This window comes from Sceloporus occidentalis, unplaced genomic scaffold, assembly GCF_023333645.1.
Source record: "Sceloporus occidentalis isolate IW3139 unplaced genomic scaffold, rSceOcc1.0.p SCAF_32, whole genome shotgun sequence".
In the NCBI taxonomy this organism is placed as follows: Eukaryota; Metazoa; Chordata; class Lepidosauria; order Squamata; family Phrynosomatidae; genus Sceloporus; species Sceloporus occidentalis.
Genome location: NW_028317012.1, coordinates 900,495 through 1,026,338, shown reverse-complemented (window position 1 = coordinate 1,026,338; position 125,844 = coordinate 900,495). Strand labels below are relative to the sequence as shown.

The following is a 125,844-nucleotide window of genomic DNA, read 5'->3' as shown; positions in this document are numbered from 1 at the left end:
AAAAGATAGCTGTAATTGACAACATAATCATGTTACTGAAGTAAATATGCTAATCTTTGGTTAATATTTATATACATGTATATGGCATTTTAGGGTTTCAATTTTCTCTTTCTTGTTTCACATGGAGACTACTTGAGATATTACAAAGTGCTTTAGAAGTTGGCACTTGACTCAATATCTCTATGAAACATTAAAGATCTATTTCTGTACCATTCACTTAACGTTGGACCTGCAACATATGTAGCTGAAACGTGTCACAATTCCATCTGGCAGCCAAACGATTTATATGAATTAAACCCCCCACCACCTTGAACATAGAGAAAAAAAAGACCTCACATTACTCTCTGAATACACATCACGGTTTCCAAAATCGGAAGGCAACGCCTTGCTATATTTCTTGTTTTTTTCTTCCTGATTCATCTGGATTTTTTTTTCCTTTTTAATTTTGTTTTGCTTTTTTTTATTTTCACTTTAAAGTTGGCAAGTGCTTATATAATTATATATATAAATATATTATCTATACACTCAGGTACAAATTTTGTGTTAAAGAAATCTGTGGTTTAGTTATGTGTAGCATTTTTTGTTATTACTATTTTATTTCAAAGAGTTTCTACTTAATGTATTATAACAGATGGAATTTTGTGTAAAAACGCCCTTTTGGGGTTTTTTTTCCCTAGGGCAATACTCCCTTTTTAAGCTGACATTGTGAAGGAGCTTGTTTATCCTTTTTTAAAAAAATGTTTTTATGTTAAATATAATAAAAATAAACCAGATGGTAGGGTCGATTCTTGTTCTATAGGCTATTGGTGACACGGGACAAGTTGATTGTAAGAAGGAAGCATTATTTTTTTTCAGTGAAAAGTGTTATTTTAATAATGGTTTGCTCATTTTCTCTGATCACCCGCTCATTTTAGCTTAAATAAATAAATAAAAAATAAAGCAAAAAATAAAAACATTTGTTCTCACTTGCAGTGTTACATGGTCAGCAGAAAGTTTTTAGGTATCAGTACCGCACAGGTACTGAATGGATTAATATACAACCTAGTGAAACTATGCAGGTGATCTCTTTTCTAGTAATATTACCGCTTTCATCATTTGATTGCGGTATAAAATATAGGGAGGTTTTTTGCCTAAAAAATATTAAACCTCCCCTTTAACATCTGGTACTTTTTTTAAGGTAATCTGTCATTAAAAAAAAATTTGTTCTGTACCTTTAGAAGTTCTGCTTTGTATAATATCTCCAGAGTCTGTAACTTTTTTTTACTAAATCATTGATTTCCAGATAAAAGATTCCATTGGAACATAACTGAGGATGCTTTAAGGATGCCATGTAGTCTCAGCTTTCTGTGTTATTAATACATACATTTTTGAGAAGGTGAGACCGCACCATGGATTGACAAAGCTAATAATGCCTTTAGGGGAAACTAACTTCATTTTTGTTTAACACGTGGCCATAGTTAGTTTATATGCACTTAGAATTCCAAATAACACTCGTTGCTGTAGTTAAGCGGATATTATGGTTGGATTTCCTGCATTATGGAGGGCAGAACAAATACCTGAAGGCCTTTCTTTCTGGTTGTCATTAACAGAAAACACCTGAGATGGGCGGTGGTCAACTCTATGATGCCTCTCTATGATCTTATAAAAGAGCAGAGAAAGTAGGTCCTGTGCCTTTCAGGGACTGGTAACACCAGAGAACTTGCAATTGCTGCAGTCAAGCATGTGTTTAGGAAGAAGGGGGAAAATAGCCATTGCACCCTCTTTAAGGTGAGCTTGAAAAGTGGATATTGGTGTTATTGCTGTTTATTTCCATGCTGACAGCAACCATTTAGCCTCCATGTCTTAATTTATGACAAACTTGGCTTTTTACTCTAGGTTAATTGACATTGATCGTATATGTACCCAGAAATGTAGGGATTGCACTTACTGTATATAAGGTATATTTGGTAAGCAGAAGCTGTTTGCTCCCAAGTTTTAACATTTATAACTGGAGGCCTAAATTCCCACTGCAGGCTGCTTATAATGCCCATTGGCAATGCTGATAAATTTATTGTCTGGTTACAAAGAGGCATATAGATAATTATTTCCCTACAAAATGTGTTCTTAATTACAAGCCATATGGCTGTCTGTGCTTAATTTAAACAGATGGATGTCCCTTTGGCAAAAAAAAAAAAAAAATTTCCATTATGGCACTGAAAGAGTTAAGGGTGAGGTTATAGTTAATGCAGTATTTGCTTTTCTTAATTACACCTGCATTTGGTTGACTTGTTCTGATTTAACCCCTTGCAAGATGCAGTGATTGCCAAGTTCAGTCTTTAAACCTCACCTGTGGGGCATGTTATGCTGATGCCCCTCACCTGCTTAATCATGGGTGTGTCTGGCCTTGATTTAAGAGCTAGAATTGGGAAGCATGCTATCCGTGCAGCTCCCAGCATCTTCAGTCGGTTAGACTGTTTAATGTTGCAGTATATTTAAGATAAATTGTGAGACTTTTAAATACAGAATGGTAGCCTTTTTGGTGCTGGAATGAATATTTTCTGAAATTAGGTGAATATACTGATCAACCAGTCCATTTGTATCAGGAGTGTGTAAGTTGATACTGAATGCCTTAAGAGGTTGATAATTGCTTTAAGTATTCAGTGGGTTTAACTTTGTGTGCCGGAGGGATGAGAGATTCTCAACAGCTGATGCCCATGCCTCTGGCGCTAAGGAGGTTAAAATTATGTAGTATCATATTGGAAAATGATTATAAAATGGGTTGAGTGCCACAGGAGCCAGTAATACACTTTGCTATGTTGTGCTCTCCTTGTAGACATCTGAAGGGTTAAATGTGTATGTGAAACTGAGAAGGAAGTATGGTGGTTTGGATGCTTCAGTTTTTGTTAACGTGAAGTTCCAGTTAAATGCAATGCTGTGGGTTTTGGAAGAAATTCAGGTAATATTATGTGAAATGCATTTAATAAATATTTTGAAAAGTGAGTGGCGAGTTAGGTCTTGTGTTTTGTTTTGTTCTACTTGATATTTGTTTGCCATTTTCCCCAATATTTTTTTTTTCTGCCTATGGTTTGAACGGCTGTCATCCACTAGCTGCTTTAATTTTGAGTTGCCTTACAGCTACTTTTTTTACATTGGCAGGATAGACTGTCAAACACTATGGTTGTCTTTAATATGATTCTGGTGCAGAGTTTGAAAATAGGCCTGATTGCCATGGTAACTAAACCCATCTGCAGTAATATTCCATTGATTGCTTTAGTGATATGACTAGTGCTTCAGTTTTAAATAGTCACCCTTGTGGGCAATCAGGCAATGGAGGAGGCAGCTTGGCCATTATTGCCTCATTATCTCTAATACTGCTTTTATAAAAATCACCCCTAAAATACGTTAACGTTGTAGTAGGTTTATTTCAGCTGTTTAGTCTATCCATATTAATGCCTCAGGCAGCCACTATGGAACCTGTTTTACTTATTTAAAGGGAAACCATTGAGAAACTTGCTGGTTTTGTATGTCTGCTTTGCAATGTTTCCAGGTGTGAAAAGAATCTAACTTAGAATTCCTAGATCTCTTTGAATGTTTAAGAGGAATCTTACTAATGTGCAATTGAGTTTTATTCAGTGGCACCTGTGAAATTGCATCGCATTGCATTGGCATCCATGCTAAATGCTTCACCTGTTAATAAATTACCAATTGATCGTGATTAAGAATGATTGCCTAAATGTGATAGTGGCACTTATCTGAAAGGGACACACAAATGACCATCAAACCTTTGTCAACTTTCCCAGGCTTTCTGTTATCACAGCTTTGTTTTTATCACACATTAAAACAAGGCAGTTTGGTACATTTTAAAAACCTGAAAAAAAATGTAATGGCATAGTAATGACTAAAAGGAAGGTATGTACTAATAGATGGGATAGCACATGTCAATTCCCTATAGAGAAGGATAGCTAGGGCACTGTTCATCTTGGCTGGTATGACTTAAAGCTATTGACTGCCAAATATTTTGTCCTTGCATTTCTACATGTGTCCACTAGGGGTATAAAATGTCACTACTTTGCTTTACTATGACAGGGTGAAACCTGTGTTAATGTAAATAAAGATTCTACTGTAACATTTAATGTGCATTGATTTGGCATCTATTGTCAACGGAAGAACATGGGTATTTTTTTGTTTACGTAGATTTGCCTGCAAACGAACACTTCTGTACATGAATACCCTTGCCATCCTGATTTATAATCCCCTATGTTGAATCACTACAAATCTTTTATATTATACATTTTCTCCTGTTGTAATACGTGGTCAGATTTGCCAAACATCTTAAAATATAAATAAAAAGGAAACATGCTTTGAGTAGAACTTTTCCTTATGTGCTCTAATTGCTCGGCGTGTCTTCTTTATCAACAGGGATACACATTCATGATAAAGGTAATCCTATGAAAAATGTTGGACGCCAAGACAATATTTGTGTGTTAACATCTAATTTTTGTGACACATCTGTAAATCCATGCTATCATTTTTATTTTTTAGACCATGATAGATTTCCATTTAAACATGACCACAGTTGAGAATTTCAAGATGTAAAGGTAATTTAAAAGTGAAAAATGACAGATCTTTCTATTGTTAAACCACCGGTCTAAACAAATACAATGAACTTAAATGTTTATGTAATATTCAGGCAAATTGTTACAAATTTGTTAGTTAAAATGAATTAGATGTAACTATACAATGAGATGCTATCATTGTTATAGTGTTTTTTTTCATTTACATGTTGTGCAGAATTCATGTTTGGGGGGAAAACATTTTTCATTAATTTTTCTTTTTTTTTTTGCCTCGCTCTGTCTGCTTCCTCTCTGATAAAATTAGTCGCATATAGCGTTGCTTTCTTCGAGGCTTACCTGAGTTCTGAGAACTCCTGCTCACAATGTTTCTCAAAGGAAATGTTTAAATGTAGCATTTCTATTTTTGGTTTTGAATGGTTAGTATGTATATAAAAAAAAAAAAAAAAAAACTTTCATAGGACTGTACCTTTTAAGACAAAGCATATTTAATGCAAAACGGTAATATTGGTGCTTGGTAGATCATACGTGACTCGAAAGGGTGATTCACCAGGTGATGACTCTTTAAAAGTACATCTGAAATAAAGCAATAATATTCAACACCAAGTTAACTTTAGGAATCGAAAATGTATGGTGATCCCCCGGAGATCTGTTATCTGGTGATCAACGGATCTATAAAACGCATAGGGGGATATTTAGTAAGATAGAAAGATAAATTTTGTTTCTCCAGGTTAATATGTCCAATAAAGTTCTGAAATGATTGAATGAGGATAAAAAAAATATATAATTTTTTTAAACCTGAATAATGCATAAGAATGGTAATTTGTTTACTTGTTCCTCTGAAAAAACAAGCTGGTTATATTTTTCACGTTTGCTCCTCCATTCGGAATGTGCTATAGAAAGTGGTGTTTGTTAATACAAAGGACTCATTAGATATTCCACTCTGTCATTTGATATGTAGATGGTAATTCCATAAGTAGGTAGGTCATATACATGCAGGTCGTGGGATGGGTCACACACTTGTATTTGTTATGTCTGAAATAGATTCACAGCTGTTGTCAAAGCCTAGATGAGAAGACACCTAAAAATGACGGCAGACGGTCTCCAATTACTACTGTACTTGAAGCTAAATGTAACTGGCGAGATGCGTTTTGGAAGTGTTATTTTAAGGAGACAGCCACTGAATGACCTGCATTCCTTGCTAAGCTTTTAGGAGTTAATGACAACGTTTCATAAGCAGGGAAAATTGGGTTTAGTGGCATTTTTTTACAGCGCTACTCTAGGAAAAACACTCCTGTGTCCTGTGTCGCAATACATCATACGTTCTACATGTTTAGGCTATTTAGAATTAAGGTTCTAATTAAAATAAGGGATGTGTGTGTTAGAAGCTTGGCTGATGTGTTTTCCATGGGTATGATCTTAACTTTGTGTTTGCGTAATTATTGCAAATTATCTGGTTTTATCCATTTTTTATACGCAACAACATCCCAGCAGATGTGGTAGAGGTAGGCATATGGCTCTTTAATCTAAGATTAGACCAAGGACTGATTAGTGAGTCTTTAAAGCGGGAAAAATGGGCAGACTGCATTGACCAAGTGAGTCTTATCTGAGGCCAGATTGTGTTTGGTGCCTAACCCCCCAAAACAAATGCATAGGGGATTTCAGCAGAACTACCCCCTCTTAATATACTCACCACCAGTCACTTCCAGCGCTGCCCCAGAGATCTGTGGAGAGTCTAATAAGTTGCACCTTCCCCATGTGTGGCAAGCGCTCCCATTCATTTCAGTGCGATGGCATCATCAGACCACAGAGGAGGCATTCTGTTGCCGCTCTAGAGCTCTCGAGTGTTCAATTTTAAATGTATTCTAAGGCACTCCCAGAGTACTTTATTATGCTTGCTCTGATGAAGCTGCCTAGGACGTTAAACTGTCTCTAACTTGGTGCTCTGCCTCTGTAGAAGCTCTTCCATTAAAACAATCCCTGACTTATAAAGCAACTAAAAGCTAAGTTTAAAATTATTTTTGCCAAAACTCCCAACATATGTGTTGTACTATAGTAGGTAAAGTGTCCAGAATCGGGTGGTGGGTGCATTTAAGGAACAGAAAGGTGAGAAGGCTGTGCTTGCCAGAGCTCCCATTCTACAGGATATGCCATTAGCTTAAAAAAAATCTTCTTGTACCCTCATTTGAGGCCCATATGTTTTTCGTAACTAGTTTACTAGGTTTCTGCTGCTCTGTATGGAATCCAAGTCTCTGATTCATGTGGTTTCTGTTCTGTAACCTTTTAAAGTAAATACTGGCAAACGTACATCTGCCTGTAAACGTTCTTCTTGACGGCTATAAAGTAGACATTTTCCTGACAGATGTACCTATAGTGACTTCTCCGCAACACAAACTCCCTTCAGGCTGAATATAAATGATGGTCCTCCACAAGCAGAATGCCAAAGTAGATGATCAAACATATGTGAGGGAACGTGGAAATACTAGGATAAGTTGTTTCCACTTGGGGTCAGGGCCCCCTACGGCAATGTTTACGAAGACGGGAGGTGGAAGATCTAAGCCTACTGAAACCATACAAACAAAATCACACAATCATGGTTCTGACAGTATAATTGGCATATTAAGGAATGATCCTGAGAATTAGTACTATACTTGAGGACATCCTAAACAATCCGACTTTAATATTGTCCTTATGAAAACCATTACTATTCTAAATCACCTGTTTCAAGCAGGGTTTTCAGATGTGGGTTCTTGCATATTGTTAATTGAGCCCCTTGAGACTGGCCCCCCAAAAAGTGGCAGACATTACTATATTCTATCAGTAGTAATGATCTATGTTTATAGAAATGGTTAAAGTAGGATGACCCTTTCATAATTGCATAACAGCAAAGCAGACCCTGATAGACTATGGTGACCACAAACTTCTTAAAACCTTTCTGTGACTCGTGTGCCTACAATGCTTGGTTAATGATAGATTAGGAAGGGAGGGACTTGCCTGCTTTTTTTTTTTCTTTTGGTTTACATGCCAGAGATCTCTGTTCTAATCGCCTTTCACAGATGACTGTAATAAGAGATTAAACGTATACAAACTATTTAATGTAGCCAGGGTTCCATGGTTAAAGGGAAATTGTTTCTTGAACTTATTGCTTAAAGAAAAGTTTTCCCATGACGCTCCCCCTTACATACATACCATGTTTGTACATCCATATAAGTGTGTTCTACACACTTGTGCATTTGTTTCCTATTGATTGCAGAGTGCATGGGAGCTAATTTCAAAAAGTTATGGTTCTATGGTGCATCTGGTTTTATAACTAGCTGTCAAACCTTTAACGATGTTCTTCCCCGGCATTTTTAGATTGTCTTTAACCTTTATATAGTAGGCTAATCACCTAAGGATAGCAAGTGATATAGATATATAATACTTTTAGCCAATTTCTACTCTGGGTGGCTGGTAAAGCAATATAACAAATCCCCCATAGCGGAGTTTTTTTTTCTTTTTGAGACGGTTCAAAGCAATCCAGACTGCACTTGAACAGCCTCTAACTTTGATCTCCAAAGCACTAGGATCTGAATTTCATGTGCTTCGTTGATTCTGTGAATATTTGGATAGATATTAACCACAACACATCCCTCTTAATAAATTATTGACTTCCAACCCCGTGTCTCTGTATACAGGAAATGAGCATAAACTTTCTAATGTAATATGCTTATTTGTTTAATGCGTCCCATGTCGGTAAAAAAAAATCTCTTGTGGTCATAAGCTAAAAATATTAAATTTTTCACTATTTTGTATTTTTAAGATCAACTTAACTAAATACTTTATTCGTTTAATAGCAGAACTGTGCCAAGAAGCCACTGTTTAATTAAAATTTTATTAGCTCATAAAGTATGTTTGCAGTTTCTCTCAGAGAGAGAATTTGCCAGTATATATATCACATACAGTATTTCTCCATCTAATGACCATTACACGGTGACCGTGGAGGTCCCCCACTCGTTCCCATTTTCCCCTCCTGCCCCTTACAAATTGAATGCATTTGGAGCTAGCCCCACCTGCAGTATCAAAAGGCCCCATCCACTGATGACTCGCCAACCCACATCCTGAATGTTCCCAGGTATGTTGCTATGGCGATCATACCATTTTTATCACTTTGCATTAGAATTTCAGACTCAAACTTTTGAAAATCAAAATGTTTCTGTAAATGTTTTGTTTCTACAGTCTGAGTCTTGGTTCAACTTCACAGTGGTTCTAAGATGACCTAAAGTGTAAAATACATCGAACTCTAGAAGTCAAACTTGTAAGAGCGGTTTTGCTGAATATATAACCTTTCTTTATTGGACAACATTTCCGTTTTTAATTTAGGGAATGGAAATGTTTAGTAATGTGGAAAGCTTGGTCACTATAATTGTCTAGATGTACTGGAAACCAGGGGCTTATACAGGGGTTTGATCTTTTGTATCCAATTGCACTCTTTGTCAATTCAATCTTTCATCCATGGGATTTTGCAGATTATACCATTGAGATTTCACGTTCAACAAAGTTAAAGATTATTTACATAAAGGGAAGTGTGCGTGTTAAATTATTTACAAAGTAAAGCTGTGTTATGGGCCTCAAAGAAAAGGTCAACAAAAAACAAGTCTTGGAAAAAGTAATACCTATTTTATTCACTTGACATGCCCAATGTGTCCATCTTTCCTGTTAATGTAGTCCTGTCATTTACAAATACTTTAAAGCCACGTGCCTGTATCTAGACACTTATTTGTTTAATGTGTTTAATGTTCACATAGATCCATTGTTCCTGAGAAAAGGTTTGGTTCTAGATAAAATATATTGACAATATGTAGCTCGCTTGTACTACCAAAGTGTTATATTTGGTGATCAGGGCTGCCTTGTACAAACCATCTTAACTCATTATACCCCATCCATCTCAACAGGCCCACTAGATCTCAGGTGCCCATAGAGGGGCCACCCTGCTTGGCTGATGGGCCACAAGGGCCATTGAGGAACACGTGACAAATCAGGCAGGCCAGGTCCCCTTGCTTTCCAGGACCCATACTGGGGTACAGGTTCCCCCCCTCCTTGGTAGTGGCCATGGCTGTGATAAACTTGCTGGACAGGATGACCCCATTGTACCCCGCAGTGCTTTCATTTAAGACTAGATTAAAAGATGGTGCCCTTTTTAAGAACATATTGTCAGATATGAAGATTCTCTGGGCCTCTTGATAAACACTTTAACAAATGACACATGTTTTTATTTTCAAATTGTGGTCACCAAGCTACTTCAAGGTGGTCCGGAAGAGACAGACAAGAAGCCAAAGTAGGTTTTTTTGGAGAATAAAATTATTTGTAGAAGAAAAAGGAAGCAGGGTTTATTAAAGTGACACGTGGATGTCCCATCTAGCCTCACCAACATAGAATGCGTTATAAATTACCTTGTAAGTTTTTAATGCATTTATTAAGCCTGTTAAGGAGGCGGATTAAAGCACTTAGCTTTAGGAGAAGCTGCAGCTTCAGAGTGACACCTTCCTGCTGTCCCTGTTTATATGCCACCGATTGACTCCTTAACACACATCAGTGTAGGCAGTTAAGCACCCCCTAGAAGACAGTAGCTGGGTGGTGGGGGGGCAGGGCAATGCATATGGGGGGATTCTGCAAAAATCACTCAATTTATTAGCAAGGAGAAAATCAGAATATTACAGGGACCTCGGCAATCGTATGCATTACAATGGGGACCGAGCCGGATTGATTTAGGGGGAATGTGGTGCAATTTGTCGTAGCCACAGTTGCTCCTGTGAGCTCTGGATTAATGTGAGGAGCCATTCTGCATCAGGTATGGATATTACTGGATTATGTGGGAATGCTCAATTTTCATATGACTCAAAAGCAGATACTGTAAGGTTGTTGCCATAGAAAGAGGAAACATACTTAAGTTAGTGGGCCCCCCCCCCCAACACCTTGTATACAAAAGAGTGAAATGCATGTCTAGCACCTTTAGCTGTGACCATATCTATATGCTAACTAATATTTTTCAGGAAGGCTGTTGCCCAGCAACCCACGTGACTGACACAAGGAGCCGGCTCATCTGTCCCGGCATCCTTCTGGACCCAGGCAGGAATATGGGAGGGATTTCGCTCAGTGTGCTCTGATTGGCTGTTCCTTTCTTTTCCTGCCATTTTGTTAATAGACTTGTGTTTCTGGTCACAGGCAGGTCATTGAGTGCAAAGGCTGAGGGGCCAGTTAAATACCTCCTTTTCCCACCCCTGTTGTGTGGTAATATAGTAATACAGTATAATTTATATTATGGACATGTGTGACACAATGAAGGCATGTAGCTGAATCTGCAATAAACTTTAGGGAAAGAGGGGCCCTTTCTTTAAAGGTGCTCCAGGGCCCCAACCTTAATCTGGCCTTGGCTGGAGAGACTTTTTAACTATGAATATTTAATTAAGCTAATCCCTTTGACGCAAAGTAGCCTTTTAGTTCTTGGAATCCAACAAGTACTGTTCTGGGTCAACATGTTTGAGGAGCTTTTGCTACAACACCAAATAAAACAGTTCTAACTCCTTCAGTTAATGGTTCTGTAAATAAAAACCATATTCTCTTTTGAGGATTAAAATTAATTCTGTCCACTGAGGCCAAATTGGAAATGACAAATGTGTTTTTGTTCGTCTTTTTATTACTTTTTTCCCAATCTGTTCCGCGAGTGACTGGGTAGCTGTACGCAGAGTATAGTCTTTTATGAGCTGTCTATGGAAAAATCTCCAAACGGCAGTCTCGTAAAATCGGAAACTACATTTCCTGATGAAAGCTAACTGGAATTATTAGACAAAATGTTGAGGTTTTTTTTAAATAAAATTTGTTCTCAAATCGTGTTCTGAATGACATCTTACATGGTAAAGAAAGTAATTACCATAAAGTAATAAGGACTAATCTTTTTGTTTTCCTTAGAATGGATTACCATTCTTCCTGTCTTCTTAGCTTTATTTTTCTTATCAAGATGAAAGTTTAACAGCAAAAATCTATACAGATGAGTGTGTTTGTGTGTTGTGTTTTTACGTGTGTGTATAAATTGGACTTGTAAGCATCGCTATCCCTACTTTTAACCTCTGGAATTAATAGGATTTTAAGTTTAAGTGCTCCCTTTTCTTTACGACTGTAATTCAGTATTTTCCCTCAGAACTTGCCAAAGTTTAACCCCTTTGAAGGGGCAATGAAACACGCTCTATACTCTGTCAAAAGCATACCTCTTCAGCACTGGCATTCCTCCATGTTTTAAAATTGGACTTCAATTTGTTTCCTATGAGTATTTTCATATATTCTATTCCACACCACAGGATTTAAAACTGCCTAATGCAATGTTTTATGCAGTATTTTAGTGTGCCTTTATGCAACCTTTTCTCAAATACCGAGCAAGCCCCATCAGAATGGTGGAACAAGACATCAGAAACCCCCTAAAACAAATGGCCAGCAAGGCTTAACTACTTGTTGGAGTGTGTCTACTAAGAGGGTAGTTGCCGTCTATGCTCGGCTTGCTAAAGTTTCTGCTGAAAGAGTGGCATATGGCCACTCTGGAACAGCCTCCCAATAGAAGTGGTTAACACAGTAAGGAAATGTCTAAATGCATGGGCTAGCTATATGGCTACCCTGAATCTAAGGTATTTAGTAAATGCGGAAACCCTACTCAGTTTAACTGTGTGCAAATGTGATCGGACCCTCATTTGCTTTTGTCTAAATATAAATGTTTGATTTTTAAATTGGCAATGGTGTGATTGAAATAGCAAACTCAACAGCTTATAGGCTACAGGGGCATTGTCCCAATGACACTTGTCGTTTAGATGAAAACCCAAAAGGGACAACGCAAGGGCCAACGATAAGATTTGAGTGCACGTTAACAATTCGAGGCAGGATTATGCGAACCATGAGGTTTTGGTATCCTCAGGGCAGACATTGAGTATGATGTCCCAACACCACAGGTTCCCCATTCTGCTATATACTATATTAAACAGCCACAGTTGACAATGTGGCACACACCTGCAGCTTCTGTTTAAAAATATGGCTTTTACTTCCAGTCCTGGGTGGTTTTAATCAAGCCAGATGTTTAGGATATCAAAGCCTGAGCACATGTGGGTTACTTATGGTTTAGTTGGTGACCCATGTGTTCAGTCTTTGTGGCCTGTGTGCAGTCGGCCCAAAGAGAGAAAAACAGATAAACGCCATGTTTTAGATGTAATGTAAGGTCGTCATTTTTACTTTACTGAGAAAGTGGTAGACAAGTGGAACAGCCTGTCAGCACAGTGGTAGAGGTCCATCCAGTGACAGCATTTAAACAGTCATGGCATAGTTATGGCTCCTGAATCTAAAATCAAATTAGGATTGATTTACTGCAGGAAAAACAGAATAGATCGGTTGATTCTTATCTGCGACCAATAAATATATTGGTTATTCTATACTAGACTTTAATCTCACAAGAGTTTACTCATCTCACCTCCTAAATGCATGCAAAACCCTGCAGGGTAAAACAAGTTTGTTTGTTTATTTTAAAAGCCAGTGTACAATTTCTTTTGTATTTTTCTTAATTTTTGCAAATGAAACAGTTTGCAAATTAGACACTAGATAAGAGGTGGCAGGGGAAGGGGCGATAAACCTTTTATATCTTTTTTTTTTTTTTTTTTTTTTGTGTGCCTTTGCGGAAGAAGAAAAGAAATGATATTGACTTAAATGTGGGAAATTTAAAAGGGGGCATATGTTCTCACTTTGTGCTTTGTTTCTGTGTTTCTGGTAGATAGGGAGAAATCTTTGAAGTGTGGATTGGCACAGCAGGGAGAATCTTTCAGTAAAGAGAAGATTGTAAAGCGAGAAGGGGAGGTAGGATGTGAATGGGGTTGGGATACAATATTACCCATGCAGCCCAAAAGACACAAGAAAATCCAATGATAATATACATCTGTTTCAGGGAATTTATAAGCTTTGAACATTTTTATGTGCAGATAAGTGGATCCTTCTCTTGCCATAACTTAGAACTTCAAAGCAGATTTTGTGGATAATGCAAATTGCTGAAATATAAGATTTTTCTACAAAGAGGTTCGGGGAAAAAAGAGGAATTAGGCCTAATTGATGCAACAGCCTTTAATGTGCTGTGCAAAAGAATGTTACAAAAATTGATTTTTTTTTTAAAATCAAATGTGGTCTCGTATCCTGTTTTGCTAGAACTTTGCCTCGGTTGCAGTGTTCTCTAAATGATATACTTGTCACTTTTTCAGCAAAGGGCAGATTGTAATTTAAATGGAAACATCATTCAAAGTCGTAATGCATCGGATTTTCATGGTGTTTATGTAAGGGGAGAAAAACGTCATTTTATAATGAAAGGGTGAATGTTGGATTATTGAAATAGTCAGATGTGGAATACATCCACTTTTTTACTTTGTTCCTGTTTTGTCAAGACTCAGGCATTTTTGATCTTTTATATCATGGGATATTCTGTTTTAATCTGCTGCAATCTCTGGGGTCTCCCTAAACAGTAGCCTTCATGCTTGTATCTGAGTTTAATATGAATGCGTGGCCTGATTTTTCTATTTTTAAAACATATGGTTCTCATACTTTAATCACATTAATTATGTCAATTGCTTTATTTAAATCTTTAAAAGGGGATCTGATCTCTTAATCGTAATATAACTAAATACGTTTTTGCTATAGTTTGTACTTTTTCAGGCAGCGTAAATATTTTTTTAATAACTTTGCCTTCAGGAAGCTGACATCTGTGGCAGTAGGTGATACAATTTGTTTGTACGTATTGGTCATTTTCTGCAACACCCTCTAATCAGAATTTATGCTTTTTAGGTTGATCCCGTTCCTTTCTGAGTGTGTATTTTACCAGACCTTAGGGTTCATCACACCCCCTAGGTGCCTCAGTAATGGTCTCTAGAGAGGGCTTTAAACTGTGTTAAATTGCAAAGGAGTTCCACTGATTTAGCATCATGGTAAGCTCTACAGACATGTTAGAATTTTGATAGGTCACATCACAATTGACAATTGTTTTGGGGTTTTGCATTTCCTGGAGTTCTCAGGAGCTTTACTTGTGGTAAAATGGGCATATAGGGAGTTGAGTACCTTAGAGGAGTTACTTATGCATCCTGAAATGACTTTCACTGCCTTGAGTGCATATAATAAACTCTGCTAAATACAGTCCATCTATTGGTCTGAGCTGAGTCAGCAAAATGTTTTATAAAATAAATATTACTTGTCTGGTCCACTCTGTCCATGGAATAAACCAATATGAAAAACTGGAATCCAATACAAGGCACCTCCAAACAGTGGTTGATCATGACAATCCTGGGTGCCCTTGGAATCATAAGTGATGTTTCCTGTAATGAGTTGACATCTGTTTGCGTCAATGCAATTAAGTGTTCCTGCAGCGTAACATTTCTTTTTATGCTCAACCTATCATTCGCTTTATCACAGCGCCAATTAGTGCAACAATTTTTTTTAAAAAAATCTGCAAAATGTAATGTGACCATTTTTTGTTGCTTAGAAACAACCTTAGTGTTATTGGATTGTCCCTTTTGACATGTTGGTTGAATGCTATGTGGGGCAGGAACGGCTGTCCAATGCTATAGAAGCCTTGTCATTTCAGTTTCATTCCCCCTTACTATGTTGTAATATTTCTACAAATTATAAAACTAATTCCCTGTGGCTCTACAAAAAAATCACAAAGGGTTTGTAATATGTTATGCTGGATTAAAGTGAAGCATGTGTTTTATTTTTAAAATTTTGTTTTTTTGTCTGGAGGGAAGGTGACAGTGTCCCTTTAAGAGCGTAAAACGAAAAGGATACAAAGTCCTCTCATTCTCTACAAATCATAAGGCGTTTTTCATTTTGTTACATCAAAGCCAACAGCTCTGCTTTGAAGTCCTTGCAAGCTGTTTAAGGTAGCGCATGAATGAAGAAATGTCAATCTAGCGGGCGTCCGTGTAGTTTATGCTGAACACTGATGCAGAGTTGATACATTAAAGGCGAACAGAAGCCTTGATAATGAATGTCCTACATGGAAGTTTGCATATCTAAAAGAGGACTCAGCTGGAGAATGCTTTTCCAAACCTCAAACTGAAGCTCAGGCCAGGTCTGTGAGATTAGCAACAAAGCATAGAATAGAGGGGGAAAAAAATGAATTTTATTTCCACCCGTCGTATATATATTTGAGCAAAAAGATATACGGAAGAAAATGTGCGACCTATATGCTTTTATTTTGGCTTTGATTGTGTAAGCACAGTGGGCATCTGACTGGCTGCAGGTTGAGAGAGATAGCTAACCAAAAAGAAATCAAGATATCTGCAGAGAAATTTTTTGCTGGGAGAGGCTTCGACTGGTTTATTACGTTAGAGCCAAACATAATAATTATGCTATTAACCCTTTTCTGCTTTCAGATGAGCAGTCATAAGATACTTGCCATTAAAACACCAAATCTTCGTTTGGGTCAACATGCTGTTGGCTTAATGATTGGCCTGAAATAAGCTACAAAAGATTGGTTGGTTTTCTATAGGCAGATGCATTGCCCCATATTTTTTTTTACATATTTACACAACCTATGGACCCTTACTGTTTTAAAATGACTACAGAAACAAAAGGAGTGTTCTAATCTTATTTCAGTAGTTAGTGTCTTTCATTGTTTTTGTTTTAGTTCAGAAACTAAGTTGAAGAATGGTGTATAGCAACTCAACCAAACTCTATGGGAGGGGCAGAGAGCCTAACTTGACAGCACCCAATTTTTTGTGAGTAGACCTATTGTCAGTCAAATTAAAACAATGTATAAGTTTCTGTATATGGCCCTTGTTTTACTTCAATATATTTGTCACTTGTGTGACTGCCCCAGAATACATTACCCCAATAATGACAGAATCACCAATATGGGGTGAGGGCATTAACACACCTATGCACCCCAGTTCTACAGGCCCCCCAGAATGCTGGTCTCCTCAAGCCACTATGGCACGTCTTCATTAACCATGTCCAATGTGTGCTGACCAAATGGAGTTAATGTCCACAGCTGTAATTATGAAAATAAACTAGGTGTAGGCATTTGATAGTCCATAACAAAGATTCTTGCAGTGACTCATTATAGTAACCAAATGGTTCTCAAACTGATCCTTCTAGGAAGAAGAGACTTCAAATGGGAGACACCAACTGGCAGCTTGGTTCTTTCAATTGAAGTGAATTAAGTAGTCGTGTCCGCATTGTGACCTCCAGGAATTTGCCCATTCAATCACAATTCTGAGAATGCCCAAATATGCTAATGGCTTGTTTGTTACTGTACAAGTGTTAATGGCATTTAAAAACTATGAAACACCCTGGGGACAGACAATCATCATGTCAAACTATAATGGGAACAGCTGGACCATAATTTCTTCATATAAAAAAAAACTTGTCATATCAGAACATCTTCAAAACGCGAACTTTTATGGTACGCGTGGTGGGATTAAACAAGAACAAAAAAATGTAAAACTTTGCAGATAAAATGAAACTGATTAACTTAATAGAGGATAATTTTGCCAATTTGAAGGCTGTAATTAATAGGAATTAATTGCTTACTTAGAAGTTGTGCTTCAAAACCAATATCAAAATGTGCTAGGGGCAATATAGAAATAACGACAAAGAGAAAAATAGATTAGATTTTTTTTTTCTTAAAAAAATAAAATAAAACATAACTCTCTAGAATGGATAATGAAAAGAGGTTTGCTGCAAGACGTAATGATAAAAAGATGCCGCTTGCTGTTGAACTACACTTTTAACTGCATCTTTTCTGAAATAATGATTATCATTTCCCCTTTCATCTTAAGTTAAATAGCATATGGCTTTGCCTGATTAACACCCCCTCCTGTTATTAATCAGTATCTTGCTATCATGCTTCTTCTGTAGACTTTAGTAGCCCTGCTGGTGCTATAAGGTTTTCACCGTCTGAGCCTATGGATCTATGCTAGAGGCAGAATAGACTTTGCTTCTGTAAGCGAAAGTAATAGAGGGGGGGGTATTTCAGGCACCCTCAATGTGAGCTTTACTTTGAGTTTATTAGTTTAAAAGGAACTAAATAACAAATGTGTTCATCTTTTGCTTAGCTATTTTTTTCCCCCTATGAAACCTTTTTCTTTCAATCTGTTTCTTGGAATGATTAAAATACTTCTGAATGTGGCAAAAACTCCATGGCCTTGGTGTGCTGGTCTTTTTGATCTATGGATTATTTACTTATGTGGCTTAATATGAGCTATAATGGGGAGTACAGTTCATGAAGCTATATAGGACACTGGAGGCACCAGTACCATGCTGGTATATTCCTACCACATTCTTATATTGAATTCTGATGTACTATTTGTTCTAAATTGGTACTTGTAATTTTAGGTGCCCCAGGAAGAGGTGGATGGGTCATTTTAGGGCACTTTAGGGAATTAATGATTCAATGCAATGGGCTGGAGGCCCTAAGTTAATATTGAGCCTGAATATTTCTGAATCTGGTGCTGTAGGCTACCTTCAGAAACTTTCTGAAATTGTGCTATGCTAAAACGATATTGTACATTAGTTACAAGCAGAAATGTCAAATATTACGACTCAAATACTAAAAAGGCTTTCCTGCATTTATTATAGTTTGGCCGTTGTGCAAGTGACAGATTTGTCTATCCATCTATATATATGTCTGTATACATATTTAAAGATTATTTGAGAAAGAGAACCCTGAATATCAGTAATTTCACAATCAAGCCCCTTAACCCATTTTAAGGTGTGCATTTTTCAAAATTATGATCCACATGTATTTTCCTGCTCAAACACATGAATAACTCTTGCAAGCTTGGATTTTGTATTCTTTCGATGTGGAAGCCATAAAGGCATAGTTTTACTCACTGGGATTCATTTAAATAGGGATTTCATTGGTTTGATGTTATACCATCTAGAATAGCCCTGAGTTTTAGTGTTTCTATGCTTTGGAATAGTACAGGTTAGACACAGGTAAAATCTTTAACAGAAAAGGATGGCAAGATGACCTCTCAGGAATCGCAAGCAATAGAGATGCAAAGGTGTGTTGGTGTGGGCTGAGGTTTCACATAAGGAATAATACAACAGTCTAATAGGCTGTAAGCTTGCAAAATCAGGGACAATTTTTTTGATGTCATAGTTGTAACCGGTTAAGAGCAAGAGAGCTATGGATTTGGCAAAAGTATTTTCATTGTCTCTTTAACCTTTCCAATGCAGTTGAAAGATTCAGATACTAATCTGTATTTTAAAATCAACTTTCATTAAAATAGGTTTAAGAATCAGATGATTACAGCTGCATATTTAATATGTATGCCGTATGCTTCAAACCCCATTACTGTGTGAAACTTTTTTTCAGAATCAAATTATTTAAAAAAGGCTTTCAAATATATTTATATGTAATTCACCTGTCACAGCCCAAATCCACTGGGTTCTTTTACAACCACTTGAAAGACACATGCATGTTATAGTTTTGAAACTGAGGCTTAACATGTGAAGGAAGTAGCATGCATATCTCATGCAGAGTTATGGCTTGTTCTGCTGTAGCTCACGTTTCTATGGTTGAATCACAGATCTAAACCGTGCCACACATTTATATAGAATTGTACAGCAGTTGCATACATGGCATAAATAACGGAAAAGCATATCTTTAGAAAATGTACACAAAAAGTTGGCTTTAAGTCCACAAGCCTAAAGAAAATTACAAATTTAAATCGGGAATATTGGTCAATCTGGTCCCTCTACCCCGTGCGCTCTTCCTACTCTTTAGCTGGGATTCTTTCTACAGCACGGCATGTTCCGGCACTCAGAACAGAGGAAGAGCATTTTGTGGTAGGGCTGGGTGGGGGGTGAGAGAGAGTTTAGTTTGCTAAAAAGCATGTGGAGATTTTTAGCATTATAACACTTAAATAATCTGTGGCTGCCTATTGTAAATTGAAAGAGGGCGTTGATGGATGAGGTAATGTCCCAGATACAGTGCTTCTGATTTATTTAAATAGTGAACCCAACCTCTCTAGTCTGTCCATTATAGCTGGATTTTGAGATAAAAAGCAGTATGGCATCAGTAAATGTCAGTACCTATTTTAATCACTGAAATGCCCAGGGGAATCAAACACCTTCGATAGGGGTCCAATAGCAAAGGAGACAATGGGCATCCATTAATATTTTCAGGGCACAGTCCTTTCTGTTCATGGTGATACTGGTGCTGATGGTGATGGCTTTCTAATTTTTTTTTCATTGGTTGGACTGTCTATTCCTCTTGTCAATCACGTCATTTTTATTACAGATGGTAGCAGCTATGTTTAGTCAATAGTATCGAGGACCACAACAGTCATTTAATCAGAATGCATTTATTATAAGATTAAGAGCTGAGCATGGTGAGAACCACCTGGACTGTCACCCTTCAGCACTCAGCAGAGTAAAAACCCTGGTGGGGAACATCTGGGGAACCATGGCTTGAAGGATTTGTCCTTCCCTCTGGACGCTAAGAGGTTAACTGCAGCAAGAGAAGACCTAATTGGCCAATGGCTTAACATGAGGCACAACAAGAGATCTATTAATGTGCTCTAACGTAATGTCTGTATTATGCTGTTCTCTTTTGTTTAAGATGTGAGAGATTCAATATGCAAGAAAGAGGCACTGATGCAACCTTTTGCCAGACTATCATTAGGTGCCTTAATATCCCATGCAGGGGCAGGAAGATGTCCCTGGTATGGGAAAATGTGGCCATGCTGAAATGTCCAGAGATATCTTGGCACACCAATACTAGGGAGCCAAAAGGAACCTGAACCAGTTAAAGGGGAAACTTAAATCATATGTACTTGAATGAACATGATGGCAAAAGGACCCTTTAAATGTACATAGTGTTTCCCTTGCAAATGCATAGGGTATTCTATTTTCAGTGCAAGACGTGTTCAGCAGAACACACTTAAGTAATTTAATTACCCCAGACAGCACTAACACTGCCTCTGGAAACATTGCTGAGGGGGTCTAAGGAGACCCTCTGTGTGCATGTGTATTAAGTGGAGGGGGGAAAGGGGAGAGAGAGGGAAATGGAGTATATAAGTGAAGGGCTGGTAGATAAATGGGATAGCCTTCCATTAGAGGTGGCAGAGGTTAAACTAGTAAGGGTGTTTATACATGCTAGGATAGGCATAAAGTTATTCTGAATCTAAGACATAAGCAGAGTCCTTACAATTTATAAATGGGCCGAATGGCTCTGATCTGCCATCAAACATCATGTTTCTATGTATATGATTTGAAAGTGTTTGTGTAAGTGTAATGTTATAGTGAGTGTGAACATATGTATTTATAGTGTAAGCATTTGGTGTTGGTATATTTTTTTCATTGGTTGGACTGTCTATTCCTCTTGTCAATCACGTCATTTTTATTACAGATGGTAGCAGCTATGTTTAGTCAATAGTATCAAGGACCACAACAGTCATTTAATCAGAATGCATTTATTATAAGATTAAGAGCTGAGCATGGTGAGAACCACCTGGACTGTCACCCTTCAGCACTCAGCAGAGTAAAAACCCTGGTGGGGAACATCTGGGGAACCATGGCTTGAAGGATTTGTCCTTCCCTCTGGACGCTAAGAGGTTAACTGCCGCAAGAGAAGACCTAATTGGCCAATGGTTTAACATGAGGCACAACAAGAGATCTATTAATGTGCTCTAACGTAATGTCTGTATTATGCTGTTCTCTTTTGTTTAAGATGTGAGAGATTCAATATGCAAGAAAGAGGCACTGATGCAACCTTTTGCCAGACTATCATTAGGTGCCTTAATATCCCATACAGGGGCAGGAAGATGTCCCTGGTATGGGAAAATATGTGGCCATGCTGAAATGTCCAGAGATATCTTGGCATACCAATACTAGGGAGCCAATAGGAACCTGAACCAGTTAAAGGGGAAACTTAAATCATATGTACTTGAATGAACATGATGGCAAAAGGACCCTTTAAATGTACATAGTGTTTCCCTTGCAAATGCATAGGGTATTCTATTTTCAGTGCAAGAAGTGTTCAGCAGAACACACTTAAGTCATTTAATTACCCCAGACAGCACTAACACTGCCTCTGGAAAAATTGCTGAGGGGGTCTAAGGAGACCCTCTGTGTGCATGTATATTAAGTGGAGGGGGGAAAGGGGGGAGAGAGGGAAATGGAGTATATAAGTGAAGGGCTGGTAGATAAATGGGATAGCCTTCCATTAGAGGTGGCAGAGGTTAAACTAGTAAGGGTGTTTATACATGCTAGGATAGGCATAAAGTTATTCTGAATCTAAGACATTAGCAGAGTCCTTACAATTTATAAATGGGCCGAATGGCTCTGATCTGCCATCAAACATCATGTTTCTATGTATATGATTTGAAAGTGTCTGTGTAAGTGTAATGTTATAGTGAGTATGAACATATGTATTTATAATGTAAGCATTTGGTGTTGGTATATTCTGTGTGTAAGCATATGGTGTTATAGTGTATGTTTATGTGAACCAGTAATGTTATTGTGAGTGTTGCTGTTTAAATAGCATTACTATTGATTTTATATAGCATTATCATATTCTGTAGAATTGTACAACATCTAAGCCTAGGCTCACCTCTGCAGTGGAGGGAATTGTCAGTTAATGGATGAAGCGAGTAGATGCATGTTCTCCCAAATCTAAGTACTTATATCTTATTTTAAAGGCCTGAAGCGATCTCTGAGATTTTTAAAAAACACCAATTTGTCATTCTGAATCAATGGCAAAACATTTGCTGATTATCATCCTTTTGTGAAGCTGTAGCAGTCAAATTAACTCTTAAGTACTTTTGTATGCATTTATCAAACCTAGAAAAAAAACGCACTTACATTCAGGTGAAGCTGCAGCTCCAAAACTCAAACAACTTTTCATCCGTTATCCACCATTCTCTGAGCTTATGTGGCTGTGACGAGATCTCATTGATTATGCATGTATTATGATTGTATATGTGCACGGGTGGTCTTGTTGGGCCCCCTCCTTATGAACGCTTGCCAATACAGCACTGGAGCTGACCAAAAGTAAGTTTATCACTGGCAGGAGATGTGCTCAATATATAGCCTTACTGCTTGAAAGGTTCAGGTAAATGAGGTGACTTGGATGAACAGTGCATCTCTATGGCTATCTAGAATTATACTAAGCCTTTCTGTTTTTTACTGCACTGCATATTTGGGTCATATCTTTTTTTTGGCAAACTGAAGAGGGTTAACATTTTTCTTTTCGTAAAATACACTAATCTTTTGAAACCTTACATGCATATAGTTAACATGATTCAATTAAACATCGCGCTGTGTTTAAAGATGTCCAACTTACTAATAATGCTTAAAGAAAGTATAAATGTTTTAACACCTTTACAGTTGATAGTATTACGATTAAATTTTTTTTTTTTTTATATTGCACTACTGATTGGCTGATACCTCCTTTTTATTGGACTAAAATTTCGAAGACAATCTTGAGTACCAACCTTTATCAAGTCAAAAGCAATCTTGACTCCAAAACAAGTGAGACATGAGCGTGTGTTTATGAGAACAATAGTAAGGTATAGGTTACAGCAGCTAGTCTAATAAAAAGACATTACTCTGTATTATGTATTTACACTACTGGACTATCACTGCTATCCTGATCTACATAATATTGCTAAACACTGATACTTTACCATTTGTTACCTTTAAGCAGGAAAACTTGTAATTAGTTGTCTGTCCTGTTTTTTAATTGTACAGTAGCAAGAAAAAGTGAACCCCTTTGGAATTACCAGTATTTATGTATAAATCTGTTAACACAACTTATTGTATTGCTGTTCATATTGATTAAATCATTCAAACACTTTTTCCATCCCACAATGTAAGTATGTGAACCCCCAGGCTAACAAATTCAACGAAAGCTAATTGAAATCAGGAGTTGGCGATCCTGAAGTCCAAGCAATGAAACCAAATTGGATGTATGTTAGAGCTACTTTAATGTTAAAAACAACTTCAAGCATTTGGGGTTTGCTATTCTCGGAGAATCTGCTGGCATGAACCATACCTTACAAACAAATCTAGGAATCCTTACAAACAAATCTAGGAATCCTTACAATCAAGAATTGTTTTGTATAAAGCTGTCACAAAAAAACTAGAGTAACAACTTGAAGGTATCATTGGAACTGATTAACATCTGAGTCTTCCATATGCAAAACATTGAACAGGCATGAAATCCATGGCTGCTTTGAAATTTAACATTACTGTTTTGCTTGAATTTTCCCAAAAATCACCTTGACACTCCACTTCACACTAAGGTTGAATTATTTGGGAAGAACATGCAGCACTATGTATGATGTAAAAGGGTACCATGAAAACCTCATCCCAATGGTGGAAGGAGTATTATGATTTAGAAATACTTTACTGCCTCAGGGCCGGGACAGCTTGCCATCAAGGGGGACAATGAATTCCCAAGTGTATCAAGGTATCGCACGCAATGTCAGCAGAAGAAAAGTTGTCGGGCAACATTACTTTCTATTTGGTCTTATGCTATGACTAATTTTTATGGAGCTTGAATTTTATTTTTTGACTACTCAATCGGCTGAGTGAGTATGCAAAATCTATCTGCTCATAGCTACAACACTTGTTGACCCATGCATATTAATGAAGCCAAGATGACAGAGGGCCTAACTGATGTGTCTACCACAGAAGCTAATTAGAAGTTGTGTAATGCAGCAGGAGACTGACTCAAACCATCCAAGTAAATATACTACATAATGGTTTCAAAAAAGAAACTTGGAACGGAGCAGTCAGAGCTTAACACATTTGAGCTACTGTGAAATGACCTTCAGAGCTGTTTTAGGCCAGACATCCTTGTTTGAGGTTATTGGCTTAATTTACCTTTTCCACCAGCACTGAACATTTGGGAACATTAGACATGAAAGATTATCATTGTTTGCATGTTATCTTAAGAATATTGTCTATACTTGATTGAGACTTAGATGTAGATCAGATCACATTTTATGAACAATTAATGCAGAAAGCCAGGTCATTCCAAAGTGTTCCCTTTTTCTTGCCACTATCGGCTAACCCTTCTTTTCTGCATTAATTGTTCATAAAATGTGATCTACATCCAAGTCTGTTGCTACGGCAGAGCATTTGTCTGTACTTCAAATGTATAGCTCATGATCAAATAGATTAAATATGTCAATTTCCTTCAGTTAAGGGGCTGCACTGGGAGCACCCTGCTTTGCCTGCACCTGCGTGTAGGTTTAGTGTTATTGTATAACTAATGTCTACTGCTACATTGTACAAGATTCTTGTACTGATTTCTTCTTAAATACAGGCAAACAACTGTTTTGAAGTAAGCGTTGACACTGTGTGTGTGTGTGTTACATTTTGTCCTTGCTGACCAATCCTTGGACTTGGGAAAAGATGGCTAAGGTTATTGCATGTTTTACCCATTTGTTACCCAATTCAAGCTGGTGGTAGTTATTCAGGATTCACCAGATGGATGAGGCTTTTCCTTTGAGTTCTTTGTGTCTGTCTGAGGAGTTCTATATGATTAATATGAATGTTAAAATCTTTTTTTTTTTTTGTCCGAAAGATCAATATATGGGTTGGACTCCGTGCATATACATGTGCAGAAGATTAAAGTTACGGCTATTATAGAAAGCCACATGTCTGTTTTCTCTTCTATCCATAATGTGTTAAGCGTGAGCTGCACATAGTCCTGGTGTGTTTGTATGTAGATGATTGAGACGCTGTTCTAGAAAGTCAGCATTATGACAATTGTTCCTTCTCACAATTCAAAGCTGATGGGGAAGAGTAATGATACTGTTTGAAAATTGCCTCTTTAAACCGTGTGGCCACTGGCGTGGGTTTGTTTGTGCTGTTGGGTGTATTCAGCCGCATGCCACATACACAAGCAACCAATCTGTTTTTGAGAATCATGCCCTATGAGCCACTAGCCCATCATTTAATTGATTGGTAGAATCACAGGCAGCAGGTTCTACCAAACATGTTATAAAACTGACTGTAGTCCAAGGAGACTGCACCAGGCTAGAGAAGAGAGATAGAGATATAGTATATATATTTATAATTATATACACACTATGTCATGGTATGAAACATTTTGCACTGATGGTCTGTCATCGATCTAATCTGATTCCGCTACACATATATCTTTGTCTGTCTTTCGCTTTCTTTCTTCCCACAGAAGGCGGTAGGTTTGATAGTACTTTGCGATTCTTCTTCTACAGGGTTCATGAAAGAAGCTAGAGGCATTTCTCATTAGTTTCCCTGACATCTTTTATCACTTATCAGAGGAACAAGCAAACCGAGAGAAGCTGCTTTGATCATAGCAAAAGTAGAAAGAATGCTTAAAAACCCTATGAAGATTCAGAAAGTGGGATAGACTTTTCTGTGGCCTGTTTCAAAGAACTAACATGACTTAAACTTGCAGGAATTTCATGTATTAAAGAATTGTTAACGACGCACTATTTTGTTTTTTGATTTAAAAAAAAAAATTAATCCTCATACAACACTTTAAAGTTGCATACTTTTTTTTTTTAGTGCATTCCTAACTCTTACATTCTTCTTAGTTTCACACTTCATTATATACAGTTGTCTTCTGTTATGGACATTATATGTAACCCAAGTAATTTATGCCCCCTGTTTTGTTTCTTTGGACTTGTCGGTTTACCTTACATTAAGATATATAGACAAGCCAAGAATCAAATAATTTATGGTTAAATTAAACAGTGAGCTGTGCATGGTCTGGAATAGTTTTCAAAGCTATTATCACTACCCACAGTTGCTTTTGGGACTCATTATTCCAAGGTAGACTATTTATTCCCTCTTGACTCAAGGGCAATAACCAACCACTCTTCTCTTACCTGCAGTTTTATTGTTGGGTCAGATGTCTGTTAAAATATTTAAATGGTCAAATATGGTAGCTTTGGACAAATTAAGGTTTGCCAACTAGGTAATATAGCTTCAACATTGCACAGTGCCCGGTTAAGGTCCATTATAGGTTCAATTTCTTTGTTTGTGTTATAATCAGGATCTTGTCTTCTCCCACCAGGAGATTTTCTTTTTGTGCTTTTAACTTTCAAATGTTATGGTCACACATGGATTGTCTGCATGTTCCAAAGCTCTCCTTCCCAGTTTACGAGATAATTGAACATCAGTGAGGGGGGGGGGGAATATGCCCACAAATTTATTTATATCGGCCAAATAAGACAATCCCTTTTTTCATTCTTTAAAATTGCAGCTTTTATTAAAACTACTTTGTCCATTTTATAATGCAATTCAAAATATTTTGAATATTTAGTTATGCCACAAGCTATTCATGTTATAAAAACAAAACATAACATAAGTTTTTACCCTTTCATGGGCATCCACATGTTTGGTCGCTCCAACTTCATGCACAGCTAGGTCTGTTAAGTATGTTAATTACTCCTGTAAGGAGCAGGGGGCTTGGGGGCCCAGCCATGGCCACTGTCGTATCTAGTGTCTGACTTTTCTTAGAAAAGGCCTTTTTCTGCTTACCCTGCTTAATTTAACACCTGTATAACTAAATGGAGCACTCAAACATAATTACTAGTACCGTTCAATGCCCAAACCCTTCAGGGAATTTTATATTTAATCAGTGTTTTGCTTAATTTTACAGAGATTTCTTTTTACAAAGTTTTGCCAAATGAAGGCACTGATGGTTTTTAAGTCTATTTCTTGTAAGGTGGAAGTAAATGCTTATGGTGTTGACCATGGTTCTAGTAAGGAGAGAACCAGCTATTTATCTTCTGCTTTTGTACTTTTTCTGTAGCATGTGTGGAATTCTTTTACAAATGACCAGGCAATATTACCATTCATAGTTGATGAAACCAAACATTTAAAGCCCAGTCTTGACTGCTGCCACTGCTGTTTTGTAAATAAATACTTTGGCCCCATCTAGTGGTTCCTGCAAATATGTGTGTGTGTGTACAGAAATATTGTATGTAAATTTTTTTTTTTACCTCACTTTACTTCTCTATACAAATGTACGTATAACTCATGCTAATTGTCAAATTAAACCAATGGGGGGGAAAAAAGCTTCCTACTATGAAATCTAGATATTTTCAAGGAAGAATGTCATTCAGAAATACATACTAAAATCATATGGGTTTGATCTGATTATTAAAATGTCTGTTTGCATTTTAAACCACAAAGCAGTTGTGCGATTGAGTTGTAAAATATGGAGAAATCAAAGTACTAAGTTACCTAAACTAACGTTGCTGTTAGCAATAGAATTTCTCTAACTATCAAGGCATTTTGTAGGATGACAATTGACAATGGGACGGAGTATATTAACACCATATATTAGATGGTGTAACTTTTTTTTTTTTCTTAAGTCTACAGAGTGGAAAATTATATAGACTGCTTTACACAGAGGTAGGGACAGGAATCAATTAAGCAGCCTACCGCCAGTAATGGCATGAAATCCATCTGTGGTGGTCCTTTTGGAGGAGCTAAGAAACTGGTACAAGGTCTCTGTTACCACTCTACCTTATGACGGAGTAAGGTAAACATAGGATAAGAACCATTGAGCCTATCTAGTCTGCCCATTTTTTCCTTAATTTTGTTGCAGGTCAGACAAAAGATGAACTTATTGTAATTGATGTCTCTCTATAGGTCAATTGATATTCATTGTTCCACTCTATACCTGAATTATTTTGACTGCTGTACAAGTGTCAATACAAAATAATTTATCCCTTAAAACCACAAATTAAAATGAAGGACAATTGAAACAAAACATTTGTCCCTGTGTCCTTTTATGTGACACACTCTTGTACGACTAGCTCCTTTAAAGTAACTAGCTTCATTCCATCTATCTGTCTCTTGCCTTTCTCCAATTGTTCTTGTAAAGACGAAAACTCCTTACCGAGCTTATATGCCATTGAAATCAGTGTATCCAGTAATGGGTTGTAATATCTGTGTCTTGGATGCCTTTCTAGAAGTGCCAGTGCCTTCATTCCCAAGTCATACGCTCTTTCTGTGTCTTCCAGATCTTTGTAACACACAACCAGTGCACAGAGCGTTGGGACCATTAAAATAAGACAATGCTGAGTTAACTTCTCCTGCAGGCACACAACCTGCTGAAAGAGTTCCATTGCTTTCCCATATTGCCCTCCTCGGAGACAGCTATAGGCTTCTTTTATCTCTGGGTTAATAAAGAAGTCAATGAATTTATTGCATTTGTGTACACATTCAATGGCATACAGCTCTGCAAGGTAGTCCTTAAAGGCCAGCATCCTCTTACTGATCAGCTCTTCGGTGAGGTTCCCCTTCAAAATTTTCTTTGGAAACAAAACATCTTCTATCTCTTCTTTGAAGTCTTTCAACAAGTTCCGGTGAAGCTTCTCAAAGTCAGAGTACCTCCTCTCAATAAAGACTTTGTTTTCATCAAAACTGCCTGTCTTAATGATGACAATTTGGTACATCTGAAACAAAAATTGTTAAAGGCATTCTCTTGGTGACCCAGGCTGATGGCAAAATGGAAAATAACTGAAAATGGTAAAATAACAAATGATTTGCTCAATTCCCTACTTATATCAAAAAATAACAACCTTTGCTTTTTGAGATATAAAATTCCGCAAGTGTTTATCAGATTTTCTGAAAACATGATTTAATGTGTAATGCACGAAAGGGAGAACACACCATTCTGTAGATTTGAATTTTTTATAAAGCAATTTAGTTATGTAACTGTACAAACTTTCCCTTTTAATACATTTTTCTTTTCACTCTTTTGTGAGTTAAATATTTACAAATTTGTTACGTATTTGAACATTTTTCAGTCTGATTAAAATGGTCCAGTCTTGAAAAGCCGAGTGCACAATAACAAGGCAATCGTATGATTAAGACCTTTACTTCTGTAGTAGTAAATCACCAAAGTCATTGGCAAAAGATGACCGTTTCAGCTTTGGGTAATCATCTGCACCAAGAAAGCTTGATGGCTCTAAGACCTGGGGAGAGGACTATGCACCAAAAGTTTGTAGAGGCTTCTGTACTGTGCCTTTATAAATTGTAGTAAAATTGTCAATATTACTATTTATTGTTAGGTTTATATAGGACAACACCACATAAAATAAACAGGACATAAGTAGAGCTGCACATAAAAATCTGGACCCAGAAGGTGACAATGGCCCTGCTCAAATGCGTTTGTATCTAGAAAGATGTGGGTTGAATTTTTCATCTGCCTACTCCAAATAGTTTCAAGTAATATTTGAAGGGCTCCTAATTCATAATGTATATTTTTTCCAAATTAAGTTTTCACCTAAGGAGAGACATTTTGAAAGTAATTTTGAATATCCCTATAAAAGGGGTAAATCTGCAGAACCCCCCCCCAAATACACTTGAGAAAGGTACACTGCATAACATTAGAGACTGCTCGGCCATCATATAGAAGTATGTGACTGCTAAATTGTCCCTATTTTTGTTTTGCTTTTTTTTTTTTTTTTTTTTTTTTTGGTGAAAATCCTTTTGGTGTGGAATCCAATATAGACCCTCTGCTGTAAGTAAACTAACCCCCATTATCCTTTTGCCAACTAAACTGAGTTTTACACAACATGTATATTTGTCCCTGTTTTTTAGTAGAATTACACTTGCTTCGGAAACTAAGAGCTCTAGTTTATGGAAAAAAGCCAGTTCAACTTTCTAAATCATTTACCTCTATTTTTGCATACATTTTTAGATCAATAGCCAATGGCTTTTTTATGAATAAAGATCTTTTTCTACCTAGTTATGTCTGCTATCTTGTGCAGCTGCAGCACTTCGTTATATCATTACTGTTTTTATACAAAGTATCCTTTCATACAAACTAGTCTTGCAGGCTGTTGGCCATTTGCTTATATGATTGAGCGGACTTACCACGAACTTTGATAGGAAATCCTCAGCTATGCGTGTGGATGGGATTTCAAAGAGAAGTTTTACTGGTTTACTCTTATGTTTTTCCTTCAACCAGTATAACTGAAGCTCTCTTGTGGTCATGAGGTAGTGGTGACACAGGGAATCTGCAGTGGTAATAAAGCCACACAGTTTTTATTTTGGAATGCATTAAGGCTAATGCATAATCCCCCACCCTGTACCTTTTTCAACTAAAATTCTGTACGTAAGCTTGCTTTGATGTCATTGGTTTCTACTGGTTAAGAAGTCAAATATTCATAAACTGTTCATGTCAGGACATGGACACAACAATGTTTAATGGTTAGTTATACAGCTGGCTTACATGAAAGACAAAACAAAACAAAATTAGCCTAGTCTCCAAGCATGGTGCCAGTCCTAAGAATGATCAAGCCCTAATGATACATAAAGTCTATCATATAGTGAGGGCGATGGCTATTGCATAACTGCTGTTTGTGTTCTCTCTCAGATGAAGCACTAAAACTCCCAGACTTAAACAATTAGTGATGGAACTTTAAAATAGCTATTTACTTACAATTTACCTCATTGTAGTTTACTTGCATGTGCATTACTTGGGAAAGGAAAGCCCAAGATGGGCAAGGAAACAAACTAGAACACGGTATAGGCCACCTTCATAGAGGCTCACCTCCAAATGGAGCATTAACCTGTTTATACTTATCCTGAATAGTCTCTAACATTCTTGTCCCACAATGTTCATGCTTCTTGGGTTGACCACTGCAATATGATTTCCTCTTCCAATGCTGAACACTACTGCTTTAAAGCTGAAGATTGCCTTCTTTGTCATGAAACTCAATAGTTTTACTCTTACCGTTAAGAACCTTGCATATATGTTTCAAGTAAAATTATCAAATATATTTTTTCCCCAGATTATAGGATGTCTCACTGAGAAATGATCAGACTACAAATCAAAGGAATGAAATGGTTATCAAGTATACTTCTGAGTAGAGCATGATACCTTGTATCTTCTGCGCCTCTGACGATTCTTCAGTGGTATCACAGGATTCTGAAGATGTCTGCTCCAAGGTGGTATCAGAGTTAATCGTCTCAGAATGCTCTGCCTGTGTCACTGAATAGCTTGCCATTGTTTGACTTGCATCAAAAAGGCTTCTGGTTTCATCAATTTCCATGCTTTTGATGACCAAAAAATATACAGTAACAAGTTAATGCAATCAAAGACCAAGGTGACCTAACCTATTATGAACACGGCATAAAATAGAATATCAGGTGTTAAAATGTATCTAATGTTAAGTACAGAATGTATTCCACATTACTAAATATCTAACCTAACATTCTGCATGTAGACTATAAGTAGAAAAAATGGGAAGAGTTATCACTGAAACATGACTTATTAAGTTTACTTAGGTAAGATTGCTATTAGTATGACATATCCGTTTAAATGATTAAATGTAATTTAAATGTATGTAAATGTTAATCTCTTAGGGGTTTATGTGCATTTGCCCTGAAATAGTTTTCTCCTCAACATGCTGAGTGGTCTAGAAAATGCCGTTAGGTAAGCCTGCAAAGAGATGTTTGGTTTTAAAATTAAAACAAAATTATAAATGATATGGAAGTGTGGACTGAATACCTACTTTTGTAGTAGGTGAGAATTAAATATACTGGCATAGAGTCCCATGAAAATGAACAGGTCCAAACTGCTCATCTGGCTTATCTGGCAAATGTTTTTTTTGTGGTCCAATAACCGATGTTTAGTAGACAAAGCTTTGTGATCTATTGCTATTTCATATGTAGCCAAGAACATTTAGGCGATTTCAGACTGTTTTTAATTATTTAAATGTATAAGCACTCATGTTTCTGTGCACATTGTTCTAACTTTTAGGTCTCCAGCCCGCCAAAGGGATAAAATAAGAAATTGGATGTGACTTTCAGCCCCTAAGTAAACAAAAGTATCTACATAAACTGATGTAGTGTAGACACGTTTTTAGTAACATCTTCTGTGATATTGGGTTTGGGGGGGGGGGGGGGCTGCTGCCACTTTACAGATCTCTGGTCCAACCTTCCATAGAGTATTGACTACAGTTCTAGAGATCATCTCCAAAAGGATATTGGAGGGAGTTAAGAGGAGGGTTACTAGAATTGTAAAGGGTTTGCAGAAAAATCATAAAACTAGGGGATTTTATGTACAGCTTGGAGGAAAGAAGAGAGATGTGATTGAAACACAAATACTCAAGGCCATTTAACAAAGTACAGGGACTATATATGAAACTGAAGGGCTTAAATGTAAAGTTTTTTTTATTTTTTTATTTTAGTTTACTGAGAGGGTGGTAGATAAATGGCTTAGCCTCCCATTAGATGTAACAGAGGTAATATAAACATGACTGTTAAACATAAGGCTTCTTTATCTAGGATATAACCAAGGACTGATTAAGGTCAGTCAGTAAAACATGGGCAGACTACATGGACCGAATGGTTCTTATATACTGTCAAATTCAGTTTCTTTGTTTCTAATCCTAAAACTCATGATGAACAAAACACTGTTCTTTGTTACAGGGGAAACCACTGGCTTCTTGAAGAAAAAGTAACCAAACTAAACATTACACCAACCTGTGACTAGACTTTTATTTCTGCATTGTTCATATCTTCGCAGCTCAGCTGTGACATCCGAGTAACTGCAAACAAGGCCTTCTCGCATTTCTTTCCCGCAGCAGATTTGTCTGAGAAAATGAGGAAGTAGCCAATGTGTTTTATTTGCATGTGGGTGTTGCATTTTAGAATTGCACTCAGCCTGTAAAAATCCCCTTGTTAGAAGCCTTTTTTATTAATTGAGATGTAAAACTTTCTAAAAGTGCAATGGCACAGCCATAAGCAACTCTAGTCAATGCCATACACCATTTGTTTTACCTGTATGTAATTACTTTTTGTATTTATTACATTTCCCTGCGCAGTACAACGGAAAAGCAGGGCAGAACAATTAAAACAATTTGGATTTGGAGGGACCTGCTCAACTGAGCTTACAATCTGCAAATAATGTCAGAATATATGTGTAACAGGATGCCTAGAACACTACCTGTCTGGCTAGATGCAATGGTTATCTGATGATCTAATATGCAATTGTCAGTAAACCCAGTCATTCAACATCACAGCAAAAGTAGTCCCCAGTGGTTATTTGTAATGGATTTGTAGCATCACTGAGGTCCCTCAGAGTTGCACGTTGCTGCTTCACACATGTAACATGTTACCTGTATGCATGTATATCATAACAGGAAATGGGTCAATTATTTTTGTTGATACTATAAAAAACATGGCTAGACACAACCCTTACAGTAGGACTTAATGAAGGACTATAGCTATTTGACTCTGTCCATAGGAGCTGGAATGGGGCTTTTACTAAAAGGCTCAGGAACCTACTCGGTCTAACATAGCACTGTCCTCCTCTTGGCTACCACATGGACATGGATGGAAACCTATGGGAAATAATGCCTGGTAAGGACACAGGCATGGTTATTTAGCAGTAAGAATGCCAATAAACTGCATGAGCAAGTCCAATAAGAGGTAAAACCCTGCATTTGAACTCCCTTATATAAATATGCATTATGAAGGGCCAGCCTCGGCAAGATTCCCTGCAATAGGAAGGTTCTTGAATATCATTCTATAACTTGGACTATATATTCTACAGCAACCAAAGATTAGGCTTTAGGAAAAAGGCCAAATTGTTAATCACAACTATATTATGCAATCAATTATAAGTTTATTACATTACCGAATCTGTCCTTGTTTTGCCATGTTTTTCCTGCATTCTGCTTATTCACCACTAGAGGGAATATTGTTCCAGTTAGAGGCTTTATGACCGGAACATATGCTAGCTGTATTTTTGACAAATACCCTATAATACACAATGTGCTATGCTTGTGGGCAAGGTGGGTTTAGATTGAGAACAAAATATTGTACATCTGCAGACTGGCACATTACTGGTTGGTATTGACTTGGTGTAATACAGTATAAACTAGGCATAGCCACAAGCAATCTGTAATGACCCCCTAGCAGTTTCCAATTACAATTTGTATATTCAGACAGCCACATATGTTTACTTTAGACATGTTTCCTATATATAAAAAAAAATCTATCTATTTCTCCCGTTTAACTGTGGTAGTTTGATTCTGTTGTAGTAGTTGGCCTGGAGGTAAGTTTTGTAAGTAATGTTAGTACATACTTGCATTGCTGTGAATATAGAACAAACTATATACAATGTAATTTGGAAGAGTATAATAGCAATACAATGGTAGAATGAAATGGGGTTAAATAATACAAATAACCCATTCAGTCTTTAATCGAATGTTGGGTTCTTAAACTAATTCTTGGTTGGGATTTCTTTCGACTGAGCTTCCTAGAGGACGGTATACATACAGACAGAAACAAGTGAGGCTCCTCAGACTTGCAAGCCCCCCAACATTTTGTGTAATGTCTCTAGGCAGGATTTCAAGATGCCAGTGTTCAGGACCAGACTGGGTATGACTAGGAGACACTGGAGCTTTAAGGCTATATATGCTGCCAAATGGTGTGTGTGTGTGTGGCCGTTGGTTAGATACAGACAGCTGCTTGTTGGTTATTTATACTCTTACAATGATGCATATCCATCCAGGGGCCACATTCTGCAGATTCTGATCTGCCACTGCAGCTGTGGAATGGGTAAGTATGTGGCCTTAATGGTCATTGACCCACCAAGCATTTACCTTGTGCGCCATTCCGAGCCGTGGTTGAGGGACATTGTAGTCCACATTGGTGGCATATCAAATGCAGATTATATGAACTGGCAATCTATGGCCCTGGGGGTAGTTAAAGTTGAGTACCCCATCAGACCTTTGCACCTACCACTAGTAACATACACAATAGAGCACACATTCGCTACAACACAAACATTCTAACTTCTTCCATCACACCTCACCCTACCTCCTTACCTTGAATTTCTTGGAGCTCTCCCTGTGCAAGTAGAATTTACCACAGGGTTACATAATGTTGCGTTGAATTATGAACCAGCCAGTTCACCCTTGTTGTGACTTTTGGGGCGATACACTCATACCCAGCACACATCTCTCCAGAATGGAGGGACATCAGGGATGGAAAAAGGCACACTGGAATTTGAGTTTAAAAGAGACATTGTATCTCCTACTGATGGGTACTTGATAGATATGTACATATGGTTATGTGCACCAGCAGACACTCTTCTATGGGGTCAAAGCTACAGTCAGGTGATTTAGTTATTTATAGTGCCATTATATTTATAGATGTGTATTTGAGTCATTAGTCACTTACCACCTAATTAACTACACTTCACTTGTAATTGCTTGTGAAATCCCAGTGATGATGTTCTTCCTGCAGTTGCCCATGTAGTAGAGCCTGGCAGAAGCATTTACTGTCGCTGTCTGGGAGGTGCCTGCACTTCCCACATGTGCCTGAAGGGGGCAGACTGGGGATGACTAGGAGGCTCTGGAGCTATGAAGTTATACCCTCCCTTCTGTCACACAAGCAGTGGAATCTGGCTTCTGACTTGCAGAAGTCTTTATGTTCCTGGTGTCAGACACACTACCACAGGACAGGAGTCTAACTGCTACTTTTCCTGTAATTGGTAAGTAAAACATTGTATCTAATTGCATATTGATAGACTAACTAAATACCCAGTTTGTGATCTCTATAGGACCAGTGTTGGTGCCCTTTATGTTACTTTGTAGGCTATTAACGTCTAAGCAAAATACAAAGAGGGACTGTCGTTTAAAGACACTTGAGAGCGCTGCTTTTATTGCAAATATATATTGTAAATATTTCAGTATATTTTCTATTTAAATGTTTCCATATGCCATGAATAAAACCAATAAAATGCTTAGGCTTATCGGTCTCTGTAGCAGTCACAGCAGCAACACCAGAATGCAAAAAAGTAAAGTATAAATAAAACTATCAATGTTATAATCTAAAATTTCTGTTATATAATAATATATATAATATATTTAAATACATTTAAGGAAATGTGTTTGGCCAGACACATATCCTGCGCAGCAAATAGCCAGGTAAGAAGCACATTCTGCAGAATCTCCCCATATATTTTCAAGGGGGACTCTGCAAAAAAAAAAAAAAAATCCAAAGAGACCACGCAGCTGTTAAAGTATACATGTAGCTTTGTATTTAAGTGTCATGAAGTTGAATCTGCTACCAGTGTAATTTCAGGAATAGACGCATGGTGCATCTGTTATGTGCGCGGGATCATTTGGCAAAAGTGTGATTAGGTGCAAGAGAACATAGTGTACACCAAATTAATCTTCCTTCATTTGCAGGTGAAGTTGCATTTTTCATTCCTGGATTTCATGCTTCGTTATGAAGAGATCATATTGTTTTCCTGCAAGAAGTCCGATGCTGCCTCTTTAGAACGCATTTCAATCAATGAGGTGACTTTTTCAAAAAAATCTCATTGACATGGTTATGCATGACTGGCCATCTGTCAACAGGAAAATGCTGATAGCTCCCCATATCCGATCTGCTGCTCCAAAGGTTGGCTGGGTCATGCCGTGTGCATAGTTTGTTTTTACTAAAGCCAGAATTCCCTTATATTGCTGGAAAATATCACAAACCTTAAATTGCCAGTAGATGCTGTTAGTATTCATTGGTAAACTCACATTTTTATACTTTTAAACTTCCACAGGTGACCGATACATACATACAGGTGTGTAGGACTCTTCAGTAGCCATTACATTCCAGAATACACTGGACATAAATTATGTGGTTTGGGGACTTTCAAGGTAGTTGTCACACAGGGTTTTTTGAATAACTTTAATAGCACTATGAATGGCTGAAGTCATTAACTGGTTGCACAACAAAATATAGAAATAGTAACTAGTGTACTGTATTCGGTGAGCAGATCTAGGTTGATGTTGAAAATCTAATTAGCATAAGGAACCAGGCTTTATTCAAAGGTAAAAAGCAACGAGGGATGCATTCTATAAATATGGAGCTGAAAAATAGCCCTTTAGTCCAAAATGATGCATCCCATAATTCAGGAAGTGTTTAAATATCATATTCTCTTAATACAGGGGATGTTTTCCAGTTCCGCTTGTCTGAGTCTTGGTTGATCAGAATGTGGGATGTCCGCACTGCAGTCTGTTATCACTGAAAGAGACCATTTTGTATCCATATTGGCTTTTGGAGGATCCAGAGAGAAATATGAAAGCTTGCTTGACTATCTTCTCTCTTGGGAGGTCCTTAACTGGGAGGAATATGAGAAAGTTAGTATCTTAGGTCAACCCCTGTCCAGTCTGGTCAGAGAACTTTTAGATATTCTTACCTGCAAAGGCGAAGATGGTTGCAGACTGTTCTTAGACGCTCTTGATGAAATGGCGAATGGACCCCATGAGGATGGAAATTGTCTACACACTCCAGAGGACCTCTCTAAAGTGTTGTCATATCTGCAACGTGAGCGTCCACGGATTGTCAGAAAAATCCATGACCATATAGATGAGATTTTTAATCATCTTGTTACGCAAGACTGCATGTCAAAATATGAAGCTGATATCTTACAATTGCCAATCTACTCCCCGTTGCAAAAGGTAACAGCCATCTTTTCAATTTCTATTAATGTCAAGCCCCCCCAACCATAGCTTATAAATTGAGACCCCCCAACTTGAAATTAATTGGGGAAATTAAGATTCCATATAATGTATTTACCAAGTCAAGGGTGTGTGTCTATGTATGTGTCTGCATTATTTGTAAAAATATTTCAATCATTTATATTAAACATTGGTATGATACACCCAAGTAACACCCAAGTTCCTCAAAGGCAAGAAGACTCCTTGATCTTCTGTGGGGAAAGGGAAATGAATCAGCAAGATGCCTAATAAGTTTTATACAGCACTTACAACATGGAATGACTCAACTGTCTCATGGTAAGTAGAAGTTTTCTTACTGAATTGTGACTTATTTCACCATATGATATTAACAGGTAACGTGAAATTTCCTTCCCATGTGATGCAAACTATTTGTGTATATAGGAGTCAAATTGACTTTATACGAATGTTCCAAACATGTTATCTATTTGCCTTAGACTGTTTCTATGTAAATCGGAGGAAGAGGCTGAGATTAAAAATTTTATTGGTTCTGGAGCCCAACAGTGTGAAATATGTGAAAAAGTATATCCTTTCACCAGATAAAACAGTCTGGAACAAGTTTTGCTTAATTCCATGTCCTTGTTACAGCTTTTAGAAACCGGAGTTTCTCTCCTATACATTTTATGAAAGGTATTCTTCATTTGAACTGGCTTTGGTGTTTGTCTAAGTGAGAAAAGCAGTAAATCAATGCAGCTACATTTCAACCAGAAAACCACGCGTGTTAAAACATAACTAACTTATTTCTGTAGGACACGTGTTTAGTGTTTTGTGCTGGCAACTTTTTCTCCAAATATGTATAGGTACATGTGCACATATAACATACTGTATTTCAGGTAATTTTTATGAATGAAGTTTTCGGTCCCTCTCACAAATGAGGACAAGAGACACTATATTTCAAGACTTTATTAATCGTCAGATATGGATTTTATTTGTCCACGGTGCGGACTGCAAATAACTACAGCACCGCGTCACGCAACCTTTATTAATGTTTTACAAAGTTTCAACCATTATTAGCCAAACACATTTTGACACAGTATATAAATATTTATCGTCAAAATTAAAGCAAACGTATAACCAAATTAATAACCAAATTAATATGGGCATATCCTCCTGTATCCCTGCTGGAACTGCCGGCCCATTCTTTCCCTCCGGGGCTTGTTTGTGGTAACAGGTCAACATTAAAGACCATATCACCAAATATAATTATACTGACTAAACAAAAAAAGTATAAAAATGTCTAATGATGGCAGAGCACATGCTGTCAGAATCCCACATTAGCTATTTTTTCAATAGCTATGTCCATTTTCTGTTTTGGGATATTGTCTTTTTTTTGCTCATAAAAAAAATGAGATTTTAGCTTCTTTCACATATTGCAAAGCTTTATTTCTGTCTCTATAGATGTATACCTGTAATTTGTATTTGCAGAGAACACATTTGGGTTTACAGGTTTTTGGTGCAAATATTGATGATGCTGTATGATCAAATGAAATTAATGTCCATGCCTTAACTCATCAAGCCACTTTTCGCTTAATAGTTGATCTAGGATATCAGAAAAAAATGAAGTCTGTCATAGCAGCTCAGTCTCAATATCTCAGTACGTATGATGGAGGGGCAAATATGTGCCTGGAGAGTATTTATACGGAGAATGTTCTGGAGTTGTGCAAGAGCGCCACCAAAACTGATTTTGTTCAGAGCCCCCAAAACCCTTTAAGTCTGCTTGATATTTTTAATGCCGATGGACTAATTAATAAAAATGCTGACACGGTCCTTTTACTTGGAGACACAGGCAGTGGCAAAACAACATTGCTCCATCAAATCCATCGCCTGTGGGCTGAAGGACAGGCATTCCACAATTTCTGCTACATCTTTCCATTTAGTTGTCGACAACTCTGTTGCATCTCAGATATGGTTTCCTTACAAACGCTCTTGTTCGACCACTGTTGTTGGCCAGATCAATCAAAGGAAGATATATTTGGTTGCATATTGTCCAGTCCAAGTCGAGTTCTATTCACCTTTGATGGATTTGATGAATTTAAGTTTGCCTTCATGGATGATCACAAGCATTGTTCTCCTACTAATCCTACAAGTATAGGCACCCTTGTGTTCAACTTACTCCAAGGAAATCTAATGAAGGATTCTATTAAAATGGTGACCAGCCGACCCTACGCAGTCACAGCTGTGTTTAAGAAATATGTCAGGAAAGAAGTACACCTTAAGGGATTTTCTGAGGCCGGCATAGAGTTGTTTATGAAGAAACATCACGATGACCCAGAAATCTCGAGGAGAATTGTTAGTTTGGTGAAAGCCAATTCTTCTCTGCTTGGCTTATGCCATATCCCAGTCTTCAGTTGGATTGTTTCAACATGCCATAAGGAGCTTTTCCTGAATTCATTTAATTCCCCACAGACTATGACTGATATGTATTTTCTAACTCTAAAACATTTTCTTCAGCATGCTGCACCAGGACAAAAGTTTGTAGACAACCTTCTAGAACAGAGAATAAACTCAATTAGGCACTTGGGAAAATTAGCTTTGACTGGCCTTTGTCATGGATTATTTGTGTTTTCCCATCAACAAATTGTTGATGCAGAGGTCAACGAACAAGACATATCCTTGGGATTCCTTATCCTTTCCAAAAAGGTTTCTCTGGACAATACATTTTCGTCCCAGCACTATGAATTCATCCATACCACATTCCAGTGCTTCTTTGCGGCATTATATATTGCGGTGAGTGATGACGTGAATACGCGTTTCATAAAATCTGTATTTAACTGGACTCCAAAAAGCAGCACGTTGGCAGAAAGGTTTCGGCACCTATGTGCACAGGAGGATAACACAATCTCAATTAAGGAAATGGACATTCAAAATCTTCAGATCACTGCCAACTTCGTAGCTGGACTGTTTTCTCAAAAGCTTTACGAATTAATTACTAAATCCTGGCAGCCCCAGAACCTGTCTAGAAAGCTCACAGTCATCACAAAGTGTTTGTCTAAAGCTATCCATAAACACTTTAAGTCAATTCCCCCGGCTGTAAAGGGGGAGGCTAAAACCATGCATGCCATGCCGCAGTTTGTCTGGCTTGTAAAGTGTATTTATGAAATGCAGAACACTGACTTGTCTAGAAAAGCAGTTGTAGACCTTGAGGTGGACCACTTGAAGATGACATTTTGTGGGATAGGTCCTGCTGAATGCACGGCACTTGCGTACGTTCTGAAACATTTAAAGAGCCCAAGTGGAATTCAGCTTGACCACAATTCCGTTGGTGACACTGGAATTGATCAGCTTCTCCCTTGTCTTCACATCTGCAAGGCTTTGTAGTAAGTACGTTTGTGAGAACCGTGCCACCTAGTTTTCTTGATAAATCAGATGCACAGGTTACTCTTGATATGGTCTTTAAAAAAAAAAATAATGCGGATTTACAAAACCTTGTGTAGCTATTACTAATTTGTCTGATGTCCGTTTTCAGCATTCAACTGTCGTTTTGGAGCCTAATATAGCACCAAATGATATCGTATTCAGATTCACAGGAATGATATGGATGTTTTACCGGTAGCTGTGGGGTGTTTGCTATCCATGCCTGTGCTGTTGAGAGATGTGGTGTTTATAATCCACTTTTGAATTAAGATGGCAAAGATGCTTGTTTGCAACATGTATAAATGATACATTGGTACAGGCTAGCTGCTAATAGCCACAGACCAGCTAAGAATCACGTCATTGACTATGGTATTTGTTCATTAACCTGTAAACAGAGATGAAATATTTTCTCACCAACTAAACCATGCGTTGTGTAGTGCTAAGCCTTAAGCGCGTCTCCTGCTAGAATTGTCCTGTGCATTGGATAACAAGCCATCAAGTTGTCAAGTTTTTAAATGCCGTATGCAGGGCCAATCTGGCCCATGTTCAAAGTGAAGCTCACCCGGGTTTAGCCCTTTAATAGTTATGTTGGTAAGGTGACATATGCAAAATTTAACTGATGTAAAGTTGTTAGGAGGACTAACTTGTCTTACAGAAGCTCGCTGAGGTTGGCCCTTTATCATTTTAAGTAACTTTGGTTGTATGCAGTGCTTAATCACACACCAACCTGAATGCCGTATATACCTGTCTAAGAATAAACACCCTATTAGGTACTTGCTCGTTCCTTTTCACGATGTGCTGAAAACCTAGAGGGCAACTTTACCTGGAACCCCTTTCATTGTGTTAGTTATGACTATTCCCTTACGTAGTCATTTATCATCCTGCCTCTTACAAAGACATTACCATTGTAAGACATATGGATATTAAGCATTTTCATTTTAATTATGTGGTCAGCTAATGAATTTCTGTCACTTAACATAATGTGTATTTTTGTGCTTAGCTTAAGAGACAATAATATTTCAGATAAAGGAATTTGCAAACTTCTAGACCAAGCAACGCGTTGGCCAAACTTCCAAAAAATTGCGTAAGTAGTCTGCTTTAATAAAAATGTTACTGAATAATTTACTAATTTGCTCATGTAGGACACCTATAATAAGCTTATGTTCGTTCTCCATCTAAAAAAAGGAACTGAAAGGTCTTTCATAATGAAAAACATGTTTAAATTGAAATTACAATTTGCTATCTTTTTTGTTCCTTTATGTGCACATATATAATGCAACAAGCCCTGTTTTGTATGTGGCAGAGCTGGACCGCGAGAGTTCAGTAAGACACGTCTGAGTATCATAGACCAAAACCCCTGAAAGCAGTGAAAATGAAACAAGGAAGTCTAACATTGTGCTAAAAAAAACAAAAAACACTAAATCTCTTTACATAAGCATTGGGATACAACCCTATGACATTTTAGAGCATCTGAAACTGCACCAGTGTCATAAAAACTATAGTGCCAGGGCTAATCGCTCTGGGTAACCCTATTTGCCCCCCTTAAATCTACTCTATGCATGCCATGGGCCTGCCGCTGGCACATTTCAGCTCTGCTCTCATTGGGCCAATTTTGGCCAACCACAATACTGTAAAAGCAAGTCTGTGAGCACCAGAGATGCCAGCTGCCTGCCCATGGCATGCACGGAGTGGATTTAAAGGGGTGGGCACATTTTGGGGGGCAAAGATGACATAGGCAGGCTGTTGGGGCAAAAGTGGCACTGTGGGACATGTTTTTAAAGTCGGGTGGACACAAGGCAACTTTCATACTGGGACCCATTGCGTTATAGTTGCACCTTTAATGGTTGTTAGCAAGTGTTGAACAAAGCAGATCAGAATTCAAACTTGACAACTGAGGGTGTGTTACCAGGTCATTTGTCTCACATTGCCTCCTGTACTGAAATATGCGAGCCTGCCTTGGGGTAACATCACACTATGGTGCCATTAGTCATCGGCATTTAAAAAAAAAAACAAAACAAAAAAAAAACATTCCACATTTTATAACAGGAAATCCAGAAAATATTTCAGGGCGGAGATCTACTTGGCATGCTTTGAGAGTTTTATATATTGAATATGCTGTTTTACCTAGTCTTCTGGCTTAATGGGGCATCCAAGAGCTGCCTTCTAGTACTAGTGAGTACCAACAAATAAGTGTTCTGGGCAAAATTTTGAAAAGAACTAGTGTCCTGTGCCACAAAATAGACCATTTATAGGTTGTTGTCATAGAAACTGAAGAGGCATTTTTGAAAAGTCTGTACACACTAGATCAAAAATGGGTAAAAAATGATTCAGATAAAACTTGTTCCCTGCCCATTCATTTCAGCCGGAAAAAAAAAAAAAAAAAATTGCTAACATTCACTCCCGGTTCATACAAATTGTAAATTAACAGAATTTTGGTAGATTCTGCAATTAGTACAAATGCAGAGTCTACTAGAGAGTACAATACTTTCTGTGACATAGTATCTCTCCAATGACTCTACATTTAGGAAAGAGTCGTACTAGACCAGTCCACAGCTGTGACCATTCCTTGACCATGTTTTTTTGTCTTGCATTTGTGATTCTAGATTATTCAACAACAAGCTGACCGATGAATGTGCAGGATCTTTTGCAAATTTGTTAAAACACAAGCAAAACTTTTTGGCGTTACGGTAAATAAAGCTTTACGCTTAATTGTCTTTGGATGTTTTAATTGCAAAACCCCAACATAACGAACCCTATTACATCAGGCATGCGTATTTCCATTAAGTAAAAATCATTGACAAAAAAATCTCTAAGAATCCTACTACCTCCATTATTGTATGTCTGCTGTGCTTCTATTTCTTAAAACAGGACATATGATAGTTTTTGTGGTTAATTCCGTAAATTTCATAGTTTGGCCGAGCTTTGTGGCTTCGCTTGACAATGTTGACTTAATGACTAAATGGTTACCAGTATTTATGGAAAAGCTGTCACCTACCATGTTTGGCTGTTTTTTTTTCCTCCCATTTCCGTTTACCATGGTGCTCTTTAAGTTATAGCTTAGAAGAAACCTTACAAAATCAGAAAAAGCCAGTGCAGGCTAAAGGCACAACACTGTGGCTTGTTGAGAGCAGGGATGTCTCCATGTTTTGGTTGCCATAAGTGTCCTACACTTGAGTTTAAGGTGCGTCTGGTGACTTATTGTGCCGTGACAAACCAAATTCATCAGTGACGTGTCCAGGGTCTGTATGTCTTCTTACTCCACCTAATCGGTTTCCTAAACTAATATCAGAAAGCTTACCTTTGTATATATGTAGCATTCAATATACAGGAAAATAATTTAAATGGCGGTAACATTTTGGAGAGAAAAAATAATCCCCTTATCATATTTATGTATATTTGTTGTTTAGGTTGGGCAATAACTTTATCACAGAGGCTGGTGCTGTGGTATTGGCAGAAGGTTTAAGAGAAAACAAATCTATCCAATTTTTGGGGTAAGTAAATGGCAACAGTATCCAATACGACTGTATAGAAGTTGAGAATAACATGCATGGTGTCTGAGTAACTTTACTTTCAGGTTCTGGGGCAATAGAGTGGGAGATATTGGAGCTGAGGCAATAGCAGTCGCTTTACGTAACAACAAGAGTTTGATCTGGCTCAGGTACGGCAGACCATTTGAAACAATTACAAGTATGTTGAAACAGCTTCCCAGACTATTAATAAAGCGTGGTAAGTAGGCAGGTCTCTAAAGAGGCAAATAAAAAATCCAAACTCGTAACAATTAGAATTGCTTCATTTATTGTGTATCGGTATTTCATCAAATGGCAATTTAGCAGGGAGGCTCAACCCAAAGGTAAGGCAATGGAAATACTCCTGGCGTGTTAAGGTGTAGCTGGAAAAGCTTAGTGTATATCCAACAGTGAGTTTTCATTTTCAATTCTATGCCTCCACAGAGACCTCCCTACTTCTTGCGCTTTGTTCTTTGCTGATTATGGGGAGTCTCCATGTCCTATCCCGGTGAGAGGTGTGAAGGCTTGTTTTATGGTGACATACATATACTGGCAGATGTAAGCGGGGTCTAACTGGGAATTTAAATCAGATCTGGAACTTTGAGACCAGTGACTGATAAATGACACGCATGTGACTAGCACTAGATGGCCTAGATGTAAGAGAAAAGGAAATGTTTAAGATTTTTTTTTTTTTGCAGTATGTGTCATGATCCACGGCTTTGTATGTAGATGTTGGTCATTTATGCAGCACCCCAAGATCTGCATCTGTATGCCTCCCCCAGCATGCTTCAATTTAAAAAAAAAAAAAAAAATAAAATATATATATATATATCTATCTTTTGTAGAAGCAACGACTTACTGAGATATTCAAATCTCACAATCCGGATTATCCTAGTTCTTATACAGCTCACATCCATTTGCAACTGAGCATCTCAGTCTGTAAAATAATTTGTCGGAAGCGGTCACGTACCAGACATGGTTATCTGTGTTAGATTTTAGTCATTGCTTTTTGATTTCGCAAGTTCGGAATAATCTGTAGTGAAATAACCATAGAGGAATTGTATTACATTAACCAAGCTTCCCCCCCCCCCCCCACATTTAGTTTGGTGGCAAACAACATTGGGAGCCGGGGAGCACAAGCTTTAGCTGCCATGCTGCAGGAGAACACCGCTTTAGAAGAGCTTTGGTGGGTATTGAGACCAGGCTGCTATTAGAGCTATGTGAAGTCTAGTGTACTATTACCATCAGCATTTTGTGTTCTATCTTATACATGGTTAGCCTATAGCACAGCTCTGAACAGTTAAGGTACACGGCAATTATATCAGTGGCGTCTCCTGCTTTCATATTTAGGGGGGGGCACATGGGGGGGCAGGGACCAAAGTAGGGGGGCCAATCATAAAACAGTACATATAATATATATAAATATATATATTATGCGTTAGACGTGCATTTTTAACTACATCATATGTACTTATCTCTTTGAAGTGATTGAAATATGATTTATATTTGAAATATAAAAAGAGTGAGCCAACTTTGTCCCCAAACAGCCCAGTGTGAGCCAATTTTGTCCCCAAACAGCCTGCCCTTACACCAGTAAAGGCTCTGCAACACCGGCACCCAAACAGGCACACCAGGATAGGCTCTGCCACACCTACCCCCAAACACACACACACCAGGACAGGCTCTGCCACACTGACACCCACGTCCAAAATGCTTTCCACACTGGTTTGCTGTTTGTTTTTCCCCCTTGTGTATTGATGCCCCAGCCAGCCCCCCTTTGGTTTTAATGTATTCCCCCCCCACACACTTGGGTATTGCCCCATGTGGATTTGTGCCCCCAGCCAGCCCCCTTTGTGCATTATGCCCCAACACCCTTGTGTATTGATTTATGTGATGTCCCCAGCCAGCCCCCCTCCCTTGTGTATTGATGCCCCCCTTTGCATTGACTGACCCATGTATATTGAACCCAGCCACCCACCCCCCACCTTTGTGTATTGATTTATGTGGTGCCCCAACCACCCTGTTGTGTCCTTATACCCCTAGCCACCCTCATTTTGTATTTAATTGTTGTCCCAATGCAGCCCCCCCTTCAAATATGGCTCCCCTTCCTCCTATTACCCCTTTTTAATTTTTTTTTTTAATACTTACGTTTTTGCTGCCATCCTTCACTGCTGCTGTCCTCCAACGTGCTCTTCTACCTGTCACGAGGAACTGTTCCTTGTGACCCCGCCCCCTTGAGCGGCCCATCACATTGACAATGTGACGTGCCGCTCAAGGGGGCGGAGTAGCACGGAACAGGACACTGTGCGGCACTGTGCAGGCACGCTGGCCGCTTAATGATTTTAAAGCGGCCAGCGTGTCTTACCGCCGCTTAAGGACTCACAGCCACATCGGCTGCTATGGCATCTCGGTGTGCCAGCCAGTTCGGCCGGCCCACCACGGATGCTGCAGGCATTAAAGACGGCCCTGGCGTGGCCGAATCGGCCACTTAAATGCCCAGCCCGCCCTGAGGCTCCGCGCCTCAACAAAAAATAAAATAAACAAAAAATTGAGGGGGCACATGGGGGGCACAGCATGCTGTAGGGGGGGGCTCTGGTCCCCCTGCCGACGCCACTGAATGATATAACAATATAAAAAAAAAATCTAACCAAGAGGTAATTTCTTTTTAAGGCCAAGACCCATCAATAATTGTGAGCTTTGAGTTTTGATTGCACGGCAAAGTGTAGCTCGCTATTTAATGTATACGAGAAAGGAAACTGGTGAAGGACTTGGTTGGCACTAAAAGGAAATCACCAGTATGAACCAGAAAATCTAGCTGTGTACAATGTTTGCATTACTCTGCAGTTTAATGTACCAGATCAGGGCTTTAATTCCTAATATATAGAAAATGAATTAATTCAGTAGCATATTTCTGGTCATTAATGTTGTATTACCATACTGTCCGTATCTTTTGACCCAGCAGAAACCAGTGTATATAACAAAATTAGACTATATAAGCCAGCCTATGGTTCCTTTAAATGTGCTAATCATTACTATGTAGCAGTCTTCGCTTGGATGGTATTGTCTGAATCACAGCAATTAATATCTTCCTTACAGTCTTGAAGAAAATAATGTCCAAGATCAGGATGTCATCCTATTTGCAGAAGCATTAAAGAAAAATAGAACGTTGAAGGTTTTAAAGTAAGTATTACGTTTACAATGTCTATACTATGGCTTCTATTACATTTTATTTATCATTCCAAAGTACGCACTCGTATTGTGTAAAGCTTAGAAGGTTTCTCATTTTTTGTGGCTGAAAGGCTATCCAGGCTTTTGGGAACGCTGCAATTCTGTCTTTATACATTTCCAGCAGAACTGGCCTTTTCCTTTTTTTATCCGTTTGTAAGTTTGAAGATGTTCTAAATATACAAATAACTGAAACTGCACATTACTCAATATCCTGGCAGCAAAATTGTATCCAAAATTATATCTGATTACATCTGACCCGATGTAAGAAAATGTGACTCTTCCATTCTTTACACCTATAGGTTGTCTAAAAACTGCATTGGCATACAAGGAGTCTCTGCTTTAGCTGAAGCTCTGCAGCACAACAGTACGATTACATCCATCTGGTAAATATTTAGAAAAAATGCATTGTTAAACCTGCTGTCGGGTTACACTCAACCCTCACAGGGGCATTTGGCTCCTAGGGCTGGGCAAAAATTCTTTAGAGGCCTGGTCTGACCAGCCCCTTCTTGGAAGAGGGAATGCAGTGGGGTCACATAACATGACTTCAAAAGTGTAAAAGGTCTGTTGCTTGCACGCTATGCAAGAAGATATAGAGGCTCCGGGGTAAAGAGTGATTTGTGAGGTGTAATATGTTCTAGTGTAAGCCCATGTGTGGGTGTTATAGTGAGTGTGTGTAAGTTAGTGTGCTAGTTTAGTAAGTTACTGAAAAGGGGCAAAGGGGCCACTCACCTTTACCTGCTCCCAAGGGCAAAAGATGCCAGTTCTCCTTGCATTTTGACCACAGAACTTTATTACTGTAGACATTACCTTGTATGAGACCTACCCCTTATAACTGTACAGGATGTTATCCCCTGTAGACTTTGCATGTTTGCTAAGGTATATAGAAATACTGCAAACAGGGGCAAGATGAAATCGTGTCTGTAATGTATACTTGCGTTTATGTTGAATGTGTTGTGATACTTTGCATTTAATTTATGGAACAAGTGTGTGGTAACATGATGGTGACGGAATTTACGTTTCATTATTTTAGGCTCAATGGAACTAATCTTACATCTGAAGAGGTCCAGGAATTTTACAAGCTGGAATGTCGCCTGTCTTTATAATGTATACAAATTCATGGGAAATAGACATATTTATTTTGTAATGTTTTTTGGTACAACTCATACTGGAAGTCCAATAAGTAATGTTTATAGACCAAAAATGTAGGAAAAGAGAAGTATTCAGACTATGGGGACAATTAAAATGTTGGATGTTTTATGGTAGATACATTGGGTAGCATGGGGGTCACACAAAAGACTAGAGGAATCGAAAGGAAGAATGAAACACATAGAAAGAAAAAAAGGAAAAATCAAGAAACCGTGTGGGAATAAACGGTGACTTCTAAAAATCCCTTTTGTGAACATGTCGTCCATGTTACCTACATCAAGTGATAATGAAAGCAAACAGAAACGAAGAGTTAAAAAGATCAAATGTGTGAGGTTTCTGGAGAGAATAAATCTGACACTTATTATAAATGAGGTTGGAAATCTTTGCCTCTGTTCTATTATAGAACACGCAGTCTGGGTGAATGTGTGCATGTGCTTCACCCAGATAACCATATTGATCTGGGCCCGGAACCAGTACCGATCAGGCTGGTATGACGTGTATATTTCCTAGCATTTACTGCGCAGGTCCGTTCATCTAAACGATGGCAGCCATGAATGAGATCTGAGTAGGTTTTCATTAACATTGCAAAGTTTGCACAAATAAAGGGAGACACAATCGAATTTTGTTTTGTAATATATTACTGAAAACATTAATGTGGGATAATTGTTAGAAATGTTTTTCCTTTTCACTTAAGCCTTAACTTAACTTTTTACTGCCCCCCCCCCACCCCCCCCCACCCCTGGGAGTCACAAAAAATGATATACCGGTAAACATTTTATTTTGACACTTTAAAAAAAAAAAAAAAATTCAATCATAAACCATGAGTTGTTTCACTGCTGACATGAAAATATTTTTCATCTCAGCAGTGAAATTAGAGGTCAATATTAACTGCAGAAATGGCCATAGTCCGCAAGTCTAGTTCAAATGAGTTATAGGTTCCAAAACCACAAAAAGTATGATAGTAACATTTGTGCTTTGTGGATAGTCACACCAAAACAGTGTATCTAGAAAGGTACGCGTCTGGACTTTGACTTGTGTCCATGTTCTTACTAGAATCTTGTGCCCCTTTTAATGTATTAGACGATATTGCTGTCCATTATTAGCAGGCTTAGAAATGTTTTCTAATGTTTCCCAACGAAATTATAATATATGGTTCTGGCTGAAGTTAGATCAAGCATTAAAAATGGAAAGATGTGAGATTGCTTTCTTATCATAGAATCTTGCGTTATCTATGTTTTCATGGGCTGCCAGTTGTTGCCCAATGTTTTTCCAACTTCTAGATTCAGAGTGTTTGGTCTATGTGGCTGAAATCCAAATTTTCCCACAGAGCAGGTAGGAACGCTGGCTCTGCAAATAGATATCCAATATAAATCAAGATAATCTTAACCATGGTTTGTATGGGGGTTTTTAATCTCTACAAAATGTATCCAGTTGAATAGTACTTTTATATTTTTGTGAGTCCTAAAGTACTTGTACTTCTGTGTCGTCAGCTTGAAGAAAAAAAAAGGTATCCTTGCCCCAAAGTGTAAGGCCACGCTGGGTATCTGGTCCCAGTCTTCTCCTTCGGGAGTTGTACTCATAAGGAGATATGCAATTCCCTTTCATCCCAGGCAGAAGGGAAGAAAGGATCTTCTAGTGGCCCACTGCAGTTGATTGGTGATGCTATAAAGTAGGTTGAACCAGACCTCCATAGGCACACTTGTTATAAATAAGGATCCTAGCCGTGTTATTTGTAGATCCACAAGCTTTGAGAAGCAACATGACTACCTGCAGAGATGATATTAAAGACATCATAATTTTCAATCCAAAGAAAGTAAATAAAACATAAAAATTAAACTAAGATTCTTTCTGCATCTGAGTCTAAAATGACTGCTGTTCTAGGTACACCACCGCCCTCATGGGGTTAGTGGATACATTGCATCCTCTAGCAACCAGAATGGAAGCCAAACATTGATGGCTTCAATGATTTTTTTTTTTTTTAAATTAATATTGGTTGCACCCTTTAAATGCCATGGATATTCTTACCCAAGGGGTGCAATGTAAGGACTTTGTTCCACCATACCTTGGGTAATTGGCAGTGATGCCGGTGGCTACTTTTATTTGTATTTAACAGGACTCGGGACCCTTTTATTCCACCGGATAGCGGTTGAAGGTAGTGGGACAGGCATGAGATGGGTTCTGTGGTTCTTGAACAGTTGAATGGTGTATTTAACACCTATACTATTGAGTGTGGGATGGGGGCATGTGTAGGCCCTATGCCCTACCCCCTACCCCCCTGCCGTTTTTGACTCTTTATCCCCTATTCCACCAGACATAGTATAGGGGCCTGGTGGGATGGGGGGGGGGGGGGGGGGGGTTGCCAGTCCATCCCCCTTTAATTTTGATCATGCATTATACCCTCCATCCTGTTACCTGTAGAAGGGCTGGACTCTCTACAGGGCTGCCAGCTGAACACCTTGGTGGGGGGCACTTCCAGTATGGTGGGCTGTTTATCGCCTCCAGCCCATCCCCCTACCTTGTCACTACAACCCTTGTCAATCAAGGTAAATGCACTCTCCAGCCATCCTATGCACTTTAAGGTATATGATAGCTGATTGGCTCCTTTCAATGTATGTGGTATCCACCTTGCATATACATTCTGAGGTATGGTTTATTCCCCACCAGTTAAACCCAACACTGGCTCAGCAAATGTCATGAAGTGGGGGACATTAATTGTCAGACCGCAGGGGAGGCTGAGAGCTGCAGCTTCCCCCTAAGGTAAGTGATTTTTTTTCTCTTTATATAATACATATTAAAGTACTGTTTTTTCCTTTTCCAGGAAAAGCGTGCTTATCGAAATTGGTTTACAGGATCTACACAAATGATTGAGAGGTTATGGGGTTCAGTTAAATAGTGTCATAAAAAACATGGAACTGCAACGATTCAGCCAAAGTTACGTTGCAGAATTTACGGGGCAGCAACTTTAATAACACTGCTTTCAGAAATTAACGTGTTAAATTGGACACCTCTTTGTAATTTTGTTATTTCATTAAAAATATTTTAAATATGTTGCAATTGAAAATGACTTGTTAGGGCACCTGGAACATACACAAGCACCCTAAATTTTGTGTAATAAGGGGTTAAATAGAATTAAACTTTAACTACCCGTGACAAATTGGGCACAGAAAATTCCTACCATGTGAGTTGACAAATGCCAGTGGTAGAATTTTGCATGGAAAGTGTTAAAGTGCCCCCTATTGAAGTATGCTCGCTGTCTAGTTTTCTAATGTATATATGGTTTGATGGGACAAATTGAACTGACTGGTTTCAAAGATGTACCAAACAGGACATAGGCTCAGGGTTATCAGATATGAAAGAAAAAAACGGTTTTGAAATGTCAATATGCTACATATACATTTGCACTCTAACATGCAAGCAAACGTAAAACAAATGGTATTTCTAAACTCCGGAAGAAGTAAGAGTTAGAAAAAGTGGGTTTTAATCATATATTTTTTTTTTATTTGTGTAATAAAGGATTCGAACAAAACTATTGTAAAGAAAGCTCTTCTTTTCCTGAAATAAACAATATGTAACTTGTGTGGGTTCGCTAAACGACAAAGAAGAAACTTACCATACACCACCAAAAAGTTGAAACAGCCATTGTTACGAAGGGTACAAAAATGACAAAACAGCTCTGTTCATAAGGGGTTAAAGAATATCAGCACACATCACATAACAGCAATACGTCTTGCGTCCTGTAATAACGATGCGATCGCTGAAACAGACATTCATGCCAGCCAATCAGCACGCGCGCCAGCTGTCACCGTCTCCAACCGCTGGCCACGAGAAACGCCACTTAGGCCTATTGACCCGCCCGCCGTACGCCTCTACCAAACCTTATTCAAGTCTGGAAATCCCCATGAAGGCGGAGTAACGATTGACTGACAGCCAGTCTGACAAATCCGAACGGGAGATTAGCCACAGCGGGCGGGGGACTTCTGCCAGCTAGGGCGGGTTATTGCTGTCAACCGTGCTACGTTGTGACTGGAAGCGCTGTAGTGTTGTAAATATGAGGTAGTTGTTTATTTATAGCACCAGGGCAATTATTAATTCAAGCGTTGGGGTGGATTTCCGTAGTACCGGAGCCGTATGTCCCCGGTAACCCGCCTCCCTGTGTGAGTGATATGTCCGTTCTTACAGTACCGCAGCATAAATGGTGACTTACAGGAGACTAATGACCGGAGTGCCTGGAACTACATGATGTCCTGCTTACGGTGAGTTATTCCCGGGGACCGCATGCGTTCTGTGAATGGAATAATAATGACAGGAGTCATTCTTCACCTATATAATGTGTCTGTGTATAGGGGGCCGGCGGGGACCGTACGCCCCGTGTCACTGCACGCCCTGTATAGGGGTATAACACGGGAGACATACAGGAAGCGTTTGGGTGAGGGCATTTAATTGCCTGGAGCTGAAGGTTGGGTGTAATAGGGCTGTTAGGGGTAAAAAAGCATACCTAAAAGGGGGCAGTAGGTAGAGGTGGCTTAAACGTGCATCGTTTGTTATATATATTATATACGTTATATGCTATATATTATATATACTACGCGTGCAGATCATCGGTAACTAAGAAATTAAGAAATAATGCACCCATGACACGGAATCTGGCGAATGCCCCATTTATTGCAAAGGGGCATCCAACTTCTTTATTCTGCATCATTGCCCCTCACCCCGGGCATCTGCCCCTGTTACCCAACCATATATATATATGTTTTTTACACATACTTAATTTTACAGGAACTTATTTCTCAGACCCCACTAACACGGATTACCTCAGCATGATGTATATTGTTACGCAGATTGATAGATGTTTAATATCGCCGCTAATTAGTTTCCTTACCGCTGTAAACGCGTAAATCGTGGGTGCAGCTTGTGCGGCTTTCACGTTATTTCTGAACCGCAGAAACTGATTTCATTACATTTATTTATATAGCGCCAGCATAGTCCGTAGCGCGGTGACAGTAGGGGACGCACAATAACACTAAAACATGCTGCTAAAGAAGAAGTGGCCCTGTGAGCTTACAATCTATTACAATTATTTGCAAAATCAATGCTGCTTATCTGTGCTGTGTTTGGATGGGAGGGCAATCAGGCCTCGACTGGCCATCTGGCAAATGCCGCTGGCCAACAGCGACAGACACTCACCCGCTGTGCCGCTTCAAGGGCCAGATATGCCCAGCTGCACGCTACCTGAGCATAAAAACACTGTGTGCGGCTCCACACATTCAGCCGCCGGCCGCACGTAGACTTTTGGCCCATCTAGGCTACCGTTTACCAAGCAGTAAAACCCCAAACCTTACTTGCCCCATCAGGATAGCCACACGTCTATTTCATGCAGGTTTAAAGTCTCTGCTGGACATCAGTCGCATATCTGTAATCAATTGTTATTATTACTATTGTTATTGTTATTATTGACAACAATGTATTCTTTGTTTATTTTTCATTTCCAAGCACAATATTTTGAGATGTTGTCCCGGTTGTCGTTCTATAACCTGATCATTTCGTTTGCTGTGACTCTGAAATGCCCATTTCCCGCTGTACTTTAATAAAAGCATGAATTAAATAATTAGGGTGTTATTTGATTTATTATTTTTCTGTATAGCATTTTATTTTATGAAGCGCTTTGTTAGGAGGCACAGTGTTTCAATGTGTATACATTCTCTGAAAGTGACCTAATGTGTCTTCGATTCAGGAGCCATATGAATATCCCATGCATGTTTACATTCCCGCACTCTATTAGCCTCTACCACCTCTGCTGGGAGGCTGTTCCGTTTATCTACAACTCTCCCAGTAAGCGAAAACTTCCTTACATTACATCTAAGCCTCCTAAATAATAATGCTGTTTTAGAAGAAGTGATTTGGTACATGCATGATCCAGCATTAAAAACATATACATATATATATATACTTTATTATTATTGTTGTTATAAGGTTCCTTTTCATGGAGTGGAAGAATCTTTGTATTCAAAAGAAATCTACTTAGCTGGCCGATCCTTGCGCCAGAATTACGAAAGCAAATGTAGTCCAGGACGCCCGGACTAGCGGTGGGAATGAGTTTACTTTGGAAAACAGCAGTCAAGTCACAACAGTTTATTCTGGGTTACTTTTTATTCTGTTTACAGGGCTTGATAAGTGTCATCAGCCAGAATACCAAACGCTGCCTCCGGCTGCTGCGTAATTCAGCCCCGAGACCTCCAGTTCTGGCGGCCGCTTACACTTTTGCCATCATCTAATACCATATGTCCGGTTTCACTAATTCATGATGTATCAGCTGCCCCCCCCCCCGTCACATTTAGATCCCAACTCAAGCCATTTATATTTCATTACTCAGTGAAACCAGAGATCAAGAAGAAAAGAAAATAGACGATGAATCATTTATGTGTCGCACATTCGTACCGATTCTACGTCCATGGTCACTCGGGACCCGGGGTTAACCCTCGCCCTTCCTTAGGCTGCGACAATAGACTCTCCGGAGTGCCAAAGAACACCGGATCCGCTCGAACATCATGTGCATTCGCCATAAAGTATGGTGACGTCCAATGCATAGAATGGGCCGACTGGACGGGCCGAATGGTATCTATATTGATACGTTCTGGACGGGATCTTTCCTCCAGCCTTTACTCCGCGATTCCTACGGGCGCCATAAAACAGTTATTTAAAATGTCCAAATCTGATGAATCGCAGAACCCAAGGTTTTTCTCTGGCTTAACACAGTCTAGGATGTCATTTAGGTTTCTTTTCACCTCTGATTATAGGGAGCGCCTGGTACACGGAACACATGATGGATAATTACGCTCACCCAGTGGGTGGCATAACCCTTCGTACCCAAACCAACGGAATATAGATTAACCCTTTTTGGCCTCAGTGGTAGACCGATCAGGTTTTCATTGCCTATTGCACCAATTTTTTTATTTTTATTTTACAAATTTTACATTCGTCCTGCGGAAGGCAGGCTTCACTTTTGCGGTTGTGTTACCGTTGGGTGAGACGTACCTGCTGGTATTACTAAAGAATGATATATTCCTTAAATGCGGCAAGTGTTTTGCTGAGATGTTATTTAAGTATTGTTTTTTAAGATGTTTTGTATGGATGCTGCGAAGATCTTGGGCGATATGTCTTATAAGGGGATTTAAATTGCTCCATGGCGTGTGTTTATAATTAATCTTATCATCATAGTAAAGAAAAGCAACAAGAGAATAAGGAAAGAATAACAAAATCCCGGGGCAAATAGTATACATCCCGCTGTGGGGACACGTCAGCGATGTGTAGGGGCAGTTTGTGTATTTAGCAGGTAAAACCCTAGGCACCCGGGTGCAGTCCCAAGCCGCCATTGCAACCTGGCGCCCGGATGCTGTCAGTCCCTGAGCCGGCTCCTTTCTAGTCTAGCATGTTAAAGTCCATCACAGAATCACTGCGGGCAATAGACTTATCAATAGGAAACGATAGCTGTCTGAGAACGTAGCGATGTGTTGGGGCTTCTTTTTGTCATTAGTATCTTTTGATGGTTACTGGGGCGTTCAGCTTCCAACCGTGCGCTATGCTCTAGAGCGATCTGTCAGATAGCAGGCGGATGTCCTTATCTGATGTCTACAATTCTCACAGTGTTCTGGGTGCTCAGAGCTGCTAGTGACAAACCCTTATTGTATATATATATATATATATGTATATATACACACATCCCAGGCGTCCTCGATGCTTCGACTGGGCTCCTAACCTTGTTGCCATTGTACATTGATCTCTATAAAAGCATCTCTGTCTGCATTGATCTTTGTGGCTGTGTTCCTTTCTAGTGCTTTTCTGTATTGATCTTTACGACCGGATCACCTTCCGGTGCTTCTCTACCCTGACGTCAACGTTTTAAACTGTGATTTGGAGCATTTAATAAACATATAACTGACACATCTGAACTTTGTGATACGTGCAGCAAGCTCTTCGAACATAGATGGGATGCGATGCTGATGAGGTTGGTGATCAGGCTGGTAACCCCCCCCCCCCTTACGGATTGAGTGATCCTACTTCATAAGCATGCATGGCTTCATAACTAAATGCAGCGTAATATCTCGATGTGGAAAAAAGTTTTGAGCCGTTCTATGTATTAGAAGGAAAACAAAGAGTTAAACAGAATACCCTACAAAGGAGCACTGAGTTATTTTCATCTGTTAGTGTGTGGGATGAGTGCATATCGCCTCGGCTCAGCGGCTCACCATGAGATGTAAATTATAGCCTTGCGTAATAACCATCCTAAGCTAAAAAAAGAGCAGCTTGTCATTATTATGGTTCTGATGTGGAACGCAGAACATACGATGGTCACTATAACTCGCCATCTTCATGGCCATTCCATACACATATATTGTAACGCAAGCCAAAGACGTCTGTGCTACGGCCAAGCAGTTCTGGCTTTATGCAGCGCCGCTAACAGCAGATCCTATACCAGCCCCGGATGGTTTAGGGACGTGTCTGCTAAGTAGTCTTTAGACCTGAGCTTGGACCTTCGAGGCGAGGATGCCCGTTTGGACCCCCTACGATGTAAGTTTCAGTCGTTTCTGTAGATCACTCGAGATTTTGTGCTGTTATAGACACAGTCTAACATTCTTCGTATAGCGATGTGGTTGGAGGTTAGACAAAACCAACAGATTTCATTATGGTTATTAAAAATGCATTTACTGTACGTTTACGGCACGTTAGCGATAAACGGGGTTGTGTGTAGGAGAATGGTTAAGGAGTGTCACATAATCGCATAAAAAAGAGTTTAGTTGCCTCTTCCCAGGCTGTCCAAGTGAAACCCATGAGGTCTCAGCTCTGTTACACAGAATGACTTCATCGTCTGTGTTGGTGGTGATGGGATGCACCCCAGATCGATCCAGCTTCTCCGACTCAAACTTTTATTGACCAAACCCATGGAAAATTTCAGGAACAGGGTTTCCCTTTTCCAGTGAGGGCTTTAAAACTCATGAATATGACTTAGATTGCTGTAGGTTTCATCCAAATAACACTTGGGTTGAAAAATAGGCTTGTCTTTTGTTTCGGCAAATGAATGGCGTATACTGTTTTGGTAATCTATATCCGCCTTGGTATTTTGTCCAACAATGATAAGTCTGTCTGTGTTGATCCAGAATATGATAATTAAAGTGATACTAGAGGATACACATTACCGAGGTCGGCTTTGTGAGAGAAGGATCAAACGCAGAGCGATGATTTTTGCGTATTTTATTCGTTTATGTTCCTGCATATATATTGTAAAGGTGAGTTTATATATATATATATATATATATATATATATACTTCCTTCATTAAACTTGGCCATTAGGATATAACTTATAGTTTGCTGACCTAGTTGTCTCTCCAGCCAGACCAATGTTACATTTCATTTATTCAAATCTTTACTATGGGGTTAAAAAAAGCTTCCCACGGTCCTGCCTTCATTCCTTTTGTTCCTGTTTTTCTTTACGATGCGTATATTTAATTTTTGTGTTGGATTAATAGTGACAGATATTTCTCATATTGCAAGTATATTTATCATATAATATAATATTTTGGATTCCTATTTGCAGCCGTTAATGTGTTTAGAATTGTAAGATATGTGCGTGTTTATTCTATATGTTTTCGCTTTGTAAAGCTTTAAGGTTTATCATTCTAATATATATATATATATATATATATAAATATAATATTTAAATATTGCATAGAGGTGATCCTTTAAAGATTTTTTAAATTTAACATTAGGATTGTTTTATAGATAATGGAACCAGAGGGGGTGTTTATCATCCCTTTTCCTGCCATAACATGAAATGGAATATACGCTGGACAGAAACATGTATTGTAAAAAACAGATTTACTCATAAAGTACAGATTAAAAAGTAAAGAATCCTGTATAGAATTAGAGATTAAGAGGGCAGCGCGGTTTGTATCTGGAACCAGTTCCTTCTTCATTACTTGATTTCTCTCTTTTCAGGATTCATCTTCGTCGTTTGACTCGCGTCACGCAGATGGCAGCCCCGCAGTTCCCACTATCTGATTATTTCCGTATCTTATAAAATAGTTGTCTTCGTGTTGCTGGTTTGGTGAACTCTTTATCGCTGGCTTTCCGGTCTCATCAACATGACTTCTAATCCTTGGGGACAAGAGAAAAGCAGCTCCACGTACTGGGAGGAGCGAATCTTTTACATCTTGATCCAAGAGGGCAGTTTGGTTGATAAACAGACGCAGAAACAGATGAAGGTTCCCCGGGGCAGCATCGGACAGTACGTTCAGGAGCGCTCAGCGGTGGCGCACAGCCGAGGAGCGCAATCCTCCAAAAGCAAAAAGTTGCAGATCGCCCTGAAAATATTGGAGCAGCCTCACACTCTTCTGTTTGTGGACGAGAAAGATGTCATAGAAATTACAGAAAAGTTGGCAGAAGTGCTTTTGGCTATAAATAACTGCGAGGAAAGGTACAGCCTATTCAAGAACAAGGGCAGGCTTTCGAGAGCCCTTCAGATTGAGCCCGGCTCAGCCGTGAGAGTGTATCTGAGGGCTGGGGATGGACCTTTCCCAGGCGTTGTACGTTACAGAGGACCATTGTTACCCGAACGGTCGCTCACCGGCATTTGGTTTGGTGTGGAGTTATTGGTTAGTTGTATTTTTACCCATTTCACATTAGACGGCGTGAATGTAATACGGTGTATAGCGTTGTTCTTTTTTAACTAAAGCAATCAGATCAATAGATTAATTTTGTTGTAGACAACTTTAATTATATCTAGACTGGGACTAATGGGCATAGCATGGTCTGCTTCCATCTTTGTCTGTGCTGTCACTGTCTTATTTGACTATGACCTTCCTCATGAGTCCTGAACACAAATCTTTTAAAGACATGTCTTCGAAAAACCTTTTACCCATCATACTTTCCTCTAGGAAGATGGCCGTGGTCAGGGATTTACAGATGGCTCGTATCAAGGAAAGCATCTCTTTCGATGTGATGATGAGTGTGGGGTCTTTGTGGCTCTGGACAAGCTGGAGTTGTGCGAAGAAGACGATGAGGAACTAGAGTGTGATTATCCGTCTCCTGTCGACCCCGGACAACCAGAAGTTCCTCCTCTGGAAATTAACTCCAGGGTATCTCTGAAAATCGGAGAGGGGATGGAGTTTGGAACAGTTATATTCTGTGATGTTCTGCCTGGGAAAGAAAGTCTTGGATATTTTGTTGGAGTAGATATGGTGGGTGATTGTTCAATGTATGTACAAATTATGTATGTGTTTGCAAACAACTGTGGCGTGGCCTGATGGTTCAGATATATTTTGTGTAATAGGATGTGGTAGGTATACACAGTGTGTTGCATCTGCCGATTTCACTTAAGGGGACACACTATTGTCCCTGGGAGTCCCGCAAAAAATGAATACATATGAAACTTTTCTTATTCATTCAACCCGCAAAATAAATTACATACATAAACAATACTTTGGGGAGAAGCTGCAGCTCCACTCCTCCTTTTTGTGCCCACGCTGTCACTAAAGACATACCTTACTTTTTGCCATATCTTCCATGAAATTCTCTACCCCTTTCCATGCATCTCTCTTTTATCCTCACATTTGTCAGCATTCCCTGAAAACCTTTGTTGGCTAAAGCTATTCTTTATCGGTATTATCCTCCTGGGTGTTGGGTTCCAACAAGCATGGCCCTCAACACATCACAGTTTCAATATTTCATAGGAATAATCTCATCGTACTTAGTTGTGGAACCTCTTGTTTCTGATTGCAAATAAAATTCTACGTTATAGAGGGTATTTCCCTTAAGATAAGTCTTGGCTCTGTAGTTAATATTGCTTTATCCTCTTTTTTTTAGGACAATCCTATAGGAAATTGGGATGGGAGGTACAATGGAATCCAACTCTGTAGCTTTGCGAGCGTGGAGAGTACTCTACTTCTGCATATAAATGATATCATCCCAGGTACACAATGAAGTTTCAGGGTTTTTGCCTAAAAAAACTACCGGTCGCAAAAGATGCAATTTAACTTTTTTTCCCCAGCACATTTGCTTTAACATTTACAAGGCTAGAATACTTTTCTGGTACACGGAAACAAAAAAAGTCTGGTTTTGGATGAATCTGTCTTATATAGGTGATGATAGAGGCGCAAAGCCTATATTACCCCATCCGTGATTTCTTTTCAAGTGCAGCCCTGGTTTAATTCTGCACTAAAACAGTTTTTAATCAGATAAAGCAGTGGGTTGCCTGGTTGGCTTCCGCCATATTGAAAAGATCTTTCCCACTGACTGCCTGCTTAGATGCCTGCCTGCGTGCATGTATTGTTACGGTGTTTGTCTATGTACTGTGTACTTTCAGGATTTGGAAGTTATTTTAGATGTCATTTCTTTACTATTCTGTTAGAGTCTGTGTCTCAAGAACGAAGGCCTTTAAAACTCGCTTTTACTTCAAGATGCGGCAGTGAGAAAAACTTGTCCAATCACAGCAAACCAAAGGTCACAGGTAATAATGGTAATGCTGGGAAGTTGTGGGCCATACACGTGTAGTAGAGATGTTATTAGACATGTGTGCTCAAAGCTTTGTCATATACTGTTCAGATCCAGTACTAGTCCAAGGCCAGCAGAGGGTTAAATCTGCACATCCCATGATCCTCAGCTGGCCTGTGCCCAGCTCACCCTAAGTAATATGTAGTTTAGCAGAAACTGGAGCTGTAATAAAGAGATCCGCTATGCATCACCAAAAGCAAGGCTAAGATGGCCATGCTGGTTCACGTGGAACACGTGGTGGGCCCTTTGGCCCTATTTCCCCCCACAATGAAGCATGAACCTCGGGGGTTCAATAAATAAATAATGTATGTGTTTGCAAACAACTGTGGCGTGGCCTGATGGTTCAGATATATTTTGTGTAATAGGATGTGGTAGGTATACACAGTGTGTTGCATCTGCCGATTTCACTTAAGGGGACACACTATTGTCCCTGGGAGTCCTGCAAAAAATGAATAGAGCTGTAATAAAGAGATCCGCAATGCATCACCAAAAGCAAGGGTAAGATGGCCATGCTGGTTCACGTGGAACACGTGGTGGGCCCTTTGGCCCTATTTTCCCCCACAATGAAGCACGAACCTCGGGGGTTCAATAAATAAATAAATAAATGTGTGTTCATCCTTTACCCAAAGGGCAATTTGGAGAATAGTGGAGGCCATGCCGGCAAGACAGGTTACTTTTAAACACCTGTTCTTTCTGGTAACTTGATTAGCACTATAGTGTGCAGAACTATTTAATTAATGTGAGTTTTATTTGAAAGAGGTATTTCCATGGAAGGATATGATGTGTTGAGCCAAGTGGTTGACAGATGTATTTGTAATTCTTCCTGTTTTTAAGTATTATATAACCTTAGTAGGAACCTTCTTTGGAGAGGGCTGAATATTGTCAACATTTCCGAAAGTGACGTAGATATACTTATACCCTAATATTTTACCTTTTGCACGTAATAGACTGGTATTTAGTCCTTTATTGAATGTAGCAATAGAATCTTTTCTGGCAATATATTCTGTATTTCTACTTAATGGAATCAATAAGATTTTTGCTTCTAAAAGTACATGCATGTTGGCAGCAAGAATAAATATTTATTGTTCTGTGTCTTGCTGTAGCAGGATCTACCTCAGATTCAGGAAGCAGGAGCCGTTCAGAGTTTTTCTATACTTTAAATGGCAGCTCTCTTGAAACTCCACACCCGTCAAAGTCGAAGAGTTCTTGGTACATGGAAGAAGGTACAAGAGATATTTGGTGCAGTCTCATCACATGAAAAGATACTCTGCCTTTTTCACAGTAAATTTCAGAAAATCATAGGTAGTTCATAATAACTGTTTATGTTTCAGGAACTCGTGAGCGATCGCCCAGAGGACCTGCTGGTATTCAGGAGAGCAGCCGCTGTGAGAGTAGGTTAACCATTTCTGCTTCTTGATTTTAGCTTTTCTACATAAAGCTGGTTAGTTTTAAGTGTCTTGCATGTCAGATCTATACATCCCTGGGGTAATTGGGGCGATGGGCTTATCCATCTTTGTCTCTGGGTTTAACTCGTAGTCTGAAATTTAATTCATTAATGGAAAGCATTTCTTGACTTTAGCAGTACAAGAGAAATAAACTGTATAATTAAGTAAAGCATTCGCTGTAGGTATGATTTTCTACTTGCATTGCATTATGTAGCTCACCATACGAAAAGGATGTGAAATGCTCGCCAAGAACAGACAGCCACTTCACCTTCTGTCTTTTGTTGCGCCCCCACTTGAGAGCAATTCAAAGTTCAGCTCTCTTGTGCCAATACAGAGGAAAAAAACATTATCTAGATATCAGTCTAGTCTCACCCAAAAGGCCAGTCTAGAACATAAACGAGCAGCAAATTTCCTTTGCACAAGAAAACCCACAACCACAGATACACAATGTTTTTTATTTTATCACCACCCTGACATCTGCAGCCTCATCAGTGAAGTAAAGATGGTATCGATGTAGGCATAAGAGAGCAAAGAGGTTTACTCTTGGGGTGAACCCCAAAAGATCCTCAAAGAGTAAAATGTCATACAAAAAGGATGTGAGATGCACGCCAAGATTAGACAGCCACTTCATGGTCTGTCTTACGATGCGCCCCCACTTCAGAGTATCTCAAATTTTAGCTCTCTTGTGCCATTACAGAGAAAAAAAATCTTTATCTAGTTACCAGTCTGGTCCCACCCAAAAGGCCTGTCCAAAATCTAAATGAGAGGCAAATTTATTTTGCACGAGGAAGCCAACAACACCAGGCATACATTTCTTTTTATTTATTTATTTTATTTATTTATCTAGAACCTAAACGAGTGGCAAATTTCCTTTGCATGAGTGAACCCACAACCGTAGATGTAAATGAGAGGCAAATTTATTTTGCATGAGGGAACCAGCAACCCCAGACATACATTTATTTTTCTTTTATTGATGCCCCGAGATCTGCGGCCTCATCAGTGGGGTACGGTTGGTATCCCTCTAGGCTCGAGAGAAAGGAGGTCCACGTCTGGACTCACCTTTATGCTTAAGGTGAACCCTAATAGATTCCCGAAGAGTGAGATACCATACAAAAAGCATGTGAGATGCTCGCCAAGAACCGCCACTTGATAGTCTGCCTTATAGCTCTCTTGTGCCATTACAGAAAAAAATTCACATTTACATATCTGGTCCAACCCAAAAGGGCAGTCCAGAACCTAAAGGAGGAGCAAATTTCTGTATGGCATTATGTAGCTCATATGCAAGGAATTATTGTTTCTCCTTAAAACATTCCCACTTATTATTGATTGGGGAGTTAATTGTGTGTGTCTATCTGAGGTTTATATATATATAAATTATTTTTTTTAGTTGTTGAAGATTCTGTGAAATCGTTAACAGAGACATCTCCATCAGCCTATGGACATTGCTCTCCTCCTCTACAACCTCCTCCAAGCAGCTGCTCACCCAGCGAGAACAGATTCCACTCCCTGCCTTTCAGCCTCTCCAAGATGTCCAGTACCAACGGCACCATGGGACACACACCACTTTCCTTATCGGTTCAGTCAGTCATTGGCGAGTTAAACAATGTATCCCTTCAGGATAGCCCACCTGGACCTTCCCACGTATCAAATCTGCATGGCCTAGAGGTGGGGTCGCTGGCAGAAGTAAAGGAGAATCCTCCTTTCTATGGGGTGATACGCTGGATAGGTCAGCCTGCAGGAGTCAACGAGATGTTGGCTGGACTGGAGCTGGTAATTGTTATCGGGATAACGTAACTATTTTAAGATGCATCTCTTTAGTTCATAGATCTGATTGCAATGCCCTACATAACTGAGCTAATTTGCTGAGAGAATTGTCTTTTTCATTAAGCTTTGAGCTGTCTAACATGTTAAGAGAAAGAGCTTGATCGTATATTTTTCATTTAAATCTGTCCTCTAAATGAAATAACCTCTTTACCAACAGCATACTTTCAGATATGAACTTAAATTTGCATCCTTACACTCTACAATAGCTGCTGTGCTACTTGTATTTACTCTTGCTTGTATATAAACCCGTTTGCCAGTTTTAATGGACCGTTCCTATTCCAGGAGGATGAATGTGCAGGATGCACAGATGGCACTTTCAAAGGGACAAGATATTTCACTTGCGCCCCCAAAAAAGCACTTTTTGTGAAGCTAAAGAGCTGCAGGCCAGATTCCAGGTTTGCATCACTTCAACCAGTGTCCAACCAGATTGAACGATGTAACTCTCTAGGTAATGAATTATAGTGACCGGCGCTTGCCCATTTTGGCTTAGACTGGACAATGACGTAGCTTTAAACAAAGGTTGGCTAACTCAGCCCAAATGTAGATTATCCAGAATATTATACTAAAGGGAAAGCTGTGTATGTTCTATATTCCTTTAGCATTACATTATTATTATTGTTTAATATATAATTTATTAACTACATTATTGCCTTTTTTTCTGTAATTTCCTACAACATTGTAAAGTTCTGTACAGAGTATCTTTGTTTTTGTAGGTTGGTGGTTTTAACAGGAAAAAACCTTCAGAAGTGTTCGTTGCACAGTCCTTAGTAATTACAATTGAGCTTTAGAAGGATTCAAGATGCACATACTTTTATAAAGATTCTCTTTGTCACGATAGACAATGGAAATAATGAGAAATAAAGGTTATCTTCTTTTTAAGCATTTGGAGGATACCTGAGTGAAGTAGTAGAAGGGAACACTCCTCCAAGGACCGAGAAAGAAGGTTTGGAAGTCATGATTGGGAAGAAGAAAGGAATTCAGGGACACTATAACTCTTGCTATCTTGATTCAACATTATTTTGGTAAGATGTAAAAAAACCCCTCTCAAAATAAGCATAGTGAGGCAACACACCTAAAAGCAAGACATTTATATCAGATGTAATTATTACCCCCTCTTTTGCAGCCTGTTCTCCTTTAGCTCAGTCCTGGATTCCGTCCTTCTGAGACCGAAAGAGAAAACTGATGTTGAATATTACAGTGAAACACAAGCCTTGCTAAGGACAGAGATTGTGAACCCACTCAGAATGTAAGGCATCTCAATTTCAATGAGTGATACGTAGATGTGTCCACCATATTAATTAACCAGGGTGTTTTCATGGCTGGCATCCTTTCTGTTCGGTAATAATTCTGTCTTCACGCGCTGGGCATGCATGGACCTGAAATAGAGTTCAGAACTATCTGAGACCATATCATTCCATCTCATTTCCACTTGAGTACATGGTTAGGGTACTTGAGCTACCAACTTAGTGACATTCAACTGTGCTGATAGCTCTAAAAGAAAGAAAAAGGTTCTGTACAATAGACCTTAAAAGCATGAGGTTTCTTTTGCAATAAGCATAAATATCACAAACAGAATGTAAGAAGTGATATCCGCACATAAATTACAAGCAAGTGCAGCTCTTTGCCTTTTGAGTCTTTCGAGAGTAATTACCACCTTTAAGAGCTTTTACATTATTCGCCAGAAGTTCAAAACCTATATTGTGAACACTTTTTTATATATGGTCATATATATATATAACATGGTGTAAAACTACCCTCCTGATGTTACAAACTTTGACAGGTAATGGTAATGCTGACCTTTTACTAAGATCTCTTTAGACTGCTTCATACTTTTATTAATCCTAACACAACAGATGGGGGCACTTCTTCTTGTTCCCAGCACTGTGCAAGTACACAATCCATGGATAAATAAGATTGCACTCTTATTGGGAAAATCATTTATTCCCATTTAAAGACAAACTGGAAAGTTGTTCTGTGTGAATGTATTATTTTGGTGGAATCAACAGTTCACAGTTTGCGCTTGTCGATCAACTTTAGTTACATTGTCGCTTTGTTATTAATTAACAGCAAATAATTGTAAAGTAGAAAACAGCATGACATTCGCAAATGTTCTTTTATATTTCAGAACACTAGTTATCTCAAAATCTGCAATCATTATCTGACAAACAGCCAGGCAGCAAACCGCTACTCAGATTAATACAATTTATTCTATGTGTTGGAGGTGTTATTAGGGTTTATGTATGCTTAGTCACCCTAATGTGTTCTCCCTTTTAGTTATGGATATGTTTGTGCAACCAAAATTATGAAACTGAGAAAGATTCTAGAGAAGGTAGAAGCTGCATCAGGATTCACTTCAGAAGAAAAAGGTTAGTTAATGTTATTAGTATTTTATGTATCGTGTTTTTTTCGGAATGGCCATATAAGAATACCATATAGCACATTGTAAAAAAGACCTGGGTCTTATCTGAAACCAGAAGGCGTCTTCACCAGTTATTTGTGCTGAGCCACTGGACATGACAGCATATCCCAGGGCTCCACGTTAGAAGGGAATACAGACTACAGTTGTGGCCAAAAGTTTTGAGAAGGACACAAGTATTGGTCTTCACAAAGTTTGCTGCTTCAGTGTTCTTAGATATTTTTATGAGATTTTACTATGGTATACTGAAGTATAATTACAAGCATTTCAAAGGCTTTTATTGACAATCACATTAAGTCTATGCAAAGCATCAATATTTGCATAATCAATGATTAGAGTTTGTCAGAATGTGGGGGGGGGGGTGTTTGTCCGCCCGCCTCTTGAAGATTGACCACACATTCTCAACGGGATTTGGGTCTGGGGAGTTTTCTGGCCATGGACCCAAAATTTTGATGTTTTGTTCCCCGAGCCCCTTAGTTATCACATTTGCCTTATGGCAAGGTTCTCCATCATGCACGTCACCAAACTGTTCTTAGATGCTTGTCTCTCTTGAGCCCCCTGACGCATTCTTCACAACAATTGAACCTTGAAGCTCTTGAAGATCCTATAAATGGTTGATTTGGGTGCACTCTTACTAGTAGCAATATCCTTGCCTGTGAAGCCATTTTTGTGCAAAGCAATGCTGACAGCACGTGTTTCCTTGCAGGTAACCATGGTTAACAGAGGAAGAACAATGATGTCAAGCACCATCCTCCTTTTAGTTTTTCCAGTCTGTTATTCTAACTCAGTCAGCATAACAGAGTGATCTCCAGCCTTGTCCACGTCAACACTCTCACCTGTATTAACGAGAGAATCACTGACATGATGTCAGCTGGTCCTTTTTGGGGCAGGGCTGAAATGCAGTGCAAATGTTGTTGGAGGATTAAGTTCATTTTTGTGGCAAAGAGGGGCTTTGTAATCGATTGCAATTCATCTGATCACTCTTTATAACATCTGGAGTATATGCAAATTGCCATCATCTAAACTAAGGCAGCAGACTTTGTGAAAATTAATACTTCTGTCATTCTCAAAACTTTTGGCCACGACTGTGCACAAAGACCATTGTAGGGTAAATGGGCTGGTTAAAAGGGAATCTCTAGTGGGGCACTGGAAAGTCTGATCCCTCAGTAGGTTGATCTGCCCATGGTAAGGTGCACAGCCACTTCCACCCTCTTGGAGTTCTATGGTTCATTGGCACTGGTAACTCTGCTGAGATCATTGAAAGTTTTGACAACTGATGTTACTAGCATCTGATAGCCGGGGCATGGTCAGTAACACAGAGACATCCACCTAACGCCACTCACATGTCAAGTACGCTCCATATGTCCTTAGTCTTGGCTAACAAATATAGGCGTTAAGTTGTATAGACCATTAGACCTATTAATTGGACACAATTAATTTTTGGTTTTTTTCCAACAGATCCAGAAGAATTTCTGAATATCTTATTCCATCATATATTAAGGGTGGATCCCTTGTTAAAAATAAGGTGCGGTTTTGTGATTTTCATTGCGTGATAGTGAATAGTAAATATAGATGACAGGTGTATTTATTTTATTGATGTATTCCCTTGTAATAATGAATGACACAACAAACGGCGCGTTGAAGTTTCTGTTTCATTTTAAAACACCGAAACTCAAAAAAATGTAAGGTGGTTTCATGATGGTAATAATTTGTTAAGATCTAGCGCTTCTTAAATATAAACAATTTGATAACATCTGCCATTGTGTGGTATGGGGTTTTTGTTTACTTAACACAAAGCTGTTGTAGAGAAGTAGAAATAATTGTCAGTAAAGCATGGATATGTCTGTAAATAAAACAAAGTGTTCATTACCAGTTGGTGGAGCCACTACTCGCTGCAGTAATAGCTTTATGTACCTGTTTTGCACACAGTGTCGGAGCAAAGGTGGTCATCGCGTGTCAGCTCCTGGTTGTTTGGATGTTCATTTTTTATATAATATTTGATGCTGTTGATCACCTTTTTTGTTTATTGCTAGATGATGTACAGTACATCGGTAAATTTGTGCTTAACCTTTCAGATCTGCAGGTCAGAAAGTTCAAGACTGCTACTTTTATCAGATCTTCATGGATAAGAACGAGAATGTGGGGGTCCCAACTATCCAGCAGCTACTTGAATGGTCGTTCATCAATAGCAGCCTAAAGTTTGCAGAGGTTTGTTTGGGACACATTGCTTTTGAGGGGCTTAATATTAGTTAAAATGCGGGAGAGCTCACAACAGGGCACTCAGGCGAAAGCACCAGAAAAGCCCAGGGGTCTTGATCTGGCACTGGTTACATAGAGTTTTGCAGAACAAGACCCCTGGGCTTGTCTGCAGAAAGAGTGATAGCTGTGACATGTATAAATCAAGCCTCCCACTGGGTAGCACTGTCACTTGAAACTGACTCAATGCCACTTCATTGAAATCAATCCCACATATCTCCTAAAACCGCTTCCACTTGTTTAAAGTTTGATTGATTAAACATTTTAAAGCGCCAGCCCTTTCTCTCTCTTGTTTTATTCCTTCAGGCTCCTTCTTGTTTGATAATCCAGATGCCTCGATTTGGTAAAGACTTCAAAATGTTCAACAAAATATTCCCTTCTTTGGATCTGAACATTACAGACTTACTCGAAGACAGTGAGTAAAAATTGCCATTTTCTTTTAAATAGCTTTGGTCCCGGGTGTAGAGAGCGTGTGTGTGTGTATTGATAATTTAGTTGTAACTGCTTTCAGGGAAAAAGTAGACACAGTTAAATATTTAAAGAGAAACATTTCATAAAAAACAAAGCCATGTTTGTAGTTAATAAATCTAAATGTTAAATTGGCTGTGTTCATATTCACACAACCAGGCTATACGAGAGCTGCGTAAAATGGAACCAACAGCCCTGCTCATCATAGGAATCCCACCTAACCTTTTCTCCACAAGTTTGTTACATGCTCTGCCTCCCCATGAACATATATATACAATGCCTGCCTGTTCCTGAGTATGTGAATGGGGAGCAGGCAAGCATCATCTATCCTTGGGGCGACATGCATGTCAAACTGCCTCATGGTGTAAAGGTAAGGTGTAGCATCTCCAATGCGAATGGTAACCAGTTCAATCCCCTGGGGTCCTTGTGTTTAAGATTACAATTTTATAGTTGCTATATATATATATTTATACATTTTTAAACAGGGTGCATTCGAGTATATAAGGTCTACAGAAGTGCCAAATTTCTGACCATGTGGGTGGTGCGGTGGTCAGGTGTCTTATGCGCCATATAAAAGGTTGCTGGTTCAAGTCCCATGAACCCTAACGGCAGTGTTGGTTGGGGTTGTGAGTGTCTCTGTGTGACAATATGTTTGGATATGTCAGGGTTCATGGAAAATTGAGTCACAAGATAACACTTTTATGCCGCTATGTAAAAATATTTTAAGTGTAAAACAAAAGCATATCTACGCGTGATCAAACCAGCAAACTTGCGCATGATAGGCATCCCACCTAACCGGTACACCACAAGGTTGTTACATACACTCATCCCCCATGGACTAATAAAGCCTCACTGTTTCTGTGTATATGTGAGTGGGGAGCAGGCACGGCTCATATATCCGTGTGGCGGAACAGCTTCCAACTACTTCTGTGGTGCGGAGGTTAGGTGTAGAGCCTCTGATACAGATGCTTGCTGGTTCGATCCCCCTGGATGCCTGCGTATATTATTATAGTTTCTTTATATATATAGACATGTATAGAGAGAGGTTGAATTAAAAGATATGATTACCAAAAAAGCTTCGAATGCTTGGCCACGCGGGTGGCACAATGGCCAGGTGTCTTATGCACCATACTAAAAGGTTGCTGGTTCAATTCCCATGAGCCCTAACAGTAGCAGTGGTGGTGGTGTTGGCCTTAGCTTGAGCACTTGAGTCGGTGTGGTTGTGTATGGGTATGTTTCTGTTTGTGTGTGATGGCGTGTTTGCATATGTTAGGACTCATGGGAAATGAATCACAAGATAAGGCACCTGTTTTTATGCCGCTATTTAAAAATAAAATTTTGCACTAATAAAACATATAAGGTGTGCAGCCATATATGATGGTATTTATATATACACACCATACAAGAGCCACCAGGAATTGAACCCACAAACTTTTATATCATAGGCATTCCACCTAAACACCGCACCACCACATTCTTAGACATAAAACCTCCTCCATGCACGTATGATGCCTCCTCCATGGACATGTGATGCCTTCCTGAAGCTGGATGCATATGAATACACACAGGTTATAATATACCCATGGGCAGGCAGAGAGTCTACCTTACCCGATGGTTTATAGGTTTGGTACATAACTCCCTATCCAAACAGTCCTTGGTCCCACTCCATATGAAAGCTGCCAACACAGGGGGCGTGTGATAGTCTATAGGTTTTCCACCATCTCAAACAAAATATTTTGTGCTGTGTGCCCAAAAACGACACCACCAAATGGAATTTGAACGTGAGACTTTGTGGCATATGGTGATGTTTAAGTGTACGTCTCCAGTCGCAGCTAGATCATTCCTCTAGCGACACCCTGTGGAAGTAGAGTTTATGCGTGCGGGAATATAGTGTGAGTGAGACAGCGTGAGTGAGATACTCTGTGGTGCTGACATCTAGCGGTGCAGCGTTGTCAGCACACAGGGCCTTTACAGGATTCAGGCATCAATTCCTTTTTACACCACGCTGCCTGTGGTTTATTTGGAGAAAGTTGAGAAACACAAAATTGTTTCATTTTTTTTTTTTTTTTTTATTAAAGATAAATACACATTTTTCTACTCATTATCAGACTCACATCCAGATATTTTGCTTTATAAAAAAATAAAAAAAAACACAAGTTAGATGCAAAAAGGATCACATTAGAAGCGTAAATAATGTTCTTCACTACATCGTGGTCGACTCAGATGGATTTTCCTCTGTGGTTACAGCTCCCCGGCAGTGCCGAATCTGCGGCGGTCTCGCGATGTATGAATGCAGGGAGTGCTACGACGACAGCGATATTTCTGCAGGGAAGATAAAGCAGTTTTGTAAAACTTGTAACACGCAGGTAAAACACAGATGCAACGTCCTTAGCGCTTTGTTTATCTTTGTTTATCTTATGCATTCACATGTCAACGATTTACACAGCAAGTAGAACAAAACATAAAGAACTGTTAACAATGAATCACTTATTTTGATACTTGTGAGAATATGTTTATCGTTGGCACACAGCTTTATTGGTGATGTGGTGAGCGCCTCTTGTGTCCTTTCTCCTAACATAATTAGATATTACTTTATATGGCTATTAAACATGTCATCTTAGCTGCCTGGCTGTGAATTAGAAGGCTCGCTTCCATCAGGTTTCTCTTACAAATTAGTCCAAAATCCACACTTAGAAATGCATTATTAATTATGCTTAATGCAGGGTCCAATCTGTCTCTCAACCAGAGGGAATGTATATCATCAGGTACAGATAACATGACATGATTGCACCCACTGTATGTCGTTTACAACTTACAGTTACGCGAATAAACCTTGCTAGGTATCTCTTCCACAGCAGCGCATAACCTTCCTAGGTAATTAGTTAATGCTTCCAGCAGTGCAGGATATGGGCGTTTGTTGGCCTTGACTCCCAATACGTTTGTATGGCTCTGTGTCACTCCCTTACCTCCGTCCCTGCTACCAGTCCCTGGAGGGGGATGAAGTCCTGGCAGCAGCGCATCCATTGCACCCACGGGCACATATATCCTTAATCCCCGCAGCACTCCTGGGGACAGGGAGAATCAGCAACACTACCACACGGCGTCCATTGCAAGTACTGGCGTTGCCCTTTTCCAAGATGACGCCATCTCCCTCAAGTAAACTCAGATGTCACATCAAGGGGGCAGGGCTTCAACAATCACAATGCTGAGCAGTTTAGCCCCTTAAGGACAATGGGCGGTTCCTAAACCCATTGAAAACAATGCATTTTGAGCCGTACATGTACAGGCTTTGTCATTAAGGGGTTAAAGCCGCCTCTCACTCTCCTACCTATGCTCGGATATTAAGACTGGTTCTGTGTCCTTCTTGTCCCTGGCCTTATCCTATATCTAACTTAGCATTATACCTATCCAATGCTTGCTTAAATGTCTTCACTGTATTAACATCTACCACTTCTACTGGAAGGCTACTCCATGCATCCACTACCCTTTCAGTAAAGTGATATTTCCTGATGTTACTTATAAACCTTTGCCCCTCTAACTTAAGTTAGGAGCTGTCATGCCCCATCTAGGCTGCGGAGCTGCATATCTCTGTTTTTCCCTTTTTTCTGTAATCCGTTCCTGGATTTCCATATGCTCTGTTCTGTGCTTCTGATTCCTTGATTCCAGTTCTGCTCTTTGCTTCAGCTCTGTTTCCTTTATAAGGTGCACCCCACCCATTTGTTATGTTTGTCTGAGTCTGCAGTCTAAAGGTATGTTCTTCTCTGTTCTGTGTATAGGGTCAATGTTCAGTTTCAGCTTTAGTTATTCAGTAGGCAAGGTTTAGTGTTAGGGCCCACTGAATACTGGAGTACTTTGGTGTAGTGGTGGGCTAAGCATACTATAGCCATATGATGTGATGGACTCTCCAATTGTTATCACATAGTCCTAGGCTAGTTCCTGTATTCATGTGTGTATATCTCTTATGTGCCTTTGCCCTCCACTCCCTGAATCATCTGAGGATCTCGGTTCCTCTCTTCTCTCCCCATGTCCCTGTTAAGATTTCCTATCCTTGCTTAAAGGAGAAGTGTCTAAGGATCTTGACTCCTTACTCCATCCCCTGTGTTCCTTGCCTTGTTCCCTGTCCTTTGTTGTGTCCTGTACCATGTATTAATTGTCTGGTTATGTTTCTTGCTCGGTCTCCTTGTCCCCCTCGCTTGCTTTATCCCCCTTGCTTGCTATGTTTCAGCTGATACTCTGCTTAGCTTCCATACTTGCATCCTGCACATGATTCTAGTGCTATATCTCATGCCTGCTCCAGGGTGCCTACAGGATATCACTTTTTGTTTTGTTCTGGACAACATCAGCTGTTATGTCAGGGCGGTGGTATGTGGCTGCACAACCCTAGATGCTCAACACCTGGGTGAGTGCAGTCCCCCTGCACCAGGCCCTGTCCCACTGACAGGAGCCAGTTTTTTTTTTTTGTTTTTTTTTTGAATCTTTGTCATCTCCTCGGCAAGAAAGTATGTTTCCTCTGAAGCTTCCCCCCCTTCTCCTAAAATGTAGCCACATTGTTTTGACTACTATAGATGCTATACCTCCTATAAATGTATATAGTGTATTCTTCTAAAGCTGATGGTGCCAAGATTTAAAAATTGTTTGATTTTATGGACAGGGATTTATGGACCTCTACCTATAACAGAGAAAGAGCTATACGGTGACATCTGGTTAGCTAATAAGGAAGTAGAAAAGTTTACTAATATAAACAAATTTATTTCTATAACTTCACTTTGCAGCACAACATCTTTATGGTAAACATAAATAAAATAAATACATCTCATTTATTCTGAATAGTTTCTTGGCGATTAGAATGCAGCTGGAATTCGCATCATGGTCGCCGATCAGAAAATGCAGATTTTCAATGAATTAATAGCACAATAAAACTAAAAATGTGTTTATTTATAGTGACAAATGTTTGCCTTTTGTGTAAGATTTGCTGACCGGTTAAATATCACATTAACGCTAATTCCTCTCTCTGTTAAGGTTCACCTTCACCCCAAGAGGCAGCATCACAAATTCAACCCAGTGTCCCTTCCCAAAGACCTCCCAGACTGGGACTGGCGACATGGATGCATACCCTACCAGAAGATGGACTTGTTTGCAGTGTTGTGCATTGAAACCAGTCACTACGTGGCATTTGTCAAGTACGGCAGGGACGATTCTGCTTGGGTGTTTTTTGACAGCATGGCAGACCGGGATGGTGTGTATATTAAACTGTGTTTTTTTGTTTTTTTTTTTTTTTTGTTTTTTTTTTTGTTTTTTTTTTTAACCCTGTAAACATGTTTTGTTTTGTTTTAAAGGGATAGAAGGGCATTCTGTTTCCTCGCTTCCCGTTGTGCGACTACAGAATACATACTAAAAACATGATGCCAGCTGTTTTTCCTCTCTCCTTGCCTACAGGTGGCCAGAATGGGTTCAACATTCCACAAGTTACCCCCTGTCCGGAGGTGGGGGAATACCTGAAGATGTCCCTAGAAGAACTCCATGCCTTAGACTCTCGGAACATTCAGGGTTGTGCTCGTCGGCTCTTGTGTGATGCATACATGTGCATGTACCAGAGCCCCACAATGAGCTTGTATAAATGAACAACTAACCTGTTTTTGGCTCACTTACATAGTTATTTTCTGATGCATCCCTTTCTACAAAAGTGACTTGTGGACCTTGTCCATCTTCCCCCACTTATGTTGCTTCCGTATCCATTTAACTCCTTTGCTGCCAATTCCTGTTGGTGACAAACTGTTTAACAAAACATAGTAAACAGAAAAAACTTCACAGAATGTATTAACACAGGGAATGGAACAGTTGTTAAAGCTTTAAGTTCTATCAGGTCCTTCTGTTTGAGAAAGTATTAAACAGCACAAGTATAAATGGCTTTCGGAATGGAGTCATTTTTGCAGGCAATGTTGGCTTCGGAACTTGCAATCTCATCCTGAAACGCGAGGCCTTGGAGCATTTATCGAGTAAGAATGTTTCCAAATTCATAGACAACCTTTTGGTTTTTGAGGGTGTTTTCAAATAGGAAAATTATATACAAAACATGACCATAGTGGCTATGGTGAGCGTGTAATTTGCACTAAGTTAATGGTTACGTAAGTGTGGCATTTGTATTTAATTTCCACATGATATTCAATAAAATGTAATAAATTTATTAAGCTGAACGCTTTGTATCTCCAAAATTCATAGGGCTCCTTGAGATAACAGGTTCCCTCACCCACATTTGGGGACCGCTCCAAAGCTTGCAAACATTGAATGTTGGAAGACAAGGTTTTTTTTTTTTTTTTTTTTTTTTATAAAAACAAGTTGTTTGCATAACCAAGTTTCTATGAGCGACGCAGGATTTTTAGTTTTTGTGAGCACCACCTACTGTCTGTAAATTATATTTCTTTAATTAAAGGTACAGTTGAATGTCCTTGGCACCTGCTATGAAAGAAGAATGCATATTAAAGTACTCTGGGGTCTTCTTCCATTCTGAAGAATGCATATTAAAGTACTCGCAGTTACTTACCTAGAAGGGTTGTCTGCAGGTGTTGGGTAACTACCGTAATACTTTTTAGCCTGTCATTAACTTCAGCTCGACGGCCTCTGGGAAGTTACAGAAAAGCAGGAGGGTTATTCCTTGGTGAAGAATTCCATCTCTTTACTTACCCGTGCTTTATAAATGGCCCGTGACTGCTAAACCCGCTAGTGCTGGTCCTTCGTAACGGGATGACATGTCACTAAATTAGCATGTGCTGTGGAAGCAAAACGTATCCAAAGGAATTAATTTAAATACCGGTACATATAGCAGCTGTGCCTTTAACAGGAAATGCAAACTGACTGTTTTCAAGTTAACAAAAAATATTAAGTGCTGTTTGTAATGTTGAAGGAAAATGCTATCTTGTGGCTAAAAGATGAAAAGCAGCCATCGGTGGAGCAAACCAGTCAAAGAATAGACTTTTACACAGAGGCCCAAAACATGAACCTGCAAGGCTCCCATATACGGGTCAGTCATATACAGGATACACGATCACCATGATTCATTGCCCAGTGTCCAAAAATCCTCTTTTGGTTTAAACTCGGCTTGTAAATGTGGCATCCAATGAGAATACCGTTATTAGAAGAGTTGGTGAGGTTTGTTGAGTAACAAAAACAGGGCTTTTACATTAAATCTCGTAGCTGATAAAGAGAACAAATACTGCGGCTGATAATCTTACTATGCTTTATTTACTATATGCAGTACTAAAACCATCACACTCCAGTCCCCGAGGTCCAGAAACAGGCCACAGTTACACAGGTACCCGGGGTAAATATTCATTGCACTACTGTCTCCTGGAACATACAGAACACTCGGCATGTTTACAGCTCTTGGGGACTGGAATTGTTTCTTGCAGATGACTGAGCGTAGTGCTTTTGGGTGTATTTACTATTGCAGCGCTTTATAACATTAATCATGCATGATGCAGGGCCAGTTCACCAGAACGTTCAACCGTCCTGCAGCCTGATTATTCTGCTTTGGGCCGGTCCAGCAAATAGCACGTAGACCGCCATGGTCCAGGTTCACTGCACGTCACATGTATGTTTAGCTCGCACACTAAACCTTTTCTTCTGTTTCCGGATTTCCGCATCAGCTATGTTGATGCCAGAATTATCATGACTGATGTTGAAATCAGGAAACAGAATTAAAAAAAAAAAAAGTGGTTCAATGTTTGATGGAAGGATTTAGAAAAAAGTAAAAATATACAAAATGGCAGATAAATGAGGAAGAGAAGACCACGACGGAAAATGTGTTCTGTTATCTTCTAAGCACAAAAAACCCCAGATATGTTCCTAAGATATCTCAAAATGTTAAATATCTATTCAATACCAATGTTTAATAATAGAAAATATTAACACTACGGATACACTATAGATATTGATCATGTGAGGGGCGATACCTGTTTGTGTTGTTATTAAAGTAATCATTCTAAAAAATATTTTCCTGAAGTCCGGTCCCTCCACCTCAACCCAGATGTACAAAGACTGCAAGAATATTAACAGGCTGGGGAGAGGGAGGAATAAACACACAGCCACACAGTAAATTCAGGTCCTGCTCCTCTGGTATGGCAGATACATGTATTTCCAGTACATATTACATATACATATAAATGGCCAATATCCCTGTGACAATACAGCACACAAATGATGAATGATTTTGCAACATGTGTTTTACACGGGTTATTTATACTAAAGCCTGGCGTGTTTTCAAATTCTATACATATTGTTTGTGTTGTAAAACAAAATAGTTTATGTCTGTGTTTCGTTTATTGGAAACAACAACGACTGGTGCATAATCGATTCATGGGCCCTTCGAGTAACACCAGACCAGGATACCAACCCCCCAATAAGACACGGACACCAAATGATAATGGAACATTGTTTAAGTCCACAGCCTTAACAATCATTCACAAAGTCATTGTCATACAAAATATACAATAATAACTTGGCACCATCCAACCCATGACAATGACCTCCCAACAATAACTCAACTTATCCAAACAACATAACAATAAAGTGCCAATATTCTTCCTTGCAAACTCCTTAATGGGGGTATACCCAGATACCTAAAATAACCCGGGAGCAACAACTCCCGATGCCTGACCACCACACACCCCAATTTTTCAACAAAGCTGGCCATCAATCTATTGACCTTACCCCAACATCTGGAAATGGCCGCATAATCCCAAGCATGCCTCCAACACAGGCCGGGAACCATTTCGGACCAAATAACCATAACCCCAGGAACCAAGTCCCCCAATCGATCAATATCCTGCTTCATCCTTCGAACCAATTCCTTCTGTGGCACCAAGCCCAACTCATTACCCCCAGCACCAAATCCAGCTGCAACGCCTCCTACAACCTCCCCCACACATCTATCCAACTAAAACCCCGAAAACCAAGCCACCTCGGCATTATCCGTTCCTCAGGAAAGCCAAGCTGCTGACGGTTATGACGAACTGCAGCTCTCCTTCTGGCCCAGAACACCTAAGAATGACCCACAATCCAAGCCACCAAACCTAAAGAAAGAAAAAACACACAACAAACTCACCATAAGAACATCTTGCCCCAAAATACCCATTAGACCACTGTCCCAGGACGCACATATGTGTGAAAACAATCCGACTTCCATCGCCCGATCCTCTTTACCAAATCATCGCCCAAACCTAGCCGTGCTGCCTCCGTAGCCGCCCCAATCCGAAGTAAATAGGTGCCAAAGTGCTGAGGATCCAACCGGATACATTGCAACCCTTTACGAAATACCTGCAAAAACGGAAAACGTGAAAAAGCCGACCCGCACCGGGCACAACTGCGCCCCCTCAAACGGATACAGAACCACCGAACACCCCTGACCCAAAACGTCTGTCTTGGACTGACACAACCAGATCAAGACCAGGTCCCTGCTCCCAACCACATCCTCAAACCGCAATCCCCCTTTACCTTCCTTATTTTCACTCACTAAAACAGTGTATGTTAAAGTGCTCCAAAATGTTCCCCAAACCTTCAAACAAGTTGTGGGACCCTCCGTCTTATCGGCCGCTAAAGGTACCCCAAAGGAATCTGCCACCTACTCCAGTGTCCGCAACAGATAGCTACATTCGACAGAATCCGCAGCACCAACACACAATCATACAAGTAGTGGACCACTGACTGACTCCCCGGCTTTTCTTTAACTACCCACTCTGAAAAGGAACTGAACAAGAAATAGAACAGCCCATCTGCAAACACAAATCAATAAAATATTCACCCTCAAAAGAACAACCCAACAAATGATGACACATCAGATGGATCAGCAACAAACTAAAAGATGCCTCAACATCAGCATTCGGCCCGGTCTTCCTAACCAACTCAACTGCCTGGTGAAATATAGGAGACCCAACACTACTCCCTGTCAATATCGTTGTTAACCGACAACCCCTAAGGATAAGACAAATGGTGTATCAACGATACTTTCCAGCCTACTTCGGGACCACCCCCAAAGGCGAAAGCCACAAGTTATCCATAGGAGGGACCTCAAACGGCTCCGCCATCCTACCCAACTGCACCTCCTTCAGCAACTTCTCCCTTACCACTTCTGGAAAGGCCTTAACTGACATTAAATGTGCCCTGATTTCCTAGCCTGAAACGGAATAAAAAACCCAAACCAAAAACCATCCCTTAACAAATCTGCATCCCCACGCCTACCGTAACGGCTCAGCCACGGTAGCATCGCGCCTAACCTCACTGAAGACCGCCCCACCGGGAGCAGCTGCTGGCGCTGACCCAATGCCATCTGCGGCGGCCCCTGACTTCACACGCTTGAAGCACCTGTTAAGTCCATGAGCTCCCCACAGCCCGAGCACTCATGCTTGAACTTGCACTGGCCCTCATTAAAGTGCCAACAAAAACCTTTTTTGTTGACGGCGGACGAGGAACCTTGGACTCCAATGCCGGACCCCTGTTGAAAGGGCCCTCTGAGCCATCATCAGCTTCACCCACAAGGGCAGGTCCATTTGGTCCCACCACATTCCCGGGTTAGCCGCTAATCGCTGCCTAAACTGCTCATCGTACTTCCACCATGCCAATCCCCCGTAAGTGGGGGGTAAGAATAATGACGAACACAAATTCGGTGAATTCTCCAAAACACTTGCTAAAATACAAAATGCCCTCAACCTTTTCCCAAACTTCTGATACCTATGCTGCTTCTCCTCCTCTTCCTTCTTAGTATCCTTCTTATTCTCCTCCTTAACATCAATAAACTCTTCCAGAGAAAGGAGAGAGAAAATTTCCACAAATTCTCCTTTCCAAAGTTACTGCTTAACTTCCTCCTTCAAGTGAACGGACTGGCAAAAGACACATAAGCATTCTGCCTGGCCACATCCGAAATCTCACTAGCTAAATCTGCCCTCTCGCCCCCTGCCACAACCTCCACCGCTGACTCCTCAAGCCTCACCTTCCGCAGACCTACTTCTGCCTCTCCCACCGCTGCCCCTGAGACAGCCTGCTGCACTGGGGAACCCAAACCTGACCACACTCAGCTCTCGTCACTGCTGACCTACCCCAAGACTCTACAAAAGCCCTCAAGCCTGCCAATAAACTACCCTCTTGCGATACCATACTGGACTCACCACCAGTACCACGGCTGCTGAAAGCCTCAGGGCCGCATCCTGACCGCTGCCAACATACGATCCCGCTGACCTGGCCGCCATCCCAATCAACTCTCCACTTGCCAGACGACTGTCAGGCTGTCCATATTATTATTTATTATATACATGTATTATTATTATTTGTTATTATAAAATAAATCAATAAACTATTCACAGCCCACGCTGTTTGTAAATATCACGAATTGTAACGATCCGGCCATCTGCTCCTGGAGCCCATCTGAGTCAGGGCTGTGATTCAGGCGGAGGAGCCTTAGGTCTATGATTGCTAGCTCTTGTGGTTATGTGATTCCTTTGCCCAGTAGCTGGCCCGCTGGGTTAAAGGACTGCTCTTTGTGCTGAGGAAGCCTCCCAGGGCATTGTCTTCGGACAGGGAGGCAGATCTGTTCTGCACTACATTCTCTAACCTCCTGTCATATTAAACAGCCTGCAGTTTGTTACCCCTGCGCTTTTACCCGTGGGGTTATTATTTGCCCTGCCCCACGGAGGCAGATCCCTGGAAGCTGGCATGTCTGGCAAGCTGCCTCCAGGTGACAGGCCGTGGAGCTGCACTGACCTGCCACCCACCCCGCAGCTGACACATGCGCACGCTGCTCTGCCCTCACTCAGACTCATAAATAAATAAATGATACATTATTAACTCAATGAAAGCAAGTATAAACAGATAAAAACAAGAACATTAACAAATGAATCCTCAATGTTTAACGCACACATCATGTTCATTAAACCAAGAGTAAATGTATACAGATAATTAAGTGCACCGGATAGACGTCTCAGGGTTGACGTTGGAGGTCACTCAGCAGTATATGTATGGGTTGGTTGAGGCTGCTCCCTTCATACCCTCAAAAACACAGATCAAAAGCTTTGGTGTCTCATCCAACTTTTATAGGGCGGGTTGTTGGCTCTTTAACCATCATTAACAATGGTGATGCCCATCAGTAACCCATCCATCGAGTAAACACGTTACAGATAAAGCTCCCAGGAGTGTCACCGCCATGACCCAAAGCAAAGATATCCTAAATAATTACATTGTATGCATAAAACATGATCATGTAAGAATAGATTATTGTACACGTCACTAAACAATATTTATGGGGATACCATCTAAGTATGGAAGCAACAAATGTTAATACAGTGACACAAATGGGATAGGGATTAAGGTCTGAGTCCTTACACCAGGAGAAACGGGCCACTAGGCACGCCGAATGGGGCCAATCTCTGGCAAATTCGATGTTTCTATGATTGGTTGGAAAATGTTTATTGCTTTGAAGGTTGAGCGATAGATAACTCCCCAATTCCTATAGTATATTCCCAGCATAAAGTGTCAGTTTTCCACTGACTGATGTAGGTGGAAGAGCCATGGAGTTTGGAATCCCAGTCAAACATTAATATATAGTTTAAACGTTAGATCCAATGAGGAGGCAAAGGTTAAGATATAGATAAGGGGCATGTAGCCTTGGATAAACACGCTAATCTTTAACACCATTCCACGACTCCACTTCACAAAGCACGACATAAAAGACATAAATCAGATTTGGGGATAATAACCCAACATATTTCCCGGCTCTAATCAATATCTTAACGCCACAAGATGAGCCAACGATAAGCAGAAACGTGAGCAGATATAATACAATATAATATTAGCACACAATTATTAACTACGACACATAGTTCTTACTTTTATTACTCGTTGTGGAAACTCAAAGTAATGGTTTCAACATTCATATTAATATTTTTTATTATTATTTTATATACAGTTTCCACAGTGCTTCTTACAGTCCGTACATTCAAACGGTCTGAGATAAACCAACACATTAGTTATAGAGAGCCCACCTTGTGAGCTGACAATCTATTAATAATAATTATTATCATTTCAGTTATGTATCAGTATCTTTCCGTCCGTTTTCAGTGCCCACGGGGGATCATCTATTATTCAGCATTCAATGTTCACAATCTCACTGCTTGCATGGTCGGGACGCTCTTTGTTCATAAGAAACCCGCTGGGGCTTTTGTGAAATAAATATTTGTAATATCAATATTTTTCCACATAAACAAAGCAGCCCCCAAAAGAACCGTCTCCTTTCCACTTTGTATATTGCAGAAATGTGTAACATTGATACATATGTACATATGTTTTATTTATGACAAAGCCTTCACTTATCGGCCCCTCTAAAATAATCCGGTAATATTTAGAAAGTTTGGTGCATTTTTAGAGGTTGTATGACTGGTGTTGGACTCTGAGAGATCCCTTAAGAGATTTAAATCAGTTCTATACCATTATAATTAACCCCATAAACAATGTACACGCATGCAAATATAAAAAAAATCAGGTTAATAATTCCATTAAAATATTTAAGGTTTCCCTGGTCAAGCAGCAACAAGATTAGGGCACAAAAATGTGCATTACCCAATGTCATCCACTATATACCACTATATTCCGCTGCAGCGGAAGTTATCTACGCAAATCGCGTAGAGCTCTACACGCTGCCTGGACTAAGCACCGGAGACTCAGAAGCAACGGTAAGTTGGGGGGGGGGGCATAACACAGGAGGATCCAGGTCCCCTGCATCGCTGCGGGGGTTCTGGATCTTAGTCTCATAGTCAAACCTATTTGAGGTCTGATTATAAGACGACCCCGATTTTAAGACGAGGGGTGTTTTTCAGAGCATTTGCTCTGGAAAAAAACCTTGTCTCATAATCGAGCAAATACGGATAGTTTTTTAAAAAAAATACAAACTGGGCCGAAAGGGTCAAACCCTGTGTTTTACGCTGTTGTGATGCAGCATCTGAGATGTTTGCGCTCGCTTATATGTCTTTAACGATACGATTGTGTTTGACTGGCGATGGGCCGCACGCCGCTGTGGCACACAGAGGGTTAATATTGTAGCGCTGTTTACTCTTTGTGCAGAGTTTATGTCCATGTTCTGGGGTTTGATTCACTCGCTGGGCCGCGGTGTGCCGGTTACCCTCTCATGTGTGTAAAGCTGATCGTTCCAAGTTCTTGGTGCTGATACGTTGTATATATTGTGTATATAAGTAATAATAATAATAATAATGCCGTCTGCCATTTTTGTTTGCTATGTGTTATTTAAAGCCTCCCGCACACCGCTAGATGCCCCTCGGTTCTCTGCCGTGTTCTGGACGTTCCGTGTTTAATTGCCCCGATAATTCTGACGTCGTGCAACAAATGTGATAAGGATTTGGCTCTTTATATCGTAACTTTATATCTGCAGATCTGCGTCTTTATATTATAACTTTATATCTGCGTCTTTATATTATAACTTTATATCTGCGTCTTTATATTATAACTTTATATCTGCAGATCTGCGTCTTTATATTATAACTTTATATTTGCGTCTTTATATTATAACATTTGCATCTTTATGTTGCATCATTGAATATGTTGGTTGACAATGAACCCCAATAATTTTTCCGGTGCCCCCTGAGGCTGGGGTGAGGATGAACAAACGCCATGTCTGAAACTATAGTCCAATCTTATAGCATAAAGTGCAGATATTGCCCCGTTATACATCGTTCACATCATAATGATTATTATTGCCCCTCTCCATGCTGTAGCTGTCCTCCGATGAATATCACGGTTTATTCACGTATTGTTACTGCGAGGTCTGCCCCCTGCAGGCTGTCAGGATCTCCTGGTAGGAATGGAGGTGGATCTTGCAGGTAGAGGGCGGCCCTGATTGATCCACCTGGGTCAGGACTGCTGGGCTGTTCAGTGATTTCCAAAGAGCTGCTTTGATGTTGCCTCTTAATCCACTCTTTCTATTAAGAAATGGAAACCCAAAAGACCCCACAAGTTTGTGTGGGGGGCTGCTGTCAATTTTCTTCCCCCCCGAAAAGCCTGTTTGGGGTGAATTGGGGAATTATCTGCTCAATCAAGCAGCAGGCCAAGGCCCTGGAATATAATATTGGTTGCAGATCGGCAGAGCTCTGGGGTCTGGATTATTACACCAAAATCTACCCCATGGAGGGATTGTTTGGACTCCGGCTGAACTGTTACAGAAATGGAAACCCAAAAGACCCCACAAGTTTGCGTGGGGGGCATCTGTCAACTTTCTGCCCCCCCAAGAAAAGCCTGTTTGGGGTGAATTGGGGAATTATCTGCTCAATCAAGCAGCAGGCCAAGGCCCTGGAATATAATATTGGTTGCAGATCGGCGGAGCTCTGGGGTCTGGATTATTACACCAAAATCTACCCCGTGGAGGGATTGTTTGGACTCCGGCTGAACTGTTACAGTAAGGACACGGAGGGCCGGTGAGTGGCTTGTTGATAAGACAAGCATGTGGTTTTATTTATCAATAAATTGTTTTGTTTTTTTAAATACAAACTGGGCCGAAAGGGTTAAACCCTGTGTTTTATGCTGTTGTGATGTAGCATCTGAGATGTTTGCCGCTCGCTTATATGTCTTTAACGATACGATTGTGTTTGCCTGGCGATGGGCCGCACGCCGCTGTGGCACACAGAGGGTTTATATTGTAGCGCTGTTTACTCTTTGTGCAGAGTTTATGTCCATGTTCTGGGGTTTGATTCGCTCGCTGGGCCGCGGCGTGCCGGTTACCCTCTCATGTGTGTAAAGCTGATCGTTCCAAGTTCTTGGTGCTGATACGTTGTATATATTGTGTATATAAGTAATAATAATAATAGTAATAATGCCGTCTGCCATTTTTGTTTGCTATGTGTTATTTAAAGCCTCCCGCACGCCCCTAGATGCCCCTCGGTTCTCTGCCGTGTTCTGGACGTTCCGTGTTTAATTGCCCGGATAATTCTGACTTAGTGCAACAAATGTGATATTAATGGCTGTGGGTAGTTGGCTCGGCCACGCGTTACTTTCACTGGATTTGGCTCTTTATATCGTAACTTTATAGCTGCGCCTGCCCGCGGACCCCCTGCGCGCCTGCCCGCGGACCCCCTGCGCGCCTGCCCGCGGACCCCCTGCGCGCCTGCCCGCGGACCCCCTGCGCGCCTGCCCGCGGACCCCCTGCGCGCCTGCCCGCGGACCCGCTGCCCCTGCCCGTAATGAGGGACCCGCTGCCCCTGCCCGTAATGAGGGACCCGCTGCCCCTGCCCGTAATGAGGGACCCGCTGCCCCTGCCCGTAATGAGGGACCCGCTGCCCCTGCCCGTAATGAGGGACCCGCAGACCCGCTGCTCCTGCGAGCGGACCCGCTGCCCCTGCGTGCCTACCTGCGGACCCGCTGCCGCTGCCCGCCTACCCGCTGCCCGCCTGCCCGCCTACCCGCTGCCCATCTACCAGCCTATAGAGGACAGAGCACGGACAGACAGCGACAATCAACACCCCTGAGAAAGCCTGCGCAGAAAATTGAAGAAATAGGACACGTTTAGAAGCTGTTCCAAACGTTTGGGAGAACCTCGTGGCTTCAGAGAGAAAAACACAATGTAGATGGCAATTTGTGACATAAAAAGCATCAGCTGCCCAAGATGTGCATTCACTCGATGGGTGGGGCGCGGTGGATGCCCTACCTTCCTTGTGGATCAGGTCAGATGGTGAGTTTGTCACTCAGTAGGTTACCGACAAGAACATCATCCAGCAACAAGAGTAGTTTAGCCAACGATAAAACTACAGCCATGCAGAGCAGTCCTGGATCTCTAAAGAGCACCTGGGGGCAAGAGAGCTCAGCCTGGGACTGGATGGTTTTTGAGAACTGATTGGTCGCTCTCGGAAAGGAGGTTCAAGTGTTGGGTGGCATTCCCTTCGGCTTTTCCCCCCATCTGAAGCAGAGTGAAATAGAATGGGGCCTGGTTAGCTCAGCACCCAGTGTCCCTTTCTTCTGTACCACGTGGTGTTCCGCATGGTCTGGAATCTGGGATGGATTCAAAGAGTTGTGAACGTTCTGTGGTGCACATTGCTGGTGTATCCATATGTGGCCGGTCGATCCTGGCTCATGTTTAATACAATCAAGTTACTAGTTTTGGAAACCCTTATGTGTCATCGCAGAGGACGTTACCGATTGCTATCTTGTTAGACGTTAGCCGCAGAATACACACAGCAGGGATCCTTATTTATGGGTAACGGTTTTTGCATACATATCTTTAAGTGCGATTGATGACATCATCTTTATGAGGCCAGCCCAAACAGTAATTGCAGATGATAGAGACAGATAAGAGCTACATAGTCATTCTACGTTCCAAGCCTCATGTTCTGGGTAGCAGAACGCCTTTGACGTGCATGTTAAATTTCACGCACTGTATTAACCTCTATAATTGGGATGTCTGTAGAAACAAAGTTAGGGTTGTCCTTTTCTTGTTTGGGTGAATTTGTGACATTGCTGTCTGCGATTGGCGCTTCTTGGTGATTGCGCTGGAAGGTGGCGCTTCTTGGTGATTGCGCTGGAAGGTGGCGCTTCTTGGTGATTGCGCTGGAAGGTGGCGCTTCTTGGTGATTGCGCTGGAAGGTGGCGCTTCTTGGTGATTGCGCTGGAAGGTGGCGCTTCTTGGTGATTGCGCTGGAAGGTGGCGCTTCTTGGTGATTGCGCTGGAAGGTGGCGCTTCTTGGTGATTGCGCTGGAAGGTGGCGCCTCTTGGTGATTGCGCTGGAAGGTGGCGCCTCTTGGTGATTGCGCTGGAAGGTGGCGCCTCTTGGTGATTGCGCTGGAAGGTGGCACTTCTTGGTGATTCTGCTGGAAGGTGGCGCTTCTTGGTGATTCTGCTGGAAGGTGGCGCTTCTTGGTGATTCTGCTGGAAGGTGGCGCTTCTTGGTGATTCTGCTGGAAGGTGGCGCTTCTTGGTGATTGAGCTAGAAGGTGGTGTTTCTTGGTGATTGCGCTGGAAGGTGGCGCTTCTTGGTGATTCTGCTGGAAGGTGGCGCTTCTTGGTGATTGAGCTAGAAGGTGGCGCTTCTTGGTGATTCTGCTGGAAGGTGGCGCTTCTTGGTGATTGAGCTAGAAGGTGGCGCTTCTTGGTGATTGCGCTGGAAGTTGGTGTTTCTTGGTGATTGCGCTTCTTGGTGATTGGGCCAGAAGGTGGGGATTTTTGGAGATTGCGCATGCATGTGATTCTATAGCAGATGAATCCGAGATCCATTTCTCTTGATTTCAGTATTTGCTGTATGTGAGCCTGAGCTGGCCCATCTCTGAAAGTATTTAGAGTAACATTTCACATCCCGTTCCCAAATGTTCCCAAGATGTAACAAGTATATTGCATAAATAACTGACGGGAAGACGGGGCAATCCAAGACGGTCCTAAATTAGGCTACAGGCCATCCATGCGTTGATGACTGTCTCTGATGCTCTTCTCCCTGCTCGATAGTAAACTGTCTATGAGAGCCGTTTCCATTGACTTTAGGAGAGCCATTAAACAACAAACTATGTACTTGGCAGCAGTGGAACGCGCCTGCTTACTTCATGGATCATACTCCAATGATGTTCCAGCTCAAGGCCTGCTTCCCTGCTGCCCTCACCATAATAGATTAGCGACCTACTCGCATTTAAACGCGACAAACCCATTCTCCACCCATAATCATCAATTCCTCCTTAATGGTTCCCTGGCACTTTAAATGTAATTTTGGATTCTTTTAGCCCCCTACCATCTAATTCCTCAGTTCACTTGAATATATGGGGATTTTTTATGTGCATTAGCCTTCTGCATGAAGTACAGAGCCTAACGGTGTATGCTCTGCGCCTTCTCTCTGATTAGTATTAATGGCGTAAAATTTACATTAAATTGTCCCCGTAGTAATAAAAGTCACTTTGTAGCAACGATACCCTGGGGATACCAGCATATTTTTGGCTACGGCTTCCCTGTTCTATTTGCATAGTCTAATAGTTAAGATCATTTTTATGTTCTCTCCGTCACAATGAGAATAAGCACTGCGCACATTATAAATGAACTCCTATTTCTGCCGCAATCTGTTGTCTAAGTTTCATATAATGAGTTACAGAAATACTGCTTCGGTTTCAGAGATGCCCTCGTATGTGCAAAGTCAGAAACCCACTCCAAAAACATTGCCCAGGAGAACCATTCATCAGCCTGTGTGATCTTAATGGGACAGAGCAAGAGCCAGTGTGATGGAACCTGTTGGCCGCTGGGGTTGTGATGATGTACAAAGAAAAATAGACAAACCCTACGGCTGCTGCGGATCTTCTTTGGAAGCTAAGGTGTCGATGGCAGCTGTAGGGTTCTAAAGGGTTCCTATTGTTCTAAAGCATTCAAAATATCAGAAAGAGGGGCGCATAAACATGTGGAAAAAATAAAACAACACAATAGTGTAATACAATCAACTAAAGTGGTGTGATAAACGATATATTGCACTCACAAAAGTAATAAGTATTGAAGGCCCATCAGATAGAAAGAAATCTTCTTGAAATCTGGAAAGCAAATGAAGAGACCAATGGTGCAGTATTACAAAGCTTATGTTTAATATAAAGAAGCTGGTAAAACTCACAAAAATGTTGGCATAACTGAAAATGTTATGCTAAAAGGCTCAATTAAAATGTCCAACGAAAGCAAAATAGTCTCCAACTCCAATGGAGGGTAGTAGCAGCAATCTCAACGCGTTTCACCAAACACAGTTGGCTTCTTCGGGAGAAAATCAAATAAATAAAATCCAAATGGTAAAACAAAATGTAATCCGTGGGTTCATGTCCTCAAACTTCGGCTTTTAAAGAGGTTGTGAGTACGTCCTCGCGTCTGTGTGTATTTTCGTCATCACGTAACTACGTGTTGCGGGTGCATCATCACGTAGCTGCGTCTGTTTTCTTCACGTTATCGGCACTTGTTCTTTGTCACTCCGAGGACGTGTAAATAAAGTTCATTTAAAACAAATAAAAAACGAGCGTTTGAAACAAATAAAGAACGAGCGTTTTGTTCTTCTTTATGTATAGAAAGACGAAGAAGAACCCACGGACCAGGAGACAGAAATAAATAAAGACATACACAAACAACAACTGGGTATATGTGTGTCTTTGGCTAGTGAACGATATACACAGACACCAATAAATAAATAAATATATATAAATAAATATATGCGAGAGGAAAAAAATATATCTGGAAGGAAGATACCAAAATCTAATTATAATGTAGTATAAGAATAATGATGTAGTAAAAAAGAAATATAATGTAAAAAATATAATATAAAAAATGATATGAAAAGGAAGGTCAAACAAATAATGGAGAACTGGTAAGTTTATCCCCTAAAAATCAGGATAATACTAATAGTAAAATAGATAAAAATGAAGAATATGTTATATTAAAAATGCTATAATATATGTGTGAAATTATGCATAAAAATATATAGGAAAAATAATTTGTGTTAGTAAAATAATGTGTACATATTTAATGAAATTAAAAATATATTAAAATATAAATATGAATAAATATATAATACAAATGAAGTGAATAATGAATATATGTAAGTATATAAATAATAAAATAAATTATGTGTATATAAATAATGTAAATGATATATAATGTGTCAAAAACCTAACATCAACCCTACCTCTAACCCTAACTCTAAAAACTATCCTTAACCCTAACCCTAGCCCTAATACTAAACCCTAACACTAACAATAAAAAACTAGCCCTAACCCTAACCCTAATCCCTACACTAACCCTAACACTAACCCTAATTCTAAAAAATAACTAAAAAATAAAAAATAAAAATAAAAATATATCGTTTATCACACCACTTTAGTTGATTGTATTACACTATTGTTGTTTTATTTTTTCCACATGTTTATGCGCCCCTCTTTCTGATATTTCGTTGCTGTACACTTGTGAGGAGTGTTGTTCCAGGGAGCTGCAGAACGTGTAGGAGTATATATTTCAGTATTATTTTACTCCTTATTATTTCACTATTTTCACGTGAAGGTGCTTTTTTCGTTCTAAAGCATTCAGCCTGTTGGCTGGTAAGACTGTGTGAATGATGCAGACAAACCCTATGGGTGCTGTAGATGTTATTTGGAAGCTAAGGTGTCGATGGCAGCAGTAGGGTACAAGTTGGGTTCTTAAGGGTTCCCACTAGTCTCATAGCGATGAGATTGTGATGGTTTACACAAACCAGACAACCCCTACAGCTGCTACAGATCTTCTTTAGAAGCCAACATGTTGATGGCAGCAATAGGGTACAAGTTGGGTTTCAAATGGTTCTTATTGTCCTACAGCATCTAGCCTGTTGGCTGGTGAGATTATGTGAATGATGTAGACAAACCCTACAGCTGCTGTGGATCTTCTTTGGAAGCTAAGATGTCGATGGCAGCAAAAGGGTATATGTTGGGTTCTAAAGCATTTATCCTGTTGGCTGGTGAGATTATATGAATGATGTAGACTGTGACGGGACCGACCTGTACCCCGACTGGGTACTCCCGCCAAACGTTGCTTTCTCCTGACGGAACACCAACAAGTAACCCCTTCAGCACCAGGCAGAACCAGCGTTGTAGATAGAAGGAGGGACGTCGCTGCACCAAAGCCGCATTGGCACTGTGGCTATCCGAAGCTTAGCTACACAGTGTGGCTACAGCCCACCCCAAACATCAGGCAACACTCATGTTGAGGTGAAAGCAGGACTCTTTTATTAATTCACTCACATTCACTCACGAAGAACTGTGCAGCTGTCATCCAACAGCGGGCACAGAGAGCAAAAAACATGCTCAAGGACAAGACACAGGTGAGCAATTTTAACTGTGACCCAAGCCCTGACTGTGTCCCAGGTTCCCCTGCCCTTTTGTGGCCATCCCCGGGCCAACTTTGCTCAGGAGACCCTTGTGACGGGACCGACCTGTACCCCGACTGGGTACTCCCGCCAAACGTTGCTTCCTCCTGACGGGACACCAACAAGTAACCCCTTCAGCACCAGGCAGAACCAGCGTTGTAGATAGAAGGAGGGACGTCGCTGCACCAAAGCCGCATTGGCACTGTGGCTATCCGAATCTTAGCTACACAGTGTGGCTACAGCCCACCCCAAACATCAGGCAACACTCATGTTGAGGTGAAAACAGGACTCATTTATTAAAACCAAAGACAGAGCTACATATACACAAGTAAGAAAAGGGGCAAGACAAATATCACATGATCTAATTACCATGGCAGGAAGGAAGTAATTAGATCAAATCCTGCAACACAATATCCGGGGGAAGGACAGAATGACATGAGACGTAAATAATTACATTAATTGGGGACGTAGACGTGGAATGACGATAGACATATAATTGGCTTAAGACAGACAATGGCCAGGACACAGGGAGAGCAGGAGCTCACAGGATTAACAGCTACCTGTTGTGTAATTGATAATTAGGTATGCAGCAGTGACACCAAGTCATACCTACAGGGGGTCTTAAGACAAGGGCTAACTCACAATAACAGGGGAAACACTTCACACCTATACAATCATCAATGCTAAGACAATCAGCCTTCTTCCTACCACAGGATGTCCAGCTGACGTTACAGTTCTGATACTCTGAGTGCTAAAACATGGGGTACATCAGCAGACTGAACCCCTGTATCCACACACAGAAGTCTCTACAAGGCCTGGGCCCATAGTCGATAGGGAGGAGGCTGGCTCTCAGGCCTCTCCAGGGGCCCCAGTGATGGAGGGTTCTGTCACATAGACAAACCCTACAGCTGCTGCAGATCTTCTTTGGAAGCTAAGAGGTTGATGGCAGCAGTGGGCTACAAGGTTGGGTTCTTAAGGTTTCCTATTGTTCCACCGCATACATGTTGGGTTCTAAAGCATTTATCCTGCTGGCTGTTGAGTTTGTAATGATTTACCAGACAAACCCTACAGCTGCTGCAGATCTTCTTTGGAAGCTAAGATGTTGATGGCGGCAGTGGACTACAAGTCGGGTTTCTCAGGATCTGCAGCAGTTATGAGCTTTACAAAGAGGATGGTTGATGACGGACAGTTCTGCTTGAGTTTGCATGAGCTCTGAGGTCTTTATGGATACCCCACGTTGACTTCGCCGAGTGGGATTGTAGATTTCATTGCCGTAGATATCATCGGATCTATTTGCACGCAGAGGAAAGATGAGGGTTATCTAAAGCCTGATTTGTGGTCTAAAAGCTGGCAGCCAATCTCAATGTGTAGCCCGTTCGGAGAGGTAATAAACTGTAATGCCCCTCAATAAATAGTACTTGAGAATAACTCCCCGGGTATCATACACCAAAGACTGCATCGTACAAATGGCATCGTAAGCGGCTTCCGGCTCTACGAGTCATTATGTTTGCCACACATTATTTAGCCGAACGCTCACAGATCTTGTTAAGCTCCTATAGAAGCAGATGGGCTTTGTCACTCTTCCTCGGAATCTCTCACACTGACAGTTTTAAGAGCCGGCCTCCAGATCTTTCCTTTGATAATTTTAATGGAAAAAATGTGTCCATTAGGTTTCTGCGTAGAAATATCTACTAATGTTTCCAAAGGTCACTTGAAGAATAAAAATGTTCCTGGGGGGAAAAAATGGTCTTAAAGAAAAAAAACCTGACGTGTAACATTTTAAAAACATTCTAGAACGAAAGAAAAGCCTCAAGTTCCCTTTTTCACGTTACAGGCAGAAAAATAATTTTTTTTTGGATGGGTATTTTTTTTAGGTCTCCCCCCCAAAATTTTTGATGACTTTCTGGTTTGAGGACGTGCGATAATATCACTGATACACGTAAATATAGAGAAAGGGGGACATTCTCCGATTTAACCTTGTTTACCCAAGTAGCAAAAAGACCGGCGCTGGCACACCGAGAGTTAACACATCGTATATTGTCCCCAATGGAAAGCTCGCTGATTTAATTACAGGATGAATCTCAATTCCGCCGTTCTTTGCCTTGTTCTACGGTAATTCTGAACGTTCTTCGTACCCCGTCTCACGCATCGCTTAGTATATCAAAGGCTTGTTTTGGTAACTGAAATGCCCCCTCCTCTCCCTTCCCATCACATCCTAGCAGACCCCTTGATGTCTCTGCCACACACACAGAGCAGGCTGAAGGTCTCCTTCTCCACCCATAGGTGGTGCCCTAAACGCCTCCAACTTGACCAAATCTCTGGCTTTCTGCATCAAACTGCCTTCAGCTCCAGGAGGATCGCAGATGTTGCTGGGTTTTGTATCTTCTCGTTTCCATTGAATCCCCTTTTCCTAGCCTGCTGGGGATGATGAGGACCCAGCTCAGGGGCTGCCTGCTCTGCATCCTCCTTTCCAGGTGGGCTCTGGTGTCTCTGGCCACCTGGACTGATGAAGGACCTAAACTCAGAAGACCTGTCTTCTCTGGGTCGGTGCAGGAAAACTGGCCCATAGGGACTAAAGTGAATGGGTTAAACATCCCCCTGAACAGGATCAGCCCCCAGCCTTGGTGCTCCAGGGTAACAGGTCACCGGCTGCATCTGGAGCTGCTTGGGGACAGGGGGTCTCTGTTTGAGGTCTATTTCCACCACAGGTATGCCCAGCTGTCTCTGAAGACCACCCAGATGCTGGACAGGGAAGAGAGCTCCCGGTATGTGTTCAGGCTGGGGCTGTGCTGCCAGCGGTGCTCCTCTCCGGGGCATACCGTCAGCGAGCTGGCCGTGCTCACCGTGCACGTGTTGGATGAGAATGATAATGGTCCCCGGTTTGCCCCCGCAAACCGCTCCACGATCGGCCTGGATGAGACGGCGGGGCTGAGGTCCGTGGTGTTCAGAGTCTCTGCCCACGATCCGGATCAAGGGACCAACGCCGAGCTGGTGTACTTCGCCGAGCCCACCAGCGACGACTTCTTCATCGTCCCGAAGACCGGCCAGGTGGTCCTGGTGGGGTCCCTTCTCAACGTTAAGAAGCCCCTCAAGCTGACTGTGTATGCCCAGGACCACGGCCAGCCCCCGCTGCGCAGCGCCCCCCTACAGCTGCGGATCTGACCCAGGGCCAAGACATTTTCGGTGCCCAGTAAAGAGGAGGCATCTCCGGGCATTTTCAGGCGGAAGAGGGCAACTCCCGTGCCCCAGGCGTTGTATGCCATCTCCATAGCAGAAGACGCCGTCCCGGGCTCTGCTGTGAGCGCCCTGGAACCTGGAGAACTCAATGGCTCCACATTCCAGCCAGTCTCCCTTGGGGACTGTCCCATTGGGGTGAACTGGGAGACCGGCGTCGTGACCCCCTTCAGGACCCTGGACAGAGAGTCCGTCACCAAACACCGCTGTCTCTTCAGAGTGCTGGACGGCACCGGTAAGGGGTCCATTCAGAACTCTGGTTTCCCCCTTTCTCTCTGTCTCCCCCTTTCTCTCTGTCTCCCCCTTTCTCCCTTCTCGCTGTCTCTCTCTTCCCCCCCTTTCCCTCTCTCTCTGCTTGGAGTGATGCTGTGGGGGTGTTAATGTATATTTCGTTGTGAGGGGTATCGGGGTAATGCAGTTATATGAGGGTCGGGGTTTCCTTTCTGGTGATCTTCACTTATCTGAGTGATTTATTAACTCTTTGGGTTATTAACTCTTTGGGTGTATTAACTCTTTGGGTGTATTAACTCTTTGGGTGTATTAACTCTTTGGGTGTATTAACTCTTTGGGTGTATTAACTCTTTGGGTGTATTAACTCTGGGTGTATTAACTCTGGGTGTATTAACTCTTTGGGTGTATTAACTCTATAGGTCTATTAACCCATTGGGTGTATTAACTCTATGTGCTTCTCAATGTGTTAGGAGACTGTAAGGGTTAAATACCAGGAGCCCCTCTTACTTTAACCTTTCTCAAAATAAATGTGAATTATTACTTCCCAATCTTCATCGGCTAGCTGGCAAGAGTTACCTGCACTATCCAGTGTAAAGTAGTGGGTGCTGGCGTAAACTCCCAACACGGGTGGTAACGTATAATGAGTGATCCTGGCAAGACCCGCTTCTATCAGTTTTAAGTGCGTTGGTATTGACTGGCTCCTCTCATAAGGGGAATGATGCGTTATCAGCTGGGTGACATCACAGCCTTCGCTGCGCACTAGATCGCGATCAGTCTGGAGTTAATGAAAGATAAAATAGTGGAATTTATGAATATCAGAAAGATGTCGGCTCGTGTGCCGGGACGTGCAACGCTGACGCACGCGTTTGTGGAGAACGCACCCCGGCAGGAGACGTTATGTGGCTTGAGATGTCTTTGTGCGCGTGATATACATTTGGATGCGTTGCTATGTTATGCAGATTGAATATTTTTCTCATTGAATATCTTGCAGGTGGCGGTTGGAATCACAGATGTTAACGACTGCAAGCCAGAATTTCAGCAGCGAATCTATAGCAAGGATAACGTACCTGAAACAGTGCCTGCGGCAGCCGCTCTCTTACAAGGTTAATGTGATAGTCCTTGCTGGCGTGGGGGGGTCTTATAGCTCTCTATCCGTACGCCCCACGAGATAGAATGCACTTTTCAGGTGATAACTCTCACTTCTTGGTATATTAGGAGATAGCGGCTGAGAAGAGGATCTATTTGTTAATTACTGTAGGAGGTAGAATTTTATTATTCGTTAAGAAACCGAGACTGACTCTTCTCCGTTCTGGGATTGGAAAACTTTCATTTTTTAAGACTTTGTCATATTTATATAGTATAATATATAGTATAGTATATGGTATAATATATAGTATAATATAATATAGCTTTCTGCATCAGTCTGAAAGATGTCACCCATGCGGTGAGATACTCAGAGTATGTATATGTTTGTTTGTGTGTATGTATGTGTGTGTATACATGTGTGTATGTATGTATGTGTGTGTGTCTGTGTATGTATATGTATGTGTGTGTATGTATGTGTGTATATATATTTATGTATGTATGTGTGTGTATATATATGTATGTATGTGTGTGTGTTTGTGTGTATATATATTTATGTATGTGTGCGTGCGTGTGTATGTATGTGTGTGTATAAGTGTATAAATGTATTGGGTAAAATGTCATTTTCCCTTTAAGGCTTCAAAATAATTTTCACCCAGTGATATCTGGGAATAAAGAAAGTGAACGTCGAGCGATCAGCCGCAGACTCAATTACAGCCGTAATCCCCAAAACCGTACGATTGTCCTACTATAGGGCTGTTTCAGCTGCCAACTGTATTGATGTGTAATGATATGGTGTATCAGAGCGCCGCGCATGCTTATTGTTGTTATGTTTGCTTCTAACCAGTGACAGCCACCGACTGCGACTCCGGTTTGAATGGCGAGGTTTCCTATTATTCTTTGAGCCCCGATTTTGGCATCTCCGAGGAGGGCGTTATCAGCCCCGTCCGGGAGTTGGATTACGAGAGGCCCAACCATCTTTACGAGTTTGTGGTTCTGGCGATAGACCACGGAGAAGACCCAAACACCGGGACAGCCACCGCCCGCATCCGTGTCTCCAACGTGAACGATGAAGCTCCGGAGTTCTCTCAAACCACGTAGGTGCAGCTCACGAGACTCTTCTTAGTTAGGGTAGGGCCGACATGTAGGTGGCAAACCTTTCCCCTTCACAGCGTGGAAGTAATGGATGCAAAACAGATTCAAACTTGAGAGTTTTGGGCAATCTTTCCCAAAGATTAATTGTTAAACTTTGGGCAATTTTCTAAGCTTCGCTTCCAAAGGGGAGGGCAATACAATGCTAGGTGATCATTTTAGAAGAGGGATAGTGTTGTCAGGTAATTAACAGCCACTCTGAATGTCATCCCCGTTCAGCAATGTGTGATCTATACTGCCCCCCGCAGGCCGGGGTAATGGTGCACACGCTCCGCGAGGCGTATGAAATGCCGTTTCTGTTGTCCTGTATGTTGCACTCGCTCTACCCGGGGTGCCGTGTATAGCCCTGATTGTCAGAATGATTGCAGGGCCATTAGTCAGTTTATTGAGCGTGAGATGGTCGTTTAAAGAGAGGCGTCTCGAGGGGCCAAAGTTTGTTTTGTTTTGTCCATTAACGCATCTCGGTGTATTGCCGGAATCCTTTCTTCTCTCCCTTCTTCTCCCCCATCACAAACTTGCACCTTCTGTAACTGATACATTGTTGCCCTACTTTTATTCTTTAAAGCCTCCTTTGTCTTGCGAGACCTTCCCGCGAAGTATTCCAAACTCCCATCTCTCTCCCCCTCGTCACTTTATAGCTTTAAAACTGTCAAAGCTAAAATCTATTTGCTCGTTAGACCGGAGGCAAAGACAGGGCCTTGGGCTATAATTTGTTGCCGATCGGCGTTAGCGTCCCTCCAGCCTGGTGCATTAAACGAGGGATTCACAAATAATCTCCTCTCCAGTCTCCTTCAATTTGCAGCCGTGTGATCCGGACAGAGCAGACGTCTCTGCGTAATGGCCGTTTGTTACCCTTTTTTCTCATTCAGGGTTTTCTCATTTCGTATTTCTTCAGCTTGCACAAATTCATGCAATTTTTCTTTTTCAACCTATTATTAACGATGACATGTCTGTAACCGCCGCGATTCTTTGGAGAGTGATACGTTTTAAAGCCATTTTTAAAGGATTTGTAACAATGGGACTGATTTATCCTCAAACCATTTAACAGGAATAATCCGCCTGGGTTCTAACCTGCTTCCAAAGCATCATGGAGCCGAGTATGTTCTGTATGTGACCGCCACAGATGACAACGCTTCGGGGGGTTCTCACAGCCTCACCAGCACGACTACGGTCGTCGTGAGAGTCGATGACGTCAACCAGAACAAGCCCGTCTTCCATCAGGTACCTCATACATTAACTCCAGAAAACCGCTTAGGAGAATAATCCCTTACTGAACGCCAATGAACTAAAGCCGTGTTAGAACTGTCCTTGGCTCCAAGATGTAGCCAGATCCTAAAAGAAATGTGTGGATTTAACATTATTTCCAGTGTGCCCAGTACCGTCACCATGCCGTAGTCCTGGAGAAGCAGCCCCCAGGAACGTTTGTGCTGCAGGTGGAGGCGAAAGACGCAGACGTTGGCGTCAACGGTCAAGTGAAGTACGGGATCGTTCATCGCGAGGGCTCTCTTCCTGCATTCAGCATCCATCCGGACACAGGTGCCACCGCCTCCTATACCTTAAAGCCCTTTAAACATTGCATGGACAGATGGGCTGCGGCACGGTGACCGAGGACACACTTTCCTCCCGGTGTATTTGTGTTCTAGGTTTTTAATATGGTTTTTGCTGGATTGGTGAATACGCTTCTACACTTCTAGCCCAGGGTCAACAGCCAGAGGTGACATCATGGAGCTTCATTTGATTCTGTTAAAACCAGTGGGTCAGATAGGCTCGGTGATGCAGGTTTTAACCATGCTTGTAGGTCAGGTTAATCAGCCAAGCTTTTTTTCTCAAAAGCTTATGAGAAAATGTTCTTCACGTGTTATAGCAGGAATTGCCAGTCACATCGCCTCCGTGCTTTCTCTAACACGTTTCCCACGCAGGAGTCCTGACAACCCTTCAGAGCTTTGATCGGGAGAAGCAGAAAGAGTTCCCCGTCACCATCAAAGCCACAGACCAGGCGGCCGAGCCTCTCATAGGGCTGTGCCAGGTCAACATACAGATCCAGGACCAAAATGACAACGACCCCAGCTTTGAGAACAACCACTACGAATGTAATTGAGTCTCCGTGGGTAGAGTATGAGATCTCTACAAGCACCAAGTCCCCATCATGTTCTTCTGTTGACGGGGAACTCTTTCTGCTTCCGCCGATCAAAGCTCTGAAGGGTTGTCTGGACTCCTGCGTGGGAAACGTGTTAAAGAAAGCACCGAGGCGATGTGACTGGCAATTCTAATTATAGCTTTAAGTGGAATTCAGCGTTAAGAGTCTTCCTAGATCTGCTGGTCCACAAGAGCTTGGCCGGCTCGCCTATGGGGTATTTGGGACCCCAGTGGACAACATAGAATTCAAATGTTTTCATTCTTGTCCCAGATTTCCTGAGGGAAGATGCTGCCGTGGGAACCAGCTTCCTCCGCGTTGCGGCCAGTGATGACGATTATGGCGTGAATGGAACGATCACGTACTCCGTGTCTGGAGAGGAACCAGTGGCCTTCAGCATTAACACCTCTACGGGGTGGCTTTATGTTCGCCAGCCAATATCTCGGGTAACGTAGCAAGCGTTTACATGCCGTGTTTAGAGAACCTTACATTTCAACAAGTGATAGTACTCTTAAATGAAAATATCGCGGGGTCACCTTCTGACCCCAGATCCCTTTATACAATATGACTTATAGTAGGATTGTAAGCCACTATATATAATGCAATAATAAGATATGGCGCACTTGTATCTCTCTTTTGTTCCTAATATTAAGTAACCAGTTTAATGTACATGCGGACAAACTACAATGTATCTCTTATGACAGGGAGTAGCTTTGTGTTTGGATATTTCAACTTTATGCTTTGCAAACACAGCTGGTGGCTTTTTAAGCGGGGACGTAACGGGGCTTTTTGGATAGTTTTAAGGCATTGCCAAGCTGTCATGTTTGCTTTTTCTGAAATCAAGTCTCTACGGCCAGACGATGACATCTGGGCACTGATTGGAAGGCCCCCGTGTGAGTCCCCGAGGTTACCGCTAAATGAGACTCTCCATTGCAGAATGCCAGCTGTTTGCTGGGAATCGTCCACTGTCTTTTTTTGTTCTCGTTTGTTTGTTTGTTTGTTTTTTTGATACGTGCTTCTGGGTAGCTCTGTAATTGGAAATCGGTTGGGCGATATAATGAAAAACCCTCTAGAAAAAGTACCATACAACTAAATAACACTGAGTACCAGAGTATGTGAGTGGTGCATGAAACTCCTCAACCATCACTCACAGCTTTTAAATCAATTGGGAGAGCATTTTTGGGTTTGTTTTTTTTGTCGGGGAGGTTGCTGAATGGAGAAGGTTTAAGTGAATGTAATTAATTTTTTTGTCTTAACCTTTTTTTTCCCATCAGAAATCATTAAAAACACTAGAGGTCACGGCCGCGGACGGAGGAAATAGAAGCACGCAGGTGGAAGTAGCCGTTCGAATCATAGATGCTCAGAATCAGCCTCCGGTCTGGGAAAAAGAAAGATATGACCTGGGGATTCCGGAAAATACCATGAGAGATACGCCTGTTGTGGTATGACGTGACCTCTGACCTGGAAACCAGTGGAATTTTTCCACCCGTCGGTGGGAACTGTACAATGCTTCCAGCCATTGGTTGGGCACCTTACAATGCTTCCAGCCATTGGTAGGAGTCATAGAAGGATTCCGCCCATTAGTGTATGATCTCATTTGAATATGGATTTCTCCCTCATGCCTGGCTACCAGGGATCGTACCCATCTAGACATCTGCTTCCCGTTAGGCCTGATATGAAACTAGTGAGAGGGAACGGGGTATGGAGACATCACCACTAAGGAGCCTTAATCACCCTTCTAATGTCTGTCATTTCCGAGTGGACTTCCTGCTGTTGAGGGCTTCTTTTTACTGTAATTTACTGTTAATTACACAATGTTCTGCCATTCCTACAGACCGTTAAAGCTTCCTCACTGCTGGGAGACCCTCGTGTGACGTACAATTTAGAGGAAGGATTGGTCCCGGAGACTATCATGCCCGTTCGTTTCTACCTGACGGTAAATCGAGAAGAAGGCTCTGTCTCCGTTCTTGTAGCTGAACCTTTAGATTATGAAACAACCAGGACTTTTATCCTGAAGATCCAAGCTCAGACCGTTGCTGCTGTGCCATTGGCTGCCTTCACTACGGTGTACATTAACATTACAGGTAGAATCTCCGGATATCAATTCTGTGCCTGCGCTGCTAGAACAGCAAATGTGAAGCCGGACTTGTTTATATTGCAGATGTGAATGACAATGTGCCATTCTTTACGTCGTCCATATAGGAGGCCACCGTTACAGAAGGCCTTGAATTGGGAACATTTGTGCTCCAGGTGTCTGCATCTGACCAGGATCTCGGACTGAATAGAGAGGTGAGTTCATACGTGAAACCTCATCACACGCACACTCTGACTCCTATAGCTCTGTGTTCTTAGGTATACTAAAGAAGCTGGATTATGAGATCCCTCAGGAACGGAGATTTAACCTTACCATCGAGGTCCGGGACTATGATTTTTCTTCAGTTTCCCACTGCCTGATCAAGTTACAGGACTGCAATGACCACGCTCCGGTTTTCATTCCATCCGTTTTGCAAGTGCCCCCTTTCTTGGAAAATATAACCGTGGGCTCTACCGTTACGAATGTCACAGCTTCTGACGCCGACTCAGAATTAAATGGACAGTTTGTTTATGGCATTCACGCGGAGTCTGATGTCTTCAGTCAGTTATATGTTGACCAAAGTGGGGCTGTCAAAGTGGTGAAAGCCCTAGACCGGGAGGTGACTTCCCAATACCACCTGGTCATTGTAGCCTCAGACCGGGGTATCCCAGTTCAAACAGGAGGAGCAACTGTCATTCTAGACCTTTCTGGATGTTAACGACAACGGGCCAGCATTGGCTACTCTGTACAAACCTATTGTTTGGGAAAACGCAGTCTGGCCTCAGAGGGTCCATGTCAACGAGACATCGGATTTTTTGTATGCTGTGGATCATGATACTGCAGAGAACAGAGCCCCGTTTACTTTTACTTTGCCAAATGATTCTTCAACATTCATGCTAATTGACCACGGAAACAGCACGGCCTCTATTGAGACTCTGAGGCCCTTCGATCGAGAGATAGAGAGGGCTTTTTATCTTCCAGTTATAATTACGGATAGCGGAAACCCGCCTTGGGCCACCACAAGCACGTTAACCATAACTATTGGTGATCAAAATGATAACCCGCACCGAGGAGCTCACAAAGACATCAGCGTTTACATCCTGGAAAGTGAGTAGCCTCAATAGTCTCTTCTCTGCTGTTGTGACCAGTGTTGTAGCTATTAATTATTTTCTTCTTGTCACCAAGTCTTTAATAACCCTTCCTATCCCCCCCCCCCCCCCGAACATCAGTTTGGTTATACGTACGTTCTCTTGATAAAGAGGCAGGAATAATGTTTGTTTTTAAATTGATTATAGAGACCCACGGCGAATGGTGGCTATAAGATAAAGGTCCTTCTAGACACGTAATTTTTTGCTAGAAGATTTATAAATATGAATTTTATATATGTACATAAAATGAATGAATAATTTAAGCATACGAGAGATCGAAACAAAGGAAAAAATTATTAATCTCGTTGACAGACGCGCATGCCCACTCTTATTTTTTATTTATTTTTTTACATTTTTGAAGTAGGCTAATGACATGTAAAATATAAGAGCTGATATTTATTAGGTCGCTTTAAATCTGCACAATGAGTTTACATCCAAAAATCCCTCCTGGGAAACGCCGCCAAGTGAAAGTGAGCAGCAACAGTGAATGAATAATCTTTAGCCAACGTTAATGGCTGTCAGTTATTTTCATTCCATGCTTAACTGAGCTAAACAGGAGGGACGTATTGGAAATTAGTCCTAGTTAATTCTCCGGCAGGTCATGCTGATCGTATATTGTACAGTTCCTGACAGCAGAATGTAGGACAAATGATTAAAAATGCAGATGGTCACGAATGCAGACATACTTATGAATGTCTTACCATTTTTTCTTGTTTAAAACAGCCGGGTGGTCATCAGCAGAGATTGGGAAGGTCTCTGTGCTGGATGAAGATGGGATACACAACGCTATTCTGCCGTCTCTCAAATACCCAGGTGAGTTCCATGGCTCGAATAACACACGCATTTCATGGTCATTAATGCACTTCACTATTGACACGCAATGGGATATAGGTTGACCATGTCGGCCGGTGGCTGACCAGTTGCTTAAAGAAGTCTCAGAGAAGTTGATGGATATTTATTCATCAATCCAGAGGTAAATTGGAATACTCTATGTCATGACAAGTGTTTGAGATGTCAGACTTTGATCATTCAGGTGGATCACTGCTAAGGTAGGACGATCTTTAGTGCCGTTCTATAAGGTGTATGAAGGAACTGGATGACAAGTCTGGTGTATGAAGGATTGAGCAGACGTGTCTGGTGTATGAGGGAGATAGATGTGTCTGATAAATGATGGAGTGAGAGGACATGTTGTATAAGAGAGGGAGAAGACGTGTCTGGTGTATGAGGGAGAGAAAAGACGTGTCTGCTGTATGAGGGAGAGAGATGATGTGTCTGGTGTATGAGGAAGCGAGAAGACATCTCTGGTGTATGAGGGAATGGGATGACATGTCTGGTGTATGACGGAGCAAGAAGACATGTCTAGTGTATGAGGGAGGGAGAAGACACGTCTGGTGTATGAGGGATTGAGCAGACGTGTCTAGTGTATGAGGGAGATAGATGTGTCTGATGAATGACGAAGTGAGAGGACATGTCAGTTGTATAAGAGACGTGTGGTGTATTAGAGAGGGAGAAGACATGTCTGGTGTATGAGGGGGAGAAGACATGTCTGGTGTATGAGGGAGAGAAGAGATGTGTCTGGTGTATGAGGGAGAGAAGAGATGTGTCTGGTGTATGAGGGAGAGAAGAGATGTGTCTGGTGTATGAGGGAGAGAAGAGATGTGTCTGGTGTATGAGGGAGAGAACAGATGTGTCTGGTGTATGAGGGAGCCAAAAGACATGTCTGGTGTATGAGGGAGTGAGCAGTCGTGTCTGGTGTATGAGGGAGTGAGCAGCCGTGTCTGGTGTATGAGGGAGTGAGCAGTCGTGTCTGGTGTATGAGGGAGAGAACAGATGTGTCTGGTGTATGAGGGAGAGAACAGATGTGTCTGGTGTATGAGGGATATAACTGAGGTGTCTGGTGTATAAAAGAGGGAGACGACATGTCTGGTGTATGAAGGAGAGAAGAGATGTCTGGTATATGAGGGAGCGGGATGACATGTCTGTTGTATATGAAAGGGATGGGACAACTCTGGTGTATGAGTGAGCAAGCAGACGTGTCTTTTTTATGAGGGAGAGAGAAGACGTGTCTGGTATATGAGGGGGATAGGTGTGTTTGTTGTATAAGAGAGGGAGAAGGCATGTCTGGTGTATGAGGGAATGAGAAGAAATGTCTGGTGTATGAGGGAGCGAGCTGATGTGTCTCGTGTATGAGGAAGATAACTGAAGTGTCTGGTCTAAAAAAGGAGAGAGAAGACATGTCTGATGTATGAGGAGAGCAAACTGAAGTATCTGGTGTATGAGGGATTGAGTAGACGTGTCTGGTGTATGAGGGAGATAGATGTGTCTGATGTATGACGGAGTGAGAAGACATGTCTGTTGTATAAGAGAGGGATAAGACGTGTCTGGTGTATGAGGGAGGAGATGTGTCTGGTGTATGAGGGAGAGAGAGAAGACTTGTCTGGTGTATAAGTGAGAGAACAGATGTGTCTGGTGTATGAGGGAGTGGGATGACGTGTTGTATAAGAGAGGGAGAAGGGATGTCTGGTGTATGAGGGAGCGAGATTACGTGACTGATGTATGAGGGTGCGAGATTACGAGTCTATTGTATAAGGGAGGGAGAAGACATGTCTACTGTATGAGGGAGAGAGAAGATGTGTCTGGTGTATGAGGGGGAGAGAGAAGACTTGTCTGGTGTATAAGTGAGAGAACAGATGTGTCTGGTGTATGAGGGAGTGGGATGACGTGTTGTATAAGAGAGGGAGAAGGGATGTCTGGTGTATGAGAGAAGATGTGTCTGGTGTATGAGAGAAGATGTGTCTGGTGTATGAGTTAACAAACAGACGTGTCTGGTGTATGAGGGAGTGAGCAGACGTGTCTCTTGTATAAGAGAGGGAGAATACATGTCTGAAATATGAGGGAGCAAGAAGACATGTCTGATATATGAGGGAGAGAGTTGAAGTGTCTGGTGTATGAGGGAGAGAGAAGACGTGTCTTGTGTATGAGGGAGAGAGAAGACGTGTCTGGTGTATGAGGGAGAGAGACGAAGTGTCTGGTGTAGGAGGGAAGATGTTTCTGGTGTATGAGGGAAGGTGTGTCTGGTGTATGAGGGAAGGTGTGTCTGGTGTATGAGGGAAGATGTGTCTGGTGTATGAGGGAAGATGTGTCTGGTGTATGAGGGAAGATGTGTCTGGTGTATGAGAGAAGACGTGTCTGGTGTATGAGAGAATCAACAGACGTGTCTAGTGTATGAGGGAGTGGGATATACGAAACATGAATTCTCCCTCTCTCATACACCAGACATGTCTTCTCTCTACTTTATACACCAGACACTTCAGATCACTCCCTCATACACCAGACACGTCTTCTCTCTCCCTCATACACCAGACATGTCTTCTCTCTCCTTCATTCACCAGACACGTCTTTTCTCTCCCTCATACACCAGTCACGTCTTGTCCTTCCCTCATACACCAGTTACGTCCTCTTCTCTCCCTCATCCACCATACATGTCTTCTCTCTCCCTCATACACCAGATACTTCAGCTCACTCCCTCATACATCAGACATGTCTTCTTGATCCATCATACATCAGACATGTCTGGTGTATGAGGGAGCAAGAAGACATGTCTGGTGTATGAAGGTGAGAGAAGACGTGTCTTTTGTATGATAAAGAGAGAAGATGTGTCTGGTGTATGAGAGAAGATGTGTCTGGTGTATGAGTTAACAAACAGACGTGTCTGGTGTATGAGGGAGAGAGACGACATGTCAGGTGTATGAGGGAGTGAGCAGACGTGTCTCTTGTATAAGAGAGGGAGAATTCATGTCTGAAATATGAGGGAGCAAGAAGACATGTCTGATATATGAGGGAGAGAGTTGAACTGTCTGGTGTATGAGGGAGAGAGAAGACGTGTCTTGTGTATGAGGAAGAGAGAAGATGTGTCTGGTGTATGAGGGAAGATGTGTCTGGTGTATGAGGGAAGACGTGTCTGGTGTATGAGAGAAGACGTGTCTGGTGTATGAGAGAAGACGTGTCTGGTGTATGAGAGAATCAGCAGACGTGTCTAGTGTATGAGGGAGTCGGATATACGAAACATGAATTCTCCCTCTCTCATACATCAGACATGTCTTCTCTCTACTTTATACACCAGACACTTCAGATCACTCCCTCATACACCAGACACGTCTTCTCTCTCCCTCATACACCAGACACGTCTTCTCTCTCCCTCATACACCAGACACGTCTTCTCTCTCCCTCATACACCAGACACTTCTTCTCTCTCCCTCATACACCAGACACGTCTTCTCTCTCCCTCATATACCAGATACTTCAGCTCACTCCCTCATACATCAGACATGTCTTCTTGCTCCATCATACATCAGACACAGGGCCGGCCGAAGACTTAACGCCGCCTGGGGCGAAGTTTAAAACGCCGCCCCCCCTGCCGACGCCGGGGGGGGCGGCATTTTAAACTTCGCCGACGCCATAATCTACGATCCCCCCCCCGGTACTTACCTTTAAACAGTCCTGCGGCGAGTCTCCCTGCTCTGCCACGGTGCCGGCTTGTAATGCTGAGCGCCGGAAATTGACGTCACTTCCGGCGCTCTGCATTACAAGCCGGCACCGGGACCGAACAGGGAGACTCGCCGCAGAGGAGAGAGAGGGGCGCCGAGCGGGTAAGCGAAAACCACTCGGTGCCCCTCTCTCTCTCTCCTCCGCTTCAAAAAAAAAAACAAAAAAAAAAACGCTTGGGGCGGCAAAGTGCCGCCCCTTCTAAAGTGCCGCTTGGGGCAATTGCCCCAGTCTGCCCCATTATAGGGCCGGCCCTGATCAGACATGTCTGGTGTATGAGGAAGCAAGAAGACATGTCTGGTGTATGAGGGTGAGAGAAGACGTGTCTTTTGTATGAGAAAGAGAGAAGATGTGTCTGGTGTATGAGAGAAGATGTGTCTGGTGTTTGAGTTAACAAACAGACGTGTCTGGTGTATGAGGGAGAGAGACGACATGTCAGGTGTGTGAGGGAGTGAGCTGACGTGTCTCTTGTATAAGAGAGGGAGACCAGACATGTCTTCTCTCTACTTTATACACCAGACACTTCAGATCACTCCCTCATACACCAGACACGTCATCTCGCTCCCTCATACACGAGACACGTCTTTTCTCTCCCTCATACACGAGACACGTCTTCCCTCTCCCTCATACACCAGACACATATTCTCTCCCCCTCATACACGTCTTCTCTCTCCCTCATACACCAGACACGTCTTCTCTCTCCCTCATACACCAGACACAGCAGACATGCCTTCTCCCTCTCTTATACAATAGGCACGTAATGTCGCACCCTCATATACCAGGCACGTAATGTCGCACCCTCATACACCAGACGTGTCTTCTCAATCCCTCATACACCAGACATGTCTTCTCTCTCTCTCATCCACCAGACACATCTGCTTGCTACCTCATACGCCAGCTATGTCTTCTCCCTTTCTTATACAACAGACATGTCTTCTCGCTCCCTCATAAATCAGACACGTCTTCTCGCTCCCTCATAAACCAGACACGTCTTCTCGCTCCCTCATAAACCAGACACGTCTTCTCTTTCGCTCATACACCAGATACTTCAGCTCACTCCCTCACACATCAGACATGTCTTCTTGCTCCATCATTCATCAGACATGTCTGGTGTATGAGGGAGCAAGAAGACATGTCTGGTGTATGAGGGTGAGATAAGATGCGTCTTTTGTATGATAAAGAGAGATCATGTGTCTGGTGTATGAGGGAACAAACAGACGTGTCTGGTGTATGAGGGAGAGAGACGACATGTCAGGTGTATGAGGGAATGAGCAGACGTGTCTCTTGTATAAGAGAGGGAGAATACATGTCTGATATATGAGGGAGCAAGAAGACATGTCTGATATATGAGGGAGAGAGTTGAAGTGTCTGGTGTATGAGGGAGAGAGAAGACGTGTCTGGTGTATGAGGGAGAGAGAAGACGTGTCTGGTGTATGAGGGAGAGAGACGAAGTGTCTGGTGTATGAGGGAAGATGTGTCTGGTGTATGAGGGAAGATGTGTCTGGTGTATGAGGGAAGATGTGTCTGGTGTATGAGAGAAGACGTGTCTGGTGTATGAGAGAGTCAGCAGATGTGTCTGGTGTATGAGGGAGTGGGATGACGTGTCTATTGTATAAGGGATGGAGAAGATGTGTCTGGTGTATGAGGGGGAAAGAAGAAGTGTCTGAGGTTTGAGGGGGACAGGAGACGTGTCTGGTGTATGAAGGACTGAGAAGCCGTGTCTGGTGTATGAGGGAGCGAGAAGACATGTCTGGTGTATGAAGGAGCGAGGAGAAGTGTGTCTGGTGTATCAGGCAGAGAGAAGACATGTCTGGTGTATGACGGAGAGAGAATACGTGTGTGGTGTATGAGGGAGAGAGAAGACGTGTCTGGTGTATGAGGGAGAGAGAAAACGTGTCTGGTGTATGAGGGAGACAGAAGACGTGTCTGAGGAAGATAACATTGCATTGACAGTTTGTTTTCTGTAGGTATTTTTGGTTGAACCAAAACAACGGGACAATCCTAATGACCGAGAGACCTCCGCAGGGAACGCACAACCTTAATATTACGGTTTCTGGCGGTGTGTGGCCAAATACCTTCTCTACTATCAAAATTTATGTACAAGAGATTGGAAGTGACGCCTTCCACAGCTCGGTGTCTCTGAGACTCACAAGTAAGTAATAAGTCGTGCGGAGGGGTCTCATGTAGATTCTTGTAGGACTCCGCTGGGACATTTGATGGGAAGACTGCCTGGTTTGACCATCATAGAGTTTGCACTAGATGAAGAAGTGATGTACAGGTCACCATAGCTACATATATATGTAACCATTTCCCTGGACTCCTGTACATTGTACCATAAAGACATTAAAATGATGTAGTATCCCTGCATAGGGATAGAAGGAAATGGTGGGACAGGAACGCTCTTGGCATTATGTGACCCCTGTCCTACTCAGTGCGTAACCCCAATTCCCTTCCCCACTCCTATCTGGGTAAATACGTTACTATCTCTGCTTCTCAGTCACAACTTTTTAATCCGCATTTTAGGCATTACAGCAGAGGAATTCATAGAGAAGGATGAGTTTGGAGTCAGCAGACGTGACCAGCTCCAGGCCGTCCTGGCAGACCTGGCAGCTGTATCCACATCTTCAGTGTGGTGAATGCAGAGGATAATGCGACCGACGTGACATTTTCAGTATGCGGAGCCGCCTCCTGCCACAAACCCGAGATCTTACGGAGCTTATTGACAGCCCAGAGAGAGAAGGTAGGGACAGAGTGTTTATGGCGTTATTGCTGAGTAAGAATAACGTCGGCTGTCTCTTAAAATTAATGATATGATATCTAGATGTATCCGGTTTGTCTTTCAGAGTTTTGTGGAAATAATTCTCTTGATTTTGAATCTCTGAGGGTACAGCTGGGGGGTTTCTTACTTTATAACAAAAGTAAACATCTAAGAGAGGTGCGCTTTAATCATCTTTATCTGCATTTGTTGTGGGAGGGAGCTGGTCTTGGGGTGCCTAATGGCAACAGAACTGTGATGGTGTCTAGATAAGTTTTTGGTGCCGTCTTAACTGAGTTTTTTTGTATTCTTCTCAATGACAGATCCGATCGGTTCTGAAGGAAAGGAATTCAAGTATCCATTGATTTCTGTTCACGGATGGGCTGTTTGCAGGATGGCGGGTGCACAATCCATGGCGCAGTCAGCAGATCCCTGCCTCTCGTGGATGGAGGTAGCGCATCTTTAGTCTCAATTCCCCATGTCGGAAACGTGTCCTGCACAGAAACAATTTTACCAGAACTGTTATTCTCTGCCCCAAAACCCTTGCCTGAATGGTGGGACTTGCACGTCGACTCTCACCGGTTACAGGTAGGCAGATTCTCTGGACCATGTTCCCGTGTGACTTATCCCTTACAACACCAACTTCAGACAGCCTACCTTAAACTAAAATATTTCCATTTGTTGTTCTAGGTGTCACTGTTTCACTTCGTTCCTTAGGCCACGCTACCAGCAGACTCAGAACATTTCACGGTAACGGCTATGCATGGATTCATCCCATCGGCCACTGCTCGGACAGCCATCTATTGCTGGAGTTCGTAAGCGACAGCACAGATGGATTATTACTACACAGCGGAGCGTCAAGAGACAGTAAGAACTTCATCGCAGTTGGTGAGCATCAGGAAAGGGTGGAGCAGTATCAACTAGGGAGCAGAGGCAGAGCACCTTTTCTCCCTTGTATTATGATTGTATATGTTTCCCTTTTGAGCTTCTTTAGAAGGAAGATAATTTTGTATGTTTCTTTCTGTGCTTTAATTGATTCAAACTGAGAAGAAATAGAGAACTAAACCACTTTTATTGAATGTCTACATAGTACAATACAGACAGGTAAGTCGCAGGTAGTAGAGTAACAAGTCAGAGTAACAAATACAGTGCAATAAGTTACAAGTCACAAAGCAAAGAATCACAAGTACAGTACAATGAGATGCAAATCACAATGCAAAGAATCACAAGTGCAGTGCAATGAGTTACAAATCACAAGGCATTGAGTTCTAAATACAATTATGAAGTCATGAGTAATATGAAGTGAAAGCAATAGTAAGTCTACATTGACAATAAGCACAGTTGAATTACATTCTTACAGTCTGCTCCGTGTCCAGCTGCACTGCTGTTAATGTGGTTTTGTTTCCATTCCTGAAGAGATTACACAGGGCCGGCTCCTTTTCGTCTTCAGACAAGACCTGACCCCGCTGAGGTTTGGCTTTCCAGAGCAGGTGAACGTTACAGACTGAGAATGGCATCTGATAGACCTGCGCATAAAAGATAAAGTAAGTTAATTATCACATCGTGAGCCAGACATGTAATTAATGCAGCCACAGGAAAGCTTAAATATTCTCCTTTACTCACAGAAGTAGAACGAAGGTGAATCTTTAAGAGCAGACACAGAGCTGCATTATACTCAAGTAACTGACCCTCAGCTAACTCTACATGGAACATATAACCAAGACAAGTCACGCCAAATACACAACGATTCGAGTCGCATGCAGTCACATTTATTTAAAAGGAAAATGTCAACGTCGGGCAGTCATGGAAGATGAATTACTGACTTCATTAACTTCGGTGCAGTGAGTCAGCCTGACTCTGGATCGCTGCCGTACGGCTTTGATAAATGAGAGAGGGGATCGGAGGAAAGCTACTTACAGAGCATCGAACGCGTTGTGAAGTCCACGGAGTCATCATGCAGGACAGAAGGTATGGAGCACACGGACGGCTTGGGCTGGAGATCAGGGCTGACTTTACTGCAGTCACAGACAATAAACCGGGATTAATGCCTAGCAGCTGCTCCCCTGGGATGGCAATCTGCGTGGATGAAGAGAAAGGAAGTGTTGAAGAGTCATGACATAATTTTTATGCATGTTTAACATTATCTGCAGTAGTAAAGCCCCACACCCCATGTTACCGTGACCTGTGTCTGATATGCATGCCATTCTCTGCAGGTTTTGGGAGCCAGATACCGTTCTGCAGCTCGGAGGCGTTACACAGTCATCTCCTCGTTCCCACATTCTCCTTCCACACAAACCCTTTAAAAGGCTGTCTCCGCAACATCATTCTTAATAAGCAGGTAATGACTTTATCACGCAGAGTATCGCTTACCTCTTAGTGCAGACGGCTGCTCTGTAGTGGACGTGGGAGCTGTGGATGCATCCGGTAAATCAACTTCGGTACTTTGGGGGTCTCTGAGCAGAGGGACGCGGTATGACCAGGTGGGTTAGCAGGATAGTCCCAGCTGGTATCACGTAGGACAGAGGTTGGTAATGATTCCTATAAGACACGAATAAATTAGAATGTTCTTTGATTAGTGATGTGTATTACCAATATTCAGTAACATACAACTCGCAGATATGCAGCCAGACTGCACGAGGAGCCGGGTCAATAGACATTCTAAGGGTAACAAAGGGTAACTAAACCGTAAGAACGCAACCGGTAGCGGGGTCCGTATCAAAGCTTTCCACCGAGTTATCTGAGCTACTTTGTGATGACCTGCAGAATGATATCTAATAATTCTTTATCAGGTGTGTGTTTCCTTTAACACAGGTTTATGATCTAGTAGCCCTGCTGGAAGCCGTTAATAGCTCCCCAGGCTGTGCGAGGAAGGGTACAGCTTGCTCATCACCCGCACCCTGCGACTCTCCTTGAGTCAGTGACCCCCAGCTGTGATTGCCCACCCGCTCACCAGGACAGCGGAAAAGGTACAGGCTTGGCTTACACCGATGCACTCACCGGTAATAACTCTACAAGAACATTAGAAAGGAGAGACAAACATGAATTAATGGTTCCACCACCTCGCTGATATCAGAATGTCTCCCACTATACAAATGTGTTTTATATTAAGCCATTTAGAAGTAGTACTGTTTTTCATGCCAATATTTATGTTATATTAAAGAGACTCACCTGAACTGGGACATCTTTGTGAATGCCCAGAGTATAGTGTAGATTATTGGAAAATGGGGAGTCGCGGTGCGAGCAAAGAATCCATTCGAATGTTTGTGCCCAAAGCTCTGCCAGAAAGGACTCTTCGTACATCACATCTGAACGCTCTGCCACCGCCTGGTGCTCTGCTGGGCAATCATTTCTGTATCATAGTGAATAGGGTAATCTGCATTATATACTCATCCTTTTGCAGATGTCCGCGCACACTTCTTCCATCCTGGAGGCCACATCCGGTACCTGCTCCCTCATTCTCTCCATCCACAGCGGACACATTTTCAGGCAACGTTAAGAACACGCAACGCCGACAGTCATCCTGCGTTTGTCTTCTAAGGACCAGAGCGAATCCATCCACCTGCAGGTACCAAGCACAGCATGAAGTCCATACCTTGACACGCGTCATGCTGCACGTTGGGTAGAGTCGCGTCCACATCTGAAGCTCCCGATTCAGAGCAGCCGGTAGGTGGGACAGCTTTAGGGTCATTGTATTTCAGCGTTCACTGCGAGAGCCCAGAGTGCTCCACTGTTAGGTGGTCTGGGTCCGCAGCAATGGCGAGCAGCCTGTAGATCATAGCGGAGCTTCAGCAGCCGATGGTTAAGCATGACCCGGGAATCTAACGGCACCGTTTGTTTTGTCAAGGTGAGGCATGGGCTTCTAACAGTCTCCTACAATCTCGGAGAGTGGAACAAAGTTGGCTTGGAAAGGATGCAGAATGAGTTGACGCTTCGCTTTAATGGAGGAGGGGAGCAGAGACACAACAGCAGCTCACGGGACCTACAAAGAAATTAGTCGTTCCGAGATGCGAGACTCTGGGAAGTATCAACCAATCGGGTTATCAAGGTAAACAAACAAAAAATTGTTACAGATAGTAAGCGTTTACGCTTTCGCAACAATGGGCTTTAATAAAGCTGTAAAAGCATTTCTAGTGAACGTAAGATTAGAAGCCGTCTGTAAATCCATGGGGTATAAAGACTCTCCCTGCCCATCATTACCTGGAATACACCATACGATGCTGAATTCTCACTGTCCCATCATGCGCTGATCTCCAATTCCTTCTGTGTAATCAGGATGCATAAAGAACGCGAGACTGAACGGCTACCGCCTGCCCATGGAGTACACGACGGCCTCACTGGTGTCTGTTATAAGCCGGGAAGGAGTGACCGAAGGCTGCATCTCAGACGTCTGTAGCAGCAGCCCCTGCAGCCGCAGCTTTGTCTGCTTTGATCTATGGATGAGCCACGAATGCAGGTATCACCCAACGCATGCTGGGGTCACAAGACTTCAGGAGAGATTAGAGCTTTGGGGTCCTACCTTGTGCTTTCTAAGGATTCCCAGTTAAGCTGCACTCCATACACCGCATTCACGCCACTCGATTGTTAAACCACCACTCCCATGTGTCGAGGGATAATGAGAATCGTTGTCCTGTATGAAAGAGAAAAACATTTTGAAACACTTTTCATGATTTCGTTTTACTGGCTTAAAATGTATCTGATCTTCCGCTGTTATGGTAGATTTAAACCCTTCTCTCCCTGTAACTCAACAGGTGCCCCCCCCGGATACCTGCTTACAGAGAACAGCACAGAGGCTCACTGCGTCTACACGGTATACAGGTGCGCCCCCGGATACCTGCTTACAGAGAACAGCACAGAGGCTCACTGCGTCTACACGGTATGTGCCAGCCACCCATGCAAACACGGCACGTGCCACGCTCGCCAGCCAAATTCACCTGCCTCTGCGCAGAGGGGTATGTCGGGAGCGGATGTCACGTCTTCAGCCCCGAACTCTGGTTCAGCACTCTTTATAGCATCTTGATTTGCCTCCTGACGATCATAGGTAAATTTAACACACCGTCTCCCTCATTACCTCCCATGTAACCCGGGAGGGGGGCTCAGCACCACCTTTATGGGGATCGGTAATTCATTAACCCAAGGGCATTGGTTTATACAGCGCTGGAATTCCTACCAAGGGTGGATCCGGACAAGATAAGATTGGTAACAACCCTGTTCACGATGGATCAAGAAAAAGCATTAAAATATAAAAAATATTCAGTACCTTGCATGCTTCAAGAGGATAATTCTTGTGTCTCCATTTGCAGTGCTGATCGCCGGAATTCTGTTGTGGTCTCACTGCAAGAAGAGGAAGACCATAAACCAAGGAGTTTATCACGGATCTGGGCATAGCCAGGACCTTGAGGACACCAGAAAAAACATCTTCCATTACAACGAAGAAGGCGGCAGCAACGAAGACCACGTGAGTAAAGAGTTTGTGGGATACAATGTTACAAAATACATATAAAAAATGTAACAAGTTTAAGACTTTGGTCCACTCACCAACTAATACCAACCATTGACAATTACAGGCAGATAATGGGTGGGAGCTACTGCTGATCCTGGAATTCTGATACAATCCGTACTCCATACGCCTTAAGCCGCTTCATACACAGCTGAAAAGTTAAAGGGATAAAGGCCTTGTGTAACGAGATAGAATGTTTTAATTACCCAAATCACACTCAAAATACATTTATGGGGGGGGGGGGGGGGTAGGCAAGCACAGATTTGGTGCAGGACGGGTTAAATTGGCTGAAATGCTCATTTGACGGTGGGGGCCAAAGTTTGTGACTCTCTCTAAACTCTACTCTTACATGGACGACGATGATCTGCAGTGAAAGAGCGATGATCGGGAAAGACATCCTGTGCTTTTGGCAGAGACTTGCGGTGATAACATTGAGGATTGTGCAGCCGAAGCAACAATGGTTTGATCGGGAGAATCTGCAGAAATAAAGGAGAGAAAGCAGACCAAAGAGCTTACAGTCTAACCCGTGGTATCCCCTCGCTCACCTTGGGACGGAGTCCACCGAGTCTGAAGATGTCCACAACAGCAGCAAACAGATCTGCAAACCTAGAGCGGGGACAAGAAACTTGCATTAGTTCTCTAGTTACCCTTTATACCCCCGCGTGACTCCAATTAACGTCTGATCACCGCACCCCTATCAAAGCTTTAACGACTCCATTTAACGAGCTCCACCCCGGACTGTGATTCGATTTCCTAACGAGGGACCAATAAGGATACAGGATTTATTTCATTTTAACATTACGGGGCTCACTCGGCCCACCCACGTGACCCCCCCTGTTCATACCTTACCGCCGGCACGCATTCACCTGTGCCAAAGCCCCAGCTCCCTCTTCTGTTTTCACCCTTTAAAGATTGAAATAAACTCAGTAAAACAATTTGGCTCTTTGTCCTCAATTTGTAGTAAAACATTGTTAGGGGCCGGCGATTAAAACAAACCATGGAAACAATTGGAGACCAGCCCAAAACTTCATGAGGCCATTTTTGCTGCACGTGGTAAGTTCCAGCCCCAATATTTGTTTTATATATCACCATCATATTTAGTAGCGCTGTACAATGGCCAGACAGGGTATAAGTAGTATGTAACATAATTTGACTTAATACACAGGTGAGGAGGGCCCGCTTGTGTTAATAGGGGGCAAACCCTGCATTGTCAAAGTATATTTGACAAACACATTATTTCAAATAAAAAATATATATATAGAAAACCACTTCTAACAGGATTATGGCCCACGAGAGCTCCTGTATACTGCGAAAGAGCATCTAAAAGTATGAAGTTAACCATTTAAGTGTAACCAAACTACTGAAAAACTTACGTAAAACGAAAAAAATTACTCACAGTATTAGGTAACAAACACGCCAATAAACTTGTACAAAAAAACTATGCATACCCCGACTGTGAGACACTCTGTGACTGAAAGAAACAATCTCTGCTTCTGGGGGGTAGATCTAGAGGGCTGTATTCAGTTCAAAATCACAGCATTCACAAACCTTTGCCGGTCAATCTCCAAGCTCAAGACCAGAGAATCAGCTCCACAGGACCAACACAAAGTTCTGGCTAGAAGGCTGGAGAAACGCCCGGTTTAAATAGACTTTTGATTGAGGAAATTAGGTACAGGTGTGAGTCAGGAGCAGGCAGCCATCTTATGTCCATGGAGAGGTAAATAGTACAAAATATAGCAAACTATATGTAGATATAGCTTGTTTCATGGCAAAACAGCAAAAAGTCTAGTTGTCTTGTGGCGTAATGGTGATTCTATTCCTGGTAAATATATATTATTATAGCAGCTGCGCGTATATCTAAGTCTTCAGAGTAGGTGAATTTGAGTTTATCTATTATGGACGAATGCACTTGGGATGTAGAAATAGTGAGGCAAACTATAGCATTGGGAATGCTGTTCTGCCAGTGACAGCAGACGAGAGGGATTTAGAGTAATAATTACTGATGACTTAAAGGTAAGCAGACAATGCAGTAAAGCGTTGGAAAAAGCAAGCAGGGTGCTGGGTTGTATAACAAGAGGCGTTGGTAGCAGGAAGAGTTTCTGCCTTGTATTGTAAATTATAAATCATCCAAAATGTTATACAAGGAAACATGCTTCTCTACGTATATATTTTGTGCTGTTCCAATAGCATGAGCATCCTGCCATCGTGTACTATTCACCATACATCAATGGGCCCATCAGGAAATACTACTTTACAGAAAGGGTAGTGAATAAATGGAATCACCTTACAGCAGAAGTGGTAGATGTTAATACAGTGAAGACATTTAAGCAAGCATGGGATAGGCATAAGGCTAAGCTAGATATAGAATGAGGCAAGATACTAAAGAAAGGATTCAGAGGTTGGGCAGACTGGATGGGCCGAATGAGCTCGTCCCTAAAAAATACTTATACTCAAACTCACAAAACATAACATACACCGAGACAGATGCTCTAATGAGATTAGAACCTGTAATTTTCTGCACGGCGAGTAACGCAACTTACCTGCGTGCCACACTTCCAATGAATGGATCTGCTCGTCCGTAATACAAATACTCAAATTCGCCCAATCTGAAAACATAATTTTACGTACAGGTTTCAACGGGATTAGAACCAGGACCAACCTGCATGACATGTAACAAACACTGACGCTGCGCCACCCTTGCAACAGACAAAGCTGCTTGTCCGTAATACAAATACTCAAATTCGCCCCCCCCGAAACCATAATTCTACACACTAAGCAGTTAGACACACTAAGCAATAGGTAGTGCACCTTTTAGATTGTGTGCATTATGTTAGATGGTATAAGTATTTGTGCATCACACGCAGGCGTCATATGTTCATGGCGACGAAGAGCCTTCAATCATCCGATGGTGTAATGGTTAGGTGCACTGCCTGCCATATGTTGCGGTCCCGGTTCGATTCCCTGTAGCTCCGTGGGGAGCATCCAGCCATGCGGTGGTTTGAAGGTTCGGTATGTTGCGTACTCGATGCTGCGGTCTCAGTCTGGTTTCGCTTGAAGGTTCGGTGTGTTGCCTACGAGATGATGTGCTAATACCTCGCTTCCGTGTGGCTTGGTACAGCTACTGACAATGTCTCTGTGCGTACAGTGGTCTTACCCTGAAAAAAAAAAAAACGTGCGCTGCCGTATTATTATTATTTTTTTTAGCATTTATAGAAAAAAGCATAAAAGGTGTTGTGTACTACCGACTGGCCTTAACCCCCAATCATCCTGACCCGCACATACGCACTTTCACACACCACCGAACATACTCATACGTCTTACACACCACACCGAACATACCCATACGCCTTACACACCGCACCGACCATACCGCACCGCAACCACTCGCCAGGCCTCACGGGGATTAGAACCAGAAACCAAACCGCTTGGTAAGTAAGTACACTTGACACCTGCGCCACCCTTGTGGCAGACCGAATTTGCTCGTCCGTAATACTTATACTCAAATTCACAGAGTCTAAAAACATAACTTAACGTCTCTAGTCGCAGGACTTCCTGGGACTCGAACCTGGAACTCACGGCACAGTGTGTGATACACGCATCACACGCGCCACCTTCGAGATGGAGAAGAGCTGCTCATCCCTAATACAAATACACAAATTCACCCACTGGAAAAACATAATGTTACAAATATCCACCCTTACACGCAGGCCGCACAGGGATTAGAGCCAGGAGCCTCACGCATGGTGAGCGATACACCTAACACACGTGCCACGCACACGGCTGGATGGCCGCCCTCGTCCCATCCACATATACTCAAATTTACCTACTCCAAAAAAACATAAAATCATACGTTATACAGGAATCACAGAGATTAGAACCAGGGGCCAGGAGCATGGTGATGAACACAGCTAAGACTTGCGCCACCAGTACCATGGGGCAAAAGGGCCTTGTCTGTTATACAAATACTCAGATTCACCGACTCTGAAAACATAACATTAGTTTATATACAGGATACATGGAGAATAGAACCTGCATCCACTTGTATGGAGGGGGGGGGGGGGGGTAACGCAACAAACACCTAGACCACCATCTCAACTGGGTTGGGGGGTTTGCCAGTTCCACAAATACTCTGATGTACCCGCTCTAAAAGATTAAGAAAAAGATCACACAGCAGACCGGCGGGTGAGAACCAGCAGCCAACCACACGTTAGGCAATCCACTTAACCATCACGCCATTCCACCACATGAGATGGGCGCCCACCGGCTCCACATATACTAATATCTCCCAACTCTAAAAACGTTAGAAATAAATCGGCCATGAAGCAAAGTGGGTTAGAAGCACTATACAGTTACCTACGGGAGCGAAGCGGGTTTGAACCAGAAACCAGTCGCACTGCAGGCGATACAACTAACCGTTACGCCACACCATGACAGGGCGTTGGCCGCCCACCTGCTCTACATTTACTCATACGGACCCCCTCTAAAAACATAAGAAGAACATGCAGACGCGCTACACACGTAGATCCAGCTTTCATGGAGATTAGAACCAAAATACTTTTATATGGTTAGTAATGCATACGATGTCTGCCTGCTCCACATATAATCATATGCACCAAGTATAAAATGATACAAATACACAGATCCACTATAACAATCAACACAACCGCACCACACATTCACAGGGACTAAAATTATCATTCACAACATGAATAACGCACCCAACCTTTACGCCACCGCATGAACGGGAGCTCGCCGGCTGCCTGATACACATACATGCACCAAATATAAAATAAGTCACACACGCACGCACTATAACACTCACTATAACACAGCCACACTATACACAGCGAGTTCACCTGTTGTATTACAGGTAATACACGCAGCCACTACACCACACCATGGCATGATAAACATATACTTAGATTCACACGCTCTAAAAACATTTAAAAAAAACACATTCACCAGACGTTTGTTTACTGAGATCACGGGGTTGGAGCCAACAAAGCGCTGCATGGTAGATAATGCACCAAACACCTAACCTACCACTGCGGCTGGTTATGACTTGACTGATTGTCCCCCAAATACTCTTATGTACCCCACTCTAAACACTTAAGAAAAAAAACATTCAAGCCAACATCAAGTTACCGACAGGAGTTAAGGGGGTTAGAACCAACAACAAGAGAAACGGTAGGTGACACACCTAACCGTTACACCACGAAGCAGCACGGTTCCTGATCTTCCCCTGCCCCACATATACTCATATATACCCCTCTAAACACATTAAAAGAAAACACACAGACACGCTGCACACATCAACACGGGTTTCACGGAGATTAGAACCGGTAGCGTTTTGGGTGGTGGGTAACGCACCTAACATCTACACCACCGGCGCAAATTGATCTTTGCTGGCTGCTGTTTCCACAGCACAATACTCTCATGTACCCGCTCTAAAAGATTAGAAATCAGCTCGTACAGCAGACCGACGGGTGAGAACCAGCAGCCAGCCACACGTTACACAATTCACTTAACCATCACGCCATTCCATTACAGGAGATGGGTGCCCACCGGCTCCACATATACTAATATCTCCCGACTCTAAAAACATTAGAAATAAATTAGCCACGAAGCGAAGGGGGTTAGAAGCACTATACAGTTACCTACGGGAGCAAAGTGGGTTTGAACCAGAAACCAGTCACAGTTTAGGCAAAACACCTAACCGTTACGCCACACCACAACATGGCGTTGGCTGCCCACCTGCTCTACATTTACTCATACGGACCCCCTCTAAAAACATAAGAAGAACATGCAGACGCGCTACACACGTAGATCCAGCTTTCATGGAGTTTAGAACCAAATTATTTTTATATGGTTAGTAATGCATACGATGTCTGCCTGCTCCACATATAATCATATGCACCAAGTATAAAATGATACAAATACATAGATCCACTATAACGATTAGACTTGGGCACCAGGGAGCTCTTCGTGTTCGTCTTCAGGGGGGGAAAAATCTTCGTAACCCCTGCTACGCAGCCGGGAGAAAACGAAGATGAAACAAGCACGAAGAATGTCCACGAATATTCGCCCGAAAAGAAGACAGGAACGGGCGGACATTCGCGGACATTCTTCATGCTCGTTTCATCTTCGTTTTCTCCCGGCTGCGTAGCAGGGGTTAATACGGGGTTAAGAACACATCAGAGCCGCAGCAGCAGATGCGTTCGCGCCGTGAAGGTACGTGTGTGCGACTCTATTGGTCGCCGGAAGGGGGCTGGTCTGGCATCAACAAATGAATTATTTAATTTTATTTTAAAGTTATATTTATTGTTTACTTTATTATATTTATTTAATGTTGTAGTGCTACCCTACCCAGCTATACCTACCTACGTGCACTAGTATACCTAGTTTAGCTAAATTTGATGGGACAGAACTGGAAAAAAGCAGGACTGTCCACAAAAATGTTGGGTGTGTTGGCAGGTATGCGAATGGAAAAATGTGGGACAAGAACTAAAAAATAGCTTAGGGTTAATGTACGGTTTTGTTTAAGATTATTAGCAGTGCACTGTTTTGGTTAAAGATGTATTATGTCTAAATAAGAAGCTTGCATTATTTCTCGTTACCCTTTATACCCCCGCGTGACTCCAATTAACGTCTGATCACCGCACCCCTATCAAAGCTTTAACGACTCCATTTAACGAATTGAATGACAGCTGACCTCAATCAAAGTTTGGTTCCGCCCCCTGTTTGAAGGTTAAGCTTAGAATGTTCAGGCTCGCCGTGCAGACGATTACTCTGGCTCTGCCGCCCCACACAAACGTAAGGAAAACATCTTGTAACAAACTACCGATAGTTTAATTAGAGATTGTTTATGTGCAAGTGCAAACAAGTACAGTAATATATTAAACACTGGTAACAGTGCAATGTCTGTAACAAAACTTGGGCCTTCCACACTCCCTAGCATGCAATCACTCCCTCTGCTCCCACAACTCAAAATAAAATATTTGCCACACTGGCTGAGTGAAGACTGAGAGTTAATGCAGTTTTCCCTCGTTCTGACCATACTGTAACCTTGGGAGGTCCTCTCCCCCATAATCATCCCCAGAGTCCCTTTGTCCCCTCATTCACTAAGCTGCACCTCTCTCCTTTTTCCTCCCTCCTTACAGCACAGGGATAGCTCAAATAAACATTGCGGTGTTGGTGTGTGTGTATGTGTTTGAGTGGCTGTGTAAGTCAGGAATCATGGAAAGTATAAAACAGTCGATAGGACACCTGACTTTTATGCCACTATGTAAAAATATTTGCTCTAAAAATATAAGACAAAATACTTTTGTGAGCTGTGTATAAGTTAGAGTGGCTGTGTTCATATTTACACAACCACACGGTACAAGAACCCTTAGGTAGGGAACCAGAAACCTTGTCCTTTGTAGGCGTCCCACCTAACCACAACGCCACAACGCTGTTATGTGCGTTGTCTCCCCATTTGGCGTATAAAGCCTGCCTGTTCCTGAGGAGATGTGCGTAGGGGCAGTAGGGGCAGCAGGCGAGCGTAATATATCTGTGGGGTGGAGAAATTTCCAACTACCTGGTGGTGCAAAGGTTAGGTGTATATCCTCCGATACAGAAGGTTACTGGTTTGTTCCCCCAGCTTGACTTATGTAAATATATATAAGTTTTAGAACGAGTGCATGTGAGTATAAGAGGACTACGGAAAGCTGAAATTCTTGGCTATGCGGGTGGCACAATGGCCAGGTGTCTTATGCCCCATACAAAAGGTTGCTGGTTCAATTCCCATGAGCCCTAACAGTAGTGGTGTCTGTGGTGGTGGTGGTGTTGGCCTTAGGTTGAGTGTATGAGTCAGTGTGGTTGTGTTTGTTTGTGTATGTCAGGACTCATGGGAAATGAATCACGAGATAAGGCACCTGTTTTTATGCCGTTATCTAAAGATATTTTGTGCTGAAAAAAATAATAATTGGTGCATACAGCTAATTATATATTTACACAGCAGTTTTTTTTTTTTTCAAACACAACCAGGAGGAATCAAACCAACAACCTTGAGCATCATAAGCAGCCCACTTAACCATCACACCACAAAGTTCTTACAGACAATCACTCTCCCCGTGGATATATAATGCCTGCCTGTGCCTGGGTCACGGACGCGGTATATAAATGTGAAACAGAAGCTTTTGCACAATCACCATATGGCGTAATGGTAAGCTATCCACCTTCCATCCAAAGGGTTGCTGGTTCTAATCCAAGCATGTCCAAAAGCTTTATTAGTAAGAGATATGTCCTTTTTTTAATTTATATTACAAAAAACCTTGCATTTAATAAATGGATTGCAAAAAGCCGGGTGAATTTGTGATTAGGAAGTAAAGTTCATATTCTGGAAATATAATGGATGGTAGACGTTGCTTACAGTCAGGATGTGTATTTTTTACACTGTGATGTGAGGGATGTCGATGTTGAGGCACCTAATAGTCAATGAGCACCCAATGTCGACTGGCTCCTTTAGTAAAGTTTCTGAGAGAGCGCAAGGGTCCCTTCTGCCTGCCTGTGTTAAACATAGAAAGTGACGGCAGATAAGAAGCATTCGGCCCATCCAGTCTGCCCAACCTCTGAATCCTTTCCTTAGTATCTTGTCTTATCCTATATCTAGTTTAGCCTTATGCCTACCCCATGCTTGCTTAAATGTCTTCACTGTATTAACATCTACCACTTCTGCTGTGTGGTGATTGCATGCATCCACTACCCTTTCTGTAAAGTAGTATTTCCTGATGGGCCCATTGATGTATGGTGAATAGTACACGATGGCAGGATGCTCATGCTATTGAAACAGCACAAAATATATACGTAGAGAAGCATGTTTCCTTGTATAACATTTTGGATGATTTACAATATAAGGCAGAAACTCTTCCTGCTACCAACGCCTCTTGTTATACAACCCAGCACCCTGCTTGCTTTTTCCAACACTTTACGGCATTGTCTGCTTACCTTTAAGTCATCAGTAATTATTACTCTAAATCCCTCTCGTCTGCTGTCACTGGCAGAACGGCATTCCCAATGCTATAGTTTGCCTCACTATTTCTACATCCCAAGTGCATTCGTCCATAAAAGATAAACTCAAATTCACCTACTCTGAAGACTTAGATATACGCGCAGCCGCTATAATAATATATATTTACCAGGAATAGAATCACCATTACGCCACAAGACAACTAGACTTTTTGCTGTTTTGCCATGAAACAAGCTATATCTACATATAGTTTGTTATATTTTGTACTATTTACCTCTCCATGGACATAAGATGGCTGCCTGCTCCTGACTCACACCTGTACCTAATTTCCTCAATCAATCAAAAGTCTATTTAACCCGGGCGTTTCTCCAGCTTTCTTGCCAGAACTTTGTGTTTCTTGGTGCTGCGTGTTGGTCCTGTGGAGCTGATTCTCTGGTCTTGAGCTTGGAGATTGACCGGCAAAGGTTTGTGAATTCTGTGATTTTGAAATGAATGCAGCCCTCTAGATCTACCCCCCAGAAGCAGAGATCGTTTCTTTCAGTCACAGAGTGTCTCGCATGGTCGGGGTATGCATAGTTTTTTTGTACAAGTTTATTTGCGTGTTTGTTACCTAATACTGTGAAAGTAATTTCTTTGTTTTACATAAGTTTTTCAGTAGTTTGGTTACACTTAAATGGTTAATTTCATACTTTTAGATGCTCTTTCGCAGTATACAGGAGCTCTCGTGGGCCATAATCCTGTTAGAAGCGGTTTTCTATATATATATCTTTTATTTGAAATGTTTGTCAAATATACTTTGAAAATGCAGGGTTTGCCCCCCTATT

General features: G+C 41.4%; 3 protein-coding genes and 1 pseudogene across 4 annotated transcripts; 3 read left to right on the top strand and 1 right to left on the bottom strand.

Moving 5' to 3' along the window:
* Window positions 1–28,342: 28,342 nt before the first annotated feature.
* LOC149298442 (sorting nexin-20-like) lies at window positions 28,343–31,618 on the bottom strand. The gene is made up of 3 exons (XM_089487278.1): window positions 31,447–31,618; window positions 30,438–30,580; window positions 28,343–29,011 (listed from the first exon to the last, which is right to left on the bottom strand). The coding sequence occupies exons 1-3, from the start codon at window positions 31,616–31,618 to the stop codon at window positions 28,343–28,345; spliced, it is 984 nt and encodes a 327-aa protein (XP_089343404.1).
* A 5,958-nt stretch (window positions 31,619–37,576) lies between these two features.
* Window positions 37,577–49,286, top strand: NOD2 (nucleotide binding oligomerization domain containing 2). The gene is made up of 10 exons (XM_089487277.1): window positions 37,577–38,028; window positions 38,259–38,374; window positions 39,630–41,412; window positions 42,450–42,533; window positions 44,053–44,136; window positions 44,857–44,940; window positions 45,024–45,107; window positions 46,058–46,141; window positions 48,483–48,566; window positions 49,214–49,286. The coding sequence occupies exons 1-10, from the start codon at window positions 37,577–37,579 to the stop codon at window positions 49,284–49,286; spliced, it is 2,928 nt and encodes a 975-aa protein (XP_089343403.1).
* A 10,180-nt stretch (window positions 49,287–59,466) lies between these two features.
* LOC149298440 (ubiquitin carboxyl-terminal hydrolase CYLD-like) lies at window positions 59,467–75,903 on the top strand. 2 transcript variants are annotated; one of them, XM_089487431.1, is made up of 16 exons: window positions 59,467–59,976; window positions 60,259–60,561; window positions 61,187–61,292; window positions 61,731–61,829; window positions 62,980–63,096; window positions 64,736–65,088; window positions 65,425–65,590; window positions 66,023–66,164; window positions 66,266–66,388; window positions 67,417–67,508; window positions 69,017–69,083; window positions 69,634–69,766; window positions 70,121–70,229; window positions 72,530–72,648; window positions 75,302–75,518; window positions 75,719–75,903. In XM_089487431.1, exons 1-16 carry the CDS (start codon window positions 59,467–59,469, stop codon window positions 75,901–75,903), a joined length of 2,841 nt encoding a protein of 946 aa, XP_089343557.1. The 2 variants fall into 2 exon arrangements, with proteins under 2 accessions (XP_089343557.1, XP_089343556.1); XM_089487430.1 differs by having other exon boundaries at window positions 64,706–65,088.
* An 18,681-nt stretch (window positions 75,904–94,584) lies between these two features.
* On the top strand, window positions 94,585–111,267 carry LOC149298439 (neural-cadherin-like; annotated as a pseudogene).
* Window positions 111,268–125,844: the final 14,577 nt, after the last annotated feature.

Bases quoted from the DNA above. Each gene is read 5' to 3' on its own strand.
- LOC149298440 (XM_089487430.1), top strand. From the start codon at position 59,467: ATGACTTCTAATCCTTGGGGACAAGAGAAAAGCAGCTCCACGTACTGG. The intron at 61,293-61,730 runs GTACACAATGAA...CTATTCTGTTAG, and splicing joins TATAAATGATATCATCCCAG to AGTCTGTGTCTCAAGAACGA. The intron at 65,591-66,022 runs GTAATGAATTAT...CTTCTTTTTAAG, and splicing joins TGAACGATGTAACTCTCTAG to CATTTGGAGGATACCTGAGT.
- LOC149298442 (XM_089487278.1), bottom strand. From the start codon at position 31,618: ATGGAAATTGATGAAACCAGAAGCCTTTTTGATGCAAGTCAAACAATG. The intron at 30,581-31,446 runs GTATCATGCTCT...TTACCACTGCAG, and splicing joins AGAGGCGCAGAAGATACAAG to ATTCCCTGTGTCACCACTAC. The intron at 29,012-30,437 runs GTAAGTCCGCTC...TTTTTGTTTCAG, and splicing joins ATTTCCTATCAAAGTTCGTG to ATGTACCAAATTGTCATCAT.
- NOD2 (XM_089487277.1), top strand. From the start codon at position 37,577: ATGTCCGCACTGCAGTCTGTTATCACTGAAAGAGACCATTTTGTATCC. The intron at 44,137-44,856 runs GTAAATAAAGCT...TTTGTTGTTTAG, and splicing joins CAAAACTTTTTGGCGTTACG to GTTGGGCAATAACTTTATCA. The intron at 46,142-48,482 runs GTGGGTATTGAG...TTACACCTATAG, and splicing joins ACCGCTTTAGAAGAGCTTTG to GTTGTCTAAAAACTGCATTG.